Source organism: Ochotona curzoniae, unplaced genomic scaffold (assembly GCF_017591425.1).
Source record: "Ochotona curzoniae isolate NIBS_2020 unplaced genomic scaffold, NIBS_Ocur_1.0 contig_43, whole genome shotgun sequence".
NCBI classification, from domain to species: Eukaryota; Metazoa; Chordata; class Mammalia; order Lagomorpha; family Ochotonidae; genus Ochotona; species Ochotona curzoniae.
In genome coordinates this window covers 15,977,523-16,121,701 of record NW_024466218.1, presented here as the reverse complement: position 1 = coordinate 16,121,701, position 144,179 = coordinate 15,977,523, and the positions used below count along the sequence as shown (strand labels likewise).

General features: G+C 39.4%; 1 protein-coding gene and 1 non-coding gene across 4 annotated transcripts; both read right to left on the bottom strand.

Moving 5' to 3' along the window:
• Window positions 1-29,220: 29,220 nt before the first annotated feature.
• Window positions 29,221-118,359, bottom strand: PIK3C3 (phosphatidylinositol 3-kinase catalytic subunit type 3). 3 transcript variants are annotated; one of them, XM_040984955.1, is made up of 25 exons: window positions 118,199-118,359; window positions 115,208-115,396; window positions 107,967-108,110; window positions 103,495-103,624; window positions 93,658-93,744; window positions 90,914-91,009; window positions 87,396-87,467; window positions 85,916-86,020; window positions 84,842-84,934; window positions 79,541-79,726; window positions 74,797-74,951; window positions 72,600-72,690; window positions 71,146-71,213; window positions 66,714-66,819; window positions 65,312-65,428; window positions 61,355-61,486; window positions 59,488-59,616; window positions 58,395-58,464; window positions 56,913-56,977; window positions 55,546-55,630; window positions 53,522-53,596; window positions 46,805-46,973; window positions 43,673-43,763; window positions 37,561-37,686; window positions 29,221-30,295 (listed from the first exon to the last, which is right to left on the bottom strand). In XM_040984955.1, the coding sequence occupies exons 1-25, from the start codon at window positions 118,264-118,266 to the stop codon at window positions 30,281-30,283; spliced, it is 2,664 nt and encodes an 887-aa protein (XP_040840889.1). In that variant the 5' UTR covers window positions 118,267-118,359; the 3' UTR covers window positions 29,221-30,280. The 3 variants fall into 3 exon arrangements, with proteins under 3 accessions (XP_040840889.1, XP_040840890.1, XP_040840891.1); XM_040984956.1 differs by having other exon boundaries at window positions 71,146-71,210; XM_040984957.1 differs by lacking the exon at window positions 90,914-91,009.
• On the bottom strand, window positions 98,978-99,084 carry LOC121159778. The gene has a single exon (XR_005884431.1). It is a non-coding gene; the product is annotated as a U6 spliceosomal RNA (small nuclear RNA).
• Window positions 118,360-144,179: the final 25,820 nt, after the last annotated feature.

Here is a 144,179-nt window from a genome sequence, read left to right as displayed (position 1 = left end):
GGGGCGAACAACGGAGTTCCACTATATGAACATTGGGATGTCCAAATCCAGAATACTACCAAATAAAGGTAAGGATGGGGAGTAAAAGGAATTATCACTCATTGATGCTGGGCATGAAATAGGACAGTCAGCTTCGAATAAAGCTTGGAAATTTCCTGCAAAATTACCCTTCCTAGACCAACACCATAACATATGAGGATAAGCTTCCAACTGTGGTGCGAGCATCCCAAAGAGGCACTGGTACCTGCCCTGGCTGCTCCACTTCCAATTCAGGTCCATGTCTGTGGCCTGGAAAAGCAGTGGAGGATGGCTCAAATCCTCGGGCCCTGCCTCCATGTGGGAGATCCAGAGGAAGCTCTTGGCTTCATATCAGACCAGCTCTGGCCATTGAGGCCATTTGGGGAGTGAACCAGAATCTAGAAGATCTCTATCTTTCTCTCTGCAAATCTGCCTTTAAAATAAAAATAAACCTTTTTTAAAACAATCTTTACCATATGTCTTAACTAATTCAGATTGACATAATAGAAAACCATAAAACTGGTGACTCAGATAACAAACATTTCTCTCAATCACAGAGGCTGTTAAGCTCAAAATCACGTGCCAGTATTGCCGTGTCATACTGGAAGCCCTTCTCCTGATTCGCAGATTAATGCTCTCGGTACTATCACAGGGCAGGAGGAATGACCATATGTAACCCCACTAATATCTATGAATGTGCCCTCACAAGAGCTAATCACTCCCTAAAAGCCCACTTTCCAAATACTACCAACTTGGGATTACAGCTCTGACAGTTGAATTCTGAAGGAGCACAGATATTCAGTCTATGGTCCATATGATTCATCAACTGTGCCTCTTAGTATTCTTCCAAAAGAACTAAACCAAATATCCACACAAACATGGGCACAGGGATATGTAAAGCAAGTTCATTCGTAATTATCAAAGTTTACAAGTGGCAGGGTGCTCCTTCAGGGCACACTATAAACAAATGAGTTATTAAGCCACAAAAGGACAAGGAAGAAACTTAAATGCATATCACTAAGTAAAACAACCCAATCTACAAAAACTACACATTGTTGTATTGCAACTATATGCATTCTGTAAGAGATAATAATTGGGTAAGAGGTTGCCAGAGCTTAGGGAAGACAGCAAAGAAATGGTAGAAGATAAGTTTGGAAAAAAATTAAACTGTTCCACATAATACTACAATCAATATATATCATGTTGATCTTGAAGGGTGGCAGAATATTCCACCTCAAAATATGCCACATACGTATTAAGGCTATTTTGAGTTGACAGCTCTTAATAAAACAGCAGATAGAGTCACACTGACTCAACATAGTCCTCCCTGAATCGGGAGAAGAGCTTTAGTCTTATCAGGAGAGCAGAAAAATTTCCATGAGAACTATGCTCTCCTTGTTTCAGAAAAAAAAGTGTACACAGCACTAGAAATGGAAAACCAAGACTGAGAAATATTAACTCCCATGGACCATGTCAAAAGGACTGCTCCCTTCCTTTAGCTTTCCCACACATTTCAGTTGCTTTTCCAGCATTGCCAATCTTTGTCACATCTACTTCATAAGTCCTTGCTCTCTGCCACTTCTTCAGGTTTTAGTTTTCTTTTAGGGATTCTCCTGCATATGTGAAATCCTATGTGTTTTTCTCTTGTTGTTTCACCTACTGTTAGTTCCCCAGACCATGAAAGGCAGTTACTTTTGCTTCCCTACACTCCAAAGCTTAAAAATGAACCCTAATACAAACTATAGATGGGCTTTGGGGAACATAATGTGTCCATGTGGCCCTAGCAAGTATAACAAAATATCACCCTGTGAAGGGTACTAACTGGAAACAAAGCTGGGCCACCGAGGGAACACAGGATACACAGAAAACTTCTTTATCTTCTTAGTTTCACTTGACCATAAAGCTTCACACCAATCTCCCCTCAAAAAAAGTCTGTTAAAATAGAGCAAGAGGAAGATGAAATTAAAACCAGGACGGTTCATGCTGTCCTCTTTTTTTATTATTTTTTTATTTTTCATGATACAATTCTGTAGGCTCCGGGATTTCCTCTTCCTCACTCCCTCTTTTTCTGCTCACCTGCCCATTGTTTTCTCCTATATTACAACAATAGTATAGTCCTTCAACAACAGTATCAGGGCCCGGCGCGGTGGCGCAAGTGGTTAAGGTCCTCGCCTTGCACGCCCGGGATCCCATATGGGCGCCAGTTCTAATCCCGGCAGCCCCACTTCCCTTCCAGCTCCCTGCCTGTGGCCCGGGAAAGCAGTCGAGGACAGCCCAAAGCTTTGGGAACCTGCACCCGCGTGGGAGACCCGGAAGAGGCTCCTGGCTTCGGATCGGCATAGTATGGGCCCGTTGCGCTCACTTGGGGAGTGAATCATCGGACGGAAGATCTTCCTCTCTGTCTCTCCTCTCTGTATATCTGCCTTTCCAATGAAAAAATAATAAAAATAAATCTTTAAAAAAAAAAAACAGTATCAAATCCCTCATTCTTTCACTTAAATGCATCTGTAGGTATAAACACTGCAGGTATAAACAATGGTAGAAAGTCCAGCAGTCTATTGTCAAGAAATATTTAACAGTTTCACTGGGAGACAATCTTTTATTTGGGAGTAGAGGCATACAGCTCGTCCTGATATGACAATCTCCTCTTATCCAATGGTGATATAACCCAAGACCCTCAGCGGATGCCTGAAATTGCAGAAACATTCTCCTTTGGATGCGGTTAGGGTATCCTCTAGGGTCCATTGTAATCGGAGATTTTGCCTGCAAAGTGGCACTATTGGGAAACAGTAAAATCCTTAAGTCATAATGCCCAGGGAGAAGTCCTTCGGTCACTGAGGCCCTGCTCTCAGAAGGAAGTTCTGAAAAGATGAATGCTAGAGAAGAACCAAGCCTGTCCTGTCCTACTTGCTGTCATTCCTATTTGAGATGTAATCACTCCTTGCTTCTGTAAGAACTCCTGCCATTATTTTTTTTAAAGATTTATTTTTATTATTTTTTCATTGGAAAGGCAGATATACAGAGAGGAGAGACAGAGAGGAAGATCTTCCGTCCGATGATTCACTCCCCAAGTGAGCGCAACGGGCCCATACTATGCCGATCCGAAGCCAGGAGCCTCTTCCGGGTCTCCCACGCGGGTGCAGGTTCCCAAAGCTTTGGGCTGTCCTCGACTGCTTTCCCGGGCCACAGGCAGGGAGCTGGAAGGGAAGTGGGGCTGCCGGGATTAGAACTGGCGCCCATATGGGATCCCGGGCGTGCAAGGCGAGGACCTTTAACCACTTGCGCCACCGCGCCGGGCCCTCCTGCCATTATTAACTGGATAAAGGGAAGCCTGTGCCAAAACTACACCATATCATCTGTTCTTTGAACATTCAAAAAAAGAGAACTAAACAAACCTCTATTTTGTAAAGTAGCCTACCTCACTATTCCATGAAAGTGATTAAAAGCTGACCAATATAATACTGAAACCTATAGATCCAAAGTTTTCTTCCATGTATATTAACTAATCAACTAGATAATTACAAACAATAAGTAATGATAAATTAGCATAAGGCAATATATACTGTAATACAAGCTACATGAATATGGTCTCTCTTCAAAGACTTGAAACAAAGATTAATATTTTCTGACTGTGATTGATTGAATGTAACTGAAACCAGGAAAAGTTAACAATACGTAAGTAGTATGAGGTAAGTTTCATAAAACTATAAACAAAGGCAAGGTAGAATTTATATTCCTTGATTATTCACTTCAAGTGCTGTGATGCAGTAAGGTAGGCTACTACCTGGGATGCCAGCATCCCACAGCAGAGTGCTAGTTTGGGTCCCTGCTTCTGACCCAGCTCTGATAATGTGCCTGGGAAGGGAGAAGATGGTCCAAGTGCTGGGGTCCCAGCCACCCCTGCGGCAGATCAAGATGACGTCACCGGCTGCTGGCTTCAGTTTCTCCCTGTTCTAGCTGTTATGGCCATCGGGGAGTGATCCAACAGATGAAAAACCTCTATCTTCCACTCTCCCCACCACTTTGCAAATAGATTCTATTTTAACTTTTATGGAGCTATATTCACTTATTGTTATTAATAAATAGATGGCAAATTTCACATATTTCACACATACCATTTTAACAGCAAACTATTTCTTTAGTCTTCTTCCTCTCTTACAATCCTTCCTCCTTATTTTTGCTTTACTTTTTTTCCCCAGTAACATAGTTAATTCTCTTTATAATCAGCTTAACCTACCACTAAAAAAGGAATTCAACAAGAACTAAATAGAAAAATCATTGTTCCTTAAGAGTGTATGTAACAGCTATAAGCAATAATCAATCTCAACATGCCAATTTTGCTCATATACTATAATTTTTTTACTTTGTACATTAATTACCACAAATCAGCAGAAACATATATTGGTCTTTTTGGGGTTGGCTTATTTCACTAAGCATAACGGTCTCCAGTTGCATCCACTTTAATGCAAAAGACAGGATTTTTTTTTTTTTTTTTTTTTTTTTACAGCTGAGACATGTTCCCAAGGAGAAATAATGGCTTGATCGGACAGCCATTATTCAAAGTTCTTTGGTTATTCTGTTGTTTAAACCCAGAGAAGAACTGGCCTCTAACCCATAAGATTCACTAGCTGAACAAACTCAGGTCCAGTATGACACTGATTTCTTGAGGTGAGAGTTTTCTGTATGCAGCGGCTAAGGCGGAGTCTGCAAAAAGGGAAACATACCAGGCCCTGGACCACCACCCAGACAAATCCTATGGTTTCTGGCCATCTTCTAGGGTGACGACAATCACATGTGCCATATGGGATGTAAAAGCTGAAGAAGACAGAGGTACGTGATTCAGCAGCCTCCCTTTCCCAGGTACGAGAGCCAGCACCCGGACAGGGCCCTGGTGTCCCTGAAGGGCACACCGGACACCCCTAAGGCCAGACTCACCTGCACTTCTCCAACAGAAATTTGACAGTGGGCTGCATTGGGCCTCCTGGTGCCAACACAACTGACTCCACCCCTAAGAGGTTAAGAGAGAAGGTCCTTGGAAGTTTTCTGCTTTTAATTTCTGCTTCATGACTTATTGGCCAGGGCACTATCACATTGTCTCATTTAACGGCCTTTCCTGCACAATAAACTGTGCCTGGCGCCCACCGCGGCCCACAAACCCTGCAATTAAGTGATCGTTTGTCCTCGGGAGCTTGACAGAAACAGGAGTGTGAGGCAGGCTGGGAGGAGCCCGGATTTATTAAAGTCATAAATAACTTGGAAGCCCCACCAAGCCCACCACCTCCCCTTTGTTATTTACTTCCTTTTTGTGGCGTTTGATAGGGGGATATGGGAGACTTAATTGCTTGGAAAGAGAGTTGCTAAGAACTACACAACACTCACATCCCAGAAACTATAAAATAAAACTAGGAGGCTCTGGGGCTACAGCTTAATAACAGTTTTGCTGCGAGCTGGGCTGGGCTTCTTGGCACATGCTCATTCATTCTGTTTCTAGAACAACACTCACTCTTGGGCACATAAATGCCAGAGGGAGAGAGAGGCACCTAGCTGGCCAACGGTAGGCCCCCTCAGATGAGCTTCTTATTTCCCTGTTCATTTATTCGATTACCTTTTATGTTGTCTTTAAGTTTTATTTTGAAAAATCATTGACAAACATCCCTTTAATTGTTGAAATCCCTGAAAATTACCTTGTACTTTATGCTTTTAAATGTTATTTTCCCCAGGAACTCTGCCTCATTTGGTCGCAGATTGTTTTTTTCAACTATCATCACAGCATACATTTATGAGACCAAGGAACAATCTACCCTGGCCACGACTCAGATCTCTAGAGTTGTATGCGTCAATACATTATGTAACACAAAAGTATTAAGTAAAGAAATCAGTTTTCTAAAAACCAAAAATAAATGTCAACTGTACTCAAGCCAGTGCCCACTTTACTTTGTACACAGTTCTAACCATGTATTTAACTGTTTTCCCAGTCCTTGATCTAGGAAGCCGCCATGCTTCCTGCAGGTTCCTTCTACTTCCCTTGTCTATGTCAGTCTTGTGAAATTTATGTAACATAAAAAGAGCCATTTTAAGTGAATAATTTTGTGACATTTAGTATATTTCCAGTGTCATGAACCCACTACCATCTACTTTTAAAAGTAATTTGTACTTTAAAAGTAATTTTAAAAGTAATTTCCATTACTGTACAACCACACCCAGGCAGGCCTGGCGGTACAGTGGTTAAGTCACCACCCAGGATGGCAACATCCCGTATCAGAATTCTGGCTATGCCTTTGCCAATCCACCCTCTTGCTGAAGCACCCACGTGTCTACAACCGCACTTCACAGGTTTGCTTAGAAGTTGAAATTTTCTATCTATATTTAGACAAAGATACTATGAACAATCTTGATACTTTTTAAGCAACTTGTTTTTAAAACATATTTTCAAATATAGAAGATGATCAAAATGTTCAGATTCCTACTTGAATTTAGAAGCCTGAGACAGGCTTATTCCGGGCTGTAACTCCCATGCCTTCTACTAGGACAGCATCTTTTCAAAACTGCAGAGTGATATTAAAATAACAGCTTACACCAAATAAAAATACGTAATTTGGGAAATCCACAAACTGAAAGAAGAACAAAGAAGCTGTCCAAAATGACAGCAAAAGGAAGTGCCACGAGGACAGCTGGGCCCAAGGCCTAGAGAACAAACCCAGGCAGAGGGAGCACAAAAACTTCCAGCTGAGAGGACTCCGAGAAAACAACGGAATGGATAGATTATCTCCCACAACTGACCTTATGAAAAACTGTAGTGGCGGCTATTTGAATAACAGAGAAAAAATAGTACAGAGAAAATCAAGCAGATTAGAAATTAAGGGAATTACTAACCTAATCGTTTAACAAGTAAAAAAAAAAAATCAAAACGTATTATTGGCGTAAAATGCTACTATGATGATTAGTTTATCCCAGAGTTTATTACATGATTATATGGGAGGACAGGAAGAAGAAAAAGAGTTAAAAGAATAAGAGAGCTTTATTATCACCACCATAAAAGATAAGTACTAAATACCGTTAAAATAAATGCATTGAAAAGTAGGTATGTACATGAACCATTCAGTTGCTGATTGGCAGTTTCGGATAACAACCATAACTTTAGTGTCACATTCATATGTGCAGGATTGATCTTATCAGTTGGCTGAGAACTCACCTGTGGTTGTTGGCTAAAACGGTACACACAGACCTAAGCACTATGGGTGTCTTTATAGCATGAGTGCCTTGGACTTCTTAGGTGGACAGTCCAAGGATTCAATAGCAGCTATGCCAAGGGTTCAAGTGGAAGTTGACAATTTTTTATAACCTTTATCACCAATGTCACACGGCATAACTTCCGTAACAGGCACTGGCACCCTTGAGTAAAGGGATGAAGACCACGTGTGGGGGCTGGGGGAGTCACTGCTTCCCTGCAATAGGAGCACATGAGGTGAAGATGCGGCTGTGTCTACCACCTGTAGCACCAGCACGCCTTATGAGCACTGATTCCACACCCAGCTGCTTTCCTATTGGTCCAGCTCCCTGCTAATGTGACTGGGAAGGTGTCAGAAGATGGGGACAGCACAGGTCTGGAGTCCTTGCACCCACATGGGAAACCCAGAGGAAACATCAAAAAAAAAAAAAAACACCAAAATAACTAGCACCTAAAAAAATAAATTCACATTGGATCCCTAAATCCAGATAATACAACCCCTAATGAGAAAAATAAGCAACTAAAGCTAACTCATAGCTAACAAAAATGTTACAATTAGCAGAAAATAAATTATAATAATTATTAGAGTAACTAGAAAATCCTGACATAGCAACTACAAGCAGAAACACAGTAGACTCTAAAGGAAGAAGGAAGGCAGACTTGACCAGGAACACAGTGGGGAGTTCCCTGACTTTTCCTTTTTCTCCTCTCTTCTTTTTAAACAATGCCATTACTTCATCGTTTATGTATCTCTTTGAGAGAGAAAGTATGACTGAGTGCTTCTATGTGCTGGCTCAGTGTTCACAGCCGTCGAGGCTGAGCTTCCCTGGAGCTAGTAGCTAGAAACTCTGTCCAGCCTCCCATGATTGGCAGAAGCAGCTCAATGCAAGAGCCATCACCGTTGCTCTAGGCAGCTGGTGTCAACACGGAGCCAGGGATCAAACCCACGCCTGTCTTAACCACAAAGCAAACGCCCACCTCGTGTCGCTGGTGTTCTTCTCATCCTGCATGTATCTCGGAGAGGACACAAAACAAGGTTAAAACTGAAAACCTACAAGAACAACAACAACAAAAATGTTCCAACAAGGCAACCACCAAAATTACTAGGCAACGACATATTAAAGAATATTAGAGATAAGTGAAAATGGAATTCTAAGACAAAATACAAGTAACTCACAGGAAAACATGAAACAGTAACCACAGAAACAAGACAAAAACAAACCAGCAGACGTAAGCATTGTAACATAAAGAAAGCGATAAGCCAGGGCTGACAACATATTAAGTAGAGCCAGGATGATAGAACAAACACTCTGCAAACTTCTGAGTTTGAAATCATAATGTCTGAGTACAAAGCATGTGATGCATCTAAGGGCAGATTGGATCCTGCCGATGCAGAGCAGTAAATCTGAAAACATGGAATTTGAAACTAACCAAAATGAAATATACAAACAATTTTAAAGCAATAAAGAATATCAGGGAGATTTAGAATAATTTCAATCTAATAAATGTATAATTGGTGTCCTTAGGAGAGGACTACAACCAAACTGAGAAATAACCCAATTTATTTCCTTGTACTTATTTGCATATCAGAAAATCAACATGGAGGGCGGAAGCTACCTTTTCATGTCCTCAAGAAGAGCCTGGGGCCATCACTGCCACCCTGTGCATGGAGTGCCCCCATCTTAATGCCAGCATCCCATATGAGTGCTGCTTCAAATCTCACCTGCTCTACTTCTGGGTCTAAGCAGCAGGATGGCTCCAGTCTTTTGAACCCCGCACTCAAATGGGAGACTCAGAAGCAGCTCCTGGCTCCTGGCTTCGGGTTGGCCAAGCCCTGGCCATTGTAGCCATTTGGAGAATGAACCTGCCGACTGAAGATCTTTCTGCCTTTCAAATAAATCAAACAAATTTTGGAAGGAGGAGGGAAAGGAAGGAGGAAGAAAAAGAAGAGATTGTCATGAATTTAAAGGTTTTTTTCTTCTTGCCTGAGAGGAAGACAGGTAAGGCCAAGCGCCTGCCATCGCAGAGAAGAATCTTAAATGCATATTGTGAAGTCAAACAAGTCAGCATGGAAAAGCTACATGCTCTGTGATTCCAACTGGAAAGCGTTCTGGAAACAGCAAAACTATCTAGCCAGTAAAACGGCGATTCCCAGGAGACAGGACTCGGAGAAGAGCCAAGAACAGGTGAAACTCGGGGAACTTCGGACAGCCAAAGTTTTCTTATGTTATCATAATGGTGAGTGCATTATGCATTTGTGAAAACCCACAGAACTTCATGACACAATGTGTCTCCATTAAACTGTGCATTTTAGCTAGTAATAATGGGTACCAATATTGTTTACTCAAATTCAATACATGTAACACTGTAATACAAGATATTAATAATAGAACAAGTTAGTGGGAACAATAGGAAATAGGGACTCAACTTTACACTAAAACTACTCTTAAAAATGTTTCCAAAATGATAAAGGTGTTCTTTTAAAGCCAGTCTCTACAAGCATGCTAAAAACAGTTATGGATCCACACTGCCAGCGAAACAGCAGCATTGAAGGAGCGTGGGGTGTGCCAAGCTCACAGCCGCCACTGCCTTACATCTATCAACCTAATGGGGGAGGCGCATGGCTATGAACCAACCTAAACCAGAGGCTGCTCACCGAGCCCGGAGAACTGGAATTCCACATGCGACCACAGCGTCCCTGCTTGCCGCCAAGCACACACAATGAAGTGCGAGACACGTCTCCTTGTGACTTATTCTGAACTCTTGTTAACTAAACTAATCCAAATGGCATGTTTGCCATCAGTAGTATTATCTTAAGTGCTTATTGTTGCTTCTTCAAGCCTAAATCTTGCCCAAAATGTCTTTATTTCTTTTCTGAAAACCCATACCCCTTGTAATCATGTAAATCAAAAGAAATAATCAAATCTTTGCAAATTAATACATAGTTTCTCCAAAATTCTGGTCCTCTTTGTGGAGCAGCTTATATTAACCACAGTAAATTACTGCTGAAAGAACACATTATTAGAAACTATAATAAGTCCTTCTTATTTAAGTTATTTAAAACTTAAACAGTAAATTTCAGGCTTCTGGGCTAAGAAATCAGCTCAGGGTGAGGTAGGCAGTTTCTCCTGCTTCTAACTTGGCAGACACCGCCATCTAGTGGAAGAATGTTGTTTCTGATTTTTGTTTTGCCAACAATCAAGTTGAATGATTCTGGAACAGGATTTAACTGTGCATCGATGTGTATAAATCACAGACAATAGGATTTGTTCCCTTTAACTCTGTAGTTACTAAGGAAAAAATATCTATATTTTATAACATCCTCAGGGTATTTATTATTAGTTCTAAGCAACATTTGAAAGCTGAAAAGTTAATTTTTACCCTAACAGCAGAATTCTCAAGTCCCTATACAGTACAGCTAAACCTAGCTGCAAGCTATTGGTTTTTCTCTCCTACTTGAATTGTGGCATTAAACTTAATTAGTGCATCTGAAAGTTTATGAACTGACTGGTTAGAATCCAATAGCCTTTACTGTAAGTGGCCCATACAAGCCAATTATAAAGGAAAATCGTGGACACAGTCCTAATGAAATCATGGCTAAATCTCAAAGGAGCCTGGACAGAAGCCCCAGTATCTGAGAAGCCAGAAACACATCCTCTTGGACTTTTACTAGCACTGGCAGCAAGGTCATGCCTGGGATTCTAGCACAATTGATGTGCCCTGTCTAAGGCCCTCTAATTGCTTTTTTTACTTGCCTCTGGGTTTTCTTTGTTCTCCTCTCTCTCATTTGTATTCAAAGCCATGATTGGAAGCCTTGAGCAGATATGCAAACTGTTTTTTAAAATGTAGACAATTGAAATAAAAATGTTCCTCTTACGCACTATTAATTATTTCACAGCTTCCCCAAGTACATTTCTGACACAGAGAGACTCAAATGATAATTCTAAACAGTGAAGAAAATTACTCTAAGAATTTTTTTTTTCCATCTCCACTTACTTGTTTCTCATTTGTCCTGGTATTAGTATTATATTTCAAGAAAGAAAAGTTGCATCCAAGATAACACTTTGCCTGTTTCAGTAGAGATGGAAAAGCACACACACATTTTCCCCCTTGATTGCTTCCCGAATCACCAAGTGACGCTGGCCAAGCAAGCTGCCTTCACACACAGGTCTCAGTCTCTTTGCCTGTGACATGAAGTCAGGCAGCAACCACAGACTGAAAGTGTAAGTCATACTGACATTTAAGACCTCGATGACCAATATTTTCAGTAACTGGGGAAGTCTGGCCAGCTGACTGTTAAGAGAATATGAGCTCCACCCAAAAGCTTATCGTTACTCTCTGTCAACAGATCTCATCAGATAGGAATTCAGATTCAAAGGGAAGCTTGATTTGAGCGAGCAGTTTATTAAATAGAAAAATGCAGCCTTCTGTGTACAAGCCAAGTTTATTTTGGGAAGAGAGAGAAAGCATCTTGTTTTTAAAGGGACAAACTGTTGGAGGTAAAGCAACCAGCTCTAACTGGCATGTTAAAAGAAGCCAGGAAGTACAAGTTCAAATTCATCGACAACACTCGAGGGAGGTTTTTATTGTTCTGGTTCATCTTTACCTTCTGCAGTTTAAACAAGAACATGTCAGGCATGCTGCTTTTTCCGCTTACCAGCCCACCTACCCCAGAGTATCTGTGGAACTTCTACACAGCAATGGCAGCTTTACTCCAAGTCAGATTTTTGGCCCAGTTATCCACTGTAGACCTATCCGGAAGGGTCAGCTTTCCTCGGGGCTCACAGCTTAAAGCAAAGAGATTCCGAAGGCTCTTACGGGAGAACTCAATGCCAGGCAGTCGGTGAATCGCTACACTGAGCCAGTGCAACACAAGGACTACCGTGCGCTGGATTCCTGGAGTATGTCACTGCATCAGCAGAGAAGGTGCTTGCTGCCTGCACGAGTTCTCCAGACATCTTGCTTGCTTGCTTGCACTTACCTTGCAAAAACAGGAACCTACCGTTCGTCACCGTCTTACAGACACATACAGAGCAAACACCTTAGAAAATCTCTCCCTTCAAGAGGCAAGGGCAGGTTTGTTCATGCCACTACAATAGAAATAATGATGCCCTCTGCCATAAAGACAAGGCAAGTTTACTTGCAGCCTATCATCGAATATTAACGTTTGCCGAGTTCAGGGCCTTTCAGCAATGCTGTAGATTCCCACTGCTGCAGCCCCCACCTGAGCTCCTCCACGCTGCAGCAGAACTGGGGGGCCAAGGAAAACTGACAAGGACATGAACCCCTGTGGCCTGTGCAGGCTTCGCCGGAAAGCTGTGTCCCACTCAGGAGACGCGGGTCTCCTACCAGCACCCACAAGTCTGTGTCACACCAATTTCTTAGTTCCTAAGTGGGGTAAAGCGCTCAGACCCTTTGCAGTTTTCCACATTACTGTTTTAATTTTGTTTTCCGGCCCTTCAGATGAGCCTCGAGATGGGTGCACTGGGCAGAGAAACGTGAGAAGTTAGGCGGCTTTACCTATGCAGGAAAAGCTGCCTAGAAATCAGACATCGCTGATTTCCAAGCTCTTTGATGACAGAGAAGAAATTGTGGGGAGAAGGTTGGGGGGATTCCCAGAGCCTATGAAACTGTGTCACATAATGCAATGTAATTAATAAAACATATTTTTTTTAAAAAAAGAAATTGTTTACTTCAACTAGTTTACTTTCATTAACCCCCAGCCAAACTGGGCATAAACACTCGTGTGTGTAGACAAACCACCCTCATTTTTCAGCTTTTCCAATTCCCAAAATGGAGACATTATGAGCAATTAATAATCAGAAATACATCTGGGCTATTCACTGTGAGCAGGAAACATTATGTACACACTTGAAATTCTCCCAATTCTCGAATATTTGTCCATTTTACACAGGTTAAATCTAGAGCTCAGGCATGCAAACATCTTGCAAAATTCACACAGCTAACGAGAGAAACCTCCAATAAGAACTGAAACCTGTTTGATTCCAAGTAGGTTTTGTATTCCTGTACTTTCCTTCATAATGAAGTAAGGCCGAAGGCCATCGTCAAAGGCGTATCTAAGATATTCTTTTAGCCACAAATCTCCCTGTGTATTCTAACGTTGGAATTCCACCATCAGAGAAAAGAGGCACTGGAGTTTCAAGGGGTGTGTGAGGGAAGGCGCTTCAAGAGAGATAATGTGGGTGCTCCTGCCACATTAAAACCCAGAGCGGTTTTCAGTAACTTCTCCAAAGTTTTATGATATGAAATAGGTACTTTGTGCTTTCTTTCAAAAACACTTCACAGGAGTTTCCGATGGACTTGTAAACATCAAAAGCACTAATCAGACTCGCTTCTGTTGTAGAACTTACAGAACATACTCTTCGCCTCTATTCTTTTTAGTCTTGTATTCTCTGGGTCTTCAAGAACCTCGATTTTAAAACAACAAAAGGTGGGTTGCATTTAAATAATAATCAGTGTCCAGTGAAGCCCAAACTAAATCTTTGAGCATTTGGACACATCACAGGAATGCAAGCAGGTGGTAAAACGGGACAAAGCAGGAAGTCAGCTATCTCACCAATCTGACTACATCTAGCACTGACCGTTAGAGGTCACAGACCCCAAGTACCAATTTTCATCATTGTTTTAAATGTTAACTTATTTTCCAAATTGAGGCTAGCACAGTAAGCCAACCAGTAGAAGATGTGGGAATATCTTTGTAACACCGATCATCTCAACATTTTACTTAAAACTCTGAACTCCAAATTTCGGATACAGATATAGAGATTGCATCTTATCCTCCACACACACACACACATACACATACACTCACACACACACACATACACATACACTCACACACACACATTTTACCTTCAGCTCCACACAGCCCTACACGCTGTATATTATTCATGAACTCTGCAACATCAATTCACTGTCAGCACAAAAACCAACCCAAATATAGGAATAGACTCGAATTTCAAGAAATTAACAGATTATCAAAATTACTATAAATACTCCAGAAATGCAAACAGGGCACATCTCTTATTTGAAGTTGTTAAATAAGAGTAAACATGATCCAAACAAGGTAACAGTAATAAATTATACCTGATCTAACATTTAACTGGCAAAAGCCCATGGCTACCTTCTACTCTCCAGCCATTGGATTCATCAAGCATTCGTTTTTGTCTCCTTAATAAATAATTAAGGTAGAAAGCTCCCAACAGCGATTAGGCCATGGGTCATTCCCACCTGGCCAAGGCAGAGCTGTTCCTAGGAAGGGGACTGCCAGTGATTGGCTAGAAGACTCTGGCTGCCTACTAAGCAGCCCTGAGCTGGGAGTCCCTGTGCTGGGAGCTGATGGATGGCTGAGCAGTGAATTTCCGAAGGGAAGGTAGCTATAGAGAGAGGTCCCAATTTGCAGTTCCTTTGTTCCTACTTGTCCGCAAGCACTGACCTTCCACTCTCTTCTCCTTCTTCTCTTCTCACCCTCTCCCTCGGGCTGTCCTTCTTCACTCCGTGCTATAATACCAAGAGAAAATCAGAATAAGAAGAAAGAATAATCAGGGTCAAAAGACCGGGGGGGCATCTCTGATCTGCCCTGTGTGGCTGATGAGGCCTCAGGCTCCAGCGTATCTGACAAGACATCAATGGAATCAATGTTGCTAAATTAAAACGTGCCCAACATCCCATGTTGTCACGTGTTGTTATTGGAAGAGAGGAGACAAAGCCGGAAGCTCTGAAGTGGTGTGTAAGGCCTGAGCCGGTGAGCCAGGCTCCTGAACCGGCAGACAGGAAGCTGGCAGAGGCTCAGAAGAAACCAAGCAGTTAAGTGGAATAAACAATAAAGCAAGTGAACACCAAGTTCAGTGTTTATTAGTGCACGTGGGAAGGGGAGCATTTTCTTACTGTACAGTATAAAGTAACTATATAAAATCTGGATTACACAGAACCTTTATGAATGATAAGATTTTTGTGGAATGAATGGCACAGGCATATAACATCACAGGTGAATGAAGCTCCATCACTCAGTGGGCGCTCACTGCCAGGCCCTGCCTGTGTTGGGCAGGCAGACTTTGCTTCTTGGGCCTCACACAGACCATAACTCAATGCTGATAGGTGGGAAACTGATACCCAGGGGTTAATGATTTGACATTTTAATTCCTATTGAATTACAGAGACCTTTAACTCTCAGTCAAATCATTTGGACATTTTGAGGCATGTACAGAGATTTAAAAGTTTACTTAGCTCATTGAATAAAGGATTATTTACTGTCTGTATTTAAAAGGTAGTATGTTCCACTAATTGCTTATTCCAATTTGGACAAGCCAATAGATACAATATTTCATGGTCCTATTATTACAACATTTTGTCTTAACAATAGCTAACTCAAAAAAAAAAAAAAGAAAACCAATAATACTGTTTCATTGGCTAATTTTCCTAAAGTTGATAAACCTAAAATGCTTATCCTGGTCCCAAGTCAGTTATTCAAATATACTCCTCTTTCTTCACTCAGTTCCTACTATCTCAGTCCTGAAGCTCAACGAATGGTAAGAATAAAGCTAAGGCAGCATGTACATGGTATTACAATATCTGTGTATATACACATTGTATATATATATATGTATATATATATGATTATAATAGCTGCTGCCATCATGATGATTACTATGTGCCAAAATCTATCCTAAATGCTATATGTGCCTTAACTTGTTAAGCCCTCACACAATCCTATGAGCTAGAAACTATCTTCTATTCCCATCTATGGATGATCTCTGGAGTGGTTTGCTTTGGCAAGTATGGTCTACAGAAGTTCAAGGATAGTCAAGATTGTGAAGAGATTCTGAGCCCAGCTTGATTTTCTCAGTTTCTCCTGTTAGAATCTCTTTTAGTCCAGCTTCTCTTGTTGTCCAGCGTTGTAAGTAAATGTTAGAGAAAAGAAGTTGTACCAAAAAATTCTAGAGGTCCCTTGTGGTAATGAGAATGCTCTGCAGTCCTACTCCAGTCTAAAAAAGCCATAACAAAAGGTGTCTGTGTGGCTTAGTAGGGAAAGTGATGGAGACACACAACTGAGAGGGGGCAAAAAGTACACACAAGATTCCCATTGAGCAGTAAGGTCCACCGGAAGGCAGAAAGCAGGTCTACAACCATGTTACATCACAGACCAGAAAACTGCTCAGAAGGGTGACAACTCAACAGAGAGAGTCACTGGGAAATAAATTGTCAAGAAGGCCCAAGGGCAAGGCAGTACGCTGGAAGAAATCATCAGTGGTCGTCTCCTACAAAAGCCCCTGAAAACCCGCTCAGGTATCTGCCAGAGAAAGACATACATTGAACCCCACCAGCATCAGCACCCCAAAGCTGTACCACTGAAGCATTCATTTCCCTGGATCCATGTCTCTGTCCCCACCCTTTGTATCTTCAAGGGGTCAGAACATTATCTTAGTAAAACAGGATGGGAGAGATGTAGAGGAAAAGATGGAAGATGAATCTTCCTGATCCTTCTGTTTACTAGCTTGAGGATCTCTGTCTGTGTCAGGCTGACCTGGGCAAAGGAAAGGCAAAAAACTATAACGCTCTCAGGGGCTGGAAACTCCAGGTGCTTCCAGGGATTCAATATTAAGCCGAGACCATGTTCTGCGATTTAAAGGGATTGTAGGACACTTCGATTACCTAAACATGAAAACCCCAGATATCTGTCAAATTTTTATCCAAAGAAAGAATCTTAAGAATTCCCCCACCGAGGAAGCACACGGAGTTGAGAAAGGCCAGTGAAGCTGAGTCCAGGAAGGCAGCCCGGCAGAGCTGGTTTCTCAAAACCTGTCACTCAGAGATTGGGCTGATACCCCCAGATCACACAGTAAAGAAGCTGCAGAGATGAAACCACAACCTCTCTCTAGTTCCATGGCTTGGGGTTTGGCTTTTTGCTTTAACCTTTATCATCTGCAGAATGAAGACCAAGCAACTTAGTGCCCATAAGTGCATGCAAAACATGTATGTCAACTTCATTTTTTAGAACTAAAAAAAAAAAAAAAGAATAAAAGTGAATTTTATTTTGTACGAAATACTCATGGAAAAGAAAGTTACAGAGTGCAATTGCCATTTAGAGAAAGGGATTAAATCAACTAAGCACTGAGTGAGAGCTGTAATTCCTCAGAATTCTGCTAATACCATTGTGGATGTACTTTTTAATCAGTGATATGTGTTTATCCACCAGTCTGATAGTGGAATTTCTAATTTTCTGTAGCATCACTGCAAGCTAACTGAATGTGATAGAGGATACAACAAAACAGACAACAAGCAAGTGAACCCAACAGACACACATCTAAATGCTTATTTGACAAAATGCTATTAAAAAATTAGACACAGGAATGGTAAGATAAATAATAAAGGAGACCTATCATTATAGGTTTGTCAGGAGAACTTTTCTCTGAGGGGGGACACTGAACCTGAGACGGAAAGGATGAGGATACAGCAAAGAACCAGGGGTCAGTGACCCAGGCAGAGGGAATGCCATGTAAAGATGGCAAATGAAGAGTGTGGAATAGAGGCAGAAACAGTGCCAGTGTGTCTAGGAAGCGAAGTGGGGAAGGGCATAAACGATCTTAGAAATATCAGCAGGACCAGGATGCGGAGACCATGATTGGAAATGGCAAGAAGTGCTTTTCTTTAAGCGTTGGAATAGCAGGGAATAATTTTCAAGCACAGAGAAGTCATCTGATTTACATCCTTTAAAACCACTAAAAGCACCCTGGAGGACGGATTAGAGGAAGACAGCAAGGAAGAAGAGAGAGAGAGAGACTGGCTAGAGGGTAATGCAATTGTCCTGGCAAGAGGTGACAAGATTATGCTAGAGTGGCAGGGTGGAGACTTTGCAGACTGGGGACGAGTTAGGATGCAATAGCAAGAAGGGGGGATCTGATCCAGGATGATACCTGGTGTAAGAGATGATGGGTGGTAGCACCACGTCCCATGGTGAAAGGGAGAAAGCACAGCGCTAAGAAACAGTGAATCCCCATGAGGATGTGCTGGCTTTGAGATCTCTGGGAGAGATACCGAGGAACAGAAGTAGTTTGTTAAGAGTCTGGAGTTCCAAGAGGGAACAGTGGCCCAAAAGATCGCTGGGGAGTTCACCATCACAAAGACGGGACTCAATAGGCGAAGAAGGGATGAGATAGTTAAAGCAGAGTACAGGGAAGGAAATAAAATCCAGCTGGAGAAGGAAGGGACTGAGCTGTAGCTATAGGAGTAGGAAAATCATGAGCTTGCCCCGTCAAGGAAATCAAGGTAAAGGAACAGGTGAGAGGTCAGTGAGCACTGCTGAATACCCTCTGATCCCACCGAGACGAGGCCCACGGAGGGCGGTATGGCCCTAGATCACCCAGCTTCCACTTTCTAACAGCACAGTTTGCTTATCCTGAATACGCATTGTCTTCCCTCTTTCCCTTTTCTTTGTGGTTTATGCGTATTTATGTTTTTGAAATTGTCTTAAATCCCTTTTTGAAAAGGAGTGACTATTAGATGGGTTGTTAAAATGTCTTAGTGTGACTTGTTCATGGACTTTTTAAATGAAATCAAGGAAATATAAACTCACTGAGAGGAGGGGCTCCTCATCTTTGGCAGGATATCCCAGCAAAGGTCAAATCAGCCTGACGTCACGGTAGTGAGGGTTTGTAACCAGGTTGTCAGAGTTCCGGCCCCTTTTCCATTCATTATTGCTATTACTGTAAGCAACCCAAAACAGAGCAAAATCCCTTGTCATGGGTATTTGCTGCTCCTTTAAGGCTCTTTGGAGTCCCAGCTGGCTGTAGGACACCGCTGCTCCCCCCAGCTCCTTATTTAATTTCCCCTTCTAACTGCTATGCGATCCTACTCCAGAATTCACTTGTTTAGAGGATGAATTCAGTCATTTTCAACATTTTCCCCTAGTTAAAAAAACTTTTGCAGGTAACATTATAAAGAGGACTCCCTGGCTGGTGCATACCTAAGGTATGTAATATACCTAATATTATATATTATATATAGTATATATTATGATAACGTATATTAATAATATACTCATGTTCCTTTTGGGACCATAGTCTCCCGGCATACAATTAACCAAGAATACTGTGTCCAGACTGTACCAAGAGGGGCTCACAGGTTTTGCTTGATGAAAGCAAAGCCTTAGGCAAAAAAAAAAAAAACAAAAAAACCTGAGAAGGGCAATAGAGAGGGCACCTGTGGTCTTCCAATGATGGGTACAATAGAAAGTAGTGGTCTTTAGAATGGTGAGAGCCAGATGGGTGCAGGTCATTTAGACAAAGTCACAGTATCCACCAGCATGTACAAAGGCTAGGGGCCAACCATGTCACACAGGGTTGTAGCATCTACCAGCACACATGAGATCTGGTGAGCCCAGGAGCTAGGGCTGATGGCAACCAGGCCAGGCTGGGCTGCAGCACCCATTGGCATATGTGTGAGCTGGGATTTGGCGTGGGCTTGGCCGGACAGTCCATAGGACACACTGGCATGAACAAGAGTCTGGAGCAGACACAGGCCAGACCATCTGTATTGCAACACCCATCAGTTCACAAAGGAGCTGGGCTATGCTGCTGCATCCACTGGCAAGAGTTGGGACTTTGGGACAAGCCAGGCTGAGCCAAGCTAAAAAACCTACTGGTGAATGCCAAAACTGGGGTCTGGGGGAGGTCCATCTCTTATTAGACCACAGTACCTGCTGGCATGTGCAAGATCCAACAGTGGGAACAGGCCTGGTCAGGAACTCCCTGAGCCACTGCTTCCACTGGTGGGCATAAAAACTGGGACTCAGGTCAGACCAGGCTGGGCTGGGCTACCACACCTACTGGTGCACATGAGAGCCAGAAGGGATACAGGCCAGCTAGATTAGGCTGCAGCACATGCCGGCAAGTGCCTGGACTAGGTACAAGTCATGTCAGGCTGGACCATAGTATCCTGGCAAGTACAAGATTTGGGGCTGGGATTGACAGAGTAACTTTGGGTACTTCCCTGTTGGACTGCAGCTGCCACTGGTGAGCATGAGAGCCAGGGTTTGTGGCAGGCCAGGTTGGTCAAGGCAGCAGCACCCACTGGCATACATGTTGGCAAGTGTGGCCGGCAGGGGGCGGAGGGGTAGGTAGGGCAGGCTAAGCTAAGCCCCAGCACCTGTGTGTGTGTGCTTGAAAGTCAGATGAGATGTGGGATAGACCATGCTAGGACACAGCACATTCCAAAACCAGGGCTGGGAGTGGGCCTGCCGGAGGTCACTGGAGTCTGTCCCAACTAGACCATGGCACCTGCTGGTGTGTGTGAAGATTGGCCTTGTAGCATGCTGGGCTGGAGCACCCATAAGTTTATGTGGTGGATCTGACAGCTACATTCACCAGTATGTGTGTTGGTTGGTGCAAGTGATGGACCATACCTGACCCTGTACTGGCTAAACACACAAAGGATTCAAATCCGAGCTCACCTCAGGGGGATTCAATTAGATGACTCGACTCAACTGTGGCCACAGGGAAAATCACAAGATTTCTCCATGTCAGGGTCTCCAAGGCATCATCAAACGTCTGTGCTGATACAGTCAGACAGCAAGGAGTGGCTCTATCCCTTACCCCACCCCCAAATGTGGATATAGGAGAAAGAAAAATTGAAACATTTGTCCCACCCACATTGCTTCAATGCCTCTACCCTCTCCACTCTAATCAGAGACCCACATGTTTCTGCACTGCTCTCAATAATATAAATAATAAAATTAAATTTTTTAAAATAAAATAAATAGTGATGTGAAGAGCCAATGTTGCAGCATAGCAAGTTACACCTCCACCTGCAGTGTCAGCCTCCTAAAAGGGTTCAGAAGACAAATAAAATTAGTCACAGAAAATGAAGGAGTTAGGCAGCAGTCAGAGAAAAGGGGCTCTGGGGTGCCACAAAAAAAGCTTCATAGAGTCTAGCTTTTGAAAATCCTCAAATACAACAGGACTTATGTCTGATTGTATCACAAATCACTTTGAAATACAGTAGTTTACCAGCTTGTATTGCTATATCACAGAGTCTCCACTTAAGATTTTTGAATCTCACATTCTGCCTTCTTCCTGTGTTATTTCTAAACCATGATTAGAAGAGCAATCTCAAAATAAATCCTGTATAAGACACTGCCATTAGTTGATAATCCATAGATATTTCAGAATAGGATTTAGATAATAATCAATTTCTAAAGATTAGTTTCAAGGCTGATCCAGTGTTTTAACACTTTAGTTCACCTTTTAAAAAAATGCATAAAGACTCCAGTTCTTCCAAAACAGCATCACCTTGTTCAGATTCAGTTCACAAAAAGTTGCCATGCCTCATCTGTCTTTTCTCTGTTTAAACCTTCTAAGAGGCAAGTTCAAAATGTATCTAGCTTTTTCTATTCAGCAACATTAAGCAGCTTATTTAGATTCACCAACCACCGCTAGCTCTTGCTTCTTGATAGCTTCCATCAGTCATATTCAAAGAGAAGCATGTGCTCTCCAGCAGCCGAACTAATCTTTCAAGCTTTTGGAGACAGGGAAATTGTTATCTATGTTCCTAATGAGTCCTTGGAAGGTCCGCCTCCCATTTCATTGTTGCTTCTGTTTTTCACCCTCCTTCCTTCTGGGTGATATGCTGCTGCAAACTGTCACTGTGATGTTGTTGTTTTCTCAAAGTCAAAAAGCAAGGTGATAAAGGCAGAAGTCTTCACCCCAGAGATCATGTCTATTTCAGTTCTGACCTTTCCCTGATAACAGTTACTGTGTGTTCCCTTGCTGTTGCAGGGTAACCCTTCACCAACACAATCAAGTTCACATCCTTCATGGTTACTAAAATAGACTTTTAAGAATAGCGAATTTTTAAAAATCTGGCTTTTCAATGATTTCACTTAGTCCAAGCAAGTAACTTTTTGTTTATTTCTATCTTCCTGCAAAACTCCCTTGCTGTTTTTACAGTGCAGATGACCCAAGGCAGCAACTACCCAACCTGCCCTGCTCACTGCTTGTCCTTGCTCCTCAACACTGATGCACAGCAACTGCTCCTAAGTCTCAGCCACTGTGACTTCATGGCTAGATGGCTAGATGTCCCAACAGCCTCTACTAACAGAGCTCTTCCTACTTCCTATTTTGCTTACGTTGCATTTTCTTATATTGTTGCTGTGAAGTTTCAAGTTGTATTAATTATTTATTCACCTACTTTCATTTTTTTTTAATTGAATGGCAGAGAGACAGAAACCTACAGAGACAGAGAGTTAGAAACGGACACAGACCCTCCAACCACTGGTTCATTCCCCAGATGCTCCCAATAGCCCAAACTGGGCCAGGCTGAGGTCAGCAACAAGAGTTCAGTTTGGGTCACCAAGATCAGAAGGGACCTCTTACCTGAACCATAACTTCCTGCTTCCAAAACAGTGTATCTGCAGGAAGCCAGGTCAGAAACAGAGCTGGGACTTGAACAAGACATTTCAATATAGGATACAAATGTCTTCACAGCTGTGCCAAATGCCTACCTTTGTTGTATTTTTTAATTCTTAATTTTCTCATTACTAATTCCTTATTACAAAAGTTACGCATGTTATTACTAACTTCTCAGGATATGTGAATAGGCAAAATGATATAGTATTCATGGTGTAGGTCTACTCAGCCAACAGCTGATAAATAGTGATGTAAATTTCTATTAAAATAGCTTTTGGTGCACATGTATTATTTTCAATGGAAATGGGATTATATAACCTACAACAATAATGTATCTAATAAATTCAAGGGTGCCGGCACTGTGGCTCAACACGCTATCCTCTATGCTGCAGCAGCATTTTCCCATGGGGACACCAGCTCATGCCCCAGTTGCTCCATTTGTGATCCAGTTCTCTGCTTATGGCCTGGGAAAGCAGCAGAGGATGCCCCCGCTCCTTGGAACCCTACGCTTCATGTAGGAGACCCTGAAGACGCTCCTGGCTCTAGAACAGCTCATCTCTGGCCACTGCAGCCATTTGTGGGAGTGAATCAATGGATGGAGACCCATTCTCTGTCTCCTCTCTGTTATTCTGCCTGTCAAATAAGAAATAGATGGATCATTAAAAAAAAAAAAAACTCACAAACTTCTAAGCTGTTGGGCAATTGTACTGTATTAAATTCTCTCCACTACAAACAGTGTCCAAACAAATTAACAAAAAATAATTCTGAGCAGAATTAAATGTGTGAAGCCACTTAAAAGTTCTGAAATGATGATATGGGCACAGCAGTTATGAATACTAGGAATTCCTGGATCAGAGATATTTTTTTTCCATACAAAATCCTCATTTCAATTGGTGTTGCAGTTGGATTTCTCCCTCTCCAAGTGGTCTCCCCAAAATTGTCAGTAGCTATTCCCCCCTTCCATGTACAAAGAACCTGGTTATGTCAGACTCCCCAGGTTCAATCCACCTCATTGTTATATTCATTTGCACCTCAAAAAAGGCTTAGTAAATGAAACAGCAAATACAAATAAGTACAAATTAGGTCTTATAATTGGGAGAATAATGCTCTCCAACTTTGGGAGTTCTTTTTAGGCTGTTTTTCTGATCTGATTTCAATTCCCATGTTAGACATATACAATTACATTAGTCAACAGTCTTTCTGATGAAGGATAGAAAACCAATACAAATTAGTTTAAGCAAAAGGGAGTAATTTAATGCCTCACATAATTGAAAATATCAGGAAGACATTTCAAATCTATATAAATTAGGGCTTCAAACATTGTTTTTTTCTCTCAGAATCCAAGCCACTTAAAATCCTTAAAACTTAAAAATCTTACTGATATGGTAAAGAAAACTTGTTATCTAATCCATGGTAATACCTTACACAATTCCTTTTAGTGATAACACTCCTTTTTAATCACCATAAACCTTCTCAACTAAGTAAAAATATGTAGAAGTAAGAAAAATGTTTGAGTTAAATTTAGAAAAACAATGAGAAAGATGAGGGAAAAGATGGAACTCTAGCATAAAATCCCCCATAAAGCATAGTATGTAGCAAAATATATATTATATATATTTATATCATATATTATAATTATATAATATATATTATATATTATATGTAATAATATATATAGTATATCTAATATTATATATAATTATATAATATATGTAATAATATACATAATATAATATATATATATTTTTTGAAGCCAATAGTAGCATCAGGATATTAAAATTAGCAATAACTTCTTTGGTTGTTCCACGGAATATCATTTGGCTGCCTTGCCCTCCTTCCCAGGCAGTGTAAATTCAGATGTTTCTGACATTTCAGTTTTATGGCCCCTCTGTCACCTTATATTTTCTCGGAGTGACCTTGTCAATGTTCACAGTGCTTTCTCTGACTTAAAACTAACATGCTATGATGAACACGTGTGTGGACACAACTGCTTAATTACAGAATATTTACACCCGAAAAAGGAAATTCTATACACACTTGCACTCACTCTCCACTCCTCCTGTCCACTGCCTGTTCTTTGTCAACCCACTAAACTCCTCTCCCTCTCTATGGGTTTGTGTAATCCACACATTTGACATGACTGATATTACAAAACGTACAGTCTTTGTGGCAAGCTTCTTTCACTTAGCATGCTTTCAATGTTATAACGTGTATCACCACTTCATTCCTTTAGTAACAAGTAACTTCCATGCAATTTATACAGAAGTGTTTTGTCTATCCATTAGGTGGAGAACACTAGAATTATTCTCACTTTCTGGTCACGAATGATGTTATAAACATTTGGGTGTAAGATTTTGTGTTGGTAGCTAGTTATTTTGTTGATTCTCATTACTTCTCGTATCTGTTTTATTCTTACACTGGGTGGGGGCAGTGAAGGCAGACTTCTGCTAAGTAAGAGGTCCTAATAGAAAGTAAGGGAAATGTTTGTAGAAAAAAAAAATGGTGAAAAAAAAAATCTCAGATATTAACCATACACGCTATTCTTACGCTTAGCGTGACAAGTGAAAAACTGCCTATTTACTTCAAAGAATCTTCTTTCAGAGAAATATTTCATTTTCTTTCTGACACTTTAGAAAATATATTAAAAACCTTGCTAACTGGTATTAAATACAAAAATGAACATTTCATTAAAGTCTATGATGGGCTGTCATATAAAAGAAATGTACTTAGTTACTTTCATAACACTGGGCAAACATTTAAAAATGTTATACTAGGGGGCCCAGTGGCATGGCCTAGCAGCTAAAGTCCTCGCCTTGAACATACCAGGATCCCATATGGGCACTGGTTCTAATCCCGGCAGCTCCACTTCCCTTCCAGCTCCCTGCCTGTGGCCTGGGAAAGCAGTCAAGGACGGCCCAATGCTTTGTGACCCACGTGAGAGACCCGGAAGAGGTTCCTGGTTCCCGGCTTCAGATCAGCGCAGCACTGGCCATTGCGCTCACCTGGGGAGTGAATCATTGGACGGAAGATCTTCCTCTCTGTCTCTCCTCCTCTCTGTATATCTGACTTTGTAATAAAAATAAATAAATCTTTAAAAAAAATTTTTTAAAGTTATACTAATTCTACAGTGATAAATACCTCATAATGTCAGCTTGATTTTAAATTACCGTTGTATTACAAAACCATAATGAAGTTATTAACTGTCACTTTAGCAGAAAGTCTTAAATACAGCATAACTGATTTATGTTATAAAAGCGAATGACTGCATCGTTTAGCAATTCACTGCTTGGGGATAGAGAGGGCAGAATCAGGACTTTGCAGAAAAACACCTTCTACTGAGACAAAATGGAAGACGCAGGCCAATGTACTTCCCTGCTAATGGGTCCAAAAATTGTATTGTTATAGTCCAACGGAACCTGTCAAAAGGACGTCACATAAACTGAATATGCAGAAATGAGTCTGCTTTAGGGAATTTACTTCATTCTCAATATCCAGAGGAAAGCAACACTAGGAAAAGCTAAGGGGAACTACTACTTCCAACTTAGACCCCAAGTAACTTGGCTTTAATTCTGCCACAAAGGCCACGTACCAAAGCTCAGGGTTCATGCTTTTCCAGCCAGATAGCTTCATATTTTGCAAATTTCTCTTTATCTCAACTGTCCTGCCATTACCATGAGACTTCTCTTCAGAGACATGAATATGGACTTCTGTAAGGTGACACATCGGGTCGTGCACGACCTCGTTCTAGAGTGAGCATCAAAGTGCTGCTTTTCTTTCACCCAAGTCTTCTTTCTAAGAACTACAGGAACTCAAAAAAATAAAAAGAGCAAGTCCTTGTAATTATCTCAGTGACTTTTTCCATTTGTCCCACATTTCTTGTGAACAGTCTCACAGTGCTACTGCTTTCGCTTTGCTATCTGCTTGATATCCAATGCAGCTCTGAATTTCAAGTCCCTGGGAAAGGTAGAAGTTGCACTTTGATTCTGGCTACTACTTCAGTTTCTATGTCTCTCAGAACATTGTTTTAAAACAGTATTCACTGGGCCCAAAGCAAAGCTCAAACATGCAAATTAGGAATGTGGCTGATTTGGGGAACTTAAAACACCTTTTAAATGTTTTAGACTCAGTTTTTCTTAATCAAAAACACATGAGCAGCCTTTAAAAGCAGACAACCATCGGGACCGTTGCCTGTGAGCTAATGCTCCCAGTGCTGCGTGCCCGGGGCCGCCGGCGTCCCATGTTGGCGCCATTTCGATTCCTGGCACTTGGCACTCAGCTCCCTGCGTGTGGCCGGGAAAGCCGACAAGGCTGGCCAAAGCCTCGCGGCCTGCACCTGCCTGGGGACCTGCACCTGCCTGGGGACCTGGACCTGCCTGGGGACCTGGACCAGGCTCCTGACTTCCTCGCCCCCTGCCTCCGGCCCTTGCGCCCACGTGGGGAGTGAACCAGTGCGTGGACAGGCTCTGTCTCACCCTCTCTGTAACTCGGTCAACTAAAACAAAACAACAAAAAAAGGTTCCTTTAAATCCCTCTTTTTCTTCAGTTTTCACCTCAGTTATTTGTTTGAAGCAGCCTTTTCTTGAAGCACTGTCAGGTAGGTTGCCAGGAGACTTTCCTTTAAACCTCATTTTAACAGAAATTTGGGCTCACCATGGTGTACAGACACTGGCCAACGGCTCAGAAATCCGCTTTCCTGACATTATCGCACGGTGGCAGGGACCCCAATGCGTGCCAAGCCCCTCTACTCCCCGTTCCTCACAGGCTGGTTCTTACCCCCAGAAGCCAACAAGCTGTAAGAAGTGTGGAAGCCGCAAGGCACAGTGTCAGGGCAGACGTGAGGAAAAAAGACTGGACGGCACACAGCGAGCAGAGTCAGCGCAGGGTGCGGATGTTGCACTGGGCCAGCAACCGGAGGTGGGCGTGGGAAAAGAAGAAGGAGCCACTAGGAAACAAGGTGACTGGCCTCTTCCTGTTCCTGCCTGCACGCCCGGGGCGGAGCCTGGGGCAGTCCCGCCCCCCATCCCGAGGCACCTGTAGCCCGAGGGGCCGTGCAGCCCTGCTGGCCTTGCTCTGAGCAGTGCACACTCTCAGCTGTGCCCGTTCTCAGCTGTGCCCATCTCTTAATAACAGGTTTCCGCTGCTTTGTGGAATTTAATACACAGCGCACACACCAAAGAAAAAGTAGATGAACCAAGTTGACATTTAGAGATTTGGTTACTGTTTTTATAGCTCTTCATTATACTTTAAAAGACTTACTCATTCTTATTGGAAAGTCAGATATATAGAGAGGAGACAAAGAAAGATCCTGCCTCTACTGTTTCACTCCCCAAGTGGCAAAGCTGATCCGAAGCCAGGAGCTTCCTCCAGGTCTGTCTCCCACACGGGAACAAGGTCCCAAGGCATGGCTGCGCATTTATGGCAATGGTTAATGTTGCTTGGGAACCCACAGCCTTTACCAAGGTGCCTGGGTCCCAGATCCACTTTTTTTTTTTAAGATTTTTTTTTATTTGAAAGTCAGATATACAGAGAGGAGGAGAGCAGAGAGGAAATACTTCCATCTGATGACTCACTCCTCAAGTGTCCACAATGGCTGGTGCTGCGCTGATCTGAAGCCAGGAGCTTCCTCTGGGTCTCCCACAGGGGTGGCAAGGTCCCAAGGCTTTTGGGCTGTACTCCACTGCTTTCCCAGGCCACAATCAGGGAACTGGAAGGGAAGCAGTGCTGCCAGGATTAGAACTGGTACCCATATGGGAACCCTGGGGCACACAAGGCAAGGAATTTAGCTGCTAGGCTACCACTCTGTGTCTACTACCAGCTCTACTTTTAATTGCAGCTTCCAACAAGCACACACCCCGGGGGGAGGCAGGGTAACAGCTCAGGTAGGTGCGTTATTGCCAGCTATGTGGGAGAACTGAATTCAATTCTGTGCTCCTTTCTGACCTGGCCCTGCTCTGGCTGGTGGGAACTGAATTAATGGATGTAAACTCTAGCTCTGTCTGTCTTTTGGAAAGAAAAGTTATAGGAAGTAAAGAGTAGGGAAGGGGAGGGAGGAGAAAGGAAGGAGAAGGAAGGAAGATAACCTGCATGCAATGAAAAATGACACACTTATGTGTGGGACAACAGCCAATCAAAAGTGGAACTTGCCAATAAATTAAGGCACAAACTCTCATGACTGACAAAAGTTGTTTTAATCTTTATCAACTTTGAATATATGGTTCTATTTTATACAAATTATATTCCATATCTGTCTAGGCTGTATGATTATATGCTTACTTTCAAGTTAGTGAGTCCATTCAAAATGAGCATGCTCCTAGCTCGCATCTGATGGCAAATGGCATTCTCTGAAACACTGTCATAAGTATCACCTTTCATGTCATTTAATATGTAATATTTATTCAGCAACAAGAGAATAAAATAATCCTTTTCTTTAAAGGTAAAGCCATGACTATGTAATATTTAACCTGGAAAAGTCACTAAAGTTTTCCTCATATATTCATATAATGTTACTTTTTGCCTAAAGTTATGAGACAAATAAACATGGATTAGTGACACTCATCTTAAAAAAAAATTTATTTTGTTCAAATAAGCAATGATGTATTATTTTAACAGAACTACAAAAACTAGTTCAGATTTTGAAAATTAAGCTAGCATCAAAAGTTCATTGCAGAAGCATTATTTACATTGTGATACATGAATATGTAAAATGTCTTATGTTTATTCATAAAACCTTCAGTCTTGTTACGTTTTGACCAGTTATTCACATAGCTACATTTTCATATTCTATTTTACATACTTACAATTTAGCAGAATTACAATTTTCAGGAAAAAGCCAGGTTTTATTATTAACAGATTTGAAATATGAATAACTTTTCCCTGCATGAAGAGCCCTCTGCCTGCCTGTCCACATGTGGTAGCTACCATCTTTCACTGGGTCCTCGCTCACACCTGTTGCCTCTGTGCAGCTCCCCGTTACTGCCTAAACACCCTCTGCTTGGGCCAATGCTTAGACCACTCCATGCCCGCACGCCCGGTGGTCCAGGCCAGCAGGATCCTCCCTGGTCTTCCCCAGCATACGCAGAATAAACAGCATGTAAAAGTGTAATGAAATTTCAAAATAAAATGAGGTAAAAGTTTAAGTGTTTAAATTAGGCCACACACCCCCCCCGCCCCCAATGCAGGAAAGACAACAAGTTAAGGGAGGAAACAGGAAAGTTGTTATAAATGGAAGTGAACTCAGAGTCACAGAACTGCTGTCCTGGCATAAATATATGGAAAAAAAAGATAACTGTTCAAACTCAAAAGTTTAAAATATTTTTACTAGTTCAACATGAAATTTATCCAGAGCTTTCATAATATGTACATTATCCTGGAACCGACTTCACGTGAGCTTTTAATAATTCATCCAACTGAAAATAAATATATAAAATATTTCAAAACAAACCCTTCGAGACCATATAAAAGCAACTTTTGTCCACAGATGTGGACTGAGGCATTACGTAACATTCAGGAAATAACAGGCTATCCTCCTCCTTGTTGCTCTGAAGTCCTCCTTAGCAGGTTGCTTCCCATTGCAGCTTTTTGTCATAAATATCTTGAAGGGCCAAGTCCAGTTTTATTTTCTCCAGTACTAAAAATAAAAAACAAATAAAAAATAATTTACTTCATATTCACATGGAGAGGTAAGAGTCTATAGTTTAAAGACCTATTAAAACAAAAAGAAATTAGGTTACTCTATCCAACCCCATCAAGAGGACTGCAATTAAGCGCAACAGAGAGAACGAACAATTTGTCATCAATCTATGGGAGTATTCGGGCAGGTCACAGGGAATGCTTGATAGCTGAAGTTCAAAATCACCGATTATTTTCTAGCAGACAACACTTCACTGAGAGTCAGGAAAGTCAAAATCACCCCGAATTCTGCAGTGATCACATCACTACCACCTTGAGTGGCACTCGCGTCACAGTGCCATTGTCACAAGAAAACCTGCACACAACTCCACAAAGTACGGCAACCTCAGTCAGAAGTCGTCTAGAAATCAAATCAGAGGAAGTAGCCTTGAAAGAATGAGAGGACTAGGCAGAGTTGTTGTGGTCCTATCCCTAATTTTAAGTCATCAAGTACAAACAAAAAACAAGAAGCAAGATTTCTTAGTTTGGGTGAAAATATGTTGAGTCAGCTGCTTCTCGTGTGTCCCTTTGTTTAAAAAAAATCTATGCTGGCATTAACTTCAAGAAATTAAGAAAGCTATTGGTGCTTCACTTCACTTCATTACCACTCTGAGAACAACTTTTTTTTTTTAATTTTGTTGGTCAGATGAAAGATTAATAAGAGCTACATTTTAAAAATGGGGAGTAAATGTTTAAAAAGTCATTAGTCACAAAATCTCAAACAAAGTGTCACAAAACCCTCAGGTAGTAGCTGGCATCGATGTCTACAACCTCCAGTTCAGCTGTATCGCTCATCACCCTGATTCCTCATCGGGAATAGAAACGGGATGCACTCACGTCACTGGTGGGACAAGTAAATGAGACTAAGCAGAAAGTACTTAAATAACGTGTGGCACCCTTAAACATTCTACAGGCTGCTGCCATTTTTGCTGGAATTCTTTTCTCTATGTTATTGTTGTTATTATTCCTTGCAATTAAAAAAAAATTTAGGATTAGATCCAGTACACAAAATGATACAAATTAAGTTTTACAGGACATATAAGCATCATGCTAGTTTTTAAAGCATCTGTTAGGAAAATCTTCTGGCTTTTGAGAGCATAATAAATTAAAGTAAAATAGTTTTATAGAGAAGGATTTCTATGTGGTCACAGAATTCAGCATTTTTTCTTTAGTTCAGTAGAATATTTTATATGGCTATTCTTTATTCCTAAGGGTAAAGTGAGAGCTGTATAGTGGAGATTCAGAAATAATGGTATAACTTCTTTCCAAATTGGCATTTTGCATCTATGAGGTAAGATGAAACCTAATGTTCCAAAGAAATATTAGTTAAGTAAGGGGAAATAAACATAATATATTACCACAGTCAGTGGCAACAACTTTTTGCCTTGAAAATGGCAATTAGAGTATTTAAGATGATATGGTTTTAACCTTATGGGAAGGATAAATAAAGCAAAAGATTTAAAATTAGAAATGATTTCAACTCTTATTTGTGGCAAAAAGCATGAGAGACATTCAACTGGTTCAACATACAATGAGGAATTCAGCTTTATGGCTCCATTTATACAATAGACAACCTTCAAAAATCACAAATATTATATGAAGCAAAAGTGAATCATAGGGGAAAACTAAACAGCTTAATACAGTAATGCTATAAAAACTAAACAGAAACATAGAAACATCTGAGTTAACATGTAGGGTACTATGCTTTAAAATCACAATGGTTTTATTCTGCATTTACAGCCATCTACGTCACAGCTAAAGACTAAATAATACTTAATATTTGCAAAAGGAAATAATAAGTTCGTGACCTGGGGGATTATAGACATTTTTATTATTGAGGCCAATTATGTTTCTACTGGAAGGGAGTATGTTCTGATTAGAAAATTAGAGTATTTCTTTTCCACTTATCTGTCCAATTATAATCAAGATCTAAAGTAATACAACATGTTTAAACATAAGGGCCTTATTAACAAATAAAATTGCACATGATTTTTCTTTTCCACAATACCGATTAGTTAATGCATGACCCTTAAACCAAACCACCCTCAGGGAAGGCACTGTTGCTCAGTTGTGTTAACCTACCACTTGGGAGCCTATTATCCCGCATAGGAGGGACCACATCAAATCCTGTCTCAACTTCCAACCCAGCATCCTGAGAATGCACCTGCAGGGTGGTGGATGATGGCCCACGTAGTTGTGTTCCTGCGACAGGAGGCAAGTCCTCCTGGCTTCAGCCAGGCCCCGAGCCACATCCTATGGCCATTTGGGAGAGTAAATCAGAGAACACATCTCGTCTCTGTCTCACTGCTCTCTTTCACTCTTATTCAAATAGAGAAGCAGATCTTTAAAAGGAAAAGCTATCTTTGTTATCATGTAAGACCAAATATCAAATAAGGCTCATAAAAATAACTATGACAAATTTAAAACAAGTTAGGTTGGGGTTTAAGTACATCTAAATATTTATCATTACTCCAAAGGCTTTGAAACAAAACTCCTCTAACTCATGAAATAGCAACTTTCAAATAATGGCAAAATGGAACAGGCAATATCAGCACAAGTACTGATTTACTGTCTGTTGGGCTGCTATGGAAATGCACATAATACTGGCAGAATCATTTTTACAAATATTCTTTACACACTTCACCTAGAGAAATACAAGGAGAAGTGGGCTTGATGCCCACAGTACCTCAATTCTTACCACCTAAAGTCTCATTCATTGACTTACAAGGTAGCCTTCTCAAAGAAGTACAGCAGTAACAATTGAACTTGCAAAATCAAATTATTAGATTTAACATTTATAAGATGTACATAAACCATACTGCATTCTCCAGATTTTTCACTCCCAATCAGTGAAGAGAGGGATAGAAAGTAGGAAAACTAGTCCTTCAGAGGAAATGATGGCAAAGCGAGAGACTACCACTGGAAGGCCTGGTTTTACAGCTGTAAGTGTCCCAAACAGTGTGACCTCTTCTTTTTTCCTGCAGATAAGAGCTGGAAGCCCTTTAAAGATCATTTCAGCAGAGAGAAGAGCTTTGATGATACAATTTCAAAGACAATGACCCAAATAAAAGTGGTTTTTGGTGGAAAATCTATACCACTAATAGGTGGATGTTGCTAGGCAACGAATATTGCAGTGTTTAATCTCTACCCTTCCTAAGCAATTGCATGATGGAAGAAAATAAGCCCTTTCAGCATTTCAACAAAATAGTTGTATCTGGAAAGTTTTAGTCTTTTTAAAAATATCCTCTACCCTATGCTGGAATAACTCTAACATTAGTTAATATGTATCAGTATCAGTACCAGGTTACTGCTATTTTATAAAAATATGATCCTTAATGATGCATGACAATCTAGTAAAATTATCATAAGTCAATGATCATTATGATTCATAATGATAAATGCTATGAATGGTTAAAAATATATTGGTTACCAGAATTTTAGCATGATAGTGGCATGAGTTTCAAACAAAAAGCATATTTCTCGAGAGAATAGAATTATTTTACAATTTAACAAGACTTATAAAGTTAAGACTGTATTATCTCACAAATACTTCAATATCTAACCAAGTCCCATTTAACAACCTTAAACTATTATTTTCCTAGAATTTCATTAGCACAACAGTATGGGTACTGATGACATATTTAACGAAACCTAGAAAAGCAGCATGACCATTTACAAGCATAATTCTTAAGATGAAAAAAATATTCAGGAATCTTGAAAAAAAATATCTGCTTGATAGCCTAGGACACAAGTTCTCATAGGTTCAGTCTTTCCATCAAAAAAGGGGATTATTCTACAGTATATGGCTATGATAAGGATTATTTGATAGTAAATAAATGGGAAAGTACTATATGAAGTATAAAGTTCAGCAAAAAAGCCATTGTGCCAGAAACTGCCTATCATATCATCTAAAATATTTCATCGAAAAAAATTTTTATGTTGTGTTAAACTTCACCTTTCACCAGTCTTGAATTTCAGAGAAAATTCTCAAGTTGCTAGAATCATCCAAATATTTGCTTTGAATTCTGATTTTCATGTTGTTATATACTTGATTTTTCTATAGCATCTTAGAAATAATCCATCCTAGTTCAAAACAGTTTATAACAACACAGGCCAAAGTCGTAATTAAACTATCCAGGTCTTATATCTTATCTATTACTTTACTGAAGTATAAAATAAGGGCTAAAAACTAATGCTTCTTTCGAAGAACAAAGTCATGTAAACAAAAAGAACATGCTGAAATATATGTGTAACTCCATCATAGATTCCCTTTGTCATCCATATTCACCGTCTCTCCTTGAACCAGAGAAAAGCTACATGCCAATAACTCCCAGGAAATTCTACAACAAGGGCAGCTGTTGTGTTGCAGCAGAGTTCAGCGATCATCTCATATCAGAGTGCTGGTTCAAGTCCTAGCCACTGCACCTCCAGCAGCTGATGGTCCAAAACCTGAGTTCCTGGCATCTATGTCTAAGACCTGATGGGTCTCCCAGCTCCCGGCTTTGGCCTGGTCCAGGCCTGGCTGTTGCAGCCATGTGAAAAATGAGATGGAAGATGTCTCTCTCTCTCTTCCTCTCTCATTCACCACTTCCCTGTTAACTTTGCCTTTCAAATAAATAAATACATCTTAATTTTTTTTCAACAGGTTTCATAATTTAACCATCCATAAGCAGGGACGAGAGGGCAGGCAGATTTCATTCATTAACTTTGATAGTAATTTATATTAGCCTCAACTCTGGAAAGCATTTGGTCTTTGTGCATCTCTAACAGATTACACTGATGCTAAAGATAGATGCTAATTTTTATCTCAACCTCAATCTCCTTACGAAAACTGCCTCCCAGTGTGCTGGCAACCCAGGTCCCCTTATTTAATCAGAGTATTTCACTCCTCTGTTTCAAACATAGAAAACTAAGAAAAAGCTGTCCTCTATTAGATGCAGCTACGAAAGCAGGCATCTTATGCAAGGTAACAATAGTATTTAAAAATTAAACCACTAAAATAAAATATGCCACTAGTTCATTGAAAAAAAAAAACTTGAACTTCAAACTGGAAGTCAGAGCATATGATGTGAGTGGCAGTTCAATCTTCAAGCAGGCCACATTTAGTGCCTCTGCTCCTTGCATATGTAACCCTCTTCTACAGTAAAGAAACAGAATATTTTTTTTTCTCATAAAACTGGGTTGACCATGTTACTTATTTAATTTCAAGAACCCTCCTGCTTTGGTCTTCACATACTTGTAGGGAAGCCATTTATCCATGCTGTAGAGCAGCTGTTCAGGCTAGAGCACTGAATGGTCACAGAAGATGAGAGACAGGCCATGTGGAAGAGGAAATGGCCAGATACGTGGATGAAGACTTGCTGACAGTTCAGATAAGCCCAACTGTCTGTCCAATGCAGCTGGCTGAATGACTGAATCTGACCATGGCCACAGGAAACAGAACTGCGCAGTTGTGTTCTGATGGAATCTGTAACTACACAGTCACAAGAATAATACATAATCATTGTTCTTAAGCTAGTGAGTTTGGGGTTATAAGTAGCAGTTAGCTATACTGAAATGAGATATGATGGAGCAATGTTAATTTCAAGGGTAGAGTGTTACCTCCATTATTTATTTAACTGCTCAGGAAAATAAGAGAAAAACTAGAATCTGCAAGTACAGAATAAGAAAAAAAAACCATAAAGGAAAGAAATGCATAGAGTAGCGATGGGGATGGAGCAAAATGAAACACAAATAATGAAATCAATAAATCCTTTTACTATAAACATGTCAAAATACATCGGTTAAAAATTTTAGATCTTGCAACTGATGTTGTGGCACGGCATGTTAAGCTGTCGCCTGAGGTCAGCATGTCAGATGGGAGCAGGTTTGTATGTGTTCCAGCTATTCCATCTCTTCTCGTTTCTTGCTAATGACACTCCCCCAAAGGTCTCAAATACAGTACTACTCTACATGTACACTCAAATCCACGCTTCGTAATTGACTGACACATCATTTACCTACTATTTCATTTGTTTCAAATTTACTCTTGGTAAGTGATAAGTTAGGATTAATCACCCAGGAAGCATATCTTAGAACAGCTTTACAATAAAGATATAACCAAATATAACCAATGTTTTAATAAAACATTTTTTCAAGTCATAAAGAATATAATCGAGCATTCAGGAGAAGGGATTCTTTTATTTAGCAGATATTTTTAAGTGTACAAATCACTTCATTGCTTGGTGACAGACAATCCAAACACCTTTTAATAGTGGGCAAATTTAAGTTCAACATACCAAAGCTATAAACTGACATTCTTGGCTTAAGGGAGAGTAACAGTGAAGTACTGAATCCAATGAAACAGAACAAACTATTCAGAGGAAGAAAGAATTAGAGAAGAGTTTTAGAAATAACTTATAACACAACCTTCTGGAATTGGACTCTGCTGTCCGGTAATGGAGAAACACTGTGCGAACTTCTATTTGAAAAAGTTACGTAAAATATGATTCTGTGAAAATGTACTATTTGGGAGACTAAAGACAGGAATATTCAGAACAAAGTTCAGCACAGTGAACAGCTGTAAAGGCCCTCATGCACCTATAAAGAAAAGTGTGACTGGAACATCTGCAGTTGGACAATGACAGGGATGATTAAAGAACTGGGCAGAGAAACTGACAGATGTTGGTGACATGTGGGACACTAAACGAGGAGAAAACCAGGCAGGGAGGTCGCCTGCCTGGGTGACTCAGAATACCTCCAGGGCAGGTGGAGAGTCAGGAATGAGCTCACCGGAGGAAGAAGCCGAAGCGGAAGTAGCAGTTTAGCTCTCCTGTGTGCTAGCCTTGCACATTTAAAGAGATTGCTCAGAGAACTTCAACAAATAGATGGTTTAACTGTATGCTGTTAGCTGATTTCCTAAATTTCTGTCCCAGAACTTCCCTTCTTTTCCAAACCTGAGTAGTGTGCAAGTCACACTTGCTAAGGCCTCTATTAGGGTGCAGATAATTGAAAATTACTACTGATGACAAAAAGGCAAAAGTGTTTATATTGGTATCCCGCAATTTAGTTGCTTCTTAAAATAAAGCAATATTTTAGGGTTCAGCAATGCAATCACTTCAGCCGTATAGTGAGATGTCAAAACGATTTGACAGGAACACAGAAAATACATTAGTGGGCAGGAGAAAAGAGCATCTCTTCGGCCACCGTGGGACGATCCATGGAGAAGGCTCTAGAAAAGCATACCTGGGCAAACTTGTGAATCTGTTCTACAACCGCAGCAAACAGCGCATGGACGCTTTCGTCGATCAGACTCTGCATATAATGCACCGCCTCTTCATCCGACAGATCTAAGCGGAACTTATCCTGAACCTGCAAAGGCCACATCCGTTAACCTCTCAAGGGATGAACAGTGAGTCACATTTAGGACAGACAGAATCCAATATTCATAATGATCATTTTTGTGTCAAATAAAATTAGTTACAATATGTTAAAATAAAACAAAACGAGTTACAACTTAGAAAAGTTAGAATACCACTACTCTGAGTAAGTTTTGTGGTTTCTTTGCATGCTCTTTATCTCACTCTATTCTTGCTGAATATGAACTTTTTCTTCAACAGAAAAAAAAGAGCAAAGCAATTAAAATTTTTCATTCTATTAGGTCATCCATGCTTAAAAGCAGAAAATCCACTCTTTCAACTGAAAGATAAGTTTATTTCTTCTGAATGTAAAAAAAAAAAAAAATCACAGTTGAATTTAGATCTAAGTGAATTGTAACATAATTGTATCTTAAAAGTGCCTTTAAGCTTATCCCTGCTATTCACTGTTACATGGACATAGCAAGGTGAGATTTTACCATTATCCTCCAATTTCAATGTCTATGTAAGAAAAGCAGCTCGTTCCATCATAGGCAAAAATCAGCTAGATTTTCTAATGAAATATCTCTTTTCTTGTAGCAATTCCTTAGAACCCTGTAGAGGACTGCTTCTAAAAGCCAGCTGTTCCTACAGACAGGGTACATATAAACCTCATCAGGGTGTTTACACTGAAATGATCAAGTAAGCAACTTTAAGCAAAAGGTTACAAACACGGAAGTGCTATCTCCCACTGTCAATGTTTCAAATTCTTTGTGTTTTTGCCTGGTTTTGTACTCCTCAGTGCTACCCAGTAATTTTTGATTTTACCATATTTTAAAATTGTGATCCGAATCAGTGTCTGTCTTTGGAATGGTAGTAGTCTGCTGTTTAGTGTAATGGGGGCTATATTTATCAGAAGATTGAAGGGCTCAGCACAATATTCACAGTGCCGTTTTCCTGTCTTGTAAATGTATTTTCCACTGTTAGTTATAATGATCCACCTGTAACAATATTGGATCACTTTCAAAAAAAGAACGCTTTAGTTACTTAGACAACAATAAAATGTTAGCAATGAATAATTAGTTATAGGTTAAGTCCAATTAATGTAACCAGGTAGCTGCTCATATGATCAAAGACCCAGCAAGCCACAATGTGTGTTCCTTCATTTTAGCTTTGTTCTATAGAGTTACTCACCTAAGTTTACACTTTTAATATGCTAGTTCTTCTGTACCTTTTCTTACTCTGATTAAACACATCTCTGCTATCTAAACTGTCCTTCATATATTTACAATTGCAAATCATTAAATATCCCAGTGGCAGGCAGCTTCCCTAGACATTCTTCCAAAATTTCCTTTAGCATTTAGATGTCCTGACTTCACGTGTCTGTACTTACATATTTAAGAAGCAGTACAAAATATCGTGTGACTAGCAGCTACAATCATTTGAATTGCATTTCAAGTAGGAGGTATCTGTTGTAGTTTTTTTATTCTGTCCCCCTGCCAGATCTCGTACAGCTCAAAATCAACTACAAGTTGATCAGCAACCAATTAAATCATCAGTTGATAAAAATGTCAAACATAAAAGAGTTCTTAAGCAGATAATAATCATAGGATGGACTAAAGTATAGACACCAGATTCAAGCAGTTAAAACTGAAATGAGGCAAAATAAAAAGCACTTCTAAATTTTATGTTGCTAAATAGTCCAAATTATTTTTAAACATGGAGTGTTCCATTTAATGTACAAATTCTTTCATCTTGCTTTCTAGCTTAAAGATGCATCAGTTGTAACTATTTACATTATTTTCATATATCACAAAGGGAAAATTAATTTATACACATTGAAATTTACATGCAGTAAGAAACGATCCTTTATATTTAAAGATCTATTCAAAGCCACCAGAAGCTTTCCTCTGTCACTTCTGAAATTCTCCCCTAGTTCCAGTATTAGCTACAGGCAAAAGGCAGTCCAACAAACTCACATTAACACTGTCACTTAATGCTTAGATGTCTTGTCGTTAAGCATAAATTACTGCAGTATGAAAAACATATTTTGACTATAAAGGCACTATTTCATTTTTAACATTGAAGACTTAATTAAAGATGGCTTCAAATGCATCTTCTTTAATAACAGAATTTCACACCTAAGTTTATTTTTACATCTTTTTGCACAAAGATAAGGGAGAGACACAATGTGGAAGAAATTTATATTTTATCTATGTCATAATAATCAATGTTTTAATTTACTTAAAACACAGTCTGTCTAAGTTTTCTGGTTCAACACTAATAGACAGCAAAACCTCTTAAATTGTGTTGTGGAGGCAATTATTTATTCATTCAGAATGTTAGACTGTCAACTACCTCTTGATGCAGTTTTCACCCATAATCAAATCATGATGTAATGATTCATGAGATACACTGGAAAAAACTCTAAAGCAAAAAGGGTAAATATTTCTGATGCAATTGGCCAAATCTACAACCTCAAAAAGAATATTGTTCAAATAAACTAAATCTAAAGCAGCTGTATAACAATAAACACTTACTACTCAAGTAGTCTTATGGCAAATAACAGCAATTCACTGAATACCCACTTCCATTTCCAGATACACACACTACAGAGAACATTTTTTCATTATGACCTGACACTTCACTTCTGGATGAAGTAGTCCAAATACTGAAAACAAGCCTTTGAACCCACAGCTAGAAAAGAAACCAAAGGCATTTCGCACAAGAGGCATCTTCTGTAACCAATGTTCATTTCTGGTGATATTTTAGATTATGAGAGCAGATATTCCTAAATTTTACTGAGCTCTTTCTTCACAAAGTTGATATATGTCTCAATGAATAGAATCTACCCATAACTTCTGTACTGCCAAAATGGAGATTCTTATCAATTTTTTCTTGTGACACAGTTCATTAACATTATTTAGGGCCCATTTAAAAAACTGAAGTTGCTATCTCATGTTTCTCCTAAAACATGTAAACATTTAACCCATGTGCTTTTCCATAATGCTCATTTTCAGGTAATGTTCTGGAAGACCTCACTATTCTTCTAATCTGTCCTTTAAGATTTAACAGGGTGTCGTAAAATACAATCATCCTTAAAAGGAAACACTTAAAAAGAGCTCTGGCTATTAAGTAAATTCCTTGACTAATCTTTAGTGGTATTTTAAGATTTCTGATCTTAGAAATAATTTAGTATGCCACCTAACTCTTTCAGATGGCATTATTAGGAATTCCATGAATACAAGAAGACTGCTGTATTCTGTTAGTATACTCCATGGTCAGATCAAACTCTGGGAGAGATGAGGACCTAGAGCTCCTTGCAAGGGTCTTCTGCTTTTATTTATTTTGCACAACCGCAACACGACCCTGCAATATCCAAGGCTTTCTTTTATTCCTAAGAAGCAATTTATTACATAGATACAGCCTTAAATTTCTGAGCCATACTAGAATTAACAATGGTTTTCATTGTTAAGTTACATGTGTGCACATATTTACACGCCCTTAAAGTCCAATTACCACAACATTTCTTTAACTCACATGCCTAGGCATGCAGAACTATTTTCAAAGAAAACACCACAACAAATTTCTTCATCAAACTGTGCTCTTTCATAAAGAGAAAGTAATTTCATTTACACCTTACTGTTACTCCTTGTCTTGAAAGACTCAAAACTAATTCATAAAAAAGACTTTCATTTAAAGTAATATACCGTTAAGCATCTCTGTCATGGTAAATTTCATTCAAATAAGAAAAGCAGATGTTCTCTTATTACAATCTTCTAACTCAAAATATTAGAAGTAGGAAAAAACATTTTTCCTTGTATTCATTTCTTAATAAGTTAGTAAAAAAAAGTAATTACAGCAAAGGAATAAATCTGATTCACCAGGGTGAAATAAAATGTATTAATCTAAATATTATTTTCTTGATGAGTTCTTTTGATTACCCAAATTTCATTAGAATACGTCCTTTGAGTGAACAGGAACTAGAACTTAAAATAGAGCAATTAAAAAGGAAAATGAAGAAAACGGAGTCACTATTCAGCCATTACTAAACGGGAAGCAATTCTGAAAATAACTGCCTAACAAGGACTTCACTATTCTTTTTTTAAAATCTGCATTCAAAATTCTGTATATGTGACTGTGTGTAAATAGCTAGAATAATTATTAATCTTTAGGGATTCAAGGTCATTTAATATTAGAGTTCATTTGAGTAGTATATGCAGCTCCTTGTAATACAGACACACACACACACATTTTTTGTTTTTAAACTTAAGCCAAAAAATCTATTTAGGCAAAGAACACAGCAGTTTCACTTAACACATAAAAAAGCATCAGAGCTGAGCAATTCTAAATCCAAGAGCCAGCAGCTTCTCCCAGGTCTCTCATGTGGGTGAAGGGACCCAACAACTTGAGCCATCCTTTTCTGTTCTCTCGGGCCCCAAGCAGGGAGTTGGAATGAAGTGGAGCAGCCAGGACTCAAGCAATTGCCCACATAAGATGCCAATGCCAGAGGGCGGAGGATGAGTGTGCTACACCACCATGCCAGCCCTTAGCCACTTTACCTTATTTCTAGTCTATTCCTTTATTACAAGGGAAGCTGCATGAGGGCAGGAATTTTGTGTTTATAATACACTGTAACAGTGCTTGACACACAGGCAGATAGTTAAAAAAATTACTGTTCAGCAAAATAAACAATAAAAAATTTTATGGACTATATGCATGATCACCATCACTGTGGCTGAGTATAATTCAAATTTTAACACGCACAGTATCTTCATTGATTAAAGAGCACCTGAGTGACGCAGTCAAATGAATATCGGCATTCTCTTACAGTTTAAGCGGCAGTGGATACACAACCCACAGATTCAGAGGGCTGACTGTACTAACATTGAAACTCTATTTCTTAACTTTTTTTTAGGTTACAGAGATCTGTTCCTTAAATCAGTTTTAAAAAATTAAAACATTTAAACTTTTTGAACAAGCTTTACAGCACCAAGAAATTAGCAGAACACTAACCTAACACTATAACACTAAAACATCTTTATTAGTCAAGTCGAACAGCAAAAGTCACCCCAAAACCATAATGTGACGAATGATTATATCCTTTAAACATTTGAGCCTGTAGAGAACAACTATTTGTTGCCTATCACGAGGTTCGTGGCTGAGATTCCAAGAGCAAAATTAACTTAACAAGAGAAAGCATACTGATTGGTAAAGGTATGGGTCGTATGCTGACACTGAAGTGCCCGAGTTCCTGCCACGCACATGGGAAACTGGGCAGCCTTCTTCATTCCTGGCTCCTACTCTGGGCCTGGTCTGGGGCCACTGTGGCTTTCCAGGGGGTGAACTAGCGACGGGAGTGCTCTCTGGGCATCTGTCTCACTGATTTTTAAATAGTTTAATTAAAATAAGAAAATGGGTAATGAACATTGATTTCCTGTTTTTAAAAAACAATTTATAAGCTAAAAAGCTAATATAAACTTTTCTTCAGATTCAATACTGATAATTATACTTAGTTTTAAGATAATTTTTTGTTGCTTTCGCTAATGTATGTTAGATATTTCTTCACCTGTGCCCTGTTCCAAATAATTAGGAGAACCAGGAATTCATTTAGATAAAAGTCTTCATTTCTGCTGACTGCCCTCCCTATCCAGCTAGAACTCAAAGGAAAATCTTGCTGAATGACATCCATAGCATACCTTTGTCCAGAGTGTCAAGTACCAGGTATGCAATTAAGAATATTACAAGACCTAAACTTTTCTGGACAGAGGGTAGGGACTGAGGTAAATAAACTTGTCTCTCCAGACACAATGATCTGTCCTTTTCAAAGTGACATAGTCACAAATAGGGCAGGGATCAGAACTGTAGCGAGGTATTGTATAAACTGGAACTGGTAAAAACAAATAAATAATCATATAAAGGGGCTACTTCCTAATTTATACTAAGGAAAAGAGAGTGGCTAACTCATTCGGCTGTGATATACAAAGATTTGTAAACATTACCTTTTTCACAGTTTTGTCTGGCTCAAGAGCGATATCCGGAATGTTTGCATCAACCATCAAAGAGAACAAATTCAAAATCAAATTTGAGTACCTAAAAGCAAGAAAGAAAAGGCAACAAGTTAGAACATTTCTTTTTCAAATCAAAATATTTCTGATAGTGATGGTATCTGGATTTTTGTAATAATCACAAATATTCAATGGACAATAATGTGTGACTCTACTTCAGTGGCCCAATGTAAAGCAAACCTTGAAAACCGTCATACCGCTGTGTGTCTTCACTGATCATTTTACATCCTATCCTGTGTTACACACTTGAAGAATAATCATCAGCTCACAGTGAGTCTAGTACAGTCTGTACAGTAAAGTGGGTAAGGTACCAAATTAATGCTATGCTTGAAGAACACTGGCCTCTATCACGAAATAAAGTCTTCCTATGAAACATTTCATAGAAAGTCAATACAGAGTAGTAAATACATCCCTACTGGGCACTTCGTGCCTCCAGAACATTTGGCCTTGGGCAGTCTTGCTCTGAATAGAACATATTTTGTCCTACTGATTTTTACCTTTGGGTGTGGATGCACATTCAGAAAGCTCTGGTTTTTAGAAATGAAGACTCACATTTAGTCTTAGAAAAAATGTCAACAAGTGTCCTGCATTTCCTTAAGGCAGGGCGATTGGCAATGAAATGACACAGAATCCTTAGACCTGTCATGTACCAATTTGCGATTAAACTGCACAGGCTGTTACTTAAGAACTACCTAAAACTAAACTGTAATAATAGAACCCATACACAAACGGTCTCTTCGAGAGTTTCAAATTGCCTATCTTTATCACTTATATTTTTAAAATGTTCTTAACTTTAGCTAAATAGCTTTAACTAAATTCTGTTACTTAGTATATAAATCTGTGAAAACAGATAAAAACATAACTCAGATGTTATTCCATTTTTGTTCACTCAATAATTTTCTTCATTCCACCAACAAATATCTACTGAAGGATTCCAGGACACCAGAGATACAGGGGTGTGTTGAACCCACAAGACTCCTGTTGCAATCAGGAAGTCTACATTCTGGAGGATGGTGGGACTCACACCAAATCGAGGAGCAAAGTTAACTTTTATTGTGGTTATCTGATAAAAAGCAAGAGGGGTGCAGACACACAGGTCAGAGATTGAGGGGTCAGAGAGAGAGAAGAAATCCTGACAAAGATGCATGATTTTATTTTAAACCAACTGATCAGCTGCACTTATAGCGTGGCATGACAGACACATTCTGTTACACAGTCTTTGTTTGTAAAATGTATCCATCATTGATTTATTTAGAAAAGCAGAGGGGGCCCAGCGCCTTGGCGCAAGTGGTTAAGGTCCTCGCCTTGCAAGCCCGGGATCCCATGTGGGCGCCGGTTCTGATCCCGGCAGCCCCACTTCCTTTCCAGCTCCCAGCCTGTGGCCCGGGAAAGCAGTCAAGGACGGCCCGAAGCTTTGGGACCCTGCACCCGCGTGGGAGACCCGGAAGAGGCTCCTGGCTTCGGACCGGCACAGCATCGACCTGTTGCGCTCACTTGGGGAGTGAATCATCGGACGGAAGATCTTCCTCTCTGTCTCTCCTCTCTGTATATCCGCCTTTCCAATAAAAATAAAATAATAAAAATAAATCTTTAAAAAAAATAGAAAAGCAGAGGGATAGAGAAGAGGCAGACAGGCATCTCAGGTTCGTTCACTTCCTATCAGTGCACAACAACTAAAACTGTTAAAAGCTGCCAAAAACTCGTAACTGTTGACCTTGACAGAATTTGTTTTATTACAGAACAGTAATGGAAAACCTTTCAGGGGAAAACTGTGGGAAGAAAAGGAGACAAAGCAAATGGGGAAGCATGGATTGTAGTGCAGGGCAGAGAAACAGGGAAGGAGGACTTTACCAATACCCTGGCCTAGCCCGCCGTGGCCTGCAACAATCCAGAAATGTGTCCAGACACTAATACTCAGTGTGACCCAAAGGAGGAGAGAGCAGTTCCAAGTTGAGATCCTCTGATCTGAGCCAGTTTCCTGGGACTAGAACACCAACATAACCCAGGAACATAGCCTCACTGCAGAACTAAAGCAGAAATCCAGAGGATTTTCACACAAATTACAGTTTTCAGTCAACAAAAATACACTGTTTTAAATAATGTATGTGTAAGTGAGGCAACAACAAGTAAAAGCCACCGTATGTTAATTAACAACAAGGAGGATGACAGAGCATGGATGCATAAGAAGCTCCCTGGCTACCGGCTAGGTTTTCTCCTGGAAGAGCACGCATGCAGGTTTAGAACCCAGAGTGGGGATTATCTGCTTGACTAACAGCATTCAATTTGCATAGTTAGGTTGAGAACACTATTAGAGTTAAATGATCCTGCCATTTTTGGCTAATCATCTGTCATATTTTAAGTTCAACAAGCATGGGGGTTGGCACTGTGGCATAGCGAGTAACACTGCTGCCTGTGCCCTGGTTCTCCTTCAGACCCAGATTCCTGCTGATAGCCTGCAAGAAGCAACAAGTGTTTGGAAAACATGGATGAAGCTCCTGGCTACTGGCTGTGGCCTGGCTGCTTTGGCCATCTGAGGAGTGAGACGGCATAGGGAAAGATCTCTCCCTCTCTGTTTCCCTTCCTCTAGCTGTCTCACTCTGCATCTCTCGTTGGGTTCCGAAAAAACAAAAACATCTTGAAACATTCCAAAAATCCATTCTCAATTGGTGAAACCCTTCTTTCTGCCACAAGGTAGTAGACCCAGGTAAGATTACAATCCTTCAAGACAGCCTTCAGGAAGATCTGAATGACGAGGTCTCCTCACCCTGTCTCCATCCCAACACTGTCAAAATACACACAGCATCCTTTATTTAAATGATGGCAAGCGTTCCTATTTGCCTGTCTTGTATAACACCAACTTCACAGTTGATAAGATGCAGCAATGAGATGTTCAACAGCAGAGCAACATATTGTATGCTGTTTTCCTTTAATATCACACTGCTGATCAAAACAGGTATAGATGATTATTAGGAAATAATACAACCTGTACTTTACTGAAAACAAGTAGACATATCTGAAAACTCCACTTCTTGTTCTAGGAAAGAAATGCCAAGCAAATCAACTTACCTCCGGAGGTGGAGAAAAGCCGTGTAACACTGTTTACGGAACTCCTGGTACTGTTCACTCTGCGTGCCCCCCATTCCTTCCACCATTTCCTTATTCAGCTTCATTGGAGGAGGAAGAGGCTTCGGATCTCGACCCAAAATATATCCAAAGTCTATGTGGAAGAGTTTACCTGGATATTGAAAAGAAACTCATCTGTTTCAAGAGTTCATTTAAAGAACAAGCAGCAGTACTTTTGCAAAGTAATCAGCTCATGATGAAGCCTATTATATGATTTGATTTTCTAATTCCAGGATAGGGAACAACTTCAGAGCACATTTTAGTTCATTTTACTCACATTCAGTGAGATGAAACCAAGCTCCACAGGGTTGATGTGGTGGCATAGGCAGTAAAGCCACTGCCTGCAGCAATGGCATTCTATGTAAGTGCCACTTAGTACTGGCTGCTTCACTTTGACCTGGCTCAATGTTAATGTACTTGGGAAAACAGCAAAAAATGGCCCAAATTCTTGAGCCCCTGAATCCACATGGGAGATACAGGGAAGCTCCTGGTTCCTGCCAAGTCCAGCTCTGACCACTGCATGATGTGGGGAGTGAACCAGCAGAGGGAAGAGCTCTGTCTCTCCCTCCCCTTACGGCTCTGCCTTTAAGTAAGTCTCTCCCTGATCCACCAAAAAATCATCATCCTACGGTAACATTAAACATAATTTCTGTTTTTATGTGTCCAGACTTGAAGCAATCAAAGTCCAGGTAATGTTTTAAGATATGAGTCAAAATTAGAATTCTGGTGCAAAATTCTAAATGCCACGGTTTAAGCCAAATCCAATTCATAGAGCAAACCATTTATTGTAAATCTCTCTCAGATGAAGCTTTCCTTTTATTGACCACCGCATACTAATACTCACCAAAGCTCACACACATTTCCAATTACCAATGGCTTCATTTGAAGCATCCTCAGCTGATCTATGTCACGTCAGCACTACAGACCAAGAAGCCGAAGGCAGTACTCATGCCTGCCCGGGACTGAACACATACAGCTGCAGGTTCCCATCAACAAATAGGATAGCAGTGATTGAATCAACGGCACAAATATGCAAGAATATGATGGAAGACTTTATGGAATTCTCCATAGTATTCCTAAAATCTTTCTCCCTTCCCCCTCTCTCTGGCTTTTCTCTCACTGAAAATCTGCTTTTCAAATAAAAATACACATTTCATCTACATATATATATATTTAGAATTGTATTCACAGAGAGATTAGAATGGAGTTTTATGTTTTATATATTTACGATCATAATACACATCTTTAATAGGGATTTCATTTCAGGATCCCAAAATTTGCTGCATTATTCTTAGAATAATGAAATGCATTTTTTCCCATACCCCTCATCAGGCTCCCAGGGAAGGGACCAGTATTGGACTGTAGGCAGGTTAAGATACAGCTTGGGATCCTGGTGGCCCATTTCAGTTCCTGGCTCAATGCTGCTGTGGCTCGGAAAGGTGTAGAAGACCTAGGCACTTGAGCACCTGTTACTCCTGTGGGAGACCATGCAGTTCCAGTTCCTGGCTTAGCTTGGACCAGACTCAAGTGAGAGCATTTCTATGTAAACCAGCAGATGAGAAAACGGAAGATGCATCTCTGTCTCCCTCCTTTTTCTCTTAAAAAGAAAGAGGGATAAATGGAAGGAAGAAGAAAAGAAAGGGAGGTCAGGAGGGAGAAAAGAAAGCAGCAGCTTTGGAAGCAGGAATTAGATAATTCCAGTACTTATTGGAAAACATCTTGTAAATTTGTTACAGGCAAAGGGTATGCAATCTTTTAATTGACTGAGTTGATGAAAAGCCATAATCAAATTCTAGTAAGGATTTCATGGCCTTCAACTAAATCTGTTACCTCTTTTGAACTAAGCTAAGTACTATTTTTTAAAACCAGTACAGTACTTAACTGTGCCCTGCACTTTAGCAGATGAATGATCAGTTTTGAAACAAAGCTGCCGTCACGCATGGTTATTTAATGTGCCCCACGCATTTAAAAGAGAACTTAGTTCTCATTTTCTCCCTCTCATTGAAGGTCTTACTGGAATTCCAATGTGCGCTATGCATCACTGCTTGTAAATGGATATATTTCTATCCTTCTTGTAAGGAAATTCTCAAAGAACAAGATTACTGCTTAATTATAAGCCATTAAAGATTCAGTATTGAACAATGAGACCATTATTATGCTTCGCAGGTTCAAAGAGCCATGTCGTCTGAAAAGAGGCTATTAATGTTTTAAGAAAATTCATCCTCCCACACAACAAGGGAATATTTTTTAAAGTTAATAACTGTAAATGACACAGCATCATAAATGGTTTAAAATACTCATTTCATGGAATTAAAAAAATGTTTAATTAAGAAGTTCAGGGTGTGAGGTTTACTCAGATCTCTTAAGCAGTCAGGAGATGAAATACACAGAAAACAAACCAATTACTGACTTTACTTTCTTTTGTCCCTAACTTAAAATACATGGGAATGACATGATTAAATTCTCCTGTTATTTGCATGAGTGACGTGAACTTACTTATGAAACTGGAGCCCAAGATATTTATACTTGTTGAATTAAAAAGGATGATGGCTGAATTAAAGCTAAATAACTTAAATATAAACAGCTGTAAAGCACCATCATTTGAACAGTAAGCAAGTTCTATATTATATCTCTTCTGAGCACTATACAGAGAGCATTATGCATAGAGAGCATTGTGTGTCTATTATATATATAATTCTGTTAAAACAAAACAACACAAAGCAATGACAACTGAGAAGAGACCCTATGAAACCAGCAAAGCCTTCAAGAGGCGCACTGCCTGAGACCTGTCTGCAGAGCACTCCCACAGAACGGCTGAACTCATCCCAGTCTTCAGGACAAAATGCAGATTTAAATGATGCCACAAATTCTTTTTCAACACACATATTCCTTGAGGATTTCCAGAAATTCCTTCTTAAAATTGAGTAGCAGCCTTCTTGCTATTTCTAAAAATGCTTCCAGTCAATCATATTCTAAAACACATCATGGCCAGCTGGTAAGGAAGATGCCGCAGCCTAGCGGACGCCGCCCTCTTTGGGCCCAGCCAATGGTATTTTCACTAATAATTACATTTTCCTTTGCACAAATCAAACATATTATTATTTTGAATGCCAAGATTTACCCAAAGAAATTCAGAAGGACAGTATTAAACCCGTAACTAAATTGGCTGTTTCTCTTTTATAATCCCTCACAGAGCATTAAAATAAGGGTCACTCAATGGAGAATTTAAAACGGTAATGATTTAAAGGAATTCAGATTTTATGCTGAGAAAAGGAACGATACCATTTGTTTTTATTATCAGTAAAACTATGAGTCAAAACAACTTAATAAAGATGAAAAACATTCTCAGCTCATGGTAATCAATCCAACAAATAACCGCTTCTAGCCCTACTGTGTGTTTACAGCACCAAGCAAACTCTACTGGATTACACCTGCTGCTCTTCCCCTGGAGACAGCATGCACATTCAGGAAGACAGGGAACCATCCACACGTGCACTGGAACCTTCCGGACGTCCCCTGATGTTGCCCCTAGAGAAGTCTCCGTCAGCTGCTCTGCGAGAGTGTTTCTCAGGACTTAAATAAACATGAATGTCTAGTTCATAAAACTAAACATTAATATATCCCTGGGGGGGAAAAAGCATCCAAAAGATGCAATTAGGATAACTGTAAGAATTAATTTCTTTGAAAAATGGTTCAAAACATGTCACCTTCAGTTTGCCAAGACAGACAAAAGAAAAAAAAAACCACAAAACCCACCTCTTCTGTCCTAAATTTTCCATGTACTAAAGATACCCAGCTTGTAGTTTTCACTTGTGAATATTCTTCAGTTATTTACATGTAAAAATTAATATTAATTCTATTATAAAGTCTGTAAACCATAAGAAACCAAATGTTTCTGTTCCCCAGGCTCTTTTTTTCCCCATAACATTCTTCAAAGCTTTCAAAAACAAAAATTTAGAATAAATTCAAACTACGTTTCAGTTAAATGCCTATAAATCCTTTTTTCAATTCTTCATCATAATTTAAATTTCGTTAACTTCTAGGCCAGAAAATGCAATTATAAGACAATAATAAGTGAAAGACAAATCACCTCAAATTTGCTTCAAGAAATAACGCTGTAATTGACAACCACAGGCAATACACTGACAGACTTAGCTAGGTCCACTTTTAGCGTGGGCTCACAGCGCCATCTGCTGCACAAGCCTTGGAAATGTCAATCAAAGCAACCAAGTACAGCGATGGGAAATAAAATCAGGCAGGGAGGGGGGAATACAGGCATGAGATTCACATTTTTTCACTTTAGCATTCCCCTGAATAAATTTCTGAAACTCTCTATACACAGAGAATTATTCTCTTACATATATGTGTAGAGTTCTTATCTGGATTCTTTTCTATCTCACACAGATTTACGGAGTGGAACAGTTCTGAGAGGCAACCCCCCCAAATTCATCAGTAAAACAGACTGTGTGTTGGCTCTTCCGGTCTCTTCCCCTGACAGGACACTGGTAACTCCTGAAAACTACTTTCATTCGAAGCAGAATCACAGTCTAAAACTGTCTAGGCTAGCAAGTAAGAGCAGAAAACAGAACTGCTATGCCTCAGTGTTATCACGCCTACCCCATCCCCTCTCCCTCTGTCTTTTTTTGTTGTTGTTTTTAACAGATTTAACTTTCATTTATTTGAAAGGGCTTTGGTTCTTAAAGGTGAGTCTGGAGCACCCTCTAGTGGAAAACTGACAAAAACATGCTTTGGGCTTCAGTTAGGAAGGTTTTTTTTTTAAAAGTAAGTTTGCATTAAATAAGTAACAGACATTGGGCCAATAATGTGCATTAATTTCACTGCACTTTCTAAATCTTACTTCTAAAATGCACTCCTCCTTCAACATACACGGACAAGCAGCACCTCTCAAAGTGCAGCGGAAAGCACTCTATTACATGACAAACTGTTTAGCAATTTAAAAGGAGATGTTAGAATCTAAGAGTTTAATGTAATACAAGGGTAATGCTAATCTATATTTTAGAATTCCACTGAGGTTATATAAAGATAATCCAGAAACAAATGGAATCACTTTGGTAGATGGATTCTTATAAATCAAAAAATATGCCCAAAACTTCTTCCAAAAACAATTCTCTCCAAACACATCGTGATATTTTATCAATGTCCTTAGCCAACTGGCCAAGACCCTCCCGACAGCAGGCCTTGCCACCTGCTGGTGTCCATGAAGACATGGAGAGACACTGCATCCCCCACCACGTCCTTCACAGACGAGCCTCAAAGGCTGGACGGAACATCACTGCAGCAAAGCAGGTGCACTTTACAAATGACTACTCCACATTTCCGGCGCTCTGCTAAATTCTGGCTATCACAATCGGGATAAATAGAAACAAAAGGATATTTTTATCTAAGGGTCCAGTATAAAGAGCAACAGGAAAACCTATTTTTGGCAGAAGTATAGACCAGAGAATAAACCCTACACAGAAGAGCAGAGAGGCTTTCTCATTGATTCGCTCCATGCTGAGTACCTAATGCTGGTAGCTAGGTTCTGTTCAAACTGGGGAGGCTTGCTGGTAACCCGGATTGCCAAGGCCCAGTTCTCCTGGAATCTGGATCCTGAATGGGGGGATGAGGACAAAGTCACCTAATTTTACAGGGATAGATCTTCTGTCCTGCTCATTTGGTGTTCCCAGGAGCTGGCGGGTACTTAATAAGGACTCTATGACCTCAGCTAATAATAAAGTGCTTCAAAGAAAACAAAGGGTCATACATACAGGGATAAAGAACAAACCATGTATGGTTAAAAGGTAGACATATAGGAAGGACTTTCCGAAAGAGAAGCCATACGAAATTAGGCCTATAATCAGCTTCCCAGACACCGAATAAAACAGAAGAGGAAAGAACAGGTGCTTGCTTGAGGCAGAAGTACAGTGACACCCAGAAGGCTGGGTGTGGGGGGAGCAGTGCAACAGCAAGAATGATCCATGGACAGCTAAATGGAAATGCACAACAGACAAGATTCAGTACTAGATTCACCAGCTGAGATGAGGCTAAGAGCAGCACTGAGAATCAGTTCTTGTCCAGAGGTTCAAAGACAACTAGGTAGATGATGTTTATGGATGTGGAAAGACAATACAGGGGAGGGTCCTGGGGAGGGAACGGGAGAATGGAGGCAAAGCTTACAAGGGGCCATACCTCCCGCAGGATTTCAAGGATTTTGGCATTTTAATTTAAATTTAATGAAATGGATAGAAGTAAAAAGCGATAAAAAAATGATGACATTAGAAGATATGAGACTAACGACTTATCAGAAAGGAGGAGAATAATCATTCTTTAACACTTACAAGGAGTAAAAGAAAAATAATTAAAGATACAGGAGATAAGCAGAGTTTAATAAGACAAAGAATGTTCCAGTACTCTAAGCAGAGGTGTAGAGTTTCAGGACTGGCTTTCTTGCATAGGTTATGAGCTTTTTCACCAAAAAGGAGAGTTTGAACTATAAAAATGCTAATGATTATCTGGAGGCTTAGCACTGAAGTGGATATTCACAAGGGACAGTACCAGTGGAAGGACTGTTTACATTCCTTGTTGCTATTGAGTGTTAGACAACAGTTAAAACTCATTAGATCATCAAACGCATGTGTGATAGTAGCGATTACTTGGTACCTGTCTTTGTCAGCAAAAGGTTATCCAAGTGCCTGTCTCCAACTCCAAGTATATACGTAATCACACAATATCCAGCTGCAATGAGAAAAGAAAAATTAGCATGAAAACCACATGCGAGCCATGTCACCCACAGCGCGAGATGCAGAATCAGAGGCTTGCTGTTACTCTTGATTTCTCATCCAACTTTTTATGTGTGTAATCTTCCTGGACAATTCTGGGAGAACTGTAATTTGAAACTAACCGGAATCAATACTTGCAAGAGAAACAAAAAGATTGTGTTCAGTATTAAAAGTCGTTTATATCAGAAATAAAGTCTGTCAGGAACTTGAACATTTACATTTCATTTTCATGTTATTTCAACAGATGAGAAGAGAAAATGCAAGACTTAAAAGTCTGTTCAGGGCACAGCACGATAGCCCAGTGGATAAAGTCACACGCAGATTTTCACGATGATCTACAACACTCAAATTCTTGTTCAGAAAACTTTTATTACATGCAGCTGAATCTAATGAAAACTTCAAATAGTAGCTATCTTCCTCTAGCGTCACTGGGACCATTCCAAGCTCACCAGCGCACAGCCGACTGCTCTGTAACAAAGCAAGTCATATCGAACAAGCGGCGTTCAGCACAGAGAAATCCGGCCATGCTCTCGGTGCTCGATGGATGAGCATACGTGAGATGCAGGAGAGGTGCGAGACCTAATTTCAAATTAACTGTCCAATTGGTATCATAATTTAAACTGCCATTTTTTCTACATGAAAAATGCCAGTCACATTTTCATGAGCTTTTGTGGAAAAATAGGCCATTTTTAAAAACAGACTATGCTGTGATATTAAGTATGAATCTATTATGTACAATTTTGACAATTTCTCTAAATTAGCAGTGAATATGTACAAGGCGTACACAGAAAGATATGTAAAAGCAATTTTAGGGCATGAAAAATAACTCATATAATTACTTGTAATGCTTGAGAATTAGGTGTGCTGAGTTAAAGCAGTCACACATTTTTTTCCTGTGCCCTCAAATCCATGCCTGCTCTATGAATTCCGTGATCAACAGAAAGTGACAGAATAAATGGGCAGCTTCCGAGCCCAGGTCATTAGAAAATATCTTGCACAGGTCCGATGCGATAGCATAGCGGTTAAAGTCCTCGTCCTGCATGCGCTGGGATCCCATATGGGTGCCAAGTTCTAATCCCGGCGGCCCTGCTTCCCATCCAGCTCCCTGCTTGTGGCCTGGGAAAGCAATTGAGGATGGTCCAAAGCATTGGGACCCTGCACTCATGTGGGAGACCCAGAAAAAGCTCCTGGCTCCTGGTTTTGGATTGGCTCAGCTCCAGCCATTGTGCTCAGTGGGGAAGTCAATCAACGGAAGGAAGACCTTTCCTCTGTGCCTCTCCTCCTCTCTGTGTAACTGAAGTGGAGGAAGAGAGGTGGGGAAGCAGGCAAGACGACGCATAAGAAACAGAAAGCAAGCGAGAACCAGGAGTACTGCAGTGTAGCCTTTAAGTCTGATACCACAGCTGTTTTTTCACAGGGCTGTTGAAGAACAAAGACTGCTGTGCAAAGGAAAGAACTCCTCCTACGAAAGCACCTCCTAAACCACGAATCAGCATGCAAGCTTAAATGTTTAAATAAGTGTTAAATTTCTACAAAGTCCTATTTTGCTCCCCGCACCATGGCTTGAGTGTGTAATCACACGCATAAAAATGATGTAACATAAATAAACCATTTATAAAACGGGTACGAAATAATATAGATCAAGCAGATACGTATTGTTAAATCTTTAATCTAGGTAGCTTGCAATCACAAAATAATTAAGTGATTACAAGGTGAAGATGAATACCATGTTACCACATGACCTCAAAGAATTAATGACTTCGTCAACAACATATTTTACTCTTTTTTTTTTTCTAATGGAGGATTTAAACCTTACCACCTTACAAACGTAGACACATGTAGCAGCACAAGGATGGCCTGCCTTCCCGTTCAAACAGATCCCTGGCAGGAAGCCGGAAAACTCACCACAGCTCTTAACGTAAGTGTCCATGACCTCAGCACTTATCCCATTCGGCCCATTCTCACTCGGGGCATGTTTTCTAAAAAAGTTCTGAAAATATATTACATAACTAATATAATACAATTTAATACAACACAATTCAAACAAATTATATGCTTTGGAAGTGTCTAGTTTAAAGCGTCTAAGAGTAAAACAAATCTAGCACATTGGACGAAGAGCATGGAAACACTGAGGAAAACAGTACATATAACATGTAGTGTTGTCCAGATTACCAACTCGATCCACTCCTTCCCATTTAAAAGTCAGAGGAAAACACAGTATGTTGTTGCAAAGTGTAAAGTCATGCACTACTGAACTTCCAAATTTTTGAGCAACTTGTATGTTCGAAATAGAATAACTTAGACTCTAAATAAAGAGCTCCTACAAGTCAATAAGAAAAATACAAGCAACCAATGCGAACATGGGCAAAAGATACAATCACTTCAGAAGAAACAAACAGCCTATCCATATATTCTTACATGTTTGACCTTATAGATTAATAGTTAAATGGAAATTTGAATCACAATGAGCAGCAAGAGTTAGAAGGTTAACAATACCACGATTAGGTAATGACGTACAGCAACAAGAAACATGAGAGGGAAGCAACTTGAATTATCCAACAATACCCCGTGACTCAGCTGACTCTCAGGGTAGACAGGGGACAAAGAATGATTAGTATCGTTGTCTTCTTTTAAAAAAAATTATAACTACAGAACAATAGAAATGATATTATGAAGTAACGGCTTCAACCAGAACCTAGGTAAGGGTTTTACACGCATTTCAGGCCATCTTCAGAAAAACCTCTAAATATCACAGCTGTAAAAACTAGCTTGAAAAGAAACGAAGGCCACCCAAAAGTTTCATCTGTTGGAAGGACTCACAGATGCTATATTTAATTGCATCAAACATAAGGTCAGTTACACTGAAGTGATACGCAAAAGAATGGGCATGGAAAATCAAAATTGATGACCATATTGGCCCCGTAGCTTACCTCTCCTCTGAGGAAGCTCATTGCGCATGATCCTTCCTGCGGCGGGGCAGTGAGGGGACAGGAATACAGCGCTAAAGCACAGGGAGACTCTCCCTGCAGCACTGTGCTCAGAAACAGAGCAGCTCCGCACCGCTATGGCATATCCTGGGAAAGGGACTCCCTACACGCTCTAACATGCACAACCTGGCCACAGTATCCACTACCGACACAAGAAAACAGTTAGATGAATGAGGACATAGGGAGGCTTTGATTTGTATCTCAGTAAATGCCTTACAAAGGCTGAATTCGCTAAATGAAAATATTCTAGAGTTACTTAAAAAGTCATTGAAATTAAAGCCATACCTGAATACTGCCTTCTGTATCAAGAACTTCAGCAACAGGAACTGACTGGATAAACTGCATGAAGCCTAACACAGAAACGTATGCAAAGCAGTGAGCACAGTGAGTGACGAATGGACACACTTCACTTAGGAGCAACTTCTAAAATGTCTATGGAAACTATGTTTACTCTAGCATAGCTTTGCTTTTTTTGTTTTTTTGTTTTGTGCGTGTGTGTTTTTTTTTTTGTTTTTTTGAGAGGAAAATTTAAAAAGTAATTAAAGCATGAAATAGTTGTTTGTTTCACCAAAGTAACTACAGATATGAAGATTTAAGACTAAAAGGATTGGGCCCGGCAGCGTGGATTAGTAGCTAAAGTCCTTGCCTTGAATGCACCGGGAACCCATATGGACACCAGTTCTAATCCCAGCAGCCCTGCTTCCCATCCAGCTCCTTGCTTGTGGCCCAGGAAAGCAGTCAAGGAAGGCCCAAAGCTTTGGGACCCTGCACCCGTGTGGGACACCCAGAAGAAGTTCCTGGATCCTGGCTTTGGATTGGTGTACCGGCCATTGTGGTCACTTGGGGAGTGAATCATCAGACAGATGATCTTCCTCTCTGTCTCGCCTCCCCTCTGTATATCTGACTTTCCAATAAATAAATAAATCTTTTTTTAAAAAAAGTAAGAGTAACAGGATTGTGAAGTTTTTACTAAGCTGCATGCAAACATTCCTAGGGAATCTTCAACTTATAGAAGTTAGTCAAGCAGAAACAGATTTAGAGGCTTGACATATATCATATGTACATGGACACACTGAGAAGTACTTCAAAACGTTTACAAGAGAAAGAACCTTTAAGTAATTATGCTTCCTCTAGCATAATGTTATGTATAGTTTTTCATAATATATACTTTCCAGGAAGTTTTTGAAAATCTCTAAAACTTAAAAAAAAAAAATCAGCTGACATCATCATTTGGTGAATTATCAGCAAAGCCCAGCAGAAAACCTTCAGGCGCCACAGTACATGAACCACAACCACTTCTAGTATTTAAAAATACATCATGGAAGTGTTCATTTTCATTCCAACTATATTGTTTTACGACATCAGAAAGAGGAGGAAGGGAGGAAGGAATGGTGGCCAAACAGAAGAAAGAGAAGGAAGAAGGAAGGGAGATAAAGCAAAGAAATGAGGCAGGGAGAAGTCAGTTAACCTAACTGGCCTTTAGCACTCTACAGAAATTTTCAAAAAGTCTAGGTTAAGAAGAAAAAGTACACTCAATGGAATGAAACAAAAAAAAAATCCTGATTAAAACAAAACAAAACATGAACTATCAAAACTGCATGAGCAGGACCCTCGGAGCATGTCCCACGTCGGGCTCTGGGAGGGGTGGGGGGCTGGGTGAGGCTTTTCCCTTTATCTCTCCCCTGACCCCGGATACAGAAAGAAAGGACAATATTAATGTGGGGAAAAAAGATTAAAAGCAAAACAAAACAAAACAACACAACTTACCATGCTTTGTGCTAGTGGCTAGTACCTTATATGGTGTCAATTTCAAATCCAAATTTTCTTTCCGTAACAGCTTTTGATGAAAAGATACGATGCATTAGGCATATAGAAAGATCATCAAGAAAACCTTTTATGGCCAAATACAGCAGGTATGTAATACAAAGCAGGAAGCAAACCCAGATTAAATTCAATTAAATTACTTGGCTCTGTTAAAAGTAAACTAAGTGTTTACATTATGGCATAACAAGTTTTTTTTTATCTGTTCTAAATCTCTTACAGAAATTTCCAATAAAAAAATGAAGTTTTTTTTCCTTTGATTTATGCCGACCTTTGTACATACAGACCATATTAGAAATCCCCGAGGAGAAAGAAAAAAAAAATGAAAGAAAATGAGAGCAAAAAAGTTTCATTTAAAGCCAATGGCAGGTATGGGAATAGAACAATAAAGATCTAACAAATTAATAGAATTGCTAAATTTGACAGAGAACTTGATTTTCAAAACAACTAATTTTTAAATTTCATATAAGTGTTTTTGTCATGTTTAATAGTCTATTATGTAATTGTACCAATAAAAAGCAGGTAGAAAAGAACAGGGGAAAACATCGCTGCAGAGTAAGAAGTCCAAAGGCCTCCCAGTTCTCGGGACCATCAGCCAAGGCTGCGCAGAGAGCCACTCTCAGCCCTACACAACGCATGTCTTCACACTCTCTGGGTTAGTTTAACAGATTAGGAAAAAGATATTTTCCTTTGGAGACTGGCTTATTTCACGAATTGAATCCATTTAGCTATGAAAGACAAGATTGATTTTTTTTAAATTCTTTTTTATGCCTGAGTAGTATTCTTTACCCAGTCATATGTAAACCAAATTGCCTCAAATATGCCTTTTCATCTGATTTGCATAAATTCCCAGAAGCAGGTTAACAAAAAGTAGGTCAACAATGTACAATGCCATATCCATCACAAGAGTCAAAGTAAAGTATTGGAAAACTGTTTGCTCAAGATTAAGTGAAGATTGTGGCAAGTGCCACCTTCTCTGCAAACGGCACTTGTCATGAAAAGCTTACATTTGATGCATCCAACATAAAGTTATCTTTACCTTGTCCATAAGTGAGATGATCTGAAGAATAAGCTGATCTTGGCGTAAGTCATCTCCATGCTTAAATATAACTGGGTATTTGCCTCCGTCCTCTGTCTTAAAGAACAATTGTGCAGGCATCAGGGCACTCTGGAAGACAAAAATATGATTTTCAAATTTGTATGCAAATTAATGCATTGAAGATTTACTACACAGAGAAGGAAATGCTGCAGATCATAAATTAAAATACTAAAGGACTAACGTGTCAGTTGGTGGGTGATATTTTGTAGAGAACAATGAACTAGCAGTTTCTTTCACGGTTATATGGTGGTAAAAGCATAAGTTCTGGAAACAGTCACTTATATGAATCCAAGCTAAACCAAAAACTAGTATTCTGACACTGTTTATATTCTTCTAACCGTTTCCTCATCTGTAAAGTAAGGATAGAATGTCCTTTGCAGAGCTGTCAAAGCAATCCCAATCCGGATGTATCAAAGGTCTTATATCACACCTGATGCACAGCAGACATTTTCAACTTAGCACCATTGTTAAATGAGAAATATACTGGAGTTAATAAGGTGATACTACGAAACATAAAAACATACCAGGTAAAACATGAAGAAACCTGCCTCTAATGCAATTATTTCAGGAAGCTTGTGGGTCCAAGAATCAAAATATTTATAGGATGAAGGAAGATACACATATTTTAATTTTTTTAATTCTGGAATAACTCACTCTTACCTACACTCTTCCCTTAATTAAATGAAACCCTCTACATTAGATTTTTTTTTTTTTAAGCATTTGCTTATATGAAATGGAGAGTCACAAAAAAAAAGGAAGAGCAGAGAGAGAGAACTTTCATCTGTTCATTCACTCCCAAAATGGTGGCAACAGCAGGGATACGGCCTGGCCAAAGCCATGAGCCACGCTTTGGAATAGCATGGAAAGCCATTGCCTAAAATGTGGCATCCCATATGGACACAGGTTCTAACCCAGCTGTTCCATTTTCAGTCTAGCTCCCAGCTAACGTGCCTGAAACAGCTGAGGAAAATGGACCAAGTCTTGGAGCCCCTGCACCCTCATGGGAGACCAGGAAGAAGCTCATGGCTCCATATTAGCTCAGCTCTGGTTGTTGCAACCATTTGGATCAGCAGATGAAAAGATCTCTTTGTCTGTTTCTACCTCTCTCAAATAAATAAATGAATCTTAATGGCTCCATTTTGCACCCCACCCAAATTTCTACCCTCCCTCAAAAAAAAGGAAATAAGGGGAGACTCATACAGATTCATGCATCAATTGTCATATTGAGATCAGTAGGCGATTCTCTGTGGGGGAAGGAGGAAGAGGAAGAGACCCTATTGCTTTTGATCTTTGAAAGGAAATTACATCAAATGCAATCAAAGGAAAAGATACCACAGCCAGGTATTTTGGGGGGAAAACAAAGCGTATAAGTACTCTCATCTAACCATCTTTATTATGAAACTTATGTTTCAGTTTCACAATTTATCTTTTAAAAATTGGTTTTCACAGAGCTTGTCATTAACAATTTACTGAAAGAATTAAATATTTCTAAACTCAGATGCATAAAACTATTTCAGTAAATAAATGCAGTGGAAACAAAAGGAGACCAAGGTGATGAGGTGTTCCAAGTAACTGGGCTCCTATCGGCTGAAGCTCCTGGCTCCTGGTTTGGCCTGGTTCTGTCTACGGCATTGCAGCCATGTGGGTAAGCTCACTGTTTGGGCTCTTAACCCCCTTTCAAGTGAACAAAGAAATTAAAAAAAGAGAGAGAATTATGAAAAAGCAATCATTCTCTAAGATGGTGTCTGCATTCTGGTCTTAAAAAACTAGGATACAATTTTACATATTCAAGGTCCACCAAAATTACCTTAAATAACGTAGCTGTCTCTGGAATAATTCCTCTAATTTTTACTTGCGGTTCTAAAGGCAAAGGTATAAGTTCTACATCTGACAAATTCATCTTTTCATTATCTCCGAGCAATGCCTGGAGTCTCTCATTCTGGCAAAACAAAACAGAAAAGATCCTTACATTAGAATGGAAGGAAAAAAAGTGTTTAAAAACTGTAGTAAGCATTTATGAACTGATATTAACTTAATAATACTTTCACAGCATCCTCAAAGTATATGAACACTAACATAAGAGAGAATGTGAAAACAAGACAAGCAGATAAGCATACATAAATAACTAACAATAGTAGCAACATCCTTAAAAAAACTCCTTAACTATGAAACCCAGATTTCACAGGAAGGGCATACAACACATTTGATTTACTGCAACAAATTAAGAATAAGGAAGATACGCAAGTTGAATTTATCAATTTCTACTTCCTTAGGGTCTGTGAAGCCATGGAAAGAAATTATAATTGCATTGAAGCATAATCTTATTTACCAAATACTAAGCAAGAATTTCCTTTTGTTGCTCTGGTACATTTTTGAGTTGAAGAAGGAAGCTGAACTCACTTGGTGGGTGAACCCTACCTTCTCTTTCACGGAGTCCATGTGATCAAACTTTTCCTAAGCTTTCAGCATCATTCATTTCCCTCACAGGCTAGACATACTGTGTGGAATCAAGTCAAGAGTAATTGGGAATCTCAGATCCCAAGAAACATCTTTGTCATTTTTCAAAATCTATAATGTTTAGGGGAAAGTCTTTACTCAATTTCAATGCCGCAATACGTTTCTTTATAATGTTGCAGAGTCTTGAATTCCATTTTTTTTTAAGATTTTTTAATTTTTTTATTGCAAAGTCAGATATATACAGAGAGGAGATACAGAGAGGAAGATCTTCCGTCCAATGATTCACCCCCCAAGTGAGCGCAACAGGCCGACCTGAAGACAGGAATCCGGAGTTCTTCCGGGTATCCCACAGAGGTGCAGGGTCCCAATGCTTTGGGCTGTCCTCGACTGCTTTCCCAGGCCACAAGCAGGGAGCTAGATGGGAAGCAGGGCTACCGGGATTAGAACCGGCACCCATATGGGATCCTGGCATGTTCAAGGCGAGGACTTTAGCCACTAGGCCATGGTGCCGTTTGTCAGCAGGGAAAAACTGAACTTGTCAAGTTCAGTGACATAATGCACTTCAATTGTAATGCTACCATAAAGAAGGTATACTGATGTGAAATAATATCAACTACTTTGAGTTTCAGATTATTCTTTTAACAAATTGATAGTTGATCTACTATAAAATATTTAAATTAAAAAAAAAAGGCTCACAAAGTAATTAATAAGAGGGTGAGAAATCCAGCCACTATCACACCTTAGACCATTACAAGCCCTCGGTTCTAGTGTCTAGTACTGCTGCTAGATGACAGCCTGATCACAAGGCTCTCTGCCCAGACCATCCAACAGCTTCCACAACATCGCCAATCCAAGTCTATACAATGGCCCACAAGGACACATTCCACCTAGGCAGGGATTTCAGGCAATTCACAGTGAATTATGAGACTATTTTTGTTCAAGGTATTTTGAAATCCGTAGATTTTTAATAATACTCACCAATTTTTCAGAAACTTTGTAATTCCCTCTGATCTTTATCCTCGGTGCTTACTGCTTGCTCAAATGACTGTTCCTCAGTGTGGCCTTCACCAATCCCGCACCTGAGAACTAAACTGCCATTCTACTTGCCCTCAGCACACCCTTGGCCCCTCCCTGCCTGCCTTTCCTCCATAGCTCACAATGCTATCTAGCATCCTCTGTATTTACTTAATTACGTGCTTTCTCTTCTCCAACAAAAATGTAACCTTCACTGGGAGTAGATGGTTATAGTTCTCCAGGGCTCACGGAAGCATGAAGCACTGAGTGGGCATGCAATGTTTTTTTTTTTTTTTTTTTTTTTTAATGTAGAACAATCAAATGAGTCATATTGCCTTTGTAATTTCCCACACAAAAAAGATGCCTTACATCATTAAAAATGAAAAGCTTAATTATTTTAAAAAATATTTATGGAAGTGCTTTTTTTTTTATTAGAACTCCAATATCTATACTGAAAAACTTCCAAAAGAATTTTTCTAGAGGCCAACGTTTATTTGACTCATGAATTCCGGGATTGGTAAGGTATCCCAAACTGCTGCCCCTCCATGCTACAGGAGTATCTCTCTTAGTCATACGGCTTGGGAAGCGCTGTGTACAATTCTGAATCAGTTACAGCTCGAGTACCTCTTATGGAAACTGCTTGCAACAAGAAATATTTCAGAGCTCACAGTTTTTCAAATTTTGAAATATTTGCATAAGTGCATATATGCATATTTGCATATCCTCTTAGGAGTAGGATCAAAGTTTATATGCAAAATTCATTTATGTTTCATATATACTTTAGCCACATACCCTTACGGGAGCTTTAAAAAAGTATTTATTATTTATTTATTATGTTACTTCTGAATGGCACAGTTATAAAGAGAGATTATTCATCTGCTGATTCACTCCCAAATGGTCGCACAATTCTTGAGCTTTATTAATGTCTTTTTAATAATCTACATGAATTACAAAATTTTTTTTGCCTCAAAATATTTAGCTTTTAATTCCACTTTCACTTTGTGAAATACAGTAGTGTCTGGGATTGTCTGACTTAGGCTAACTGGTAAGATCTGCTTTGGGAGCAATCTGTCATGATACAGGATGCTGAAACAACTGTAGCCAGAAGCTTATTTCTAAAACCCACTCTACATTGCAAAACAACAGGAACTCCCTCTGCTGGTGGCAAAGGGTATCTACAGATTTATTTGACCGGATTACTGTCCACCACAACCAACAAAAAGGCTAACAATCTACAAGATGCTTCCCCTAAATTCTTCCCGCTCTAACCAGGTGAACATTAGTCCTTGTTCCTATCTTTGTTAGTAGTTTTTAGAATTGATCACTTGCTTGATCCCTGAACCTGATAAGTTCTCCCCTCCTCACCCATTTCAAGTTTCCTCTGACAAGCCTGGAGAACAACAGCAAAAGTCACCAAGAAAAATATTTTTCCTTAGTCTATCAATCAGAAAATATGCCACACGAAGAGCAGTGTTCACCTGGTCTACCTACACAGATGCAGGGGGATCCGCTCACCAGCCACGGGAACAGACATAAGCAATACAACAACCAGCAAGGCAGCTGCTGGCAAGTCACGCTGAATCTCCTTCCTCTCAGTGTCTTCCAAATGACTTTTGGGTCTGTTCTACATCAAATATACTATACTTTGATGACCTAGGACTCTAAAATGAGAATCAGAAAAGTCTTGGACATAAAATATAGACTTAGAGCACTCCTGAGCACCTGGCTGAGTGTTTTAAACAGAGTAGCGAAGAAATCACTTGGGTGGCCAGTGCTGTGGCATAGAAGCCTAAGCCTCTATCCGCAGTGCGAGCATCGCCTGGATACCCATTTGAATCCTGGCTGCACCGCTCTTCACCTGGAACCCTGTTAACCCACGCAGGAGTAGGGGATCTGGACTGGGTTCTAGCAGTACCCAGCTTCAGCCTGGCTGAGCCTCAGCCGTTTGGTGAAATCAGGGAATTAACTAGCAGAGAGAAGCTCTTGTCTCCATTCGTACTGGCTGTGAAAACACTGGATAAATCATTTGACTTCTCTATGCCTTCTTTCCCTCACAACTGGACTAATACAGTATCTAAATCATGCAAGGCTGTTATGAAGATTAAACATATCACTACATGTAAGTTCACACAACAGAATTCTGCATATCGATAATTTTAAGGATTGCTCCTTGCACTGTAAGTACACTAAGAGAAGTTCATGTGTCAACCTCTAGTGGCAACAGTCAAAACTCACTATTTTATTATGATAAGCCACTGCTGGTCAGAAATAGAAAATAAACTCATAGTCTTACCTTCTTCTTGCGATTTCCACTTTCACGTTGCACTGCTTTCATTAAATGAACCAACCGATCTACAAATGTCTGCTGCGCAGCAAGCAAAGAACGCATCACTCTGACAGACTTATCACCCTGAGGAGAGTCCAAGCAAAGGAAAATAAGTTGTATGAAACATAATGATCAAGATATCTCTAAGAGCAGGAGTGATTCTTATTGAGTCTTTTAATAGCTGTAAACTTCTAATACAAAATGAAGTTTAAAAAGACCCATTTTCTTGATTCCAAGCCAATGAGAAACCTGCAATCTTCTGTACCACTTGAATCAGTTTCAGCAACCATCAGGCTATCTATAACAGCATCCCTGCCCCACATATAACCACATGACTAGAAGGAGTCTTTTCCCTAAAATGCTTTCACTCACTAGTTTGAAAAGCATCTGAACATCTGTGACGTCTTCAGAAATTGGCTAGACACGAAAAGGGCAGAAACACAGGCCAGCACTGTGTGGGAACAGGTTAAGCTACTGCCAGAAGAAACACAAGTTCAAATCCTGGCAACTCAATTTCAAATCCAACTAGAAATCAGGTCTTTGCCTAGAAATCAAATGCAAGCTAAAAAGACTATAAAGTCTTATGTATTGGTTGCCACTTCATAAAATGTATCACAGTGTCTAACTTAACATATCCTATTACCCTAGTAAAGGCAACTGGGCAATTCACTCTCATCTCAAAGACAGGACTGAAATGTCTACACAGGACACCAAGGCCAGAAGTTAGAGATTCCAAACTGGAAGAGAGGACCAAGGGCTTTTTTGACCATCGATTTGAGACACTCAGAAACTATGAGCTCTCTGTATATAAAAGCTTAGTGCTAAAGTGCTTAACAAGTTTCAACTTAAAATGTTAGCCAGTGAAAACGAAGCAGCAGATACAAGACGCTATGAAGTAAATTATTTCTATAATGAAGTCACAAATTAAGAGTAGCTAAGATGTGACACTGCAGGAAGCAGCCCCGCCAGGTGCGTGGATCTCTTAAAACTAGAAGGAATCACTGCCAGTTTGGTCAAAATGATGTCTAAGTATTGACAAGGAAATAAAGATCAAATCTCCATATTTTCTTTTTCAGGCTTCTTTGATTAAATCAGAGAGAACCTCTCTGTGAATAATCAGAGCAAGCTCCTTAGGCACTGCTGGCCATGTAATTCTCTTCTATAAACTAAAAGCAGTAACAGACAATGTGAAATGTATGAATACTGACACTTTATGTTCAGAATACTTTTCAAAAAACTATTCCTGTGGTTTGCTTTTAGCTATTTAAAAATATAAAATCTATTCTTAGTTCAAAGGATGTACCATAACAGGAGCACCCAGAGCTGGCTCAAGCACAGCAGCTTGCCATTCCCCACATTAGACGGTTACCTTCAGCAACGCCTGGCTGAATCTTCTCATTACATTCAAATACATCTCATGGGTCTTTGGATCTCTCTGCTGAGTGTCTTGATCCTCGCATTCCACTATAACATACCTTAAACATATGTTTAAATCACTTACAATGTGAAATAAAACATTTATTTTTACATGATTTAAAACTTTTCCTTTAAAACAGGCTAATTTACCATTTGCCCAAAAAAAAAAAAAAAGGTGTGGGGGGGAGGTAATTAATAACAGACTGTATCAGAACCATTTCAAAAGTGAAAAATTCCAAGAGGTCAACTTGCTAGTCTCTCACGCCTCTTGTCATGCTGCAGTACAAGTCCTCCCATCCTTCCTGGCCCTTCAGGCTGAGCTGGCGCTCTCACTGACTCTCAAGGAAGTCTGTACAGACTTAACTTCTTCAAATGCTGAGAAGGTGGAGAATTACTAGGCAACACAACTAACACTGAAAATGATTCTTTGTAACTCTTTTATAGGTTTAATTCATGACATCTTTCAAAATTTATGAAGACACTAATGTTGGGTATTGCTTCCTAAGAACTATTATCACGTGCTTTTAAGTTATATACATATATGTTACGATATATCCCAACATATATAATGTAACATTGCACAAAAGCAATCCAAAGGCTAACGGGCAATGAAGGGGCCTGGAAGCCTTTGCCTCCTTACTTCCCAGCACCGTGCTGTATCATGGCAGGTGATGTTCTAGCAGTCCCCAGAGTTGTCTAACCCAGAGTTTTCAGGAAAGTGATAGGGCAAAGATTTCAAGATGCAGAAATGCCTTCTAGGATTTCTCGGTACCAGAAGTCACTACTAGATACATATGATTATCTGGAATAAAGTTAACTAAAATTAAATGAAATCTAAAATTTAGTTCATTAGAAACACCTCACATACTTCAAATGTCAGAGCCACCTAGAAAGCACTGAAGATCATGTCCATGGTTATAGAAAGCTCCACTAGGTTGCTCTTTTCTAGGGTAGTGAGCGAAGAACTGCTTAGGACTAAACTCTTACTTCCTAATCATGGTATTCTAGTTAGAGTGTTTATTTTAAAGGCATGTAAGCAAAATAGTGGCTCAAAGCTTACATAAGCCCAATATACCCTTCATTTAAAATTCCTGATTGTCTGCTATTTCACTATATATTGTTTATTTTCTTCTGCACTTATGCAGGGGGCTGACACTGCAGCAGATCGAGTTAAACTACAACACGTGTCATGAGCAGCCTGCATCAGAGGGCTAGCATGAGTGCTGGCTGCTCTGCCTGAAATCCTTCTTGCTAATGTACCTTCAAAAGCAGCACAAGACTCCCAACTACGGGGACGCATCACTCACCAGGAAGGCCCAGACACAGTACAAGGCTTTGGGCTTCAGCCTGGGACAAACCCAGACACTGCAGCCCGTTTGAAAAGTGAGTCAGCACGTCTCTCTCTCCCTGTCACCCTCTCCCCTCTCTCTCCTACTCTCCCACTTTCTGCCATTCTTCCAAAAACATAACCAAACAACGCAGGCCATACTGCTGAGTTCAGGTCTCCATGACCACCAATACACACGATGTCTAGTATTATTTCCTGTGATTGAAGCTATATGATCATGCCCATAAGGGTCAAGTATCAACCTCTCTTAAAATCACTCCAGTCAAAGTTCTACTACTAGGGAAAAGTCCAATCTAAAATAAAAATGGCAGGGCTATTGCCTAAAAGGAAACACAAGGGCAGATCAAGACTAGAAGATCTAGATTTCAATCACTACTGAGTTCTCTGTTCACACCAATAAACTAGATTCTACAGAGCTCTCTGAGGTATTACACTAAAGGCTGTCACCTTAGAGTAGAAATGCAGACAAAATTGTCTAGGCACTCATCGTAAACTGACATCAGTGGGTTTCTGTTCCCCAGCAATTTTATTTTGTGGAGTAAATAACCTTTATTACCTTGAGAGGTCTTAAAAGTTATAGAACACATGTCAAAGCATCCAAAGTTTACTTTCAATTTCAACACTCTGGAATGGCTATAAAAATAAAAAACTGGAACGATTTATAGATTCTGATGCCCAACATTTCACAGATTGGAGACTATAACTCCCTTCTGTGGCCTAAAAGGTTGACACTATTCATTTTAAAAAGATTGTCTGCACAACTATAGGCCCCTAAGGATTCAGCTGCAGCAAAAACCCTGTTTAAATCACTGGAAATGGAACAAATGAAAAAGGAAATTCAAAATGTTCGAACTGAAATAGCACAATCAATTAAAGATATTTTAACACATTTATTATAGTAATCTCAGACCGAGAAGCACTGATATTCTTAATTTTTTGTATAATCTATTCATGTTGAAAATGATCATTTCAAGCCAACTATTTAAAACTATTTCCTATCATGTTATTATATATTAACAAAAGCAATGTCTCCCAAAGTAAGAGGCCATATCAACAGCCTCTTTCCCCACGAGTGTTTCTAAATGCATTAATGCACAGCCTGTAAATGTGGGAAAAGCAATTACTCCTTAGAGGATGAATAGACATAGCACATGTGATTACTTCAATGAATCACAGATACAGAGGGAAAACACACATCAAATCTAAACTTTATGAAATGCTTGCAATACTGGGATCTGGGGCTGCATTTTGTATTTTATGTTTAGAGAAAACAAGCATACTTTCTGAACAGAAACGGTCACCTTTCTGGAAACTGTTCATCAAATAGGTTTTCTCCTGTTCAGCTGTTGTCAGAATTACTTGAAAACTCTTGAAATGAGAGCCAAGATTCTATCAAAACAATTTACCAACTTTACAATGAAATCTGGTCTATATCAAATTCAGAGAAGGCATAATTTCAAAACATGACATCACCCGTGTATAAACATACTTTTCTTTCTCCGTTGGCTAGTCAAGACCCTAAATTCAGGGCCAGGGAAATTTTTTTCATGAATATTGCAAGGAAACAAAGTCTAAATTAATTTTCAATAAATTACAGTTACTCAAAAGCTTCAGAACACGGTTCACACACTTCTTTCTGTTTTCTTTTACTCACTTGGACATTCATCAGGAAATTTTTCCCAGATATCAGTGTACAGATATACATTTAAAAATTAAATAAGTCAGTGATTAATCAAAATATGTGGGTGTACTTTTAAGAACACTGTGAAATTTACTGTGAAATAAATTCACCTTTAGGAATATTAAATTGCTGACACACAGGCAGGAAGTTTTTGCTCTTTCCGATATCAGCACTAACAAGGTCAGGGCAGAAAGGGAGGAGTTGATGCAGTTTCCACTGTAGGATTTATATGGCTGATTTGGTTACCACTGCGCCTAGTGGCTTTCACTAGGCCAAAATAGGACCATAAAGTCCTAAAGTAACCAAATACAATTTACATAAGTAATGAGCAACTTGTTATAAGAGTGTCCTGATTCAGTTACCCACTTCTTGTTCAGTAGTAACCAAATTAACAGTCTTGAGAAAGTGGGGAAATGAATTTACAATTTGTTTCACCCACAGAACAGTTTCTCAAATCAATAGACTTTTGCTTAATTTCTTCAGGAAAATGTCACATTACTATTCAAAAATACTGAATACTCAATTTGGTTCTCTTAATATGTAACTACACATATAGCTCAAAGATCATTTCTACAGTTGAAAAATCAAGAAATGTATGCTAGAATAGTTAGTTTTAAGTTTTGTTCCAAGAGTGAAGAGGGTTTCAGTTCTGGGATGGTCTACCCAGCTGCCTGTGCCCGGTCTGACGTCATCTTGTCCAGGTGCTCTCTTTTACTGAATCAAGATATTTCTCACTGGGCCTCATGCTAACTGTGGACAGATAAAGAGAATCATGCTTCACGTTAACTGCTTCTCAAGAAGTCAACTTCCCAGTGCTCTGGCTTCTCTTTCAATTCTCTGAACACTGTTCCCACTTATATTCGCCCCATTTAACTTCACAGGGATAAACAAGAAAAGGCCAGTGCAAGTACTCTACAAAGGCAAACTGGTGGTAAATGATTTAATTCTGACAAGCCTCTACTAAGTTCACTTACAGTGTGACTGCCTCATCTTTATAATGGGATAAGAACTGAACTCCAACTTTGTCTTTGCATGTTTCCATTCTTGGTAAATAATGTGAAGATCCATTTTCCCATAGCACTCTGCAGCACCATATACTGCTTAAATAGCATGAAAGCAAACAGACACAAAACTGAAAAACTTCATTACCTTGCTCAATTGTACATGACCTCCTGGAAAGTTAGTAAAGGAACAGTGGTGCTAGCAAGCATTCCAAGAATAGAGCTGCATACATACACTGCACAAGGGCTTTTGATAATTGTTTACATTGTATTTTAAATTGATCTTCACTTGGAAGAAAGTCCTTTAGAGCAGCTACAAAAAAAAAAAAAAGGGCAGAAGACTATTTTTACATACCAGTATAAGTAATTAGCTAGTGTTGAGTTCTTGCAGGCCCTTGAAATCAAGAAGGTGCACAGGTCCTGCTGAAATAATGAGAGAAATGCATATTTACACAAATGTGTACATTTTGCTGTCTGCTACTAACAGAGGGAGAAGTGAGAGAATACATTTTCTTATCAGTTTTCATCTGCATATCTTATATGCAACAATGCAAAATTTTAAAACATCTACTTATTCCCCCTTCCAGTGACCTAAAATTTATTTTAAGCCAAATATTATCTAAAAGGTTAGAGCAACTTTCCACCCAGCTCCCTGCTCGTGGCCTGGGAAAGCAGTAGAGGACGGCCTAAAGCCTGGGGACCCTGTGCCCACATGGGAGACCCAGAAGAAGCTGGTGGCTCCTAGGTTCAGACTGGCTCAGCACCAACCCTCGGGGCCATTTGGGGAGTGAAACAGCAGATGGAAGATCTTTGTCTCTTCTTTATTCTATAAATCTGTCTTGCCAATAAAGATAAATACATTTTTTATAAAGGAGTACAAAGAAAACTCCCAACAAAAAATTTTAAAAAGGGTAAGAGCTGATTCTATTTTATGAAAACAGGTCTAGGTGATCTGAAAAGTACAGACCGGACATCAATAAGCTGCTGCTATTACAGGAATCTAAAACTGAACAGTGAAAAGTAGAGATGGAAAGAAGACAAACTTACAAAACATTCTTCAAGTACAGTTAACATTGGCTAACTTTCCAAATGGCCCCAACAGCCAGAGTTGAGCTGATCTGCAGCCAGGAGCCAGGAGCCCCCTCCAGATCTCCGACATGAGTATAGAGGCTTTGTGCTGTCCTCTACTGCTTTCCCCAGGGCACAAGCAGGGAGTGGGATGGGAAATGGAGCCACGAGGAAACAAACTGTTGAAAATATAGGATAGCAGCACTTGTCAGGTGAGGATTTAGCCATCTGAGCCACTGCGCTGGGCCCTCAGATCTTTCCTACTGTATTGCGAAGTATGTGATCTTTAGTCTTCAAAAAAAATGATTAATCGTTAATTCCTAAAATTTTAACAAAAGCAATATATAAATAAATATTTAAATTCAACTGAACTTTAAAACATCAAATTGTTTTCAACATCAGGGGTTTAAGAGATCCTTCTTAATTTAGAAGGCTTAAGGACAAATTCAATTACATTTTCTAAATAGATCACTTTCTTCAATACACTTCTTAATGCACTTTTCAGAGCTATACCAACCTACAAGGCCTAATTGTCCTCCAAAGTGAGACGACTTTTCTGTGTAAGGTTAAAAACAGCTGCATTATGTCTAGTATCAAAGCCATACATTTCTAGAATAATATAATCACAAACATGGACAATCGCAGTATTGTTCATGTGCACATCATTAGGAAGTTACTTAATGTACTTGCAATAACTATGTCAGCCCCTCTCTCTAGGACCCTGAGAAGCACTGCACTTACCTCCAGATTTTCACCATCTGAAACTTCTTTTGTTTTAGATGCGGCAGGAGGGGAAGACACAGAAGGAAGAGGGCTGCTTATAATTTGGGAGCTGGAAATGTAAAAGGAGATGCCATTAACAAACTCTTCTGTCCATAAGAGAAGACAACTTTTTTTTTTTTTCTTTTAGGTTCGGTAGTTTCAATTGTGTCTGGCCAATGCTGTAATTTCTCATGGTGTTAGGTCATGTAATGCTCTGGGAAAAACATACACATTGTAACAGATACAACACCTGCATGGGTAACAGCTTCTTGGAGATTTATGTGTGAGTCAAAGTATTACTGCAGGTTTTGGTAAGCAATATTATACACACACACACACACACACACACACACACACACACTTTTAACACTAAACTAGCATTTTCAAAACATGGTCACAAGATAATGTCACCTCCTTTTAATCTTTTTAACAATCATCCAGGAAGTGGAATATAGCCTAGTGCATAAGAAAGCCATAGCCCAAACCAATTGCCTGAGTTCAAGTCCAACCATGGCTTCAAACACCAACTTCCCAACACACACCTTTGGAGGCAGCTGGTCTCCCACATGGGAGACCTGGATTAAAGTCCTGGCTATTGGCTTCACCCAAAGACCAGCCTAGACAAAGCTTTGCTCCCTAAGTTATCTGGGGAATGAACCAGTAAATGGGAACCCTTTCTCTGACTATTTCCCAAATAGATACTTTAAAAAAAATCAACATGAGAAATAAAATCATCAAGAACAAGTGATTATCAAATCATGACTTGGGAAACTTAATCATTGGCTTACAGCTATTACCACTACATAAAACATCAGTATTTTTACTAATAAAACATTCTACCTGGCTTGTGTAAAAAGAAGGTAGTTACACATGAATTGAAATTAAAAGCCTCCATGAGATAACCACTCTTAAAAACTGAGAACTATAAAGTATCCAAAGAGAAAAACTGGTTTTATTTTTCAATTCTCTCCAAACAAAATGCAGAAAATAGCATTTGCATAATTATAAGGAAAAACTCAGAAACCCAATCTTGAGCTCACACACTAAATGACTGAACTGATATAGGAAATCTTTATCAGACTTAATGGCGTCACAAACAACTTTAAGATCTTCAGAAATCCATTCTCAACCAGTCTCATATTCTTCATTTGCAACCTCCCATTTGTTTCAACATTACAACTTTATAAAATGTCAAATGGCAATAAGAAAGAAAATGGACTCTGGAGTCTAACGTGCAAAATCTAGGACTTGGGGCAATGTACATAACTTTTCATACAGTCCTACATCTAACAGGTAATTAGGGATAGCACAGTACCATGTGGACTACACGGCACAGTGTTGACATTTTGAAATTGCTGTTCATCATTGATGTTCAATTTAAATGATGCACTATATTTTCAAAGAAAAATTGCTAAAGAGGTAAGACAGCTAACACAAAATCAAGTGTTAAACCATTTTATCCCAGTAATTCAGTCTCTCCTTTGTTTTCTTATAATTTTAGCGTGCATATACTGAGTATTATGTGCTTACAAATATATTTACAAATGTATTATCTTTGCGGGTGCTAGTGTGTCACTGCTCCTGGAGAGAAGTATTCAGCACAGTAAGGAAGGGGGCATCTGTAATGATGGGACCATCTTGGCCATTCAGCCCAGGTCCCCACCGCCACAGCTACCACTGAAGCCCCCACACCCCCTAGGGAGCTGAGCATAACAGCCATAAGCCTAGGTGGAAGGGCTGAGACGGCACCAGGGTGGCCATATGGACATCCAGTGCCATGTGTGTTCCAGGACACCAGGACCCTGGGGAACCCGGGACCATCTATCCTGGACGTAGATTCGCAGAGTGGCAGGCAGCCCACAGTGGTGAAGAAGCAGATCACTAAGATGAGAAACTTGGGTCACACAGAAAATAGGACACAGAGACAAATTTGTACAAGTTTTGTGGCAGAGATGATCTCAACTCCAGGATTTTGACTCACTAGCATGCAAAACCACACACTCCAGTACAGCAGTTCATTCTCTCTAATTGCTCTTCCCACATGCATGGGTAAAATTTCAAAACTAGTAGTTTTACATTTTGGTATATCTAAGGAAGACACAATGGATAATGCATCAAATTAAAAATATATTCTCCATGCAGGAATTTATATTTCTTCTTGAAAATATATCCATACCTATCTACTTCTGTGGAATTTATTACAGAATTAGACACACTCTCTGATATTGAGCCTTGGCTATCCTTCTTTGTAGGTTCCAATCCATTCTTTATGTCATCAAAATTTTCATATTTGAGAGCCTGAACCAACTGTAACAGGTACATCAATAAATCCTGAAAAACAAACAAAAATAAGACAACATTTAAAAAGCAAAGGATGTATCACCATAGGAATAATTTGCTCCTAAATATAAAACTAATATTTTAACTTAATTTGCTACCTTTAAGCTTTGTTAGCTTTGGCATATTACTAAACTACGTAACTTTATTGTGCTCAAGGCTTCCTCAGCTGTTAAATGGATATCACAATATAAATATTAGTGTCATAAACATTAGTTTACAGAGAATTTTTGCTTTATAAACTTATATAGTTAGGATTCTGAAACACCTTATGTTCTTTTTCCTGACAGCTCAAGTTTTAAAGAAATTGTGTTGAGCCTAGTATCATGGTAGAGCAGCTTAAGCCACTGCCTGCCATTCCACCATCCCATATGGATGAGTTCAAGTCCCAGCTGCTTCGCTTCCAAACCAAATTCCCTCTGAGCCCACAAACCAGGCTGAATCTTCTGTAAACATTAAATAGCCCACTCTTTTTAGTGCTGCGAGCACCTGTATTAACTTTCTTATTCATTTTTTAATATTTCCACTATTTTGTGAAATATACACACAACCCTTATACCAATTACTCATTATCCCTTACTAAATATAAGAATCTTTCAAAAAGGTTCATGGAAAATGGAATTACAGGGAAGTTTGTTGTGGTGAAAAAAAATTTTTAAAGTTATAGCTTTTCATACCACACATTTTCTGTTTTTGAAAAACCCCTCCATGTAAGGATTTCTTTTTTTTTTTTTTTTGCAATTTATACCTTCTAACAGAGTAGCAAAAATATAAATCATTAGGCAATGCTAACAAACAAATATGCATTTCATCATTAATCAAATATGTATCAATATAAGCGAGCAGGAAATCAAGCAGCTTTATAGCAAAACAGGTGTACACAGTGGTCTGTGTCTTTTTTTTTTTTAAAGAAACTTTGGCAGAAGTAATAAGCAACCGACTTTATATTATATTTAGCATTGATGGTGCAGTATAGATACAATGATGAGTTTTGTCTAGCAATTACATAGGAAAATATTGTTAATATCTAATGACAAGTAGTCTCCCTTGGAGGTACCATAATTCAACACCTTTACTGACATTTCTCAGCCATGCTGCTAAACACATCACTTGTGCTTTCCTAATTATGGAAAATATTTAATCACATGAAATAAAAAATACAGTAATGTTACTTTAAAAGTTCCATAGGAAGGCAAAATTCAGGGAGAAAAAAATTCCTGTCACTTATCACTATCTGATTTGTAGGTCATTGGGCATTTTATATTTAAACTTTACTTTCCTTTACTTGCATGAAAATGAATTAACTCATCAGTAAGTAGAAAGTCAGTATTCTCATTATATATTCACATCTTGAAAAACATAAAATGACTCCAAGTATGAAAGACATAAGCATCTGAATAAGGAAAATCCAAAAAAGAAAAAGAATCATGTTTGAATCTCAGGCAACTCAGGAAAAGTTTCCCCAGAGCTATGGAAATGTATCATGACAGTGTTCTTTTTTTTTTCTGAAGAACCAGTTAATCCTAATGCTTCAGAAAGCAAGTGCAAAGGGCTGTGTCCAAAATCAGTCGCTTTCTACTTCTCACTGAATTAAGAGCAAGTGTTTTTGTACATGTTTTCAGTTAAAGAGATGGATTTTGATTTCACTTCCATAATACAGCCTTACACCCGTTACTGTGAAATGCTTTGTATTCTTTCTATACTTTGCCATCGGCTAGCTTTTATTCAAGTTGCTTTCTCAGCTTGCAATATCAACTTCTATCATGAAAAGTCCACATTTCTACAAATCTAGCTTGAATGCCACTGCCTTATTAAAATCTAATGTGGAATATCAAAGCAATATAATATAAAGAAATATACCTTTAAAAATTGATAAATATTGGTAAATCATCAAGTTAAAACAAGCGTTAAGAGCAAGATGAATCTATAAATGTATAGTTGGTATATCATGAAGAAATCTACCTGCACACTTACAATTCACTCAAGTGAATTACACTTGAGAGGCCACATAAGAACACGGGCCAAACGTGTGCAGTAAATAATAAACACAACCTACCCTTTTGAAAGATATCTTTATTTGAAAGCCAAAATTACAGAGAGAGGGGGCAGTCACAGAGGAAGAGGGAGACAGAGAAAGGAGATCTTCCACCTGCTCTTTTACTCCACAGCCAGCCACGATACGCCTATTCGGGTGAGGCTGAGCCAGGAACAGTCAGTACCTGAACCAGCACTCAAACTGAACAAGGTATCTCAGGCAATAGCTTAACGTGATTTGCTACAATGCAGGACCCAGGCCATTCACGACGTAAAGACACACATACAGAGAAACTTAGAAAACAAAAATAACATCAGGCAGTATGCTCCCACATGCTACCCCAAAATTTAGCATCTAAAAATTCACACATTTGGAGTTGAAGGAGTTTGGAAAACAGCAAGTTCAGGAAAGACTGTCTAACCTTCCTCTGAAAGAGGTCATTAATCCCTTGGTTGAGAGGTACCCTAATCATATTAAAATAACAACAATAATAATAATAAAAGGTGGCACCAGGACAAACCTAAAAGTCTGTTCCTTCCAGCTTATTACTCAGCTCATAAGGTTTTGTCCCACATAAAATTTTCCACTGTTTTCTACTCTTAGGCAAATCTAGCATTAAAATGCTCATATTCAATCATTTTTTAAAAATTTGTTTGACATTGGCAAAAACATACTTTAATTTACATTATGCTCAAAGACTTAAGGCTACACAAATGGAATTCAACAGGGGTAGGTGTTGAGGCATAGGACTACGAGCTTCCACCTGCAATGCCAGCATTCCATACAGGCACAAGTTCCAACTCAGCTCCTTGCTAGTATGTCTGGGAAAACAGCGGAAGTTGGCCCAAGTGTTTGGGACTCTAATAGCCAAGTGAGAGACCCTGGCTCTGGGATTCAGTCTGTTTAAGCCCTCACTGTTGCCGTCACTTGGTGAGCGAAGCCTCAGATGTAAGATCTTTCTGTAACTCTGCCCTTGAAAGAAATAAACAAATCACTTTTTAAAAATCCAGTCAAGAAAAGCAAAAAGACTCAACAATTTCTTCTGGTCTTCATTATCTTTTGAAGAAGCCATGTCAGGTAAAGCTTACATTAATTTCAATGCTTTTCTCTTACTCATCTGTCTTTTTGCAGTACCAGGTTTTTTGTTTGTTTGTTTGTTTGTTTGTTAAAATTATGCTTAGTGGAAAGGCAGATTTACAGAGAGAACGAAAGACAAAGATCTCCATCCTTGAGTTTATTCCCCAAGTGGCCACGATGGCTGGAGACGAGATGATCCAAAGCCAGGAGTTAAGAGCTTCTTGCAGGTCTCCCACATGGGTGCAGGGTCCCAAGGCTTTGGGGCTGTTCTCAACTGCTTTCCCAAGCTAAAAGCAGGGGGAGCTGGAAGGGAAGTGGAGCACCCAGGATATGAACTGGCACCCATATGGGATTCCAGCACATGCAAGACCTCGCCAGGGACATTTGCATTGTTTTAAAATAGTCTTTGTAATAAACAGCTGATAGTACCAGATTGCTATGATCATTTTGGAGAACTATCCAATCTAAAGACTGTGTTCCATGAAAACCCCTGGTTTACAGGCAGTATATCAAAAGTCATGGGATATTTCCAGATCTGGTGGAGGACAGGCGATGAGTAGGATAAAGTATAGCACATTATGTATCAAACAAGACTGACTGACTTGACAGGTAATGTACATATTGAGGGTTCATAATACTATTTTGTTGAATAAATTTTTCTGTAAAGAAACAAATGTAATAGCTTTAAAAGTACTTTATTTCATGAGATCATTTAAAATGATGATACTGTTTCTGATCTTTTAACTTTAAAATAGTTCTTGATAATGTTTTTTGGCTCAGCTTCTATCTTAAGAAGAGATACTGCACATTTCATGAGCCATACTAGCTAACATATTGAGAATACATTCACTCTAATAAAAATTAAATGCAAAAATTGCTTGGTTAGACTGCCTCATTAGGAACTACTAAGATTCAAAATCAATCAGCTTTGATTCCACTGAGCGTCCCTCCTTCCCTGACAGCCTCACAACGATATAATTATCCAGCATGAAGCTTCAAAACCAACAACAGAATCTACATGTACACATGACTGTCAGCAGCCTCAAGTTGAAAGGAGCCTGACGGAGACTGAGGTGACCCTGCATCTCTCTGCTTGAGCCCCACGGGCCTTCCAAGCTACAGTTAAATGTGGTTTGTTGTATACTGACTGATAGAGAGGATCTGAATTATTCCCCAACTGGTGCTGCATTCAACCATTTTTCATTAGAATTCCTTTTTCCAGACAGAGCAATACAAGCTCTGCTGCCAAGTAAGTGTCTTGGGAGTGATTGTCCTATCACGTAACAGATCAAGAAGTAAATTTTCATTTCACAGAGAAGTCCTTGGGGGAAAATTTTAATTTTACTTCAGGAAACACACATACTATATGCTGTTGCCTTCTAAACAGCCTCCTCTCACCCTCTCTCTGTCTTTAATTAGGCCTTAGTTTAGAATGAACATGGTCGAACAGGAGTAAGAAGCAATGCTTTACCTCGTCATCAGCCTGCCGTAATCGGGCCACTGCATACCGCCTCACCGTGGGATTGGTGTAATGAGAGGATAACAGCTCCAAGGAATCCTCCACATCCATTGGCTTCCACTTCCCCAGAAGTTCCAAAGCCTGTTTGGCCTCCTGAGGCAGATCCCAATTGACGCATTTCAAAAATTTTGTCAATGCCTAAATTCAACAACAACAAAAATTTAAGTTACCAATAACCTAGTACCTGGGGAAGGAAAGGTCAAAGGTGAAGAGGCAGAGGGTTGCACTTGATCCTGGGAGTCAAGGACAAACTCCTATGTAAATACTAAATGAGGTTATATATGTTCTAGAAAAGCCACTACATTTTTAAGTCAAATTAACTGTAAAGCATTTTACAGATTGTTAATTTTATTTCAATATTTTTCCATTTTCCTTGGGCTATTTTAAAACAGTAAAGGCCTTAGACAAGGTTGAGGGGTATCTCATGAACTTGAAAGGTGCACTGAACACAAACTTCATTTCACCACATCAACAGTGAGTCATAAAATCCTATAATCACTGGGAGACTCAGAAGTCAAGTAATAGCAGACATCCCTAAAATACTAGCTTCATCTTGTTACTCCCCAAGGTGAGGATCACCGACTTTCCCAGATATTAACACATGAGAATTCAAATTGGACTAGGTGTGTATCTCTGAAGAAAAACCAAAAAATAAAAGCTCAAAAAAAAAAAAAAAAGGTTAAACATAAAATGAACACCAATTACTCTATGATCGAACTGCCTAGCACATCTTTCTGGAATCTTGTTTTAGACAGACAGCACATTGACTGCAAGTTAAGCAGGTTACCTGGATATTTAAAAATCATAACTGCATAAATTACAAAGTCTGTTTCTTCAAAAGGTACATACAGTCCACTCTGTCACCAGGTCTTCTTACAGACAACACTTCTCTGGCAAAACCTAAAATGCTTTCTTTTTCCTATCACGTTCTAAATTCGTGAATTATATATAAAACAAAGATAATTTCAAAAATGTTTATTCTTGCTGTGCCAAATTAAAATTTCATTAATGCACAAATCAAATTCTCAAAAAGTCCACTCAGAAAAAAAAAAGCATAATTTTTGGTTAGTAAGATTAATAAATGAAACTTCACGTCCACCACTTAGTCCAACCCTAGAGGATACTCTGTCCTATGTAAGCCAGAGAGCCTCAGCGAGGTTCAGTGGCTTAGGTATCACTTTCGTCCAACCCAGCCTGCTGCTTCTCTCACGAGATGCTGCTTTCCTACTAGGTCCATTCCTCTTAAAGCCATTACTCCGTCCACACTGAAAACACAAATCCATTTCCAAACCCTGTCAAACTGTTTCCCAGCGATAGTTCCACTCAGCTTCATTCTCATTATTTCACACAGGTTTCTAACAAAAGGCCTCAATTCCAGGTTCTTCCTAATTATTTCCCACATACTCCCAGAAGCTCAAGTTCAAAGTGATTATTAGCCTAAATCCCCTGTTGTAAGCAGAAATTTACCTTACAACATCCTTGCCAAGAGACTAAGATTTTTATTAAGTAATTTTCAGCAACTCAATTCAAAAGTAGCTATTATATCTACAAACAGCTAAAACATCTCTCTTTTATTCAACTATTCTGAATCAAGCAATATAAAGTCTTCATATAAGTTCTTCCCATTGTTCAATTTCATTGTTCAAATTGTTCTCATTTTCTCCACAGAGAAAATGAGAATAAATTTAACCCCTTATAGTTCATAAAGTCTTTTCAGCATCGAAAGATGACTGCCAAAATAACTTTAGTGTAGTCAGAAAAACCACAAAAAAAATGTTGCCTTCTTTGTCAAATAATGATACCTTCCACCACAATCTGAACTCTTCACTAAACTGTTATTACCTTTTTATGGTTCAATCAAGTAACCTAAGGGTCTGGATTCTGTCTATAAGCTTTCCTTGTGCTCAAGAAAACCATGTTATAAAGATCAGCTTCTCTGAAAACTTAACTTATCCACAATGTTTATGATTTTCCCTTTAAAGTTGGCTCCATTTTACTTCTTATTGAGATGATGCTCTTCTAACTGGCAAACGCTCGGTGGAAGCTCGTATCACTGTTACTTCATCCCTCCAGGACCACTGCTTTCTCCTGCAAACAACTTAGTATAATGATCCTTGTCTCCCCACACACAGAACACCGACTGCTCTACTTACTCTGCGTATTTATTTTTCACTTCGAAAATGTACTTCTATGCTGAATATGGAAACAAAGCAATGCTTCTTAAATAACCACAGTGAAAGCTTTTCTATTTCACAGAACATCAGCAGTCTTAATAGAAATGTGAGGATATGTACTTATTATAAGCCAATCTCACAGTATGCCAAAGCACTCAACACAGCGACTAAGACAATCTAACTCCGAGAGTCGGAGATTTATAGACTTATTAGTAAGATCTATTGAGCATACTGCTGCCAAGAAATTCAAGGCACTGTACAAAGAATTTCACAATTTCATAAAGCTAAAGGTTCCAGACAAAAATGAGGAGACAATATTCTGAAGAGAAAAAGGAAAAAGGTGAGAGATGGTAAAAATTTTAAAACTGCAGTTAAAAAATTAATATAACCTCAAAGCTTCAAAACAAACTTTATGATATAGGTAAAGAAGGTTGGGGCAGTTCATGCAAATTTATCTCCAGAACTTTCCTAGGTAATTGCAAAGTACGAACTTGTGGGTCAGGATGTTTAGGTTCAAATCCGATTTTCTGGCTATATTAATTAGTACATAAACTTGAACTACATTATTTTTTAAGTATCCTGTTTCATTGGCCCATGAAGAAGTTTAAACAAGTTAGTGAATGTATAATCTTTAAACAGTATTTTGTATTAAATAAATACTGTTAATTAATTATTATCAGTTTGAATCGTGACTCTGATACTGAGTCCAGAGTCAAAAGTTAATAATCTTTATGCACTTTTTACCATGTTTTATATTAAATTACCTAATTATTTACTAATGCAGTAGCTCTTAATTTTTTTTTGCTATCCCATACTTCCTTATTTAGTTTATAAATTCTTGCTTAAAAACATTTAATATATATGAATATGACACGATGTCTCAAAGCCTTATTTAATGTTTAACAATAGAAAAAGAGTTAATAATAAATTCTTGCTTTAGTAACATTCATTTCCCCTATGTTCCATCAGCTGTTATAAGGAAGCAGCAATAAGATTATTCCCCTGATGCTGTTTTCTTGGAAGTAGCCTCACAGGCATATTTACTGCATCCTATTTTCTATAACATGTGACTCATCATACTGTGCATTTTTTTCATAAGCATAAACAAAAAGAATGAAATTAAGAGAAATCACTTTGATTAAACACTTTCACAAGAAGGTCCACTATAAAAACAAGCTTTACCTTTGAAGAATTACAATAGATTTTATGTGCCACAAATATCAGTTACTGCCAACTATAGGAAAGTTTAAAGCTACTATGTAAATTTAAATGATTTTATTGGATTAATTTATTAACATAAACTTAATTTTAACTGCTGCATTAGGTCCAAACCAGATTTTCATCCAAACTGCAAATAAGACAGGCCTTTTAGAAACAAGTAAGTAGAAAGGCCAAAATTCAATCAAAAAATAAAAAGCATAACTGTAGGAAACAATTTCTTCCAAGTTGTTTTCTGAGTACAGGCCTTTCTTTTGGAAAGCTTTTCAGCCTCAGGGTCAAAATAACAATATTTTAATATTACAATTACCGAAAACCAAACATTAAGAGAATTTCTTTGTGTAAATAGATTAAGGGAAGTATAAAGAAGTAGTTGTATTCTATAATTACAAAGATAAGAACGTGGTGTTTGAATAATTGCTCTGGTCACATAAAGGCCATGTACACTTTGCTTAATCCTGCTTCCTGAACCCCACAAAGTACCCTCACTCTTCTCAATGATCCTCAGCATCTAAGGGCAAAGCTCCATCATCCACCTCTCGAAAACTTGAAACCAACCAGTCAAATGAAGCTTGTCACATACTTTATATCACCTGAGCATTTTATTTCTTTCTAGAAGTACCTGAATTTGAGTGGAAAGTGACTACTTGTTTAAACAGTGTTTTTACAATCCTTTCTACCCAAGTTCTGCACTGGAAATTTGCTCTACACTTCTTGACCCTACACACTAATAGGTTTATTTCAGCATCTCGTTGAGTTTGGACCACACCATGCTGCACTGAAGATACAATTTCTGCCACCAAAATATCGTGATTCTAGCTGAATATTTTCATAAAACACAAAACTGCACAGTTGCAGTCAGTCTATTGATATTTCCTTTTGAGCACTGATTCAGAAAGTAGCATTCAAAGCTACAATAAACTTAAAACTCCCTTCCGTTATTATGGAGATAAATAAAATAAATATGACTCATCTACAAAAAATTTCCTGAGGTGGTCATGAATGGCACTGTAAGCATTAGTTCATCTTCCCATAGTTAAATACCAATATCTGGATACATTTTCACTCTTTAATGCGTCCCTGCTCTGCCTCTAATGCATGTCAGAATCCCTGGGAAGTTAGACACACAGCAGCTCAATTAACAGATTCTTTCAAGAACCAGAAATGAAAGTTCAAACAAAACCTCAGACAGGTGAAATTACTTCCCTGTGGTCATATCCTCGTACTCTAAGAAGACTTGAAAATGGTCTCTAGATTAAGTGTAATGCTGCCTATTTCATTACAATCCTCTCTCTAGAAGTTTCATCCATTCTGTGGTTTGAATATGGAATCAACTGTACGAATCTTCTGTGCCCTGTGTCCAAAAGAGCTGTTTGGCACACTAGCAGCTCAATTTCCACATTACAAATTAGAGTCATGATACTCTGAGATGGCACATCTTTTCCAGAATTCTTTCATAGTATAAATGTTTTCAAACAGATGAATGGGACAGTAGGAATTCAGTGCTGCCTCTGCCTCTGCGATGTCCCTGGCATTCTGGCAGGCTGTCTGTATCAGCTCACCTGTGAAGGAGAGTGTCTTCCCTTGACGGGGAAGGAAGCTAGGCCTCCAAAGCTTCTTACCGCAATCTGTCTAATGCACACGAGTGTTGCTGCCTGAAATTGTTGCCATCTCTGACTCAACTCCAGAGATTGTCCATGGATCAACAAATAGCAACATATATCCCTGTTGATATACTCTTGCAGCTGCCTTTTTCATATACACTGATAACTTCTAAGTTATTGACTCTAAATTCCCATGGTGATTTTATTTCACTTTGCTCATTAGTCATAAAGTTTATACATGTATTCAAGAAACTCACTTTTTCTTGATTAGTCAGATAATATCTAAATTTCCAAACGAGATCCTGTTCTTCATATGTAAGCTGCTTCGTTGGTGGATAACTCACAATAATCTACAACAAAGAAGAAAAATAACCAGTTCTGTCACATACTTACTTCCAACATATTTCTATTTCACTTTGAATTTTTCATATGAACATTTCTGTAAGAGATACAAATAAGGACAATATTGACCTGGGAAATAAGGCTTAAATTCGCAGTATTTATCAATCCAAAAAGCATATTAATGTACAAAGGAGAAAAAGATGAGTCACAGCTCATATAAACATGCATAATCAATTCAGTTAATTCAATCAAAAGAAGCAAAGTAGCCATGCCCTATCGATGCAAAATAAAGAAAACAAACAGAAAACGACTTTCTCCCATCAAGACAACAAAAAACAACATATGTGGAAATCCTAAGTTCTAGAACTCAGGAAAATGTCTTAGGACTAAATGTTTTTCATGCTACACCATGAAAGTAAGCACTGCAACTCTGTCTTCAGAGAGCCAACAAATTTACTGAAAACTCCCCAATGATAATAAAACTGCCAATTACATACACTGCTAACATTATAAGGGCTGGCGTTGTGGCTTGGCAAGCTAATCCTCTGCCTGCGGTGCTGGCACCCCCCCCACTAGTGCTAGTTCACATCCCAGCTGCTCAACTTCCAATTCAGCTCCTTGTTATGCCAAGGGAAAGCAGCAGAGATCAACTCCTTGGGACCCTGTACCCACATAGAAGACCCAGAGGAGGCTCCTGGCTGCTTGCTTCTGAGAGGCTCATTTCCACCTGCTTCAGCCATTTGGGGAGTGACCCAGTAAATGGAAGACCTCTCTCTATCTTTCCGCCTCGCTTTGTAAAAAAATCTGTCTTTCAAATAAAAATAAATATATCTTTAAAAAAAATAAAAACAATAATAAATAAAATTATACAGGATTCATCAATCTAGAAAAAACATACATCTAGATCCTTTATATGAGATGTTACATATCAGTAGCAGAAAAACATTGCTGTCGGGATTTTTACATTTCCATGTTAGAAACTCCCTTACATTTAGCTGATCTCTGGTAGCAGCGTTGGGTTTCAGATCATGGTCAGAAGGCCCACTTCTCAGACTCCGGGCAAGCTTGTGGTGTTTGCTCTCAACTAAGTTCTCCTATAAATTATTTACAAATATTAACTGAGAATGTACAGTATGCCAAAAAAAATCTTCTCAATAATCAATCATAAGTTGAAGAGTCACAGAAGATCATTCTATAACTCTTAACATTTTACAGAAATATAATTTTACTTACCTATCAATCCTTTAACACTGATCTATTTCAAGATATCAAAACAAAGTGTGGCTTTCGTGTCACCTGTGCCACATTATGCACATATCACTACAATTTCTTAAAATATGAACCTTTTTCTTCCAACAATTTCAAGATATCCACATTCCATATCAAATATCCGCTTCGCTTAAATTACCTGACAACCTAGAAGACAGTATTCCTTCCTTCCCATCAGCTACCAGAGATTTTTAACATCACAAGTACTACCGTATTATCAATTGCCTTTACTACAAATCATCCAGGGCAGGAGCAATGATCAGGTTACTTGAATACATACATATATATATACACATCAGATATAAATGTTCTAACTATGGCCAAACCCATTAGTTTTAACCATATTGTTCTGTTTAGGATGATGCTTAATATAAAATTTTGAAATTTTTATTATTGTTTTCAGACCTCAGTCTTTCAATTTTCTATTAGCCTTATGTGATATATATATTACCCTAACCTTAACTGCCAATTTTAGATCTATTAACCCAAGTTGAACTACATTACATGTTATATATACATGAAGTTATTGACAGTTTTTTCATATCAGATCCAGGTATCTTTTTTTATATCTCTCTATGTTGTCCTTATCTCTTTCTTTAATGTTACTTGTACTCAACTCAGTCATCACATTTTTTATCATCTAATGGGTCACTATTAATCTTCTTTGGCTTGATTTTCAATGCAAATAATCTAACTAGAAATATAAGGATGGCTTTGTTGCATATTGGTTTAGCTGGTGTGTCCTATGAGTGCTGGTGTCCTGACAAATTTCAAATCCAGCTCCCTGTTAACGTGTTGGGGAAAGCAGCAGAATATATCCAAAGTACTTGGGTTCCTGTATCTATGTGGTGACCCAAGGAAAGCTCCTGGCTCCTGGCTTCAACCTGGCCCAGCACTGGCTGTTGAGCCATTCGGAGCGTGCGTGTGTGTATTTACTCACACTATAACTCTGCCTTTTTAACACTCCCGATTCATTCAATAATCCAAGCAAAGGATTGCTCAATCCTATATTATACTGTCCTTACTTTTTGTGTATCAACAGTTTTTGTAAAAAACTATATTCAAGATACTGAAAGTGGATAGAAGGGATATTTCTAGATAACTAAGGTAGTTACATGTTATTCGTTTTAAAACAAAATGTTTGGTGTAATCCAAATCATTATCAGTGAAAAAGAACCCGCATAATAATTAATAACTTACCATAGACATCTGAGGATCAGGAACTTTCACTAATTCAAAGCTTGTTAGAATTGGAGATGATTCATCACCATCCTGAAAAAGGTGAAATCAGCTTTTTAACAATGGGAAATTTTGCAAAACAAAACAATATGATACCTAACAGCATACTTTAATTCTACTTAACAGACATCATTTTTTTCTTTAAAATCGACCTTTTGGGTATCTGGTGTGCTGGCTAGCAAAGTGATACTCCTCTCACAGCTCCAGCATTCCATATGGGTGCTGGATCATGTCCTGATTGCTCCAATCCACTTCCAATCCAGCCCCTGCTTGCTCCTGCTTATGGGAAAACAGCAGATGATGGCTCAAGTCCGTGGGACCTTGTACCCATGTAGGAGACCCAGAAAAAACTCCAGGCTCCTGGTGACTAAACCACTAGATGAAGGATTTCTGTCTCTGTCTTTCCTTCTCCGCCTTTCAAATAAAAACATATATTTTAAAAAAATAACTTGCACTGCATTAGACCTGGTCAGTCAGTAGACCTTGGAAGAATTACTTTAGCCCTGGTGCAGTGACACTGACAACAACTGGGAAATATCATAACCATTTAAGTAATACTTTTAGAACGTGCTTCCCCACACCAGGGTCTCTAGGACATCTTAGGGTGACCAACCCCTGATGCTAACGTAGTTTGATATCAGGGAGTGCTCCCTTCACCTTCTGTAGAAATAGGGTTAAAAAAACTGAAATATTTGTCTTGCCTGCTTTCCCCTGCACCTCAACCTTCCCCATCCTTATTGGAGTCAACATGGGTGTGTATCAACTATGTAATCACTGATTTCAGCTACATTGCATACACACACACACACGTATCCCATTTTAAACTTTTTTATTGGCTAGCAGTTCTAGACAAACGTATTATCTATTAGCTTATTTTCCAAATGCCCGTAACAGATTGAACTAGGTCTGTCAAAATCTACAGGCTAGAAACGCAATATAGTTCTGCCAAGTAAGTGGCAGAAAGAAATACAACTGTCTGAGCCACCAGCTGTTGCATCCCATTCAAGAATCTTGAATCTTGAGCATGCAAGAGACTTGTCTCCCGCCCACCCTGCTATGGGATGGTGGCATTTCAGTGGATGCTCAACAATAAAGCAAACAATCTACCCCACTACTGAAACATTCTGAGAAAAATAAAATCTAACAAAAATGTACACAACGGTTTTACAGAAAAAAAGAGGTCCAAAAGTTCAGATTCTTCCTAGTTCTTTTTATTACCTGCTTTTTAATTTGGACTGACTTACAGTGACAGAGACTAGTCAGAAAAAAACTTTAATTAACAAACTCACAGCACTAAATATAACAAATAAGCTGCTGTAACACATATCTTGAATCATTTGGAAAAACCAAGTGAATACTAACATCTTATTCCTTTTTATTGCGACACCAGTGCAGTTTTGTAAAATGTTGTTTTGAAACTTTGTCAAATCAAATGGCAAAAAATGTTACACCACTATAGGTTTAACAGTTTTGATTACTTTTAAATCCATTGCATATGGATGAAGTGGTCATTTCTCCATTCAATTATTTTCACTGAATATTATTCATTCAATTGTGTTTTGTTGTTGTCTGTATTCCCACTAAACTGGGGTGTTTTTGATTCTTTTTATCTAATGAATAATTAAACCTTTTTACTGTAATATAAATCTGAAATGCCATCTCAAAAACTTAAAAAAAAAATAGAGAAGGAAACTGGGTAGGAGGGAGGCAAGAAAGGATTATTATTATGTCTTTTAGAATTGTCACATTGAATCTGTTAAAAAGCTCAATAATCAGAATAAAAATAATTTAATCACTTCTTGAAAAACAAAGCTTTCTTATTTTATTGGTAGTATCAGTTTGAAGAATGTTGGCATTTATTTTATCTAGATATTGCAACAAAAGTAATTTGGCATAAGTGTCACTGTTTAATAAAAAAGGCTAAACTAATTATTAAAGTCAAAATTCATTCTTACACAACGGAATATCCAGCATTAACTTTTCCTGTCTAGCGTATTTTCAACTTTAGTTCTGTGCAACAGAATTGAGAGCAACTGAAGGAGAAGCATAGTGAGTGCTTTAGCTCAGTAATTGAGTCTTAGAGAAAGCCACAAATTCCCACAGCTGTTGTTTAACAGGCTTGTTCTCAGTCACAACACCAGAAAACACATTTATCAGCTGAACTGTGACAAGTAATCTTCACTAAGGCTATCTGTCACAAAAGACAGGTGACACGAAAGTCTATTTCCATTAGATTCAAAACACTGGCCCAGCAATCTTTATACTAAGTGGAAATATGACAGGGTGGGTAGACAGGCATTAATTTATGAGCAATTTCCAAGATGCAGTGGAAAGGGGTCAAGAACCCTTTACAAATATATTTGAAATTCTTCTAATTTCTATTCTGTTATTATTTCCTCTATTTTAAAAGCTGTCTATCCAAAGACTCTGCACATGTCTATTAAGTGAAGTGCCACTGGCATTAATGTAGTTTTGCAAAATAAGCTACATTTGGGCAGCAAATATTGCTTTTAATAAAATTACATGTAGCACAAAGCAAAAATATGATCTTTCCTAAATGTACTGATGACAAAGCAATTTTTTCACTTATTTTCTCTTTCCTTTTGTCACATAATAAATACAGACTGTTAAAATAGCCCACCTACCTTCCCTTTCTCTTTCTTTCCCCAGAGTATCATTTACAAAACAAAAGCTTGAAATAGGTTAATCTATAATTTTTTATTGAAGTAAGAGATAAGCAAGATTGAAAATAGTAGAGCTTCTTGAAAAATACCCCATACCATTTTAAACTAACTATATAAACCTTTATTAATGTGTTAATAACTTAAAGTTGCAAATGTAAAAGCAATTCAAAATTTTTATATTCACAACTATCTTGCAATAAAAGCTTGGTTATGGGCTGGAACTATTAATCTACTATGCCTTGTGTCCAAATTCTGTCCTAATTTGCTGTGTAAGCTGACCAGAGAAAAGCCATAACTGTGTATTTTTACTCAGCCTAACAGCTACTACTATTCTGCCTAATGTTGGCAGTTTTCATATATTTTTAAAATTATTTATTAAGCATTACACATATTTACAAAAGGACTACATACAGAATTCCAATACAATACTAAAGATTACATCCATAACTTTCAAAAACTATCTCTTAATATGTGATTCCCTCTTTTAATTTTTCAAATGAATGGTAATTTTAAATAAAGCTATTAGTTTAGTGCCCTACTCACCAATCTGTAAGAACAATTAATCAAAAAGTTTATAATCACTTGCATACATACTGGATTTTGTAGCCCTGAACTGCATTACATGAATGATTTGCGTTTGTAATCTTGTTGTAGTTTTATGATTTGATTTGTGTGTACATACAGCTGCTGCTGACAGCTGTCTCCTGCCATCCTAAAGCAAAATAGTTCCTCTCAGCAACAATACTCATTTTTTAATATTCCCCTCCCCTCTAATGTACATTCTATAGCAAATACCTTTTCATAATACACAATACCATACTCCTTATCATCACACTTGACACATCGAAACTCAACCATCAAGTACATGAAATTAGAGCTTCGCTTTTCACTCTGGAAAAAAGAAAAGGATGTTTATAAAAATAATCATTTTAAACATTCTGTACATATCATTTTCAAGATGTAGTGAGACATGCATCTATTAAATACAACTTATACAAAAATCTATTTCATTATATACATACAGAGTCTTATACAGAAGTACCATGTTGTTATTTACAGCTTTATTGATTCACTTCTAACTCCCTTCTCAACCTTAATAATTTTTTGTTCATAGTATCAGTCACTCGGATTTTATTAGGTAAAGGTTCAATATTTTGTATATATCTGCAGGAAAATTATTTTTAAAATATACTCGATATTTTGCAATAATTTTAAGCAAGAAAATGTGCACAATGGATTAAGCCTCCACCTGAGACGTGGACAACTAACAAGGGAAGCCATTTGAGTCCTGACTGTTCTACTTCAGATCTAACTCCCTACTCGTGCGCCTGTGGAGGCACCAGGTGATGGGTTTCTGTTACCTGGATGGGCAATATGCATGGAGTTCCAGGTTCCTGGGTTCAACGGCCTAGAAGAACTCTCCCAGTCCCTCCCTCCTTCTCAGTAACTCTGAGTAACACACACACACACACACACATACACACACACACACACACTTTGAACGTGTAAGAAAGTCCAAACGTAAAAGAGAGTAAGTAACAAAGAACAGAGGTCATTTGAGTTCAACAAGTATAAACTTTGTGAGTTTATCATACTTTATAAGTAAGTGATTTTATAAAAAGATCTATGTATTTATGTATTTATTTGTTTATATTGGAAAGTCAGATATACAGAGAAGGGAACAGACACAGAAGATCTTCTGTTCACTGATTCATTCCCTAAGCGGCAACAATAGTCAGAGATGTGCTGATCCAAAGCCAGGAGCCAGAAGCCTCTTCTGGGTCTCCCACATGGGCGTAAGGTCCCAAGACTTTGGACCATCCTTGTCTGCTTTCCCAGGCCACAACCAGGGAGCTGGATGGGACATGAACTGGCAGCAAATGGGATCCTGTGCCTCTCTCTCTTTTTCTCTCTCTGTAACTGTGGGTTTCAAGTAAAATAAGTAAATCTTAAAAAAAAAAATGAGCCCTTTAGCCACTAAGCTACCACACTGGGCCCCATAAGTAAGTGATGTCAATTAAGATGTTTTGTCAATTGTAAACTTTTAGTATAACAGTTATCTGTTCCCTCAAGATAAAACTAGGTTGGTCCCTTATGTAAAGATATTTTTCAAAGAAAGCAAATATTACAGGTATGCTGTTACAAAAACACAACAAAGAGTAATAATTGATTGGTCTTGTTCCAAGCCAGGTTTATAAATGGCCTTTAAGCTACAAAATCATAAAGGTCAGAAGAGGTTATTTAAATCATTAAGCTTTATGAAGCATATTATAGTCTTGTGTGGTAACAGTAATGGTCTACGCTGTAAAGGGTAGGGGAGTGGAAGATGAGCAAGATGATGAGACAGAATAATAATTACCACTACCTTTTCTATACCCAAAGGAACCAAAGATGAGGAACAGAAAAATAAGGATTCTAATTAAACTATTTTTGGAATATGGCTACTATAAAAATTTTTAAAGGGAAACATTTCTTTCAATCTGAGTATGTGAGAGTGCACTATGAAAAAGTTTAGTAAAGAAATTCAGTATCTAAGTTAAATATTAATGTTGTTAAACACTAACTACAAACAACGTAAAATTTAACGGCTTGCTTCTCCTACTTGCCAACAAGTATTAAAGATTATAAATTAGGTCACTTATGTCCGATGGCAGTCATAACAAACTAGACATGGATATTCTTCTCTCCTAAATTTGATAAATATAATTCTCATTTCTGTTCTTCCACATCTTATATTTTAGAATAAACATGCAAAGATAAGATTTCTATCATAACTTCTGAAAGAACTAAATGAATTATTTTTAAGTTTCATTTACTTATGTGAAGCAGAGTTTGTAAAAGAGAATTTTCTTCCACTGGTTCATTCCTCAAATGCCTCCAAGAGCTGAGGTTGGCTTAGGTCTAAGTCGAAGCAGAACCTCAATCTGTGCCTTCCCAATGGGACACAGGATAACTGGAGCCAGCATCTGCTGCCCTCGTCTCATTAGCAGCAAACCATATCAGCAATGGAGGCCAACTTGAGCGCAGTCACCCCAATATGTGATAGGTCTTATATCTAACACACACACTGGACCAAAACATGAAGACAAGAAAAAATAAATCACTTATTAAATCATGTAATTTTATTAAGGGTCCAGAGTCCTAGATTCAGTACAGAACAATGGTGACATCAACCAGAGAGAATTTTCTAAAGATGATCTACAGCAATTAAAGTGAAGAAGTTGCACTGTTCCGATGCAAGATTTATTCAGTACTGACTTGGCATGAGCTGCTGGGAGAGAGGACAAGTGTGGCATCAAGCCTACAGACTCCACTGATGATACTTAATACTTGTACATCTACTTCCTACTTCAGACTCAGTAACACACTAAAATACAAGAAAGGCAAAAATTCCTTAGTTTTCCACTTACTATCACAAAATTCACAGTAGTTCTACATTTGTGAGGTACCTAGCAATACACAGTCATTATCAAAAAGAAAAACACTTACTTAGAAATGTTGAGAAAGTACTTCAAAATGAAAAGGGGAATAAAACTTACCTCATTTATCATTTCTATTTCTCTGAACGTCAATCTGTCCAGCCAATCTACTTTCACCATGTGTCCCTGTCGATGAGCTTTGGTGAGCTGCAGACAAACATGATGGAGAAATTATAACATAGTTCTAACAGAAGCCAATTTTAAAAGGATACAAGTTGAACACCTTTAGTCTGAAAATCCAAAATGTTTCAAAATCTGAGATGCCACCAGCATCAACATGACACCAAAGTTTAAAATTCCACTCTCCACCTAATACAACAGGTCACTAAGAACAGGCACTTAAAAAAAAATCTAACTCAGCTTTCCAGATGGCTATGTACAGCTATGACTTGAACCCCATGTCACCAGCTGTTCCCACCAGCACTTATTATGCTCTCTCAGTTGAAGATATAGCCCCAAGATATTTGAGTTTAACTCATTTCTGTAATTTACTTCACACTAACTTCATATTTATGGCATAGTAATTGAGCCGTTTCTCCCTTCTTATTTGAAGCAATCTTGGCAAACCCTGCTGATTATCTGCCAGCGGTACTCAGCATCCCATATGGGTACTGGTTTGTGTCTCAGCTGCTCCACTTACAATCCAGCTCCATGCTAACGACCTGGCAAGGCAGTAGAGGATGCCCCAAGTCCTTTTGCCTCTGCACCCACTTCAGAGACATGAAGGAAGATCCTGGATCCTGGCTTTAGACCAGCCCAGCTCTGGCATTGCAGCCATATGTGGAGTGAACCAGTGGATGAAACATCTCTCCTCTGCGCCTCTCTCTCTTTTTCTCTCTCTGTAACTGTGGGTTTCAAGTAAAATAAGTAAATCTTAAAAAAAATTTTTTTTAAAGAAATTATTTCCTTTAACCCTAAGATAATTCACTACACTTGAGGTGCTAGAGTATCCTTTGGTTCTTCAAATTATAAGACTTTCTACTTTAGTGGTTTAAGGTAGGTGAAATAATTAATAATCATTAATTGAACAGAAATTTTCTTTAAAGTGCTGTAAGAACTATAAGCTCTGAAGCACTGTGCAACTTGTAAGCAATTATTATAACCAGCCCATCATTTATGTTACTTTATTCTTCTAGGTACTGTTAACAATACAGATAGGATTTGAGCGTTTTTTTTTTTTTAATCAAAACAAAGCAGCTTCTGATTAATCCCAATCTGTACATTTGCACAGATACTAAAAGCTAAAAATGAACTTGAAACACAGGTCAGTGTGCCAACCTGTTATTTCATTATTGGAATAACAATTTATTATTTAGTCTTTAATATCAGTGACTTGGGTCTTGCCAGGGAGAAAATCTGCATTCTGCTCAACAGCAGGGGAGATCCGTTTCAAATTGCTCCTGAAGAAATAATTCGCACTAGGATGCCTGTTCTCAGAAAGAGATCGGTCAAGAGATCAGTAAAAGTCTCATTCTAAGAAACAGTTTTCTATAGAACTTCAAAGAATTACACAGAGTTCTGAAGAGAAGGCCACTGTCACAAAAATAATGCCATAATTATTGAACTTTAACATTTACCAGAATTAAACAGCAAGGGATTACAAAGCTATTTAAATAAAAGAATCCCTAAGAATCACATAACAATATGCCCAGGAAGCTGCTGGGATTTCAAATCATGTATTATTAGTTATAAGTAAAGGACAAAAATACGTGGTTAAGGAAGATGTTTCTGAACAAGAGGAATTTAAGTGTAAGTACCAAGGACAAAACTGAAAGTGGGCCAACTTGCTGACCTGTATCCAAAGAACAGCTGTGCAAAGTCATGAGTTGTAAGTACACAGGGTTGTAAGCAGAGGGACACGTACGACTACTTCACGGTCCACTGACCCCCACTCTGACCAACTATTAGACCACACTATGAAACCAAAGCTACGAAAGGTGGATAAAGCCTGGCATTCATTCATTCATTGACTGGAAAGTATTTGTGGGAAAATGTGATGAACATGACAGAAAACAAGTACTTGCAAACACTGGTTCTGCTCAACAGCTTTGAGATTAGCTAAAGGCACCTAGAAAATAACATGACCCCCTTCCTAGAAGTTATACTCTCTACACAGAAAATTACTTGACTGCTGTTGTTAACAATTGTACCTCATATCTTGTGCCCTGGAAATAAATACACAATATTGCAAAAAAAAAGAGAGAGAGAGACTATTTCTGGTGCCTTGTGATGGCTCATTTGGCTAATCCTCCATCTTCAAGTGCTGGCAGCCCATACGGATGTTGGTTTCAATGTCCTGGTTGCTTTCAATTCAGCTGCCTGGGAAAGCAGTGGAGGTTAGCCAAAAGCCTTGGAACCCTGTACCTACAGGAGACCCAAAATAGGCTCCTGGCTTCAGATCTGCTCAGCTCTAGCCACTGCGGCATTTGGGGTGTAAACAAGTGGATGGACGACCTTTCTCTCTTTGTCTCTCCTTCTCTCTATAACAATCTACCTTTCCAATAAAAATAATAAATCTTAAAAATATTGAAAGAAAGAAAGGATGTTTCTGCCCTGACCGAACTTGATGGTGAGAAGTTTAGAGTCAAGTTTGCCATTCCTAGACAAGCAAACTCTTTCAACTGGGACCAACTAAAGCAACAATAAGATGATGGCACTATACTTAAGTAACTTCTTAATACTAACACATACTAGGTAGATATTTATAGCCATCTACTCTCTGATGAAGAAACATCAGAAGAGATGTCTATGAATATTAAAACAACTCCCACTCTCCTCTGTATCATCACAAAAAAAGAAAGAAAGAAAGAGAGAGAGGAAGGAAGGAAGGAAGAGAGATGGATTTATGTCATAACTACAATGCTTAAACTAGTCACATGTTTTCCGGCAGGAAGTAGAGGGGAGTGATTTACAAAGCTGTATTTTTTCCACTTTCACCACCACTCAAAAAAATAAAAACCAACTAAATCTGTCAACAATCAGAGAAAACATTCAATTTCAAAGTCTAATGAATGCAAAAGCACTGTCCAATAAAACCTCTTGATACAATGTAATGGCCCCATTTTTTTTCAGCAGATTGCATTTCTTCATTAACTCCCATTTTGTTCCTCTGATGCCATAATTTAACTTTTTTGAGTGTAATGTCTCCCTGAATCTAAAGCAGAACTAAGTTACACTAATTACTCAAAAACAATAGCATAATAATAATACATGGTGGTGCTATCAGATTTCTATTATTAACAAGTACAAAACTTCAAAAACCATAAGACAATGAGTTTATCTAACCAAATGTAAGATATTTATTAATTATAAGGTAAGACGAAATGCAGCAGTATATGAGAATTCATTAGAATGATTAGGTTTAAAAAAAGGGATTATGTATGCATTGGTATGTGTTAAAAACTTTGTAAACACCTACAAAATTATCAGCTAGCATAAAATTATCTTATATCTTCCTGACTAATGAAGCCTTCACCACTTGTTCAATTATATTTTCAAACTAAACATGTAGATTTTATTGCTTAGGAAGTATAGTATTTTATTGAGAATGGCCCACGTGTTTGGGTCTCTGGCCCCATATGGGAGACCTGGCAGGAGCTCTTGGCTCCTGTTGCCAGTCTTGCCCAGCCCTGGATGGTGAGGCCATTGGGTAGAGAACCAGCAGATAAAATCCTCTCTCTGTACCTCTGGCTTTCAAATAATAAATCTAAAAAAAAAAAAAAAAGTTTAAAATAACTGATATCTCAATGACAATAAAACTTACTTCTTAAATAACATTCCAAAAACCAAAACTGCTCTTGGTCTTTCAAAGATCTTTGCCATTGCTTCATTTGTTGTACTATCAATAGGAAATAAGCAATAGCAATAGTTCTGGTGATAGCTTCAATGATAGGGGAGGCTAGAATAAATGGAAACTTCTCCCACAACAAACAATGAAAAGAAAAGAAAAGCAATAGTAAAATGGTATAAAAATCTAAGAAGGTAAGTCCTACAGAATATGAATTAACAATATAAAATTATAACTCAATATGTAACATGATTCAATAGTCACAATAAGCAAATACACCCATCAAAAATTTGGACATAACAGTAACATAAATATTTTAAACTTAAAAACACAAAAGGACATAATATTTTTAGCACTATAGCTATTCAACAAACTTTAACATTAGGTGGGTAAACTATTAGATCATTCAGCAAAAACTGCTGAGTATCCAGATATCAATAGTGAAGTGAAAAAAAAAAGCAACTCTCATTTTAAAATGCTTGGCAAGATACACATTTTCAGGAGGAAAATTAGTTAATCGAACAAATTATTAGGAAAAAATACAAATCATGTCAGAAATTTACTGAGAGAACAGAACAGAAAGATATTTAATGATGGCAAGGTTGGCAGTGATTCAGAACTTTTGAGCTATCGAAACCACTTGAGCAGTGCCCTGGGATCATGCCCTACCTCGGGGAACCTGAAATGCTGGGAGGGTGTGTGTGGCTTCACCCTTTGTCTCCACCCTTCCCCCAGATACAGGAAGGGAAAAGGAATGTGGAAACAATGGTCTTACCCACTTTCCTGTAGTCTTTGACCCTTAGTACTCTAATCATCTATGTAATGATCATCAAACTAAAATAATAGTATTAAGAAATAGATTTAATGCAACCAACCAACTGCACTAATGAGTTTTTGAGGAGTCTACTAAATTACTCACAGGGTCAGTGATCCACTTGAACTCACAGGAATCAGAAGCAGTTATAATCACAGGTAAGATTTATGACAGTGACAGTAAAGGAAAAACACACAGGAGTCTGCAGAAATCCATACACAGACGTCCTATGCACTCCCCTCCAAGTCAGGGAACACACTACCCAAGCTGCTTGTATCTGCAGTAGAGAAAATGAAGTCCAGGAAAACCATTTGGGACTCAAAGAATGACCCAAACATTCAACTAGAAAAATGGAGTAATCATCGAATGCCTCATTACCTCTACTCAGCAATCTTTACATTCAATTCCCCCATGGTCACCAGTTTAGGTCCCAGCTGCTGCTCCACTTCTGATCCCAATGTGTGTGGGAAAGTAGCAAAAGACTGTCCAAGTGTTTGGGCGATGTGGAAGAAGCTCCTGTCTTCCCCCTGGCTCTCCTAACTACTGGGAAGTGAACCAGTGGATGCAATAGCTCTTACTTCCAGCTCTTTCAATTAAATAAATCTTAAAAAATAATAACAGTAAGGTCAACTTCTCCCAGAGACTTACTTTCCGCATGACCTCTTTAGTGCGTTAGAAAGGGGAAATAGGCAATATCGTATAACCCTTAGGGGCTTTTTTTCTTATAAATTTCAGATAATACTACCTACAGTCTTAAGGCCTTCTTCTTTTTTTTTTTTTTAAATATGGAACACTTCACGAATTTGCATGTCATCCTTGTATAGGGGCCATGCTAATCTTCTCTGTATTGTTCCAATTTTAGTATAGGTGCTGTCTAAGCAAGCAACATAAGTCCTTCTTAAGCTCAGGTCAAATTACTCTTTGAAAGCCAGTTTCTTCTGAGTTGTGTTACCTTTTAGGTTCTCAAACCAATGTAATGTGTTAACTATCACCAAATTTACTCAGTTCATGTTTATTTCTAAACTAGTCTTTAGTCCACACTTTGACAATAATTGCAACCCCTATGCATAAGGCAATATCTTGTTTTTGAAAGTTTCTATCATTCTACTTTTACCAACCAGTTTATTCTCTCACAGTAACTATAATTACTATATATTTATTACTTTATATATTTAATAACTTGTATTTACATAATTACTTCATTCACCTAAATTAGCAATATCTTTTTTATTCAACCTTCTAAAAAATGTACTTTGATCAAGTGAACTACCTGTAAAAAGCCTGAACTGGATGGATGAGATTTTATCATCATTACTGTCACTACTAACTTTCTCACTACACCATCTTGTGTGACTACACAAAAAAATGATCCTGTTACCTCTCCCTTTGTAACACATGGCTACTGTAGTAGGCCATAGATTAGTAACTTTTTAAACTAACTGGTATGAACTACTCCTTCAGAAACTATGCCTGGGTCAACTAAAAAGAAGAAAATAATAATCCATTTTGGCCATCAAACCAGATTTCCAGAGCCCGGCCTCACAGTGACGCCTGGCCGGCGCTCACCAGGGTGTCTGCAGCATGACATCTTCAGCACAGCAATGCTCCCCTGCTACACTCAGCATCCCCCAACTCGGCTGTGTCTCACTGAATGCGAGCATTTTTCATCTAGTTCTTACTTCCTCTGCCTACTCTTAATCAAAATGACAGGAACTGAAGCACATTCCAAAGGCATCAAGCTGAGCTACTAAAATGAAAAGGAGAAAGGAGAAAAGCATGCTTTTGCACTAACCTTTCATGTCTAAAGACATGGATTCAAATATAAATCAAACACTAAAGCTGGGTAGTCACATCCAAAACCCCAGGTGGATATGCATCCTAGTCATAAAACTCCAACAATATGACAAGCTGAAAAATGGAGTCATACAGGAACAATGGGCAACTATGCTCAAATAAGCCTCACAATCATTTTTAAAAGGCTAAGTCACAAACAAGGAAAGCTTAAAAACATGGCCAGACATATGGTCTTTTATTATTTTCATAAATCAAACAGAAACACATTGTTCTTGTAAAAATTAGGAAAATGTAAAAGTGAAAATTAGGAAGATGGGGGTAGCCTATTTTAACACACTCATTTCTTCCTGCTCCCTACAACTTTAAGAAATCGATGCTATAAAAAAATAAGACATAAGCTGAGAACAACTCCGTTTCGTTTCCATTTCGCATATTCATTTTTTCTCAAAGGAAAGTTAGGTTTGTTCATAATGACACAAAATCACCAGAGGTTAATTCCATAACATTCATTCCGAAAGAATTTGGTTTTAAAAAATGTCAAACTTGAAGAGCTGCTTTTCAACTTCAGTTATTCAGTGCAGCTAATTCAACTTTCATATTTGAGCAATAAATCAGAATAAGAGTCTTAAATTCAGCTTGGAGTTGAAATCTGTGCTCAATAATTATGTAATACTATCTTTTCACAGCCCATTTCAATAGTTAATCTTCATTTCATAGTTCTCTCATCTCATTATCCCTAGGCTACCAAGACAGAATCAGTTCAATAACTGAGTGAACTTTCTTACATTGCACTTTGAAAATTGTCACTATGCTACTTATTTAGACTCATGGGTACAATGTACACTAACAATTCTTTGCTTTTATTAGGATTTATGTAAACCTTTTTATTATCAAGCCACTGCCTTCTCAACAATTATATACAGTCACAGTAAAAAATCAATGCCAGCAAAATCAAAACGTAACAAGAAATAAACCATTCAGCTGCAACCACTTAAATCTTATCTACTTAAATATTCAATTCTCTTCTAAAACTAGTAGTAGAAGAAATATAAGCATTAGATCGACAACCCATTCCTTCTGAAGGAAAACGCAAATACGGAGCATCCAAATTCCTTCCCAGTTTTTAAGTCTGTATCAAAGATAATATCAAGAGTTCCAAGGAACAGAGTGCAATCTTACACAACCGTTCTTTTTGTGTTAACTACAAAAATGAAAAAGAGAATGCCATTGTAACACAATTTTAAGAAAATCTTAACTGCCTCAGTACAGTTGTAAGTTAAGAGCAATAAATATCAAAGGGTATCCGCTCTGAAAAGTTAAAATCATAACAAATACCACATTACATTTTCCCTGGAATTAGAAAAGGCAAATGGCTCATGCTTCCAGTAAACAGAGTTGTTTTTCAGAAAGCTTCTCAAACATTTAAGTCAAGAAGCAGGCACTGAACAGCAAGAAGAAAATTTACATATGCAGTCAATCATTCAGAGTACACAAGCCCTGCATTATAAAGCTTTACATAAACACACTGCAGGAACAAAAAGGAATGCCATAAACACAACACAACAGCAACTTCAAATTGACAAGAACAACTTCATTCCAAACTAACATTAAATCCCCAACTCTAGATCCACAAATAACCCTGGTTATTTGCTATGTCAGTACTTTTAGTATCATAAAATATGAGGAGGGACACGGGACTCTAAAAATCATGCATTCTAAACATCTGATTTGATCAGTTTAAAATATATTTTAAGTTTACTACTCGACCAAAAGTCTGTCTCATTGCAGTGTTCTTCCCATGGTAAAGTACTCCAAACCAGGTGTCCATGCTTCCAATTTAATGCATGCTCTCATTTTCAAAACAACTTTTCTTCATGAATAGCAGGGACAAACTGGTTCAAAACCTCAAATAGCAGCACTAAGGACAGATCAATACAAAGTGCCAAGAAAGCGAAACACCTTCCTTCAAAGAGGGAACAGTTGCCTAACAATGTTCCAAACAATATGTATTGTTCTCCTTAAGAAAAGACATTACAGGTTTCAATGGCTACTATTTGGTCTCTGAGAATATAAGTTAGCACTGATGCAAGCTACTAAGATCTGAAGCCAGAGAATTAAGATGACAGAATAAATAGGGTAAGGAAATGTTTAAACAGACAGAGAAACATTAGCCAGTGTGAAGCAGAGAGGGCACATTCCAGGAAAGAAGAGAGGACAGAACGACACAGAGGGGCAACTGGACATCGAAAGACACAGGAAAGCAGTGGACACAATGGTGTGGTGTTGCAATGACTGAGAAATGAGAAATACACAAGCCATTTATTAGTAACCATAGGGAATCTATTATAGCATCCCTATCCAGTCCCTACACATAACAAAACCCACAGATGGGGCTCCCACGCAGTAGCCTACTGGTTAAAGTCCTCGCCTTGTATGCACAAGAATCCTATGTGGCTGCTGGTTCTAATCCCAACAGCCTCACTTCCTATCCAGCTTCCTGCGTGTAGCCCACGAAAGTCAAGGACAGCCCCTAAGTCTGGGGACCCTGCACCCATGTGGAAGACCCGGAAGAGGCTCCTGGCTCCTGGCTTTGGATTAGCTCAGCTCTTGCCGTCGAGGCCGACTGGGGAGTGAACTAGTGGACAGAAAATCTGTCTCTCTTTCTCTCTGTAAATCTGACTTTGCAATAAAAATAAATAAATCTTATTAAATATTTTAAATGAAAAGTCTCTAAACAATTGCAACAGCTTTTATCAAAAAAAGGATTAATTTATTTGAAAGTTAGTTACCGACACAGAGAAGGAGACAGAGGAACTTCTGTCCACTGATTTATTTCCTAAATGATCACAGTGGACAGGGTTAGGTCAGGGATCAGCCAAGCTGAAGACAGAAGCCAGGAGCTTCATCTGGGGATCCTACATGGTTGGCAGGGCCCAAGGACTTAAGCCAGCTTCAGCTGCTCTCCCGGGTGCATAAATGGAGCAGCTCAAATTCCAACAACATTCATATAGGGTGTCGGCAATGCACGTAGCAGCTTAGACCACTGCACCACAGCAACACACAAAAGGGATCTTATATTATGTAACAAAACTTTGTGAAAGCGTATTCACAAAGTTACATTGTGAAAACGTAAGCTCAGAATTACACTGAGTTTTATAATTCAAAATGAAGGCAACAGAGAGGGGTGAAGGTAACTTAGCCAGCTATACATCAAATACTGATTTCCAAAGGTACTGCTAATAAATCACGTTCCCGCCTTGCCCCAACTTCCCACATGGGTGATGAAAATAAGTCATGATGATAAAAAACAAACCTCTCTGAATCTATTAAACAATGAAATAGCATGTTTTCCAATAGTAAATTCTATGTTACATAAACTGTATCTCAAAAAAATGGTATTAAACAATTAAAGCTAAGAGGATATGAAAGAACTCATAGTGTCACGATATACTACAATAGACATCGTTCAGAATGTTCCAATTTCAAAAAGTCTCATCTTTACCTTGGCAAGGCGGCTCATTTGGTCCTCTGAAAGAGTACTGCTTGTTCTGCCAGGAGTTTTTGTGGGTTCTGATCCATCTGCTTCTACATTGGGCCAGACTTTCAAGTCATGCATCCCTTGGCGAAACATCCTAAGGAAAAAAGAATGTTCAGGATAGACAGAAAATTTTAATTTCTACAAATAAATAGGATATGATAAAAGGAAATGAGGTCTCTATTTCAAGCTGTAACTATTCGGCAGATTACACAGATATTTAGTTAGCAACTTTAAATCCATGTAACACTTTTAACATGATATTTTTCTCTCAAAAATTTTAACAATTTTTTAAAAAAAACATTTATTTAATCTGATTTGAAAGACAGAAGTACAGACAGAAGCAGAGACAGAGAGATACCTTCCATACACTGGTTCATTCTCCAATTGACCACAACAGCCAGAGCTAAAAGTATCCTGAAGTCAGGAGCCTGGAGCTTCTTCTGGGTCAGGGGCCCAAGGACTTGAGTCATGCTCCATTGTTTTACCAGGCCATAAGCAGGAAGTCAGGTCAGATGTGGTGCAGCCAGGACATTATGCTGCAGAGGGTTAAGCTGCCAACTGTGATGCCAGCATCCCATATGGATGCTGGTTCATGTCTGGGCTGCTCTTGTTCCAATCTAGCTCCTTTCCATTAGCCTAGCAAAGCAGCAGAAGATGGCCCAAGCTCTCAGGCCCCTACCAACCATGTGGAAGACCAACCAGCTCCTGGCCCTTGGCTTCAGACTGGCCCAGCTCCAGTCATACAGGCCATTTGGACAGTAAACCAGCGCATGGAAGATCTCGGCTTCTGTCACTTTCTCACTTCCTCCCTCCCTCTCTTTCTAAACTCTGCCTTTTAAATAAATAGATAAGTCTTTAAAAAGCCAGTGAACTTGCATTATTTTTAACATATTGTTTACTCAATACTATGTCAATTAATTCCATAACATTGTATATTGATGCTGATGTTTTGTTGGGGCTTTTAACTGACCGGAACTTTACTCTGTTAGCTCTACCTTCAGACCAGACTTGTCTCCCCAAGAAGTCACTGAACTTATCTGGACAATAAGATGCTGGACTTTATGCTAGGTATATGCTTGCAATGAAGGAATCTCAACTGAACTTGAACTGTGGTTATGCAGCAAGGTGGAGGAATCCACTATAGGGGGAGGGTTATGGGAGGGGTGGGGGGAATCCCAGTGCCTATAAAACTGTATCACATAATACAATGTTAATAACAATAAAAACAAATAAATAAAACTTAAAAAAAAACAGTAAAAAGAGAGCTAATACATAAACATGTATCCATTCATTAATGAAGACAAGATTCCTAATGCAGCAAGAACAAAATGGCAACAGAAAAAAAGCAATGCATTTTATAGTATGTGAATGATATCACAGCAACAAAATGGAGAAAGTGCATGCTGCAAGTCATAGAGAAGATTTTGTGCCTAACATAAAGAAATGAGAAATGTCTTGGGTGACAGATATGCCAATTAGCAACCATTACAAACTGTATACATCTATTAAAATATGGTAAAATGTCACAGTTACCTCATAAACATGTACAGTTACTACACGCAGAGTTTTTACAAAACTGGAATAGCACCTTGGAAATTTTCAATCTTACTGAACTCTACTATGCACAAAAATGATTTGCCATTGTCTTCTAGGAGGGATAAAGTAAGGGCAGAAATAGGTGTCTATTCATAAATCATAATGTTAATGTTTCCCATCAATATGCTCAGAAATAACTGAGGTAAGACTTTTAAAAATTTAGATACATGAAAAAGATTAGTGAGCCATCCGGACAAAAAAAAATCAAGGCAAAATATGATCCTTCTGTTTCATATTTAATTAAGATGGGCATGTTAATAAGGAAATAATATGTCTCAACTCTGACATAGTCTAAAATAAACATATTTTGTAATACATACAAAAGTTAAGGTCTATACCACATCACAAATCACAATTTCTTCACAGATTTCAGGTCTGGAGTTCAAACTTCTTCAATGAGCCTAGACTAGCCCGTGTGTCACAAAGCAAAGATGCTATTGAGGGCTATTACAGCCCTGTTGTTAGCTCTTTTCGTTTTTTTAAGATTGATTTACTTTTATTTGAGAGGCAGATTTACATAGACAGAGAAAGAGGTTTTCTATTTGCTAGTTCACTTCTCAAATGGCCACAATGGCCTGAATTGATTTGGTCTGAAGCTGGGAGCCAGGAGTTTCTTCTGGGTTTCCCATGTGGCTGCAGGGGCCCAAGGACCTGAGCCACACTCCACTGCTTCCCCATGCCATTGGCAGGGAGCTGGATCAGAAGTGGAGCAGCCCAGACACAAACCAGGAGTCATATGGAATTCTGGCACTTCGGGCGAAAGATTAGTTTGCTAAGTCACTGCGCCGGTCCCTGTTATTAGCTCTTAATTACGACTGGCTGAGCATCATAAAAAGTAAAAACTGACCCATCAAAAACTGAAATTTGAAATTTCCTAACAAGCTTAAAAACTCGCAAAAAATCTATCAGGCACCACCTTTGCAGCTTACCAGAGTACTGAAACATTGCTCCTAAAAAGACAAAACAAAAATCAAGCTTTTATCTGGCTTCCATACAGGTGGGAGTTATTGTAGGTTGCTCCAAATAGGCTGCAGCTCCCACTGGTTTATGTGAGGGCTGAGTGTGTGCTGGGCAAAATCAGGCTGGAATGCAACACCCATTGGTTCCAGTGGAAATCAGGGCTGGAAACAGAAACAACTCAGCAATTGCAAGCACCAGCTGATTGGGGCAATGAACTGTGCCAGGCCCTGTGCTTGATGCTACATACAAGAATCTGGTCTGGGAACACCTCAGACAAAGTTTCTTTGGGGATCTCTCCAATCAAAATGCCGGACTCAGAACCCTAACCATGAAAAGACAGAGGACAAAATAAGTCAATCAACCACCTCAGCTATATGTTGGCAGTGAAAAACTAGACAAACAGAGATGCAATGATGGACTATGTCAATCAGTGGATTCTTCAACGACCTCACCATGCTTGGAGTGGCAAGACTGGCAGCAATTCATAACTGTTGAACTATCAAAAGCACTTGAACAAGCCCTCAGAGCATGCCCCACATCTGGGACCTGGGGTGGGTGGGAGAGTGGGTGGGGCTTCTCCCTTATATTCCCCTTTACCTCAGATACATGAAGGAAACAATATGGAAATAATAGTCTTACCCACTTTCCTGTAGCCCTTGAACCTTTTTACCCTAATTAACCATGTAGATTGTCAAAAGAATAATTAAAATATGAAAAAAAAAATTTGCTTCCATTTCCAACTGAAAATCTCACGCCCCACAGCTCACAGCCCCAAGACTTGGCTTGTGAGAGTCCAGAATTTTCCTCTCTCTGGGAAGGTCACTCTGCAGCTACACTCTGGGAGATAGAGGCTAGAAATCCTAGGAAGTCTTTCTTAGAACACTAATAACCAGATACCACCAAAGGTTATTTTAAATTTAAAAAAAAAAAAATGACTTTTGGAACCAATATTACAGTAGAGCAGGTATTGCCATTGCCTGCAATGCCAGAATCCCCTATGGGCACCAGTTCATTCTCTGGTTGCTAATGGCCTGGGAAATCAGCACAGGATGGCCCAAGTGCTCGGGCTCTTGCTACCTATGATAGAAACAGGATGAGGCTCCCAGATCCTAACTTCAGTTTGGCCCTACACCGGCCATGGCAACCTTCTGGGGAGCGAACCAGCAGATAGAAGCTCTGTCTCTCCCTCTTTCTGTAACCGACTTTGAAATAAATGCTTAACAGAATTTAATTTTTAAACATCTGACTTTTCTGTCATTGGCAAAATACTGCTTTTATATTCTGCTAATCACCCTAATTGTCACCCATAGGACAAAGAAAACTCCTACCAAAGGCCAAAAATGTACATACACTATATGTCAAATACTCTATTTCCATTTACAAGCTGCTAATGGCTGGGGAAAACCACAAGACAGCCCAGATATCTGGGGCCTGCTAATGTGGGAGACCAGGATGGAGCAAGCCTGGCCCAGCAGCAGCCACACAAAGTGAACCAGTGGGTAGAAAATGGTCTCTCCATCTCTCTTTAACTCGACCTTTCAAACAAAAATTAAGAAAAAAAAGAAGAGAGAGAGAGAGAAATGACTAAATCATATGTACTTAATTAGGCTTCACATGGAAAACTAGACTGAGTATAACCTGAATAGATTTCCAGAAAGGAAAATGGTTAAAAAATCCTAACTATAGATTTAGGGATGTATAACCTTTTTTCTGCCGAGGGACACTGCATTATTTATCACATTATTCACCGGCCATACAAAACTATCTACTACAGAATGATCGAATGCTGAGTCGCATCTGCAGTTGCCTTGGCAGAATCAGACAAAATGATTTTGTGGCAGACATTCCCCACTCCAGGATTCAATGAATATAATACTTACCCATACTTTCCAAAAAGTGAAACTGTTGTTCCTCCTACAGGCACTGCTTTTCCTGGTCCATATACATCCCATACAGTCAGGGCCACTTGGGCGTTCCTGGGTAGGTCAGGGTATTTCACAGGTAGTCTCAGCCATTCATTCCAGCTATGAAAATAAAGTCAACGCAAACATATAAATTGTCTTTTAAATTAACAAACCAGCAGGTGCTGTGGCTCAGTGTTAAGCCACCACAAAGCACCCCATCTGGGTTCCAGCCACTCTACTTCTGATCTAGCTCCCCAACACCAATCTTGGAAAGCAGCAGCCAATGGCTCAAGGAATTTAGTCCCTGTCACCTACATTTGAAACCTGGATGAGTTCCTGGCTCCTGGCTTACAGAGGAAAGATTTCTGTTTTCCCTTGTATCACTCTGGCTTAGAAATAAGTAAATCTTTATAAAAAGGATTTAACAAACCAAAAATGAAGGCATGGTTACAGGAAAGTTTCAAAAAGAATAAGTTACCACTTTAAATATGCAATAGCCACCTCAATTTTGAACACTGCAGACACAAATGTTTCTTTTTTAATAAAGTTCATGAAAAAAATGACATTTTAGTTCATTAACAGAGAAACAGACATTTGAGCCCATTTAGAACCTTCTCTAACAAAGAAACAGAAATTTCAGCCCATTTTGAATGTTCTCTGAGAAACAGACATTTCAATCCATTTTGAACCAAAGTGATTTTCCTTAGATATTTCCCAGCACAAGATTTTATATTACAAAGATAAAATACAGAAATTATTCACATTACATTCACAGCACCTCTGGGGATACTAAAGCAGAAAAACACTAACAGAGAAATTGAAGATCTACTAGGTTTATAACATGCAAAGTTACCAAAATGTCCTAGAAAAATGTACGTTTTTTTTAAGTGAGATTTTTCTGCTTCTCATAATTTCATTAATGCCGGTGTGCTTAGCTATGAGCACTTTGTGTTTCCAAACCATGTATGTGCACAATATCTTCTCTCTCTAAAAGATGCTTGTACTTAATAGTGTAGCAAAGACAACAGAGCTCTTTTCTTTTTAAACCCTCTATTGATCTGTGTAAATATTCTTCTGCATTAAATTTCACACTGCATTCATCTGATAATCTAAACTCCTTTAAAACGGCAGATCCCAAAAGAATGCTGTACCAACAATATACAAGCCAATAACCAGCAAACAACAGGATTTCATTTTTCTGTACTCAAAATTATTCTATATACTAAAAATTACTCTCAAAAGAAGATATCAATGTCTAGGTTAAATACAAATCAGTAGGAAGTTTAATAGAATTTGTCAAAAACTTCCATCACAATTCATTTATGTGCACCAACCTTTAAGGATGTGCAGGAAATTCAAATTCACCTATCAGCTTCACAATGAATCAAAAAATTATTTAAATTATTTTCTTCCATCAAATTCATTAAAAAATTAAGCTGCATACTTAGTAGTGTCATCAACTGCCATAAATTTGAGCACATGCTATCCTAAATTTGCAGCACTGACACTCTAGCAGACATCATACATACACTTCCAATGTGTCTCTCTAGAACCATTCAAATCCTTTATGACACAAAATATAAATGTCCTCAAAACTTTAGACCACCTGCCTACTAAATACTCACATTTATTAAACCTGAGACATTTTCAGTATGTATACCTACAAATCAGACTTTACCTTAAATATAATTTAAAACTGCAGTTTTCATTCACTATGGGATCTCTTATAGAACTACCCCAAAACACAATTTGAAATGCAAGAGTCCAGGTGACAAGAGATTGCTGTACTCTAACTTTTTTTCACATTTGCATGAAATATTTAAGAAAATTTTACAGAATGATGGCTGTGACAGTGAGTATTGGAACAGGAGACAGGTCACACTAGGCTGGGACATGACACTAATCAGCACACAAGAGAACCACGTTTGGAGGTAATTCTGTGGGGTATGCATGGGCCTAGCTCTGCAGAATTACAAGTTCCGTTGGTTAGCCAGAGAGTTGGAGTGGTAACGAGCCAAGCTAGGCAAGACCACAGAACCCACTGACACTCGCGGGTGCTTGGGCTGGGAACAGACTGGGCAGGTCAGGCTGCAGCACTTTAAAAGGCACTCTCAAACAAGCTGTGGGGTGGGCCAGGCCACAACATCCACCAGGCCATACAAAGGCCGAGACAGGGAGCAGGCTATGCCAGCTAAGAGCCTAGCACCCAATGACATGCGTGAGATCTGCATCTGGGAGTGGAACTAATGGGGGAAGTTGGGAGGCTCCCCTGGTGGGCCACAGCTCCCAAAGGTGAGCACACGGGGCAGGTTTCATTTATAGGAAGACCAGGGCAAGGTAACACCATATGCAAACAAATGTTTAGGTAGGTTTTCGAAGAGGGCAGCTGATGCAGGGCGAAGCAAACCTTAGCCTGCTGTTAAGTACAGAAACCAGGCTGCAGCATAGGTCATGCCAGGCTAGGCTATTATCACCTACTAATTCACACGTGCCCGGGGTGGGAACACACTGAGCAGGGCCAGGTAGCAGCACCCGCCACCAAGAGTTGAGATTGGGGACCAGCTTGGTCAAACCAGGCTGCAGCATCCAAAGGCAAAGGCCAAGATGAGGGAGGGGCTATGCCAAACTAGATCAGTTCAACCTCTGGCATGCACCAGACCTGTGGCTGGGAACAGGCCTGGCTGGGGAGCTAAGGGGATGCCCTGGCTAGGTCCTGATTCCCACTGGTAACTGTGGGAGCTAGAGTGGTGGCTGCAATCTGGTCTGGACATGACTGCAGTGTCTCTCAGCATGGGTATCAACTGGTTCTGGGAAGACCCAGAGTGGGCTAGACTCCTGCACCCACCAGTATTTGTGAGAACCAGGGTGGATGTAGGACAGGCTAGGCTAGGTCTCATCCCCCACAAACATGAGCTGGAATAAGGGGCGGGCTGGGCACAGCCAGGCTACAGCACCCAATGGAAAATGTCAAGATGAGGCAGGTCATGCCAGACAGCACTGCACTGCCCAATCAGCACATGTGAGACCTGGGGAAGGGGTAGCAGTGAAACCAGTAGGGGGACTGCAGGAACCACCTGCTGGACCATCACTCCCACTGCTGAGAGTGAGAGCTGGGATTAGGGACAGACCAGGATGGGCGGGGCTATACACCTGGTGGCCTACCTGTGAGCTGGAAAAAGCCAGGCTGGACTGGCTGTTCCTTTGGTGTATGCATAAGCCAGAGTGGGTGTGAGTACTCTGGACTTTGCTGCAGTACCAGCTGGCAGAGGCTGGCACAGGGAACAACTTCTGTCAGGCTAAACTGCAGAACCACCTGGAGAATGCAGGATCTGGGAATGGGAGTGGGCCCAGTAGAAAAACAGTGGGCACCACCCTCTTGGGTTGCCACTCCTGCAGGTGAGCATAAGAACCAGGACTAGAGGCAGGCATGGCTAGGTGGTGACATCCTCCAGCAGCAGTGTGGACTGGATAGTGGCTTGCTTGGGCTGAACTAGGTTCCAATGCCCACTGACATGTGTGAGAGCTGAATGGGATGTAGGACAGATTGAACCAGATCAGAGTGCTGTATACACTGGCAAGCACAGGAACCAGGGCAGGGGGCAGGCATGGTGGGGGTTACTGAAAGTTGCTCCAACTAGGCTGCAGCTACCACTGGTTTGCATATAGGCGGAATGTGTGTGGGGCAGGTGTGTGGGCTGACTCCAACACCCATTATTTTGTGTAGAAGACCGGGCTAGAGACAGAATTGATCCAGCAATTGCAAATACTAGTGCATTCATAGGCTGATTTGGGTGAGTGTCTGTGCCAGACCGGGTCTGGGATGCCCTCAGATGAGGCATTTCTCCCCTATCCACACCCCAACTTAACCACTGGACTCAGAATCCCAACCATGGAGAGAACTGCAGGCTCCATGATCTTACCGTGGAGGGCATGTGTCAGAGCTGAGCCTCTTCACTGGCTTAGACAGAGCAGTGGGCTGCAATCCAATACCATGAGGATATGGAAGTACATTGGAGTCTACAGAGGACACCTGGTACCATACAGAGTACAGAGGACTGAACAAGTTGATCAACCACCCCAGTGAAGTGAAGGCAGTGAATATCCAGGAAAATGGAGCCTCAAAGTGAACTATGTCAGCCAGTCAATTCTGGAGAGATTTCATCATGATTGGAGTTGCAGGATAAACAGAAGTTCAGAGCAGCTGAACTATCAAAACCACTTGAGCAGGACCCTGGGAGCATGCTCCACAGTAGGGAGCCTGGGATGGTTGGGAAGCTGCATGTGGCTTCTCCTCTCATCTCTCACCTTTCCGCAGATATAGGAAGAAAAATGATTGTGTAAACACTGGTATCACCCACTTGCGTCTATCCCTTGATCCTTCACACCCTAATCAACTATTTAAAAGCCATCACAAATAATTTTTTTTTAAAAGATGTAAAATTTTACCCCAATTTCAGGGTTTTGAAGAGTTCCTCCTTTCAGCTTAACAACCTCTAATACAACTGAGAAACTATGGTCTTTTGATTTAGGTGGGTGTGATGCGGTATTATAGTTTTTATAGATTTATATAGGCCAGCCTTTCAACATCAGCATACCATACTGGCACGAGTTCAAGTCCCAGAAGCTCCACTCCCCATCTAGCCTCCTGCTACTGTGCCTGGGAAAGCACCAGACGATAGCCCAAATACACAAAAAAGGACTTGGCTTCAATCTGGCCAGGAACTAAGGCCATTTGTTCACTGTACCGCAGATGCAATATCCTGCTATTTCTTTTCTCTTTGCAACTCATTCAAAAAGAGATGAAATATTTTTTAAAACATATTAAAATTATTTACATAAATAGTTAAGATTATATAATCTTTAGAATTTGCTTCAAAGACATGATAAGAAACCACCCAGACCAGGCTGAATCAGTTCACCTCATCCACTGGCAAATCCGAAAACTAGAACAGAGCGTGTGGGTCGAGCCAGGTTCGGAAGTGACAAAAACTAGTGCACAATACGGAATGCCATGGTGAGGTTACCTAAACCGGATGTGACTGCAGCACCCAACCAGCACATGTGAAAACCAGAAAGTAGGGGACAGAGCTGGCAGGGGCAATATGGTGGCATTTCCTTGCTGGACAACTACTCCCACTGGAGAGCGTGACCTGGGATGGGGCAGACCAGACTCAGCAGGGCTACAACACCTGTGCGCCTCGTGTGACGAATCAGGGAAAAGCAGCTGGGCTGATAATCCTACTGGTGCAACTAAAATTAGAGTGGGGAGGGTGATGGGCTTAGCTGCAGCATCAGCTGCTGAAGTTGGCACTGGGGGCTAATTCGGTCAAATTGAATCACAGAACCACCTGGAGAGTGCTTAATCCGGGAGTTGGGAGGGCCCTGGGAGGGAAAATAGTGGGATCCTCCCTCTTTGTTTGGGGGTTACCACTCCCACTGAGGCACAAAAACTAGGACAGGGGGCTGGGGTGGCTAGACAGAGAGGCACCCTCAACATCCCTTGCTGCTGGATAGTTACTGGTTAGATGGAACCTAAGCTTTAATCGCCACATTGACAGGACCAGAGCCTAGTGGGATGTGGAACAGACTGGATTAGTCTGCCCACACATACTGCAAACCAGGGTAGGGGCGGCCTGGGGGATTATTGGGGGTCGCTCCAACTAGGCTGGGCAAGCCCACATTGGTAATGTGAGGGCAGAGTGTGCTGGGCAAAATCAGGCTGGAATGCAACACCCATTGGTTCCAGTGGAAATCAGGGCTGGAAACAGAAACAACCCAGCAATTGCAACAGCCAGCTGATTAGGGCAATGAACTGTGCCAGGCCCTGTGCTTGATGCTACATACAAGAATCTGGTCTGGGAAAACCTCAGACAAAGTTTCTTTGGGGATCTCTCCAATCAAAATGCCGGACTCAGAACCCTAACCATGAAAAGACAGAGGACAAAATAAGTCAATCAACCACCTCAGCTATATGTTGGCAGTGAAAAACTAGACAAACAGAGATGCAATGATGGACTATGTCAATCAGTGGATTCTTCAACGACCTCACCGTGCTTGGAGTGGCAAGATTGGCAGTAATTCATAACTGTTGAACTATCAAAAGCACTTGAACAAGCCCTCAGAGCATGCCCCACATCTGGGACCTGGGGTGGGTGGGAGAGTGGGTGGGGCTTCTCCCTTATATTCCCCTTTACCTCAGATACATGAAGGAAACAATATGGAAATAATAGTCTTACCCACTTTCCTGTAGCCCTTGAACCTTTTTACCCTAATTAACCATGTAAAGATTATCAAAAATATAATAAAAAATGGAAAAAAATAAATAAAATAAAAAAAAAAGAATTTGCTTCAAAGAACTGGTAAGGAATACAAAATTATCAGAAGCCAATAACTAATTAGTACTCTGATGTGGATTTAGAACTTGGTTGCATTACAACCTTTACTTTTCTAAGTTACAAACTGTCAAGAACAAAAAAGTGCACACATTTCTATGTACATGTTTATATATCCACTAACACTATTAAAAATTACATCATAGAATACATTTTTGTTGCAGTCAAATCACAAAAATTCAGGTTTCTGCAGTTGGTATAGTTTCCTCTTTACACACAGCACCAACTGGCTGTCCATGCAGCCACATCTTCTGCAGAACCCTTTCCTGTAAGAATATACAACCTTATCATTCTGCTGGATGTTGAATAATATTCACTGACTGAACAACCATATACTTTATTAAACAAATGTCACAAGAAGTATGATCAAGGATTCACAATTATTTGGTAGGAAAACAAAGCCTTCACCTTATTTGCATTTACCCTGCATCCCAACATTTTGACAATGTACCATGCTGAATAAATCACAAACCCAAACATAAACTTTCATAGGTAATTAATGCCGAACAGTTGACAAGACTCTGTCTCTAAAGATTTGTACTCCTTTTAGCAAACTAGACATCGTTTCAGACTATCCTGAAGCATTCACACGCTCAGGAAAAAAAATGCATAGAGAATTTACGCGCTCTACACAGTTTTGATTTTAATCACGGAACTTTTCACGGCAGTTGTAACACTGCTACATATAATACTACATGTATTGTGTTTCAACCATCTGATCAGCAAGCACAAACAGAAAATTTCTCTGAAATCCGTAAAATCACAACTCTTATAAAGAACAGGAAAAATAGTCTGCGATACATCACATACAAGAACATAACTTACTTCCATCTCGTACTAAAGGCCTTGTAAGATGTTCTCACTGGCAAGGCCAGAGGCTTTCCTTCTGCAAAAACTTGACAGGTAACATAAAGGTCGGAGCATGTATCTTGGTACAGCCCTGAAAACTTTAACATTGGATCTTCCAAGACAGCTTTATAGCTCTTTTGTTCTCTCTTCCCTTCCAAGCTTCCTCTGAAAGTACAAGAGCAACGTGTTAGACATCGGATATTAAGCAAATCCATACATGCCCAACACACACTAGCCAGAGTTCACATCAAGGTCCTCTCAACATTAAACAGCATTTTTCTGTACAGAAAATCAGTGACTTTTACACATAAAAAAGTCTCTTAAAGTCCTAATACATCCAAGGTTATTCTTATCTTCATCAATATTTTTTTCTAGATTAAGCATCTTAATTTTAAATCCTGCAATGGCCTAGAAGTAAAATTATCAGTTCAAACACCTGAAATCAGCTCCAGACTCCCTCTTCCTGCTAATACACACCCTTGGAGAAGGCAGGTAATAGTTAACACAGTGGGGCCCTGTCACCCACAAAACAAAACTGGATTGCGTTCCAAGCTCTGGGCTTTTACCTGGGCCAGTCTTTGCAGGCACCTGGCAGGTGACCCACAAAGGAGGGCTCGCCCCCTCTGTCCTCTGTATCTGTCGATCTCAGCTGCTCAAACAAGTTTGTAAAAAAAATACAAATGCTGTCATCAACTTTTATCTATACTCTTATTATTGGCTACTCAGGCCTTAGCTTTATTTGATTCATTGCAAGCTGACCACATATTAACCTATTCTATCAGCAAACACTCATCTTAATGAACATTAAGAAACCAGAAATGAAAGATTAAAAAAATATATACAGCATTAGAAGAAAATGCTACTTCATGGCTTCCAAGGAAAAAACTTAGTTTCATACTTTGTGTATCCTTTTACTTTTAAAAAATATGGGGCCCAGCATGATAGCTTAGTGACTAAAGTCCTCATCTTGCATGCACCAGGATCCCATATGCACATCGGTTCGTATCCAGGCTGCTCCAAATCAAATCTAGCTCCCTGCTTGCGGCCTGGGAAAGCATGACAGGATGAGTCAAAGCCTTGGAACACTGCACCCATGTGGGAGACCCAGAACAGGCTTCTGGCTTCTGACTTCGGATTGGTGTAGCTCTGGCCTTTGCGGCCACTTGGAGAGTAAATCAGCGGATGGAAGATCTTTCTCTCTGTCACTCCTCTCTGTAAATCTGGCTTTTCAATTTAAAAAAAAATAAATAATTTTTTAAAATGTACATGTTAGGGGATTTCTTTGAATTAAAAATAGTCATAAAGATGTACACAATATATTATTAAGGAGATAAGAGCATCTCTTGAACAAGATTATACCACATTTATAGAGCTAGTCATTATATAGACTTACTTTTATTTTTAGCATAGTTTCATTTTATAAATGAGGAAGCAGAAACTCTGAGCTCAAATTCATTACCCAAAGTCACAAACTAAGTGGAAGCTACTAACAGCAGGGGGGCCAAAATCAATGTTCTTCTCACTTCCACAAGATAAACCAAAGAGTTTCAGAAACTCCACCCCTGCTTTTGGGACAGGTGCTTGGAAAGCCACAGATACCTGAGAGGAGCCTGAACAAAATAACCAGGAGGGAGTAAGATAGGGTATTGTCCCCAAAGGGAAAGCGCAGCATGTATAAAGTCAAAAAGGCAATAAATAGATAAATAAATAAATAAATAAATAAATAAATAAATAAATAAATAAACAAAGGTATGTCTGAGAACCCCAAATTGTTCAAATCAATTAAGGCAGGAAGGTTATGTAGGGAAGCAAAGGATGTGAATGAAAACTTGTGGCCAAACGCAGCACAGCACCTGGTGCAAAGCAAACATTTAAAGCATCTGCTAGTGGAATGACAGGGAAAAAAAGAAAATGACACATCAGTTTTGTATTCAAGATTCCTGTAGCAGCAGCGCAAGAACATGCTGGGCCAGATGACTGAAAGGTACTGCAGGAGGAAGACTTGCCATCGTGAGAAAAGAAGATATGCCACCAGGGCAGTAGCCTGGCAGGGTCACTGGGCTGTGGCAGGTGGGTTTAGGACAACAGGGCAAGTGATGGGACAGACATAGTAGCGGAGAAGCGTCACAGATATCTGACTTAAAAATTTGACACATGTTGTGAAGAATCAACCAAAGAGAGTGACAGAAAACACAGCCAGTCTTAGGCAGAGGAGTAAGTTAATCATATGTTCCACTTGGGGAAAGTTACCTTTGTAATTCCCTGGGACATCTGAAGTGTGCATGAAAGGTATTCACAGTACACTGCACCCATGTGGCCCTCTCACTGCCAGGGCTTTGTGCCAGCTTTGACAACAGTTCTGCATGACCACTTAAGTGGATGGGATTTCCGATTCAGTTTTAAACCCACCATCCTCATTTCGGAATGCCATGCTCTTTAAACGTTTCCCTGCTTTTTTTTTTTTTTTTTTTTGGCCTTATCGTCTTAGTCCTTCAACCAGAGTCCCCCTCATCTTCGAATCCCTCTCAACTTTTCTGCCTCCACAACGCCAAACTGCACAGAGTCCTGTCAGCTCCTGCGCTACTGATCCACATCGCACTCAGGCGCCTATCTTTTTTGCAACCGCACCTGCCTCTAGCTAGTCCAGGATCTCTGCAGCTCTCATCCTACCCTCCAGATGTCCCTCTCCTTTATGGAGGGGCTCTCACTACACTGCAACTGGCAACATGACACCTCCAAGGGTTCCCCACGGAAACATGCCAGTGGATGTGAGGAGGGTGTTGTCGGCGCCCTGCTCAGCAATCAGGCCCTGCACCCTCACAGAGAGCCCTTCCCACACCCCACTCGTCGCTTCCCAAGCCGCGGTCTCGGGACGCCCGCCGCCCGGGCTGTCACCATCCCTCCCAGGCGGCTGCCTTCGCGTCCAATTGCCCCGGCAATCCCGCGCCTGTTCCCAGGTTCTCTCACATCTTAAGCTGCACGTTGATGTCCAGATCGCAACTGTAGATATAGTGAAACTTCTCTGCCTCCCCCATGACTTCCTCGGAAACAGCAGCTCGCCCCTAAACACGGGGAAAACGCCGACAACCACCAGCCGAGCTACACCACAACACTGCGAGAGCAGTTCCGGTTCCGCCCCTCGGCCTTCGCAGCGCCAATCCTCGCTTAGAGCGTGACCTGACGCGGCGGAACTCCCCGCCCAAGCACCGCTTCTGCGCATGTGCAAGGGCTCTCTCGGGCTCAAAAGCATGTATCACAGAAACACTTCCTTTCTGGTTACATGCCAGTCTTCCTGTGTCGGCTACGCAAACTTTTTGTTTAAAGAGCCGTTAATTGAGCTTAAATTGTTACGTAAAATAAATCCAGAAGGAAATTTTAAAAAGAATTGTAAAGACTTTCATTGGGTAGAATATAAACGGAGAACAAGAACAAAATTAGCAGTTTACCAAATTCAGATTCTAATCTTGGGAGAAGCCCTGGAAACACCCGGCTGAATTGTGATATAAACAAACATCTATCATTTACATCAAATGAGATTAAATGGGTGTGATTTACGATTAGATTATTAGAGCATTTAGCTCTTCTGGAGAATACACTAATCTCTTCATACCTATTGTTTCCTACCATGTGACACTATTCCTTTGGTTAAACTCTTAAAAATTGTTTCATATATTTTACGGTGTAGAACACATAAATAATAGAAGCAAAGAAATCCATTTAAATTTGCTTTAACTAAAACAGTTTTGCCACCATCCTTAGCCCTAGGCATAAACTCAAATGCAAGCAAAGTATAAAGCTTTATAGTAGGAAAAAGATGTGCTCAGATTGGAGGATGTTAGCATGAGCAATCTTTAGTTAAGAACCCACGGGGATTTGGGCAGATTGTTCTAGGGGTTGATTTTTGGCTGTTATGATTGCTGTAGGGTGTAGGTCAGGGTTCTGTTTTCATATTTACTCTGGTATTGCTAATTGACTATTCAATCTCTCAAGACTTAAGTTTTCAACATGGTGTGACCAAGTTTGGGTTCTCTGTCCCTCCCTCTTTTGTTCCATTTAATCCTGTTAACAGAACGTGCCCTCCCCTCCTGCTGCAAGTGCTGTCGTGATAATATGGAGCCTGGAGACTCTACATCTGTCTAGATCTTCAAAGTCATAAATTTAGTGATAAAAGCCAAAATCTTTAGCTGCTAGGCCATGCCACTGGGCCCTTACAAGCCAAAATCTTGAAGCTGGCAGAACAGGACTTGGGAGAATTTTATCTTCCTCTTCATTCATTCTAAAGGAAGTATCTTTGCATTTCAGGCCTGTATGAATCATTCCCCTGAATACCACTTTTCTCTCCCAACACTACTTAAAATATCTACCTCAAAAATCTATGATTTGGTGCCCAGCACAATAGCTTAGTAGCTAAAGTCCTTAGTTTACATGCCTGGGATCCCATATGGGCAGCGATTTGTGTGCCAGCTACCTCACTTCCCATCCAGATCTCTGCTTGGGGCCTGGGAATGCAGCCAAGAAGGCCCAAAACCTTGGGACCCTGCACCCACATGTGGGATATCCAGAAGAGGCTTCAGGTTCCTGCCTTTCTTATAGACTCAGCTCCGGCTGTTGCAGCCACTTGGGGAGTGAATCACTGGAATGGAGCTTTTTCTCTCTGTCTCTCCTTCTCTCTGTATATCTGTATAATCTACCATTTTTGTAGTCTGTTGTAGCTTGCAGTTGGTGTCCTGGCAGCCATACTTCCCATTTAGCTTCCTGCTTGTGGCCTGGGAAAACACTCGAGGATGGTCCAAAGACTTGGGACACTGCACCCGTGTGGGAAACCCAGAAGAGGCTGCTGGCTCCTGGCTTCAAATTGGCACAGCTTCTGGCCATTGTGACCAGTTTGGGATTGAATCAGTGGAGTGAAGATCTTTCTACATTCTCTTTTTTTCCTTCCTGAGAGAATGTAGTCTCACACGCCTTCCTGTAGCCCTTGACCCTTTGCATCCTAATCAACTGTGTACAAAAATAATCAAAAATAAAAAATAATTGTCTTAAAACAAGAAAATAAAAGATTTCTCAGCTGCCACTACCACATGAGCCTCATCCCATCCCATAAATTCTCCTTCAGATATTTTATCCACCTATCCTGTATTTTCGTATCTCCAGAGACCTCGAATGCGAGAGAGCTTGGATGAGTGGTAACCATGGCCTTAAAAAGTCTTATCATGTGTGGATACAGAGAGAAGGAAGAGGTCTGCAACCAGAAAGATCTTCAGCTAACCCAACCATCGTGCCTCTCTGATATCAGATTTCCAGAAAACATTTGGTATTTAAATCAACTGTTCTACGGTAACCTGTTACAGCAACCCCAAATGACGAAGCCATCACTGGTCACTGCTGTTAACATCTAGATCACACGTTAAAACAAGGAAATTAGGGAGCCTGGTGTGGCAGCCTAGAGTTAAAGTCCTCTCCTGGTTCAAAACTCTTCTGTGGCTAGCCATGTATAACAAGACCTTTTAATCTTTTGGTTTCTTACTTCAGTCCCCTCTATCTTTAGAAACAATTTTCCCAAACATGTAGAAACCTATGAAAGCTCTAACTTACTGACATGGCTCTGTATGTGCATTTTTTCCCCACTTCATTCTGCTAACCTGGAGCCAAAACTAAATCATCTTTGCAAAGTAACCTGCACATTTACTATGGCACCTGCCATTGAGTCTTCCAACAAATACTTATTTAACATCTACCAATGGTCAACCAAGTGCTGAAGAAAAAATAGAGGGATAGCTGCCAGAGTCCAGCTCCAGCTGACTTCGGAACTCGAGAAGGGTGCGTGGATGAGGCGTAAAGAGGAAAGAAATGGACCACTATGATTTCATGATCATAATGGACAAAACAGTCAAACTCTGGCTCAGACCTTTCTAAGGATAATTCTGCCATTTGTTTTACCTAAAAAAAAAAAAAAAAATAGAAATTCCTGCTACAATTCTTATTCTACAACTTAATCTTGTATCACAAAGAAAAGGAGAACCTAAAGATCAAGGAAAAAATGAAAGCCTAAATACAGGTCCCTTGATTAGCATAAGGTCAATGGGGACAGCCAAGACAGTAGCAATAATTAGAAGGCCCTTTTGCAAGATGTTATTATTGACATTAACCTCCAAGCTCACATTGAGTAAAAAAGCCAACTCCACAGTAGCAAACAATGCCTGAATGGATTAGAATTCTTCTGCAGGGTGGTCCGGTGTCCATGAAAAGGAAGGTGCAGCTGCATTCAGGTGGTTGTAGAGACATCCACCGGGTCCTACAACTCTGCCTGCAATGGAACAACACTCTTCACACCTTCATGTCCCCCACATCCACTGCATGGACCCCAACAGATAGCCTTGTTTTTCCCAATTGAATTTTATAGGAAATGCAAAGGCTAAACACATGAAGTCAGTCCTCATTATTCCCACAGTTACAAATTTACCCACTTGCTAAAACTTATTTATAATCCATAGTTAATATTCATAGTGCTTTCACAATCATAGATATGTACAAAGCAGCAAAAAAAATTGTTCCCAACTGACGTCAAACAGAGGAATGCTCTTTTCTTCTTCTTCTTTTTTAATAACAATAAAAAATATTTTAAAGGCAGAGTTACAGAGACAGGAAAACACATATACATATACACACATATACATATATATACAGAGAGAGAGAGATCTTCAAGTCCTGGTTCATTCTCCAAATAGTCACAAAGGCGGGGCTGGACCAGGAGACAGGAGCTTCATCTGGTTCTCCCACATGGATAGCACAGACTAGACACTTAGGACATTTTCTCATATTTTCCAAGGCACATTAGCAGGAAGCTGGATTAGAGTGAAGCAGCTGGCAGCCCAGAGTCTCTTCTGGATCTTCCACGTGGGTTCAGGATCCCAAGGCTTTGGGCATTCTCGACTGCCTCCCCAAGCCACAAGCAGGGAGCTGGATGGGAAGCAGGACTGCCAAGATTAGAACCGGTACCCATATGGGGTCCTGGCGCATGTAAGGTGAGGACTTTTAGCTGCTGGGCCATCACGCCAGGCCCAGGAAAGGTAGATTTAGAGAGAGAAGGAGAGACAAAGATCTTTCATCTGCTGGTTCACTCCCGAAGCAGCTTCAACAGTCAGAGCTGAGCCAAGCCTAAACCGGGAACCAGGAGCTTCTTCCTGCTCTCCCACATGGGTGCAGGGTCTCAAGGCTTTGAACCATCCTTGACTACTTTCCCAGGCTACAAACAGGGAGCTGGATGGGAAGCAGGGCCGCCAGGACACAAACCGGCACCCATATGGGATTCCAGCAGATTCAAGGTGAAGACTTTAGCCAGTAGGCTATATTGCACCAGGACCAAAAAACTTCTAATTCTTAAACTAGTATGTCTTCATTTAACTACTTCTTCTTTTTTTATTAGCCCTTCCAATTGTCACATCTGTTCACATGAACACATGAATATATTTAAATTCAATTTAATATTCATGTTCCCAGCTGACTTAATATTCCAAAAGGATTTATCAATGCAAAAAGCAAAAATTACTGAATCTGGTGTCTGTCATGCAGCCTCTTGGCTTGGTACACAAAGCAGCATGGATGAGGGAGCAAATCTGCCTGAGACTTGAGCAGCCTGATCTGTGCCTCATTCTGTCTGCTTTCTTCTTCCCACCTTTTTTTCCCTCAGTCCTGAGGCCACAAGAGGGTGACATGTTCCTTGGTCAAGAGATCCGGAGGTGAAACTGACCAAGAGTATGTATTCTGTACAGTTTCAGTTTTTCTTTCTGTATTTTTGAAAGTTTATTTTTGCTAAATGAGTAGCAAGAACCCCAAACTTACTGTTGCTCGGAATCAACAGTAAAGAGCCTTGCACTGCTGATCATGTTTGGAGTTTTTCTCCCTGAGGGATTACAGGCCTTTTCACAATGCTGATGCAGAGTTTTCAGCTGTGTTAGCTCTGTAATGTTAGTTCTGAATGTGTTCATAATATTCCCCTGGTGTTTAGAAGCAGGGAAAGATTTATTTTAAAGGAGAGAAGAAAGATCATTACTTCCTGGAGCCACAAGTTAAAATGGGAAATTTGAAAAGTCCATTTGCTGTACTCGAAGCTCAAACTCCATACCACCTCAGATTCTGCCCACTCCATTTACTACTTATCATTTCAAATACGAAAGAGATACGATTCCGTAAAACACAGGTTGCTTTTATTTTTCTTTCTTTCTTTTTTTAAAGATTTTAAAAATTTTATTGGAAAGGCAGATGTACAAAGATGAGGAGAGACAGAGAGGAAGATCCTCTGTCCGATGATTCACTCACCCAAGTGACTGCAGCAGCTGGTGCTGCGCCGATCCGAAGCCAGGAGCCAGAAACTTCTTCTAGGGTATCCCACGTGGGTACAGGATCCCAAGGCTTTGGGTCGTGCTCAACTGATTCCCCAGGCCACAAGCAGGGAGCTGGATGGGAAGTAGAGCTGCTGGGATTAGAACTGGAGCACATATGGGTTTCCGGTGCATTCAAGACAAGGACCTTAACCATTATGCTATTGCGCCGGGCCCGCTTCTATTTTCTAAAGGAAGAACAGGTAGTTTAGAGCAATTTAATGTTTAAACTATTTAAACCATTTATGGGAATGTTTTTCTATTACTGAGCATTTTAGGAAATGAAGAACCTTATGTACAACCTGGTGTTTTTTTTTCAGCAAGTCATTAGAATTCAACCAATTTCTTGTTCCTCTTTTATATTGCTACATATTGACAAACATTAATCTAAACTAGGAAAGTAATAAATATTCATAGAAAATTAAGGATGAACTTGATGAGTAGATAACTTCCTGTAAAACAGCTTTGTGCAGGACCGCTGGTATTCAACAACCCAGAATGGCTGGACCCAAATTCAGAGCCTTGGATACCCGTGATCAGACCTTGTGCCATTGCCTGCCATGTGGGACATCACAGGAGGTGCAGAGCTGCAGCAAGCAGAACCTTTCTCTTGGAGCCCTGCCTCCAGATGCAAGCAGCGCTACACAGCCAAGTACATCTTTCCACAGGGTGGTAGGGGAGGCACATGTCGACAGCCCTCAACACCGGGCTGCTGCCTGAACCAAGTGATGCCTTTGATATTGTTCAAATACCTTTTTGCTAAGTGTTTCTTTTTTAAAATCAATATCTGTGTGAAGCAGCCAAAATTCAGAATGCCTAAATCCTTTGCCGAAGGACTGAAAACCAAAGAAGTTGGAATTATGATTTCTGAAGCACTCTTTTATCTCAGACTAAGTCTCTCTCTGCCTCATTAAACTATCATATCTGGCAGAACTGAATCCAAGGAGGATATAAATTCTGAATGAAAAAAACTATATATGAGAAAATATATTATTCATGTCTTGAAAAGTTAAGCAGCTTTCTCTTCCAACATAACTGTAGATAGCTAGGGGAAATGCCCAGTATTGATCAGTGTTTCATTTATTAATGTTATGAGATCAATATATTTAATTTTAATATTTGAGGAACTGACTTGATAAGCTCCGTTTAAGTATATTTTCATGTTTTATGTACTTTTAATGACAGGCCACATATATTTAAGACCTGTAATACCTAATATGAAAAAAAATCATTAGTATTGATAAGATGTAGCTAAATCTCTCTTCATATTTACTTTTGTTTCCAAATAATAGCAAATTCAGTTCTTGGGATTGTGACAATATCACATCTCTTGTTGAGGTTATCAAAGAACATGGTACGTATTTAGACATTCCAAATTCATAGAAGAAATCAATACGAAGTTTATCATACTCAAGATTCTGGAGTGGCTGTTAGCTACAAACAATACTAATGAATTTTCAATAGCAAATGCAAAAGAATGTACACTTTAAATAACCTGCAAGTGGGAAGCAGGTGAATCTCTGTTAAAATGTTCCAAGTTCCTGATTAAATAAATGAAATTAAAACCTGAAAAAATTAACAGCAGACTTAATTAGAATGTATGGTCACCTATATCTGCTTTTTGATCTACTCTGTCTTGATTTACTATGATCTTAACTTATTCTGTTCAATAGTGCCAGGTTAATTTCTTTACAATAACTGGTATCCTATTATTTCCCTCGCCCTTGTTGCTTAAGATCTCGTATGTTAATTCACTCACTGTGTGTGGCGAATAACTGCTGCCGACAAGCTCGGCGCACAGGGCTGTCTCCCTTCCGGCAGAACCTTGATTTGCAGGGCGAGCTTCCAGCAGCCCTGTGTGTACCATATAGTTTGGTTTCCTGACCTACAGTTGACTGGAATGGTGGGTGACATCTATAAGGTTTACTAATATATGTCTTGAATTAGGAAATGTACAAGGAGGCTAAGAAATCTAGCATGGGGGTGGCAAGATATAGAGATATGAAGAGAGATAAAGAGAGATGGTAAAAGCAGAGAGAGAGAGTTTAGAGAGTAATTCTATTAGCTTACTTAGGTGTGATTCTCAGACTTCTGACTGTTGGAAGCGTTCCAACATTTGAATTGCTTTAGACTCTTCTATATCATTTGAATAATTTTTACTTGGCTTTAGTTAGTTCAACCAATATATACCATTTTTATTTAATTTGTTTTGTTTGTGTGACACATTGGATTTCCATGGTTCTGTAATCCTATATATTACACAATACATTTATAATTTAATTAATTTACTGCGTCTTCACTTGACAAGGGAACTTGCATTCACTGGTTCAGCCCCCAAATGGTCAAAATAAGTGGGGCTGGACCTAGAGGCTAAATTCAGTTCTGGCCTCCCATACCAATGGCAGAAACGCTGGTGGTTAAGCCATCATGTGCCACTTCCTAGGGTGCATAGCAGCTGAAAACTGGAATGGAGAGTACAGCTAAGACTAGAAATAAGGCTCTTCAACATGGAATATAGGCATCCCAAGGCATCTTAACTGCTGTCCCATCCCTTACTCAATCATCCTGAATACAGTTGTCATATCTATCAATGTCCTGTTTTACTTATATGGACCTCTCATCTTTCCTTTCATTTAAGTTGCATTTCCTGGCTCCAAGTGTCTCTTGCTCTCTCATCCTCCAAATAATCATTCTTGATACAGCTCAAATTAAACATCATTTTCATGCAAATTATTCCATCTTTATAGATTAAGAACCTGTACTAATCAGGACTGGCAGCTTATGCTGTGATAAGAAATTACTTTGAAATATTGATCAACCAGAAAACTTTTTATTCATACTACATTTCATCAGGAATCTCTCTCCTACACAGCTGTTCAAGGGCAAGTATATAAAACATTAGCTGAACAAAAAAATCTGTACCATCTGGAATAACAGTATTATTAAGTACTGAGATTGGATTAGAGTCTTCCAAAGAATTTGTGGAATACAATATTCCTAGCATTTAGAAAAAAGCTATCAGATGGCATCAAACCTTTGGCTTATTTATGAAGCAGCAAATAACTGAACAGGAATATTGAGATTCTAAAACATCTTTCATTTTATTCTAGCACATAACGTTCTGGTAATTTCTTACTGTTAAGAATACAAAGACTGAGCCCAGCGCAATAGCCTAGTGGCTAAGTCCATGCCTTGCATATGCTAAGAACCCATATAGGCATCAGTTTATATCCCAGCTGATCCACTTTCCATCCAACTCCTTACTTATGGTCTAGGAAAGCAGTGGAGGTTGACGGAAAGCCTTGATACCCTGAACCCACGTCAGAGACCCAGAAGAAGCTCCAGGCTCCTGGCTTCAGATCGACTCAGCTCTGGCTGTGGTGGCCACTTGGAGAGTGAACTGGTGGATTTGGAGATCTTTTTCTCTGCCTCTCCTTCTCTCCATAAGTCTGACTTTCCAGTAAAAATAAATAAATAAACAAATAAATAAATGTTATAAAAAGATACAAATAACTACATTTTGTTTGTAATAATCTAATGCTGAAATTTTAGAAGCACAAAGGAAAGAAAAGACGTAGCAGGTAGATTTCAGAAAATGTTCTGTGCAGAATTTTCCCATTTCCTTTAGGAAAAAACTCAATAATCAGCATTCATAGACAAAAAACAAGACTACATGAATAAAAGCAATAAAAATATAAAGTCAACATTATGCAGCTAGAGGAATGTATTTGTTTAAACTTACTTCTAAGTAAAATTAAAAGTTAGTACTATGACAATTAATCCCACATACTATGTATATGTAATAATATATATATCTATCCAGAATGGCTTTGTTGAGCTGTGGCTGTGGCTGTATTGGGCCAACACTGGGAACCAAGAACATCAAGGATCTCCTACAATGAACATTAGAAACCCAATAATTGATCCTAACCATGCCTCTGTGGGTCTGCATTCACAGGGAGCTGATATTCGGAGTTGGAGCCAGGCGCCGCAATGTGGAACATCTGGATCTTCGCTGCAAAAGTGCCATGCTTTCTCTTCCTTGGTGTCATCTTCAGCGAATTAATGTTGGTGAGCATGGGCGGAAATGGGAGAAAGCTCCCGGTCACAGAACGGGGCTGCTTGGGGAGATGTCATAACCAGTGTATGAAGAGAAAGTCCCACTAACCAACCCAACTCCTTGACTCTCCCTAGGACTGAAACGACGCAGACTTTGACTCCATCTGAAGAGGAAAAGTCACTGCACTGCAGCACCTCCCATATATAAATTAAGCTAGCACAAAGTGTAATTATACTGATGTATGATAATTTTCCATTATTTTAGTTTTCTCTCTAAAAATGTCTTTTTCAATAGCAACCGACCTTGTTAGATGAAACAGCAAGGGGAGGCTATGGAGAAGTTAAACAATTGTTACACAAATCTATGAAAACTCTGGATGAGACTGATTGTGCAATGAAAGTAAAAGTAACTGTTGGCAGCCTGGGGGGTAAGGAAACCCAAAACCAATGTGGAGGGAGACAGGGCACAGAGAGCAACTGGGTGTCCATCTCAAGAAATAGAGGACAGGTTCACTATTCTGTGCTGCAAAAGTCAGGGAAAAAAAGAGCTCTGATAATTCTATCAAGGATGATTACAGGAAACAATGTCTGCCTTGTCTTCATACACTTTTTTTAAGTTACTTTGTAATATCTGCAGTGTATGGCACAGCCCCCTCTTTAATAATGACAGCAGAATACAGTGCCACTGAATTTTCATTCACACATGTGATGAGAAAGAGAATACATCTTCTACTTAGAAATAAATCCCATAAGGGTAGCAGAAAAAAAAATCAATATTTGGTAGCTGAATTCTTGGGTTCATTACTGAATGTAACTGGAATAAATCTCATAAAATTGTATGAACAGCTTCATGCCTTCAGGTAAAAAAAAAAATGACATCAAGCTAGATTGTAGCATTTCTCTTCTGGAATCCTTCCATGATAATAATGCCATCTATTTTCTTTAAATTTCCTAAGGAAATTATAATAACTCTAATAAATGTGATAACCAGAGGCCCTGAATGGCAGCCTAGTGGTTAAAGTCCTTGCTTTGCATGTGCTGGGATCCCATATTGGTGCATATTCTCCACTTGCCATCCAGCTCCCTGCTTGTAGCCTGGAGAGGCAGCAGAGGACAACCCAAAGCCTTGGGACCCTGTACTCATGTGGGAGAGCTGGAAGAGATTCCTTGCTCTTGGTTTCAGATAGGCTCAGCTCTGACTGCTGTACCAATTGGAGAGTGAACCAGTGGATGAAGAGCTTCACCTTTGTTTCTCTTCCCTGTAAATCTGCCTTACCAATAGAAAAAAAAAAACTTAAAAAAAAAGTGATAATAAAGTTATATATTCCTTTCTAATATTTACCCCTTAAGTTGTAAAGTAGTCACTTTTTGAGCTATAACTAGCATGCCTATCCTTTTACAGAGAGTAGTTCAGTAGGTTTTAGAATATTGAGTCATATGTTCATTACCACTATGTAACCATGACCCTAAGGCTAGGATCTCAACACTCAAATTTTGTGAACATATAGACATTTAGTCAATGCTAAGTGACCTTTTGTATCTTGCTTGTTTTACTAGACATGATGCTTTCTAGATAATACATGGTGTAGCACCAATCCCTTTTATGGTTGAAAATATTCCACTGTACGGTTTATTATTGCATTTGGTTATTTTCCAGATGAAAGATATATAGATTATCTCCACTATTTAGTTTTAGGAATAATGTTGATAAAACCATGCCAAATAAGTGTTTCATTAATATACAATTTCAATTCTTTTCATTATACTCAGGAATGGAATTGTTGGGTTATACTAACACTGTAGTGGTTACTTTTTTGAAGTGCTGCACCAATTTTGATTTCTACCGTCAACATGTGAGGTTTCCAATAGCTTCTTGACCATGCTGTTGTTTAATGATAGACATACAAGTTGTCTCTTAATATTTCAATTTAAATTTCCCTAATGTCTAATAATGCTAAATAAACATCTTTTTGTGTGCTCAATCATGTGTATGTCATTTAAATATTCATCATATTTTATTTTTATTTGAAAGGCAAATTTATGGAGAGGAGAGAGAGAAAGATCTTCCATCTGCTGACTCACTCCCCACATGGCCTCCACAGCTGGAGCTGAGCAGATCCAAAGGCAGCAGTCCTGAGTCTCCGTTGCCCTCCCAGTCCATAAGCAGGGAGCTGGACTGGAAATAGAGCAGCCACAACCTGAAATGACTTCCATTTGGCATTTACATATTTGCATATGGAGAAGTGTCTGTTCAAAACCTTTATTCATTTCTAAAAATGTCTTCTTATTGATGAGTAGTAAGTATACTTTCTATATTGCTTTATAAATTCTCCCTGTTTTAAAATTCTCACTTTTAAAGCACTCTGCAGCTTAAAAGAACAATGATCATATACATATGTATACACACACACACATACTGTATCATATACATACGTACAGTACAGTGGGACATTTCAACACATGCATACAGTAGGTACTGATTGGATAAGATCTGGAAGGAGCTCTTGGTCGCTGGCTTTGGATCAGCTCAGCTCTGGCTGTTGTGATATTTGTCAGTGAATCAGTGAGATGGACCTCTATCTTTCCTTCTCTGTAAAACCTGCCTTTCAAATATAAATAAACACATCCTTCATTTTTTAAAACCTTTCCTAAGGACTTTATATCTTTATCTCTGATATTTAATTTAAGGTGTATTTTGAATTATTTTTTGCTTAAGTGAAGTACTGGTCTGACTTCTTATTTTTGTATGTGGGTATCCAGTTGTCTCAGTGTTTCTTGTTGAAAAGGTTATTCTTTTCTCCACCTGAAGGGTCTTGTTGTCCTTTTTCTATAACAATTGGCCATATTGAAAGTGGTTATTTCTGGTCTGTCTGCCAATTCTATTATATTGAACTCTATGTCTAGCTTTGCGCCGCTACCACAAGTCTTTACTACTGGAGCTTTATGCTATTTCTTTCTAAATTTATGTTGATTTCCATTTTCTATGATAGAAAGAACAACTTGATGTTCCATGATTACACATTTCTACTATCACAGTTATGGAATCCCTCAGTTGGAAGAAAATGTGGTGATTAGCAGGTCCAATCATCTCATTTTACAGCTGGTGACTCAAAGCCATGGAGACTTATCCATGTGATATGATTATAGGTACCATGTTGAAGCACGATTCATTTTTCATACTTGCTTCAGACTTCTGTGAAAGAAATCCAGTGCTACAGATTGTAATTCCTACCTGATTCTTTCACTCCTGCCCCTTGAGAAAACACTGCCCTTAGCGTGTATTTTGTTTTGTATTTCTCAAGAACCCAAGAAGAGTAGTATGCACACACACATACATGAGTATATGTATATATTCATTCAGAAGCAAACTTTTTCATTTAGCATCATTAATTTTAACATTTATTCACCATTGATTCATACCTCTAGGATTTGTGAGTTCAAAGATTCTGTCATGTTGAGGGTCTGGGCAAAAGCCTAGGGGCTAAATCCTTGCCTTGCCTCTGCCAGGACTCCATATGGGTGATGGTTTGTGTCTCGGCTCTGGTCACTTAGGGACTGAGCCAGTGGATGGAAGATCTTTCTCTTATATCTCTTTCTCTTTGTGAATCTGCCTTTCCAATAAAAAATAAAACAAATCTTTTAAAAAATGTGAAAGATGCTCTCCATGAGAAAAGCACAGGAATGCAAAATTCTGTATTTAAAAAAAATTCTATCATATTGGATTTTGTAAATATGTGACTATGCCCCTTTTATATATCAATCCTCCTGTGGGGGATATTTAGGTTTTTCACATCACAAACAACAATATTAAGTGTGTCCTCATGTGCAGGTGTGACTGTAACTTCAGGGGAGAGAAGCAGTGCACCTGTTGTCTGTTACTGAATATTACACATTGCGTATTGGAGCCCTTGCTTTCTACATCCTCATTTGGATATTGTCACAGTTTTAATTTTTGCCAATCTGATGGGTGTTTAGTGTATTAAGTAAGGTATCTCCTTATTTAATCTGTATTTCCCTGATCACTGACGAAACTGTTTTTTTTTTTTTTTTTTTTTTTTAGTATATCTCTTGTACTCTTGTATTTCCTCTTCCACTGCATGGAGTTTTTAAAGAGTACATTGCCAAATGCTGTGGTTTTTCTCTGTTTCCTCTACAGCATGAAATTGCTGCCTTAGCCTGTAGTTAAATATGACTCCCCAGTGACTAGACTACTTCCAACACTATAGCTATTGCTGTGGCTAACACCTCCACTGTGCTATTTACTGAGTGGCTACTCCGTGCCTGGAAAATTTATTATTCTAATTCTCAAAAGAAACTTGCAAATAAATACAAGTTGAATACCCCTTCTCTAATATGTTTGGGACCATAATTGTTTCAGATTTTGAAGTTTCTGGGTTTTTAATAGTTGTGCATCCATAATGATATGGTATTTTGGGATTTAACTGAGGCATAGTGCAACATTGATTTATGTTTCATATATGCCTTATAAGTGGAAAGTAATTTTACAGAATATTTTAGTGCACATCCATTTTGACTGTGAACTGTAATGTGGGATTATATGTGGAATTCAAATTTATTTATCGTATTAGTAGTAAAAAGGTTTCAGATTTTTAAAATCATTTTTATTTTTAATGGTTTTTACATAGTTGATTAGGGTGATAAGGGTCAAGAGCTAGAGGAAGTGGGTGAGATCACCATTTCCATATTCTCTCTCTCTCTTTTTTTTTCCTTTCTGTATCTGGAGGAAGGACGGAAACAAAGGGGGAAAAAGCACCCAAGGTCCCAACCATTCCAGGGTCCCCACTGTGGAGCATGTTCCCAGAGTCCTGCTCAAGAGGTTTCAGTGGTTCAACAGTTCTGAATTACTACCAGTCTCACCACTCCAAGCATGATGAAATCCCTCCAGAATTTATCAGTTGACATAGTCCACATTTGAGGCTCCATTTTCCTGGATATTCACTGCCATCACTGACTGGGGTGGCTGATCAATTTGTTCAGTCCTCTGTACTCTGTTGTGGTACCAGGTGTCCTCTGTTGACTCCAATGTACTTCCATATCCTCCGTATACACAGGCTTGCCTTCCACTACTCCGTCTAAGCCGCTGAGGAGTCCCGGCTCTGAAACATACATTCCACAGTCAGTCCATGGAGCCTGCAGTTCCCTCTATGGTTGAGATTTTAAATCCTGCAACTCAGCTGAGGGATCTTCAAAGAAACCTCATCTGAGGGCATCCCAGACCTGATTCTTGTGTGTGCTTGCCACTACAGGGTCTGGCACAATCAGTCACCCAAATCAGCCTATGCATGCACTAGTATTTGCAATTGCTGGATCAATTCTGCCTCTAGCCCGGTCTTCTACACAAAATAATGGGTGTTGGAGTCAGCCCAATCCTGCCCACCACACATTCAACCTATATGCAAACCAGTGGTAGCTGCAGCCTAGTTGGAGCAACCCTCAGTAACCCCCACCATGCCTGCCCCCTGCCCTGGTTCCTGTGCTTGCCAGTGTATACAGCACTCTGATCTGGTTCTATCTGTCCTACATCCCATTCAGCTCTCACACATGTCAGTGGGCATTGGAACCTAGTTCAGCCCAAGCAGTCCACTATCCAGTCCACACTGCTGCTGGAGGATGTCACGATCTAGCCATGCCTGCCCCTAGTCCTGGTTCTTATGTTCACCTGCAGGAGTGGCAACCCAAGAGGGTGGTGCCCACTGTTTTTCTACTGGGCCCACTCCCATTCCCAGATCCTGCATTCTCCAGGTGGTTCTGCAGTTTAGCCTGACAGAAGTTGTTCCCTGTGCCAGCCTCTGCCAGCTGGTACTGCAGCAAAGTCCAGACTACTCACACCCACTCTGGCTTATGCATACACCAAAGGAACAGCCAGTCCAGCCTGGCTTTTTCCAGCTCACAGGTAGGCCACCAGGTGTATAGCCCCGCCCATCCTGGTCTGCCCCCAATTCCAGCTCTCACTCTCAGCAGTGGGAGTGATGGTCCAGCAGGTGGTTCCTGCAGTCCCCCTACTGGTTTCACTGCTACCCCTTCCCCAGGTCTCACATGTGCTGATTGGGCAGTGCAGTGCTGTCTGGCATGACCTGCCTCATCTTGGCATTTTCCATTGGGTGCTGTAGCCTGGCTGTGCCCAGCCCGCCCCTTATTCCAGCTCATGTTTGTGGGGGATGAGACCTAGCCTAGCCTGTCCTACATCCACCCTGGTTCTCACAAATACTGGTGGGTGCAGGAGTCTAGCCCACTCTGGGTCTTCCCAGAACCAGTTGATACCCATGCTGAGAGACACTGCAGTCATGTCCAGACCAGATTGCAGCCACCGCTCTAGCTCCCACAGTTACCAGTGGGAATCAGGACCTAGCCAGGGCATCCCCTTAGCTCCCCAACCAGGCCTGTTCCCAGCCACAGGTCTGGTGCGTGCCAGAGGTTGAACTGATCTAGTTTGGCATAGCCCTTCCCTCGTCTTGGCCTTTGCCTTTGGATGCTGCAGCCTGGTTTGACCAAGCTGGTTCCCAATCTCAACTCTTGGTGGCGGGTGCTGCTACCTGGCCCTGCTCAGTGTGTTCCCACCCCGGGCACGTGTGAATTAGTAGGTGATAATAGCCTAGCCTGGCATGACCTATGCTGCAGCCTGGCTTCTGTACTCAGCAGAGTCCCAAGGCTTTGGGCCATGCTTGACTGCTTTCCCAGGCCACAATCAGGGAGCTGGATGGGAATTGGAGCCACCAGGATTAGAACCAGTGCCCTTATGGGATCCAATTGCATGTGAGATGAGAACTTTAGCCACTAGGCTACTGTGCTGGGCTCCCACTCTAGGTGATGATAAACACCTAGGTTGATTTCAAATTTTGCTTACTGTGAACAGTACTGTTATACACATGGAGAAGCAAGTATCTTCTTGAAACAATGAGTTCAAGTTTTTTGGGTATGTATCTAGTGGTGAGCTTGTTGGATCCGTATGGCAACTGCATTTCTAGTTTTCAAGAAATATCCATACTACGTTACCCAATTACTGCACTAGTTTACATTCCTACCAAGAGTGAATATATATATTCATTTTAAAATACTTACTTAATGGCAAAGTTTATTTTTCCATCCAGTTCTTTTCCTTATTTGTTTCTCTGGATGAACTGTGATGTCCTGTTTGGTTTTGTTATTTGAAAGCAACTTTTCCACATTTCCGGGCTATTTCAGATTATTTTATTGTCTTTTTGTACTTGCTAACACATCAAAATTTCTTAACCATATCTTCAGTTATTCAAAAGGCAGTTGAATGACCACTAACTGTGATCACTTGAAATTGTGAAGTGAAGGATCAGTCATTGTTAGCTAATCAGAATTTGGCTAATTCCAATTCCAAACATCAGTGATGAAAACAATTTAGTGTTTCCTGAGTATTAAAACTTGTGACAACCCCCAATTCTTATATAAAACATGTAATATTCCTTTTTGGTGTAATTTATAGTTTGTTACAGAAAGAATACTAAACCAGCCTAAAATTATCAGCTGTTTTGTGAGCCATGCTGATATTTGTATGATATATTTTTAAAAAGATTTATTTATTTATTTTGAAAGGCAAAATTTACAGAGAGGGAAGGAGAGAAAAAGAGGTCTACCACCCATTGCTTCACTCTCTAAATGTCTGTGACATACAAAGTTGAACATGATGTGAGGTCAAGAACCAGAAGTTTCTTCTGGCCTTTGACCATCCTCTGTTGCTCTCCCAGGTCTTCAGCAGGAATCTGGATTGGAAGTGGAGTCCCGGAGACATGAATGGGAGCCAATATGGGATGCTGTACAACAGCTGGAGGTTAAGCAAGCTATGCCACTGTGCCCACTGCAACACTTACATGATGTTTTATGTATAAAATAATTGCCTCTTGAGTGATGACTTCTGATATTTCTGGTTGTCAAGGCATTCTAGCCATATCAGTGTTTCTTTCATTCTATTCAACAAAGATGTTTAGTTGCAATTGTGCAACAGGCACAGTGCTTTGCTGTGAAATAGGTGCTTTATATTTAGATTATTTTTTTAAAGAAGATTTATTTATTTTTATTGTAAATGCAGATTCACAGAGAGAAGATGAGACAGAGAAAAAGATCTTCCATTTGCTGGTTCACTCCCCAACAGCCTGCAGTGACTGGAGCTGAGCTGAGCTGATCTGAAGCCAGGTACCAGGCACTTATTCCGGGTCTCCCAATTGGGTGCAGTGTCCCAAGGTTTTGAGCCACTGTGAAGCAGCTGGGATATGAACTGGAACTCATATTGGATTCCCAGACATGCCCAGTGAGGACTTCAGACACTAGGCTATTGCATAGTGCACTGTATATAAATTCTTATGGAATGATTGACTCTTTTCACACAGGAGGAAACTGGAGGTTAAGGAGTTAGGCAGATGCCCAAGCAATAAAACTTGAAAATGCTGGACATTTGGTCAACTACACTTATTACTTAACTGATGTGTGTAGTAATTAGTTGCTAGTTTGGTCAAATTCTTAGGTTTGATGACTTATGTTACAGTCTTGAAGGAAGAGAAAGCAATTGAATAGGACCAACTTGTGCATCTGGAATGTGGACTCAAGGAGAGCTTCTTAGCGCAGCAACAGGAGAATGGTGGAAATTAAAATTGGGGGAAGTAAAAGGCAAACTCATTTAAATTTTGCTTATGGCAAGATGTACTGTTGCCTTTAGTTGCTACAAGTTGGAGAAGTAGAGAATAAAAACCTGGCTCCAGAAATAAAGACAAATCATATATATATATATACATCCATTTTTACTTGTTTTGCTCTTACTATCAGTTCTCCAAGGATTTTATTTGTAAGAACTCTTCTTCACAAAGAATTTCATAATGATTCCTAAACTCTTGTTTCCCAGCTCATTGTCAGAGCTGTCCTCTGGCCTACATTGCTTTGCCATGGATTTTGAGTGTGGCACAAATAGATTCCATCATTGTCAACATCAACATTTTTATTAAAGGTGAAATATGACAAAGAGAATTAATGCTTGTCAAGAAGGCTACTTGGTGCTTCATAGTTTTCCTTTGCAAATGCGGTTTTGCACGTATTAACCAGACAAATGATTCTACTGTGATGTGAATAGAAACCACACAGCTGTAACTCTATGGACTCTGTGAATCTGTTCCTTGCAATGTCAATTAATTTTGCTTCCTGAAGCATATTCTTTCATGTATAGTTTCATCTATGCTGTGTGTTCTGCCTGGAATGATTAGAGGCCTGCTAACGTGGATAAAAATAACAAATTAAAAACAGAAAAAAAAAAAAAACCACCAAAAACCATAATAGCTTTTCAGGAGTGAGGCTGGAACTCAGAGCCTGTTTTTTTTTCCATTTGCTATGTTTTAATTTATAGTACAAATTAATAGCCTTTCTCCCACCCCTTGATAAGAATGGTCTTTTGCACTCTATTAACCCCAGGTTCTAGAGAGAGGCAATTTCCTAACAGGTGAATTAACACTAGATAACATTACCTCCAATGCCAACTCATTTAATGTGTAATTGAAAAAAAATTTTTTTAGGCAGGAGTAAAGCAGCATCTTAACTTTTCATTTTTTTTTTAAAACATTACAGTCTTTACAAACGAATTCTAGACGCCCAGATTCCCGAGAGTGATTTGCCTATTAACAAAGCACAAAAACAACTCCCACTACCAGAACGGGAAGAAATAGCCCCCAATTTCCAATTACTTTTGCTGCTGACAGTTCACTGGACTGTTGAAGACACGTTCTGCCCCATTGTGTGGATGTGGTGAAGCCAGGCAGCCGGGTGTGTTTCTCCCTCTGATTATGCAGTAATTAGACTGTTCCACTAATGGAAGGAGGAAAAAGTTGCTAGAGTAAATGACATCCAGTGTGGCTCACTTTGAAAAAAAAAAAAAAACACTGGCACAAAATAAAGAGTAACCTTTTTGTCATGAACACAGTGAAAGGTTTTAGTTTGCGTTAACTAAGCAGCGTTAGAAATGAAAAGCTGGAATCTCAAATTAGCTCAGGCATAATTGTATGTTTGCTTGCAAATAATAAAGCAAATAGGTGATTCAGACAAGCTCGTTAGTCAATAATAAGGCCTTTCAGTGATGTACACGGGGGACTTTCTGGATGCAGGTGAACATCTCTAAGACTTCCAGATTCGGGGTCTCTGCTCCGTGAATTCATTAAAGAGCCCTTGGCAGGGCTCCAGAGAGGGGCAGCTTGCCCTTCTGTCCTGGAACTGGCTTCACCAGCGAGCTCAGCTCTTTCAGGAGCTTACTGATGTATTAGTCACCCTATAAAAGTTCCTTGATTTATTTTTCAGGCAGAGAGTATAATTTGTACTCTGAAAAGTAAAAATTCAATTCACTTTCTCGGTTCCTTCCGTCTTAACCCTGACAATCTTCCCTCTCCTCCGCTTTCTTCTTCTTTTCCCAATTTTTTTTTCACTTAACTTTGTAAGTTTTATTATTTTGTGTGAATGTGGCATTTGCCGTCTTACCTGTAGAATGTTCCCGTTTTTCTCTCCCCAATATGAATAGAAAATGATGAATCTTCACAAAATATACTGCAAATAACTGTCCATTTGTTGCTGGTGTGAATATAACCAACTGTCTCCCTTTCTAAGCTTATATTTATTAGAAGCTTGGATTCCCTCTCTTGTCCATTCCACTGATTCACTACCCAAAGTTCACCACCCATCAGAACTGAGCTGATCCAAAACTGGGGGCCTCAAGCTTCTTCCAGGTCTCCCACAGATGCAGAGTTCAAGGCTTCAGCCCATCCTCTGCTGCTTTCCAAGGCACAAGCAAGGAGCTAGGCAGGAAGTGGAGCATCTGGGATAAGAACCAGTCCCCATATGGGAACCTAGTGCTTGTAAGGTGAGGATTAGCCAGTTGAGCCGTTGTGCTGGCCCCAAGAAAAACTTAATTTATCTGGACTTTCTTATTGTTGATTGGTGTCTGACTGAGCATTGAGTCTCTGTGACTATTTCTGTTTTATAAAATATATATATATATATATATGTATATATACACATATGCAGCCCGATGCAGTAGCCTAATAGCTAAAGTCCTCTCTTCACATGTGTCCGGGATCCCATATGGGCACTGGTTTTAATCCCAGTGACCCCACTTCCTGTCCAGGTCCCTGTTTGTGGCCTAGGAAAGCAGTCAAGGATGGCCCAAAGCCTTGGGCCCCTGCACCAGTGTGAGAGACCCGGAAGAGGCTCCGGGCACTTGGCTTCAGATTGGCTCAGCTCCAAGCCACTGCGGCCGCTTGGGGAGTGAACCATCCGACGGAAGATCTTCCTCTCTGTATATCTGACTTTGCAACAAAAATAAGTCTTTGAAAGAATATGATATCTCTAAGTAGATTTCCATGTTGACTATGTTTTGCAGATCAAAACTTAGGATCCAGAATTTTAGACAATTTTTCCATGACTAATTTTATCCCCGAGAAGCTATTGCCTGATTTAAACTGTGACAGACTTGAACATTTGAATCGTTTCCTATTTATGAAAAAGCCAAACATTGAAATTAAGAATTCGTGAAAACTTTCCTCTACAGGACTGTGGCATAGACAAAATACAAAAGGTTTGATTATGATTTTAACATATTGGTTGTATCTTCATTACTCCTCCTCTCAAGAGAGCATAAGTTGAAAGTAAATAAGTGAAAATTGCAATGTTCATGGTAGAGTTTCAAACACACCATGTTATTAAAATTGCATTTTTAGTATTTTTTGCATCAATATCTAATAGGAAATATATTAATATTACATTGCATGTTAAGACTAATATTAAAGTGCTTCACAGCTATTAGGAATGCATCATGACACCTTGGTTGAGAACTGGTCATTTAAGCTGTGGTTCTATGTCACAGAAATAATATAGCTTGAAATTATTTGTGATTCTGTCACTATTTTTGCCAATGAAGATAGGGAAAAAGAGGGGGAAAAAAGGAAAACATGACAATTTAAAAAGATCTATTTCAAAAATAAGATTCTCCATTTTACCAGTCTTTTGCACTGCTGTCATTACCATTATGACTGATATTAACATCATGAGACTGATCATTGCCATCGCCTGAAAAGCTGGAAATTACAAAAAAAAAAGGGCATGCTCCCCTCATCTCGAGGGCCTTAGACTGTTGTCAGCAAACTAGAAATAAATTTTAAAAAGCCTCTCAACAAAAAATTTTAAAACAAATTTTAAATTGATTATTTTACTTTAAGCAAACACTCTAAGACTTTCTGGTGTTCATTTTATACTGTATGTGCTATTCATTATTAAGACACGTAATGTGTGAATTAGAGATGAAACAACAGATTCACTGGCGAATACACAAAAATGGGCTCACTCTTTGTACAACACGAATATGAGTTGGTTTTGGAAACAGCGCATTTTGATGGTAATGTGTATGAACATTTTCTTTACAACGTCCTATAATTGTGTCATCTTTCACAGTAACATTGCTTTGTTTAATATACACTGTTTTGCTATATATGTCCTTTTAAGGTGTTATAGTGTAATACTTTAACTTTTTTTACTAACTGCTGTTTTTTTTATAACTTTATTTATTTTCATTTTATTTTAAATGCAGAGATAGCAGAGATAGCTAGACATCCAGAGTTCTAGAGAGAAAGTCATACACAGACAAACCTTCCATCTGCAGAGTCACTCCACAAATCCTCTCAAAGTGAGACTTTGTCAGGTCAAAGTCGAGAGACAGGAACTCAAACCAGGCTTTCCACATGAGTAGCTCTGACTCGGGTACACTCTGTTTTACAAATCCATTATACAGCTCTAAAAGTGGGATAGATCTTTGAAAGCCTGGGAGCAGCTAAAAAGCATAAGATAAGCCTTAGTACTAGATTATGGAAGCTGGTATGCATCAGGGACCTAGGTTATTTAGAAATATTCTAAAACTTCATTATATAGAACAACACTAAGTCCTAAAATGAGAGGGGTTTGGCAGATTTAGGTAAATCGGAAAGGACACAGAGATAAAACAAAGCTGGAAATTGAAGAATACATGTTTGAAAATGCAACTGGAGGGCCCGGCGCGGTGGCGCAAGTGGTTAAGTCCTCGCCTTGCACGCCCGGGATCCCATATGGGCGCCGGTTCTATCCCGGCAGCCCCGCTTCCCTTCCAGCTCCCTGCTTGTGGCCTGGGAGAGCAGTCGAGGACGGCCCAAGGCTTTGGGAACCTGCACCCGCGTGGGAGACCCGGAAGAGGCTCCTGGCTTCGGATCGGCATAGTATCGGCCCGTTGCGCTCACTTGGGGAGTGAATCATCGGATGGAAGATCTTCCTCTCTGTCTCTCCTCTCTGTATATCCGCCTTTCCAATGAAAAAATAATAAAAAATAAATCTTTAAAAAAAAAGAAAATGCAACTGGAGGGCCTGGCATGGAAGCCTAGCTGCTGAAGTCCTCGCCTTGCACTTGCCGGGATCCCATATGGCTACAAGTTCATGTCCTGTTAGCCCCAATTCCCAACCACTTCCTTGCTTGTGGCCTGAGAAAGCAGTTGAGGATGAAAAATGCACATAGCTAGGTAGACGGTAAGCTCTAATTTTTATATATTAAAGTCCAAATTAGTCATGAGGGACAATTTCAGGTTTCATATAGTCTGATATTCACACATATATTGTTCTGCCTACCATTGCATGGCATTATCCTTAAAACAAACACTTCTGTCAAGACTGAAATCTTATTCAATACATGTTTCACATTTGCTTCTGAATATAATTGGTCCTGAGTGAAAATATAAAATATTAGCACTTGGCACATGGAAAGCAAGGTTTTGATGGTAGCTGAGACTGGAAGAAAAAAAATACTCGAACATGGATCCTGTCAATATTTAGCTGACAGGCTACTCTTGCTTGTTCGGGGAGAAGCTCTTCAATCTGTCGGCAACTGACTGCCAAAACTTTTGGATGAATAAGGAAGACTGTGATCAGCCATCCAGATGTTCGTTCTGCAGGAGGCCATTCACTGAGCTATTTGGAAGCAGGCAGGTGCCTGGAACACAAAGCTGCTACATCTGGAATGCTTGTGTGCATATAAACCTTCTGAGCTGATACACCGATGTCATATTAAAACAAGGGAAGTACCCGATTTCGAGATAAAGTATGTATAATATGGTTAAGAGGAATGTTTAAGTTGAGTGCATATTAAATGTTGCTCTGAGAACAAAATGTTGACAATTTTGTCTCAGAAAATAGGAACACTAGTTATACAATGCTCAGCCCTCCCCGTTATTGAAACAATGAAGCTACGTCTAACTTTCCTTGACTGCTCCCTTAGTCAAGAAGCTGACTGCTTCATCCACACTTTGGAAACTTTTATCAAAGGTTGCAGGTCACTTTGCTTACGAAATGAAAATTAAAATAATGAGATACATCCCAGAGATTTTAAACAGGGGGTGGATATGATAAAAATGCCCTATAAAAGTTTGATTTAAGATGTAAAACAGATACGAGATTTTTTTGAAATGTGAAAACTATGGCAATTTGGTGATTGGGATATCACGCTGGCACAGCTTTGATGAGCACTGTGAGAATGAATCAGCAGGTGGGAACTCTGTCTTCTTTCTCTTACTCTTGCTCTTCTTTCCTCTCAAATGAATGAACAACAGTACATAAACAGCCTGATCTGGTGCACTTCTGAAAACTGATAGTGGAAATTCCAATCTTAGATGCATTGGGTATCAGGATTCCAGTCTTTTATGGAAAGAGATAATCAGAAGTTTATGAAGACAGAAAATAGAAACAGGAAAAAGGGGGAGTGAAATTGAGCCAAACTGCAGGAGAGTAGAGGAGCGTTGGTTTGGCTTAGGCAATAGGCTGACAGCTGCTTTTTTTTTACTGCAGAGATTGGTGATAAGCCTGTGGTGAAGAGGGTATTTGACTAGGAGTGGGGGCATGGGAGGCAAGGGTGCATTCCACAGTTTCTACAGAGTAAGCCCTTGGACCAATCTCTACACAAAATGAATGGGAGCGATCTCTCTACCTATGGCTTAAAATTTTGTTGTCTTATAGCTGATATTACAGTTCCACTTAAAATACCATGTAGTTAATATAGGAAAGTACTTCATCATAATTCAGAAAGAAAGGTGAGATTTGCGCTGGGTGCACAGGAACTGAAGCCACAATTGCAAAAGTCATATTGCTCTATGTTAGGGAAAGAAGCAGAAATTGGGGCAGGAGACAGGAGATAAAAGAAAGGGAAGTCAATGAGAAGACACAAGTCCGAGGCATTATGGATGAAGAGCTAAATCTTGATGAAGTGGATAAAAACATTTAAGAACAGGGCTGGTACAGTGGCTGACTAGGCTGACAATCCACTTTGCAGTGCTGACATCCCATAAGGGTGCCAGTTCACATCCCTGCTGCTCCACATCTAATCCACCTCCATGCTTATGCACCTATGAACTTTGGGTGGGGTAAGGGCCGAGGCGTAGTGGAGGATGACCTAGGTCCTCGAGCCATGCACCCACATGGAGACCTGGAACAAATTCCTGACTCCTGACTTTGGGTCAGTTCAGCTTCAGTCATTGCAGCCATTTGGGGAGTAAACCAACTAATAGAAGATCTCTATCTCTCTCTCCTTAAATCTCCTCTATCTGTAAATCTGCCTTTCAAAGATAAACGAAATAAAACTTTAAAGAAAAACATTAAAATCAAGGCTTCCTGAAAAGCTAACACTCAATTTTGAAGTTATGTGTAACTTTGTTATATAATCTTACTTTTATCTCCACCCCTCTGCCCAAATCACTGATAATATCTGATGAGACTTTTAGGGAGAACTGAGAAAAAGGTTAGCTTCATACTTCATAGCATAGTGTGTAGATGAGAAAGTGAGAGCCAAGATTTTCTGCAAGAAGTCAGCATAAAATTATATTGCCATCCCACCACCCTTTCTTTCTCAATGATTTACAGAAAATCTGGTGAGGGCTTCGAATTTCCAAAGGATATTGAATAGAACTTCTGCCAAAAGAATAAATTCAAGATGAATTTTCTAAAGGGTTAGGGAGCTAATGTCCAGCTTTCCATAGGTCTAAATCCCCTACTCTCTTCCTGCTAAAATAATAACAGGTTTTTTTCTCCCTTAATAAATAGATTTAATGCAATTGCTGGGCACTGAAATAAATTGTCTGAAACTGGTGTAGACAACTGGCTGTCATGAAAAGTCTTCAGTTGGTTGAAGACAGCTTAGGAGAATGTGCACAGTTGAAAAAGCATGCTCTGCTTACGTGTGGGCATTTGGTCTAGGAGATCCTTACCTTTCTTCACAATGCTTGAACTTGAGTCCTGGATCTTTGTCCCACTTTCCTGGTAATGTGTACTGTGAAAGGCAGCAGTGATGGCTCAGGTAGTTGAGAATCTTTCATTGTGGAAGGTATGGCGTCAGCACCTGGCTTCTAGCCCTGTCCCATCCTAACTCCTTGCTTTGCCCTCGCATTGTCCTGGCCATCATGGACATTTGGGAGTGAATTGGCAGATGAAACCTC

Bases quoted from the DNA above. Each gene is read 5' to 3' on its own strand.
- PIK3C3 (XM_040984955.1), bottom strand. From the start codon at position 118,266: ATGGGGGAGGCAGAGAAGTTTCACTATATCTACAGTTGCGATCTGGAC. The intron at 61,487-65,311 runs GTAAGACTATGA...TTGTTTTGCCAG, and splicing joins GTGGAAATCGCAAGAAGAAG to AATGAGAGACTCCAGGCATT. The intron at 37,687-43,672 runs GTAATGTTTACA...TGGCCTTTGCAG, and splicing joins CAGACAAAACTGTGAAAAAG to GTTCAGGATAAGTTCCGCTT.